Below are 144,179 nucleotides of genomic sequence, written 5' to 3' on the forward strand. Positions count from 1 at the left end.
TGGGTTCCAGGGAGCCACCCATGCTGTGGGTCCACAGGGACTTCACAATAGGGAGTTGTACCTGCCTGTGTCTATGAATTAAAAACCGCGGTCTGACTGGGGCATGCAGACACCTTGACAGAATGAATAGTGTGTGGCACATAGGTTCCCCATTGCTATGCCCACGTGTGCAGCTCCTGATGGCGGTGGCACAGGATTCTATTTCTCATTGCTTCTGTACAGCATTGTGGGCTATCGCCCCGCCCCTTTTAAAGAGGGTCGCTGCCTAGCCGTGCCAACCCTCTGCAGTGTGTGCCTGCGGTTCCTCGTCATGGCAGACACACTTCTAAATAGACATGAGGGTGGTGTGGCATGAGGGCAGCTGAAGGCTGCACAGGGACACTTTGGTGTGCGCTGTGGGGGGGAGGGGGGGGGGGGGTTGGGCAGCATGTAACCCAGGAGAAGTGGCAGTGGAGTGTCATGCAGGCAGTGATTGTGCTTTGTTGGAGGTAGTGTGGTGCTTAGCTAAGGTATGCCATGCTACTGAGGGCTTTTCAGAAGTAAAAGTTTTTGGGAGGGGGGGGGCCCACTCTTGCCGCTATTGTGGCTTAATAGTGGGACCTGTGAACTTGAGATGCAGCCCAACATGTAGCCCCTCGCCTGCCTTGTCCGTTGCTGTGTCGTTCCCATCACTTTCTTGAATTGCCCAGATTTTCACACAAGGAAACCTTAGCGAGCATCGGCGAAATACAAAAATGCTCGGGTCGCCCATTGACTTCAATGGGGTTCGTTACTCGAAACGAACCCTCGAGCATCGCGAAAAGTTCGTCCCGAATAACGAGCACCCGAGCATTTTGGTGCTCGCTCATCTCTAATAGTAATTTATACGTGAGGATTGTAATGTTTTATCAAAATTTTCCATCAGGAGGGATTGCAGTTTTTGTCTTAAATTGAAGAGCTTTTTATGATTTTCGTTTGATGAAGAGGATTGAAGAAGCGTCTCGGTATTTATAATTTGCGACAGGATTTCAGAGGTGTGAAGTGTCTTCTCTTTTTTGTGCTTCGCACTCATCTTGATAAGAATCCCTCTTATGAAAGTCTTATGAGCGGTCCAGACCGCAAGAGCAGATATCTCCGGAGTGAAATTAAACTTGAAATACTCTCTCAGGGCCTCAGAAATATTTTTAGAGTAGCATGGGATATCCATCAAGAAGAGGTTGTTCCTCCACACCATGGCTCCCCCCTCCCGGTGGCCCCACGTGAAGGTGGCGGAGATAGATGCGTGGTCCGACCAGGTTGCCCTAATGATTTTTGCTTCTTTGACAAAGGGTAGGGACCATCTGTCTACCAGAATTAGGTCAATCCTTTAATAAAGCCTACCTGGTCCGAATGAACAATTGTTGGTAACATTTTAAGGAGTCTTTGGGCTATAATTTTTGAATGCAATTTTGTATCGCAATTTAGTAGCGAGATTGGTCGGAAATTTGCTATAGGAATCTTTACCAGGTTTAGGTATAGTAACCACTGTGGCTTCCAGCATCTCTGGTGGGAGTTTACCTTGCTTTATACCTTGGTTGAACGCCAAAATCATATGAGGCGCAAGGATTTCTGCACATTTTTTATAATACTCATTAGAAAATCTATCCGGGCCTGGTGATTTCTGAAGTTTTGATATTTTAATTGTGTCCAATATTTCCTGATGTGATATAGGTTCATTCAAAAACTTATTTTGAGTTTCTGAGATGGATGGGAGATTAAGAATTTGGAGAAAAGATGAGATGTCTTGTTGGGTCGGTTGATGAGTGGAAGTATCATCTTTAAGATTATATAATTTTTCGTAAAATACTCGGAAGCATTCTGCTATTTGTTTTGGGTGAGAGATTTTTTCATTTTGGATTTCTGGGTTGGATATAAAGGGTATTTTTGCTTTTGTTACTTTTTTCTTGACTAAACTTGCCATCAGCTTTGAGGGTTTGTTTATTGAAGCATAGTAATTTATTCGTGAGGATTGTAATGTTTTATCAAAATTTTCCATCAGGAGGGATCGTAGTTTTTGTCTTAAATTGAAGAGCTTTTTATGATTTTCGTTTGATGGAGAGGATTGAAGAAGCGTCTCGGTATTTATAATTTGCGACAGGATTTCAGAGGTGTGAAGTGTCTTCTCTTTTTTTGTGCTTCGCACTCATCTTGATAAGAATCTCTCTTATGAAAGCCTTATGAGCGGTCCAGACCGCAAGAGCAGATATCTCCGGAGTGGAATTAAACTTGAAATACTCTCTCAGGGCCTCAGAGGTTGTTCCTCCACACCCTGGCTCCCCCCTCCCCGGTGGCCCCACATGAAGGTGGCGGAGATAGATGCGTGGTCCGACCGTGGTTGCCCTAATGATTTTTGCTTCTTTGACAAAGGGTAGGGACCATCTGTCTACCAGAATTAGGTCAATCCTTGAGAATGATCTGTGGCGCGAAGAATAAAATGTATATTCTCTGGCTGATGCATTTAAACATCGAAACGTGTCATATAGAGCTTCTTTATGAAGCCAGGGACCCAAGGTGGGAGCTATTTTAGTGGTCTGGGATGAGTCTATATTTTTATCAGGTATGCGATTAAAGTCTCCACATACAATCAGTTTGCCCTTTTCATGTCTGCGTAGTTTTTTAATCGTTTTATTTAGAAATCTCATCTGTGCTGTATTAGGTGCATAGACTTCAAGATGGTACAGGGGATAGAATTTTGATATTCTGAGAAGATAATATATCTCCCCTTAGGGTCTTGTTCTAGAACAGAAGTTTCTATAGTAACCGAGTTCTTAAATGCCAACATAACACCAGCTTTTTTATTTGGTGCGCAGGGTAGAAATATATTGGGAACATTTTTGTGTGACATTTGTGGGCAAGCGGAGGCATCAAAGTGGGTCTCTTGTACACAAATAATATCTGCTTTTTGAGCGAGAGCTTCTCTCCATACTGATGACCGTTTGAATGGCAAATTCAGCTCATTCGCATTCATGGAGAGAAGCTTAACCGCCATATAGATTATACATATCAGAATAAGATAGTGTGGACATAATTTGATGTCTGTTCTGAACAGGGGGGGAAAACAATACACATTTTAATTCAAACAGAGATTCCATTAAGCGAATCACGAAAGTGAAAAGGGGACAACAAGTCCATAGAAAATGTGGGCTTGTGTAGTGGGGGGAGCAAAATTCACCTGAATGGGAACAAAGGTCAGGTTTTTCTCAAAAAGTTTCCAAAGGATCACAGCGGCCCAGGTCGGTGTTCGGATAATTCTTCTCCGGAGCTCTAGGTCTTGTGGTCGGATCCCTGGGGGTTTCATCGGATAGAGAAATTCCCCATGCCTTCAGCGTTGAAGTTGCATCTTCTGGTTTGTGGAATACGTGAGTGACACCTTCTTTTTGGATCAAGAGTTTCGAAGGAAAACCCCATTTATACGAAATATTTGCCTGGCGGAGGGAGCTAGTAATTTTAGAAAATTTTCTTCTCGCCTGGAGAGTCGCCTGTGATAAATCTGTATATAGACTGATGTTGTTATATGGTGCGGCAGCTGGCTTAATTTGTGTTCTATTTGCATAATAGCTTCTTTAGTGCGGTAGAAATGTAACCTTGCTATGACATCTCTAGGCGCTGCTTCTGGGATGAATTTTGGCTTAGGTAGCCTATGAGCTCTGTCAAGTATTAAGTCTCTGGGAGGCGTGTCTGGCAGTATAGTTTTGATCAATTGTTGAAGATAAGTGGTAATTCCTGATGTTGGGACAGATTCTGGAATCCCTCTAAATTTGACATTATTACGTCGGTTTCTATCCTCCATGTCTGCTAGTTTCATTTTTAACGTATCAACTTCATCTGATAAAGCATAGTGCCCATCAATAAGATCATTGTGGGATTGAGTAATTTCACCCATTTTATTTTCCGTATGGGTGATCCTGTCATCAAATTCTTCCAGATTTGTTTTTAAGGTAGATGTAAGGGATTCAAAATTAGATTGCAAGGAATTCTTCAGTGCTGTTATCATTTCTTTCATAAAAGATTCTGTAGCGGGTTTTTCTGATGAGGGCATAGAAGTAATGAAATCTCCCATACAGGGGTTGCACATGTCTCCTGACTGGTCGTCCGTTAGTTTAGGACGCTGCTTAAGTGGACTGGCCGTAGGGGAGATCTGCGTATTGTTCAGATGTGCAGGAGGCGCCATTTTGGCACCCTGATGTTTGCCCTTGTGAGCCCCTTCCCTTTAATGGAGGACATGGGGATTGATATCTGCCCAGGGGAGCTGTTTGGGGAGTGCTGGCTTAAGCTCACCTGAGAGGTCTCTTTGTGGAGCGTCTGCTGTGACAGCGATGAGCAGGAGCTGGGATACGGAGACGCACTTCTCCTTCTCTGCAGGGGTGCAGGCATCGCCGGGACCTGAGGAGCTGCAGACTGTGAGTAGCCGCGGGCCGTGAAGAAGTCCTCCAGGCGTCCGGGGAGAGTGCGGGAGGACTTGCGGCGATTCATCTATGCCTGGTAGAGCCACGGCGTTACAGCCAGGTTGAGTAGCGGCAGCTGAGGGTGCTTTTAAGTTGCTTTCTGACCCAAAGTTCCCAGAGCTCCAAAATTAAGCGGCCATCTCGGTGCTCAGACAGGCCACGCCCCCCTATTTTTCCAGATTTTGTTCATGTTTAAGATTGTGCTTTGCCCCAATGCTGGCCTTGGTTTTATCTCTGGCATAGATTCTCCAGCCTGGACAATTTTTGAGCGAAGGAAGATGACGTCTCGCATGCCTTCTATGACTTCATTGTTGATTTTAATTTGAATTTGGAGATTTTTGGCAGTTGTCATAATTTTAGTCTTCTTTAAATTCAGGTAGAGGCCCATTTTTTCGCTTTCAGTTTTAATCTTCCATATCAGCTGCTTCAGACCTGTTTCTGTGTCTGCAAGCAGAGTTGTATCATCCACATAATGGAGATTGTTGATGTTTCTGCCACCTATTTTCACCCCGATTTCTTATTCGACTAGGTCCATTTTCCACATGATCACTTCTGCATATAGGTTAAACAAGAAGGGTGAGAGGATGCAGCCCTGTCGGACACCTTTGCTGAACCCAAACCAATCTGTGTCCCCATACAGTGTTCTCACAGTAGCTTTTTGATTGGTGTAAAGTGAATTTATTAGCTAGATTATATGTTTCAATACACCCAGCTCTTGTAGGGCGTGCCATAGCTTGTCATGGTCGATGTTGTCAAAGGCCTTGATGTAGTCGATGAAGCACATGTAAACATTATTTTGGTATTCAAGCTTTTTCCATGGTCAACCACAGGTTTGCAATATGATGGTTGGTGCAGTGTTCTCGCCGGAATCCTGTCTGTGCATCTGGGAGCACTGCATTAACTACTGATCTCAGTCTTTCCAGAATAATTTTGAGAAGGATCGTGCTTGCATGGGGAATGAGGACTATTGTTCGTTAGTTGCAGAGATTCTGGGAGTCACCTTTCTTTGGTAGAGGGAAAAAAACAGATGTTTTCCAGTCCTGCTGCCATTGTGTGGAAGCCCAGCGCTGTGTTGGTTTTCACTGGTACTGGCAGCAATAGCTCTGCCAGTATGTTATCTATCCCTTCTCTTTTTTGAGGGGGCTAGTTGTTTCATTGTGATAACCACTGGTGACTCCATAATGGAGGGCTTCAATTCCACAGGCTCTACCTCATGCAATGGTCCTGGTATGTGATTGCAGGCATGCGGTTCCTCCACCTATCCATAATACTCTGTTGGTCATTCAGTTCCTTCACATTTTTGGATTTGATTGTGCTGTTGCGTGCCATGAAATGTTTTCGGGCCTCTAGACCTGTGAGAATAGGCCTCGCATATGTCTTATTTTGCCTTGCCGCTTGTTGAAATTCAGGATTTAGTTGCCGAACTTTGCCTTTGTTGCTGGCCGCCTTTGCTGCTCTTCTTTTATCAGCTATTGAGGATTTGCTTGGACAACCACTAGCGTTGCTTTCCTGCTTCTTAAAGGTGAAATGCTTACTGGCTGCTTCCATAACTGTGAACTGTATATTGTGGCACAGTCCTTCTGGATGCTTTTCTGATGTGTCAAGCAGTTTGAATCGGTTTGCAACTTCAATAGTGTATGACTGGGAGATTTTAGAGGTGTCGAACTTTCCCAATGGAGCACCTTTCTTATTGCTATGGAATTTGATCTTGATTTTAGCTGCGAGGAGTTCATAAAGTTCATTGTGCCGGTGGTGATTGTGCCCGCCTTATGGCAATTGTGCCTGTGGTGACTGTGCCTGCTCTGTGGTTATTGTGCCTGCTTTGCAGCCTACCAGTTATTGCATTTTTTGGCTTTTTCAGCAAATCTCTTTGTTGCTTCTCTCACTGCTGTGATTCTGAGGTGTCAAACAGTTCAAATCGGTTTGCTTTTTCTATAGTGTATGACTAGGAGATTTTAGAGGTGTTGAACTGGGAACAGTTTTGGTATATATTGATTTTATAATATTTTAATATTGTTTTTTAGGCATTGCGTATGGGATCTGGAATATGCGGCACAATGGACTCTGTCATTATGGAGTTGGAAATCCTATTATAAACAGAGGAACTATGAAGACTATGAAGATCTCTATAATTATTTGAGAATTTTTCTTTTTGTTAGTTGTAAAATAATAATAAAATCTGGTTGAGCATCTGATTGTTCTGGTGTTGAGTTTCCTAACAGTGTACTAATACTGAGTTTACAGTAGTGCTAATAAGATGGTTTATGCCTATGGATGAATTTAGGAGGCATTTGAGAAAATATATTCTCTCTGATTTATATGATGTTTGGTAAATGGTATGTAATCATTAAACATGGGATATATATCTATATTTAATCAAATCCCTTTCTACTTGGTAATCATCATGGCTGTTGGATGCATATAATATATGGTAGCCACCATATGTAGGTGTATTTGATTAGTTTAATTGGTTATACTTATAGGTGGGTATGCATGTAAGGTGGTTTTGAAGTTCTCTATGCAATTTTCTTAATACAATCGGTTTAAGTCAATATAACAGCCTTTATGATATTTTCAGTCATTGGATTATGCTGTGATTGGATGCATGTTAGATAATAGATGGCTTTCCATATACATCTAGTAGAAAGCTTATGTGCAGGCGCAGTGGTATACTGAGCATTTAGCTGGAGTCATCACTATGGTTACTGAAGTTCTCGCGGGAGGATAAGTCCTGCGCATGCGCGGTGTGACAATGGAGCCGATGGCCAATTACTGACATGGATTCTATTGTACTCCTTCTGCATGTGTGCAGCGGAGTGGTGCAGTTGTAGTGGATCTATTAGGCTGTAGATGAGTGAAAGTATTAGGGTGTTATGGGCTCTCGCGCGATGATATTTTCCTTGCATGTTCACTAGTTTAATGCTGTCCACTACTGGCGAGGGCAGAGACATGAATGGATATTGAGTGCCCATGCGCAGTTATGTGTTGGGAACGCCGTGATGGATGAGATGATCAACCAGTATGTAAAGAACGGTGTATGCCATTTATTAATCCTAATGACAGACGGCTGTGCTGCATTTTCCGGTCCATTCGCAATAGAGTAGGAGGGTGTGTGCTTGTCTATTGTAGGTTCTTTTGGTTTTAGTGGTGTATGTATTTTGTATATATGTATGTATGTCATTATGTGCTGCATGCTTGAAAAAGACCCAAGGTGGGTCGAAACATTGCAGCTTCATGTTTTGCTGAGGAATAAAGGTACATGTATTGAAAAGAACCTCCTGTGTGCTGATCCCCCTATTGAGAACCTATGATGATACAAATTCCCAACACACAGCAGGACTAGAAAATACCTGGGACATTAACAGGTTCCATGCCTAATCTTGTGTACCTAATTATCTAAATGCAATGCTATGTTGGAGGGCTTTCTGTAGAAGAAACAGGACAAAACTCACAGTGATGATAAGATCTCACCCTCATACAATTAAGGAAAAGAAGACCGAATTGCCTGTGGCTGAGCAAGTTCATAGCCAAAGACACAGAATAGAGCACATGAGAGTTTTTGTATTAAAGGACAACTTCAAATCCCAGAAAGATAGACACATTTGGGAATATAAATCTATGACCATGTTTGATAATCTGAATAGAAGCCTAAATATTTGTCATGGTTTTATTGTGGGCTATAAGATATGAGAGACCCAGTCCAGAAAGAGTGAGGGCACCAAAGCTCCGGAAAAGCATCAATTTAGAGACCATAAAGCTTGCACATCCTTATCTGTGGACTAGTTAGGGAATTCTCTCCCCCTCGTCCCGTTCTGTTATTGTTCTCAATGCAGTTTATCACACAATCTGTGTTTTTATGTGCTATAAGATGATTGCTTCAGCTCCAGCAGAGTACACTGTGTGATCATTTTATTGTCACGGAGCCCTTCTAACAAGTACAGATTTTCCAAAGTGGAGAACGCCTTTAATCCACGCTTATCTCTTACTGCCATGTTATGTGTAACTATAGAAATCTTTTTACATATGAAGAACCTTTATTGCATTAGATTCTTTTTTTTACTTATTATTTAGATTGATGATGTCACAGATATTCATATTTATAAGTTCATGTTAAACCCATTTGCACTAAAGGAAATAAAGTTACGTAATGAAGGCTTGGGTTTGTATGAAGAGGAATCGATGGTCGATCCCGCTCCATACAATGCTGTTGCTGGTTGTTTCCTACAGCTGACGCCCACACACAACAGCTACGATAAGCATCACTGCTGTTCGGAGCTGGTAGCCTCTTAAATGTTGCCATCAATTCTGACAGTGGCAGATGCCCTGATCAGTGTTCGGACATTCTGAAAGGCAATGATATCATGATCTCTGTTTAAAAATGTATTTCTCCATAGATCAATAATCTATTTTTCATATGCTTGTCTTTTCCAGTCCGTCTCCTAGTATGATATCTAAGATAGCCTTGGTCTGCACATTTGTCTCTGAATTCAAAGTTTAGGCTTCACCTGGTCTATGATCTTAAAGCGTATTCTTCTGATTGTCTACTGTTCTCTCTAAAGACTTCATCAACTCCAAAATGTAAATGCTCCAGAACTTTTCGTGTTCCAACTCTTTGGTGTTGAGGTTTCATATCCTTCAAAAGTCACAGAATATCCCGTGAAATGAAGAAGTTTGATCTTTTTATTCTACATCTTATATAGCTATCATGTTCCAGTATGAGTTATATTACCTGACTGTTTTTGTCATATTTTGTTCTAAGAAGACAATCAATTGATTGATTTTCCCAATCTCTTCACGAGAACTATAAAATTATCTATTTTCCCTCAATTTCAATCTCCCTACCACTCCTCACCATATTCTGAAGCTCTTTGGGGCTTTTACTTCATTCACTATGAGTTACACTTTATAATAGAGACTGTTGGTACTTTTTCATCAGTGCCACAAAACTACTCACTTGTTTGAATACTGATTACTACTATTATGTGTGTAGTTAAGGTGCTTGCATTTATTGTCTCCTTTGGATAGGTCATCAATAGTTAATTACTTGGGACCTGCCACTCTGGATCCCTGGTGATATGCCGATCAATGGATCAGAACATGGGTGGCCTGCTGTGTGTGCACTTAAGTGAAATATGTTTGTTTTCAGCAAGAGAAACCAAGTAAGTGCCTGTACATTTTTTCATTTATGTGTATATATTTATATGCCTCTTCAGATCTATTCCATTAAACCTGAAGAACCCGAAGTAGCTTTGAAAGCACACTATAACATGATGTATTCTTGTTAGCAATTAAAAGGTATTATATCTATAAGATTACTTGGTTTCTCCTGCTGAGTACAATCATATTTTGCTCCACTGGCTAAAGGCCCTTTTACCCGCAACGATTATTGTTTAAAATTCATCCAAATAGCTAAAAATTAGCGATAATCACTGAATGTTAACATGAGCATTGTGCAATTTTCATTTGAATGATGGGTTTAGCTTTACCTAAAATCCATTGCTCAGATGCTGAAAGACTAAGCAAATACATTCCATTTGAATGTATTTTGCTCAACTTTCAAAAAACTGCACAATATTCTCCCTGCGGCATGTTTACACCAGACACAAGGAGAACAATGGAATATTTTGGCAGCTGTTTACACAGCTGGGCGTGTGTTTAAACACATGCTGGGCTCTGCAAACAAGATGCATACAAATGAAGATGATGACATATTAATGTTGCTAAATCAAACGTTCATTTGTTTGGAAGATCTTTGCATGTAAAAGGGCCTTAACATGGTACCAAACTTTTGTCTTTTCAATTATTTGAGGAGGCAGGGGAAACTAAACAAGACAAATGTTTTTTTCTGTTTTGACCAATAGGAATGAGGACTGGCAGATGTAATATGATTAATTTATGTAGAACAACAATTTCAGGAGTCAGTCCCATCTTTGTGCAATTTGAAATTTAAAAGCAATAGAAAATAGATATTTTAAATACTAAATCTTCTGTTTTGCCTATATCACAGGGATGTGAACAGTACTGTATATTGTTAATTATCTCATGGAGCATCCAAATCACACTCATATTAAAGATTTCATCCTGACTGGATTCTCTCAAAACTTGCAGACTTGTATTTTAATTTTTGTCATCTTCCTTGTCATTTATATACTGACCATCCTGGGGAACAGTTTTCTGATTTCCATCGTTATCATTAGTCCTCCATTACACGCTCCTATGTATTATTTCCTCTGTAATTTGTCTTTTTTGGATTTGTGTTTCTCTTCGTGCATCGCTCCGAAAATGCTGTTTGATACATTATCAAAGGAAAGAAGGATTTCACTCCTTGGTTGCCTCACACAGATGACTTTTGGTGTATTTTTAGCAAGGACTGAATGCATCCTCCTGTGTGTGATGGCCTATGACCGGTATGTAGCTATATGCTTGCCGTTACATTACACCGTTATTATGAGTTGGAGGGCATGTAGATACATCACTGTCATTATGTGGTCAGGAAGTTTCACCGTAATAATTATTCACATATTAAAACCTCTTGTCTTCTGCGTAGAAAATACATTGAACCATTTTGCTTGTGAGGCCTTGACCCTTCTAGATGTGGCGTGTGGTAACCTCTCCTTTTATAAGATAGCATTACTTATAGGTGGAATATTTTTGTTATCATCATTGACTTTTATTGTGCTTTCTTATATTTGGATCCTTATTTCTGTATTCAAAATCCACTCAGCAGGTAGTAGATCTAAAGCGTTCTCCACCTGCGCTTCTCACCTTGGGGTGGTGTCACTGTATTTTGGGGCAGCTATAATTGTGTACACGGGACAAGTGAAAGGTTCTACAACTAATCTGAAATATATTTCTCTACTTTATGGAGTTTTACCTCCTGTAATAAATCCTTTGATTTACAGCTTAAGAAATAGGGACGTTAAAGAGGCCTTTCAGAAGTTTTTGCTCATTTCTAGGTATCACGACTACAGTGGCAGATTTCTTCCTTCTTGAGTAATAATTTTATAGACCACAGCTTCAGTGACAATATGTCACAGTAAATCCAAAAACTGGGAAGGTTCTCCATTATTTCAAAATATTTTATTCATCTGTTGCGGGATATTTTTAACCAACCAAAAATTTTTAACTAACACCAAGCAAATAGGCTTCCCATTACCCCCCACATAGGTGTCAAAATTCTTGCTGATTTCCAAGAAAAAGGTTCTGTAACTACTAAACCGAAAGATGGGTAAACAAAAACTGCTAAAAAAGTAGCAACAGCTGTTCTGGTCTCATCCAATGAGAGTCCACGACTCAAGTCTCATCATGTAAGCCATACCTGAATTCAGCGACTTTTTTCTATCATAAATGGAACCCTTACAAAATTCATATGATGCAACGCCTGATCAATGGTGACCCAGATCATCAGAATCTGCAGAATGGGCGACATGGCAACTTTAGATTATTTTCCCTGTCAGGTGCTGTTCAGTGATGAAGCCAATTTATTTGGAGATGGTGAGGTCTACAAACAGAATTACTGATACTGCTCAGGCAAAAACCCTCACTAGACTGACCTATCCAACATGGTATGGTGTGGTGTGTGGGGTACCAGAATGGTGCAACTTTTCTTCATTAACAGAACATTAGACTCTTCAGGACCAAAGATTCAACTTTTTTTGATTTTGTTCTATTGTCCTCAACTTTCAAAATACATAACTTTTATTTTTCCATTGACAGACCCCTATCAAGGGTTTTTTGCAGAACAAGCTATATTTTGAAATGAATCTATATGATGTACAGAAAAACTTGTAAAATAATTTAAGAGGGGAGAAATTAATAAAAATGCATTTGTGTTACTTTTTGGGATTTAGTTTTTCCTCCATTCAAAAAGCAGTAAAAATGATACATTAAATCTGCTTTATTTGCCAGTATGATTATGATGGTACCAAATTTCTATGATTTTTACTTAATGCTTTTGTACTTAAACATTTTTTTTTCTTAATCAAAACTTGCTTTTTCTCACCATATTCTGATGCCAATAATTTTCAAATTTTTCATAAATTGGGCTGTTAGATCTTGTTTTTCTGCAGGACAAGCTGATATTTTTGGGAAGCATACGTCTTTTTGATGACTTTTTATTCAAATTTTTTGGAGCCAGGATAACAAAAAAATACAATTCTGGCATCCTGTACTTTATTTTATTTACAGCCTTCACCATGTGGGATAAGTATTGTAATGTTTAAACAGTTTGGACTTTTATGTACATGGAAATATCAAACATGTGGGTTTTTTAATTGTTTATATTTTTATGGGAGAAAAACGGTAAAATGGGTTGTTTTTAACTTTATTTTTTTTACATTCATTTTACTGTTAAAAAAACTTTATTAAATCTTTATTTGTACTTTTTTTAGTCCCCAGAGGGGACTTATACTTGTGATCATTTGATTACTTATACTATATGATTTTTTAAATGTTGCCTATGAAGCCCTGCCAATTTGCAATCCACTCTGCTGCAGTGCCTGGCTCTTGGGTTCAGCCTTGAAAAAGAAAGTGTACACAGTTTCCCTTTCTGAGGGAGGTCCATTTGGTGTTTGGGACATGCTGAGGAAAGAACGCTACCAAGGAATATTGAGCACTACATGCTACCGGAGCTTCATTCACCTAGGTCCCATTGCCCAAGAACCTGCTGCTTCTACACAGGTGATGTAAACATGTTTTGCCAAACAACCTAAAATTTGTACCAAACCACAAGTGAGGCTCAACTTGCCTGCAAAGTTGTTGTTTGTTGTCTGCAGTGAAGGGTTATTGAGCAAAATAACTATATTTCCAGAATCTCATTTTCTTCCTACACTGCTCACCATGTGCTCACCCCACTACTGTTGATGTCCAATTACTCCAAATGTAGATTTGCCATGGGAGTTAAATCAAGCTGCCACTGTGTTTTCAAAATTAACCCCCTTGGATTTTTATCAGTGGGGTCATGTCAAGGCACTTGTTTTACACCCACTTCAGAAATGTTACAGGGGTCTGCCTATACTATGGGTGCACAAAGACTTCCATTGCCGTGTTTTACCTATCTGGCACAAATACACTGACTAACTAGGGCAGAAATGTGGGCTGAGGCCAAGGTCCTTGGCGGGGTGAAACTCTCCCATGTTTGGGCACTCTGATTTCTTCCTGTGTAATACCATCTTTGTGCACTGACAGCATAGGCGAGCCCAAGGAACTCAACGACTTCCCCTTGCAGTGTTGAGCTATCTGACATCAACATAGAATGAATTGTGCGGGGACACATGGATTTCCCATTGCTATGTAACTCAGGGCACCATGGGTCACACAAGATGGAGGCTGGGACCGAGACTGACCCAGGGCCCGCTCACATACTACCCACACAGACTATTGCGGGTCCTACCTCGGTCATCGTTTCTTGGCCTTGTTATGCCACCTCCTCCTCCTGATTGGGGTCAGTGGATCAGCACTGGGCAACATGTATTTTCTCTTGTGTTACCACAGTTATCTGAGACACTGGTTTGGGCCAAACAAAATGAGCGTTACTGCATTATTGAGATGTTCATAGCTGCACTAGCATCTGAGTCCGCTTTATGCCCACGATTGCTGAGGGTGTGAGCCGAGGTTGAGGTCCTTGGCAGGGTGAAACTGCCTTGTTTGGGCACTCTGATTTCCTCATGTGTAATACTTTCCTTGGGTTCCAGGGGTACGTCTATGCTGTGAGTGTACAAAGACTTCCCATAGCGGTGTTTTACACTGTCTGGCACAAACACACTGACTGACTAGGACAGAAATGTGGGCCGAGGCCCTTAGCAGGGTGAAACTCTGCCATGTTTGGGCACTCTGATATCCTCATGTGTAATACCATGCTTGAGTTCCTTGGGCTCGCCTATGCTGTTAGTGCACAAAGACTTCCCATTGCGTTGTTTTACCTGTCTGGCACAAATTTACTGACTGACTTTGGTAGGGTGCAGAGTGCAGATGGCTTTCCCATTGTGTTGTTCAGCTATCTGACACCTACACAGAATAAATGGTGTGTGGACACATGGCTTTCCCATTTGTTTGTAACTCACGGCATCTTGGGTCACACAAGATGGAGGCTGGGACCAAGCCTGCACCTGGGCCAGCTCAAGTGCTCCCCACACAGTGTATTGCTGCATTGTGGAGATGTGTAGAAGTGCTGGCACCTGAGTCCCCTTTATGCCCACGTTTGCGGCTCCTGACAATTTTGTGATGGAGGTGGCACGGGATTTGAATGATGATTGTACGTCAATTTATCATCAATTCTCAACAGCATTGGGGGCTATTGCCCACACTTTCATGCCTGAGAAAGATCACAGCGGATGATCAAAACGTCGCAATTTTTTGTATGTGGATCATGAATAAAAACCTTTTTATGGACATCTACTGGTAAGAGGATCTATTCCAGTGTGCTGCCTTTCTTATACTTATTGCAAGCCTGCACCTGGACCAGCTCACATACTTCCAACACAGACAATTACAGGTCCTATCTCGGTCATGGTTTTTTTGGCCTTGTTATGCCACCTCCTCCTCCTGCTTGGGCTCAGGGGTTCAGCACTGGGCAACATGTATTTTCTCTCGTGTTACCACAGTTATCTGAGACACTGGTTTTGGCCAAACAAAAGGAGCTTTACTGCATTATTGAAATGTTTACAGCTGCACTAGCATCCGAGTCTGCTTTATGCCCATGATTGCTGAGGGAGTGAGCCGAGGTTGAGGTCCTTGGCAGGGTGAAACTGCCATGTTTGGGCGCTCTGATTTCTTTATGTGTAATACTTTCCTTTGGTTCCAGGGGCTCGTCTACGCTGTGGGTGCACAAAGACTTCCTATTGCATTGTTTTACCTGTCTGCCAGCATGTAACCCAGGAGAAGAGGCAGAGGTGTCACCTGCAGTCAGTGATTGTCCTTGGTTGCAGGTAGTGTGGTGCTTAGCTAAGGTGTGCCTTGCTAATGAGGGTTTGTCCGAAGTAAATTGTTAGTGGAGTGACGCCAGACTCTTGCCCCCATTTTGGCCTAATAGTGGGACCTGGGAGCCTCAGATTCAGCCATGCATGCTGCCCCTGCCCTTCACTAACCGTTTCTGTGGTGTTTCCAGCTATGCGGAGCATCGGTCCCATACAAAAACGCTCGAGTCGCCCATTGACTTCAATGGGGTTCGTTACTCAAAACAAGCTCTCGAGTATTATGGAAAGTTCGACTCGAGCAACGAGCACCCGAGCATTTTGGTGCTCGCTCATCTCTAAATAATAATAATAAACGCTATTTTAATTTACATTAAGTCTACACTGTGAAGGGCTTTAGAAGTTAATTATAGACTAAGTTTCTGTCTCAGTGAAAGCATTCAAAGGAATGGAGTTCATATTAGCGCTTGTTTTGTGCATCTTGCCTTAGTGTAACAGAGCAAGGGTACCTGGTGTGAGACTTTATTAGAAACAGATTGCAGAGACCCCAGTTCTCTGTGCTTCTGACATTTAAGTAAAAGGTTGCTTTTGGTTGTCAGGTCTTTGGGGACACTGCTACATCCTCCTCGCTTCATACTTATAATGGTGATGCTTTGCCTATTGCTCTCTTGGTGTAGATAATGGTGCAAGGAAGAGACATTTTTCTATGACATTTTAAGAAATACTCATAACTACTACAGAATAGCAGCAACTTACTGTTTAACAGAATATTAATGGTTGTCATTGCCCCATCTAGGGCATTTTGAGTTTAAAAGCTACTGTATACAGTATAATAATAAGTAGTCTTGAGCGAACTAAAACTATTGAACCTTGATTTCAGTCAAACTTCACTAAAGTTTGGTTCAGCGTGAACCGGAACCTAAGTCAATTTGTCTCGACCAAACCCATTAAAATTCCACCTCCACTTCCACTTCCTCCTATTATACAGGGCATTTATGTTTTTTGGACAGTGTTATACACCAGTGTAAGGCGTATTGGTGAAGTTCAGTTTGAACTAATTCAGACTAAACTGAGCTTTGTGTCCAAATTAAGCAAAACGCCCAAAACGAGCATTTGAAAAGTTCACTCATCGCTAGTGATAAAATAGAATTCTAGTTTTTGGATGAATGTATCTAGAATTGAATATTTAATTAATATCAAAATCATTGTTGCATCTAGGGTTTATGGCAGTTTCTACCTGGAGACGTTGGACACTTGGGAAATTACACTTGTACTTATCCCTATTGCGATTGTTTAACAGGTAAAATAAGGTATAAAAGGTAGTGGCTGTAGGTGTAGAAGACGGCACATGGGGCAATGCTCTTACTGATTTCACTGTTGACACTCACAGCAGGCAGGATGACCTCTTGTGACTCACTGTTAGTATTATTATTATTATTATTATTATTATTTTTTATATTTTTTATTGAGCATTTCCAAAGCATACATGAAAACGTGGTTTACTTTATTTGATATAGTGTAGTATTCAACGGTTATATGAAATCTAGTAGAGAGAAAATCTACTTTACGAACAGTCAATTACAAATAGATATATGTAGGATGTTGAACAAAGTCTGGCATGTTTCCACCTAAGTATTTCTAAAATCCTTGACTGATGCGACAAGGTGGGTATTTGGATGGAATAGCTGTTGGAACTATAATAACATTAAAACGAACAGTTTAACTCAAAATATTGCCAAGATTTCCACATGTTCGTGAATTTAGAAAAAGAGTTATTGTTTCTTGCATATATTCTCTTATAGCAATGGTGGTCTGATGTTAAGTCCAGTAATTCTTTCAGAGTGGGGAGAGAAGCACTTCTCCACTTTCTTGCTATGATGTTCTTTGCAGCGAGGAGGAAATGACATATCCACGTTCTTTTTTTTTCAAGGAAGAGAGTCGCAATCTAGAAGGAGGAGAGCAAGATGGGGGGAGTATGCGGGGCGTATTCCTGTTATAGTTCTGATAGTTTCGAACACCTCTTTCCAGAAGCCTTGGATTATGGGACAGTCCCAGAACAAATGATGTATTGAACCTTCACCACCGCACCCCCTCCAGCAGTCTTTGTTGATGCTTGGGAAACATATAGCTAGTTTGGTGGGGGTATAGTACCACCTGGTTAACACTTTATAGTGAGTTTGAAGAAGACTTGCTGAAAGAGTGGCTCTGTTTGCTCTATCAAAGGACTTCAACCATTGTGATGTATGGAACTTTTTTCGTAGGTCATGTTCCCAATTTAATAGATGTATTTTTTTTGTGTTGTTCATATTGCCCGCTATGGTATCGTAGAAGACTCTCGTTAAAGAGTTTTGAGAGTTTGTGCATTTGTAAAACAATATTTCTAGATCTTTGGGAAAGGTACATTTACCTAGTTGGGAGTTGCAGAGAAACGAGGATATTTTTAGGTAGGTGAAAATCTCTTTGTTTGGTAAGTTGTATTTGGATTTGATGGTTTGATAGGTAGATAGTCTTTCTCCCTCCAGGAGGTCGGAAATAAATCTGACTCCTCCTCGAAACCACTCTTTGAGATTTAGGTCTTGTAAAAAATAGAGAAGGATCTCTAGGGGGAGATTTGTTGAAGAGCCAATTTTAGTAGAATTAAGTTTGTATGCCAGAAGATTCCAGCAATGCAAAGTAGTCAACATTAAAGGGGAAAGGGTTTGCACGTGTGGTAGAAGTGGAATCTCTGGATGTAGAATACTCAGCGTTGAGGCTTTTATAAGAGAATTTAAAGATTTATTATGATTTCTATATCTTTCTATGAAGTACCAGGACGGGAGTTGTGAATCTTTTAGCCAGATGACCGATTGGCTCAGGATGGTCGCGTTATAGTAGGCTTGTAGGTTAGGGACCCCTAGGCCTTCCTGTTTCCTATGAAGGTATAGAATAGAGGCAGCGAGTCTGGGTTTTTTGTTGTTCCAAATGAAGTTTAATAGTTGTTTTTGGAAGCTGGTAATTATAGTTTGGGGGATCAGGAAGGACAATGTGCGAAAAAGGTAGAGTATCTTTGGTAAAATTATTATTTTATAAAGAGCCATTCTACCGAACCATGTGAGTTCTTTTTTTTCCAACTCTTCAAGTTCTTTTTTGAGAGAAGCGAAAAGCGGGTCTGTGTTTGCAGAGACAATTTCTGATACAGAATTACAGAGTGTAATCCCTAGGTAGGGAATTTTTTGTTTCCATTGAAAGGGGAATTCTTTTTGAATGTCATGCATTAATGTATTGTCTGTATTGAAACCCATAATTTGAGATTTGTCTAAATTGAGTTTGTAAAATGAGGCTTGGCTGAATTGAAGAATGCATTTATATACGCTTCTTAAAGAGTTTATGGGATCAGTTATTGAGATGAGGACATCATCGGCAAAGAGGCCAATTTTATATTGTCTCAGGCCAACTGGGATGCCCTTGATTGTTGGGGACATTCTGATCATTTCCGCCAAGGGCTCTATTAGCATGACAAACAATAGGGGGGAAAGGGGGTAGCCCTGACAGGTCCCGTTAGTAATTGGAAACACTGATGACAAGGCTCCATCAACCAGGAGCCTGGCAGAGGGCTTCACGTAAAGGGCCTGGACCGCTCTGAGGAAGTTATCTCCCACACCGAACCTATGTAGGACGGCGAAGGCAAACCCCAAATGGACTCTATCGAACGCCTTCTCCACGTCCAGGGAAAGGAAGAGAGAAGGCGTCCGGCTCGAGCTAGTTAGATCCAGTAGGTTCTGAACTCTTCGTGAAGCTTCACGTGGGCTTCACAACCTACTCTCGTGAAGCCCACTTGATCATTATGTATGATCGTTGGTAATAGTTCTAAGAGTCTATTTGCTAAAATTTTTGAATACAGCTTCGTATCAGTGTTTAGAAGCGAGATGGGCCTGAAATTCGCTGAGGAGGTGGTAGTTTTTCCTGGTTTTGGTATGGTGATTATTATGGCTTGCAACATCTCTTCTGGCATTTCTCCTTGGCTGATTGAATCGTTAAATATGGATGCCAAATGAGGAGAGAGGGAGGCAAATATTTTGTAGTATTCGTTAGTAAGGCCATCAGGGCCAGGGGATTTGTGGTTTTTTAGACTTTTGATAGCTCTAGTAATTTCTGGAATGGATATTGGCTTGTTTAAGGGCTCGTTTTGTGAGGCCAAGGAGGGGAGGGATACATTATCTAAAAATTCTTTTATGAAAGTTGTAGTTGGTTGGGGGGTGTTTGTATCTTTGTTTAGATTGTAGAAATTGGCGTAAAAGGCCTTAAATTGTTCTGCTATTTGTTGGGGGTGTGTTTTTTTTTGGGTGAAGTCCTTGGTATGATACAAGTAGGGGATCTTAGCTTTAACGTGTTTTTTTTTTTTTTTTGCTAAGTTAGCCATTAATTTTGAGGGTTTATCAACATATGAGTAGTAATTAGCTTTGAGGAAGGTGGTGTTTCTGTGATAGTTATCTAATAGGGCTTTTCTTAGTTCTCTTCTTAAAGTGGTTAGTTCTTGGTGAAGATTATTTTGAGGAGAGTCCTGTTGTGTTTTTTTCTAGTTTCCTGATGTTATTTAGTAGGAGGTCAATTTTTGCTTGTTTATTTTTTCTTTCTTGGATTTTTAGTTTAATTAGAACCCCTCTAATTACAGCTTTATGCGCACACCACAGATTAAAATTGTTTATATCTGGGGTAGCATTGGTGGTAAAGTATTCGTCTTAGGCACTTTTAATTGTTTTTTGGTGTGTAGGGGAGTTGAGCAAGTTTATATCATTGCGCCATATTCTGGTTGGGTTAAAGGGGGCATTAATATTAAGCTTGAAGTAGATTGGGGCGTGGTCTGACCACGTAATGGTACCTATCGACAAGTTTGTGACTGAAGCAAGGGTCCATCTATCAACCAGCATCAGGTCAATCCTTGAATATGTTTGGTGTCTCGGAGAATAATAAGTAAATTCTCTTGAGGAAGAATTTAAACATCTGAAAGAATCATAAAGCCCTTCTTTGTGAAGCCAGGGCTGAAGGATTGGGGCCGTTCTCGTTTGTGCTGCGGAGTCTGATTGTTTGTCTGGAGTTATATTAAAGTCTCCACAAAGAATCAGTTTCCCTAATTGGACTTTTTTGACTTTTTTAATTAATTTATTTAAGAAGGAAATTTGTGTTTTGTTGGGCGCATACACGTTCACTAGTGTTATTGGGATCTCATTGAGCGTGCAAGACAGAATAAGGTATCTGCCTTTTGCGTCAATGATTGAATCTTTTAAGGAAAAATTTACAGTGTCCCTAAAGGCTATTAAGACGCCTGCATGTTTTTTTGGGGCGTTTGCGGAAAAGATATTTGGGTAGAATTTATTGGTGAATTTAGGAGGTGAATGTTGTGTAAAATGCGTTTCTTGGAGACATAGCACGTCAATATTTGCTGACCTAGCGTCTTTCCAGACCATCGCCCTTTTAAAGGGAGAGTTGAGTCCCTTGAAATTTAGTGAGCAGATATTGACTGACATTGCAAGTGTTTGGTATTTGCGTTGTGAGTGGAATTAGCAAGGCAGCAGAAATAACATGTAGTACAAAAATATAAAAACTTACAGAACATAAGAACAGAAACAGGTCTTCTTGAGGAGAATGTCATGTGGAAATTTCTTGCAAAGCAAAATCTGGAAGATTAGTTAATGACTAGAGATGAGCGAACGAGTTCTTAACGAACACTTACGCACCCGAACACCGGCTTTTCCGAGGACTTCCGTGTTCGCGCGTAAGTATTCGGGGGGCGCCGGGGGGCGGGGAGAGGCGCGGCGGCGCGGGCGGCAGCAGCGGGGAACAGGGGGGAGCCCTCTCTCTCTCCCTCTCCCCCCCACTCCCCGCCGCAACCCCCCGCGCTGCCACGGCGACCCCCGAACTTTTTTCGCCCGAACACGGAATTCCTCGCGAAGTTCGGTGTCCGGGCGAAAAGGGGCGGAGCCGAACACGTTCGCTCATCTCTATTAATGACCTGTAAATAAGAACAAAAAAAACAAAACAGAATAGCAGGTCTTGAAACCTGGTTCATTGGGGGGAAAAGTTCGGCACATAGACAATAGCCTTTTATCCTGTGACGATAGTTTCGGAAGTCCAGCATATGAAACAGACCTCAAGAAAAGGGTCTTTAGAAGTAGTCCATTTCCTTCACGGAGGAGTGGAAGGTAGCGTGCAGCGGTTAGAAGCTTTTAGTGGTTTCTGATATTTAGATGTAGGATGAGCTTCTGGTAGGGGAATATCCCATTTAGATAGAATTTTAGCGCCATCCTCTGGAGTAGAGATTATTTCAAATGCGTTGTTTTTGTGAATAATTAGTTTGACTGGAAAGCCCCATTTATAGGGTATTTTTGCGGTTCTCAGAGCTGAGGTAATTTGAGAGAAAGCTTTTCTAGCTTGTATTGTCGCTTGGGAGAGGTCAGTAAAAAGCTTGATGTTGGAAAATGGAGGAGGAAGGGGGTCGGAGGCTCTCGAGGCCGACATTAAAGCTTCTTTTATATGAAAAAAATGAATTCTCGCGATCACGTCGCGTGGGACCGAATCTGGGAGAAAGCTTGGTTTTGCTAACCTGTGAGCTCTGTCCAGTATGCAGTCTTGTTCTGTAGAGTTTGGAAGAAGTTGTTTGATTAGTTTTGCGAGAAAATTTTTTAAGTCAGCCTGTGCGACATTTTCAGGTGTGCCCCTGAATTTGATGTTGTTACATCTGTTTCTGTCCTCCAAATCGGTCAGTTTGCTTTAAATTTGTTCCACTTCATCCTCTAATGTGTAATGCGCATCTATTAGCTTATTGTGGGAGCATGTAACTTCTCCCATTTTGTTTTCGATATGATCCGTGCGCATTTCTAGGTCTTGCATATAGAGATTGAAAGTGTTTGATAGAGATTTTATATCTTTTTGCAGAGAACCGCGAAGGGCTAAAATCATATATTTTTTAAAATCTTCTGAGGCTGGGAGGCTTGAAGAAGGAAGATTGCTAATAGGATCTTTTTGTTGGAATAATTGTTGGTCTGGGTTTGCATGAGGTGAGAGGCAAGGTCTCTGTTTTTCTGGACTTGCAGAGGGGGTGGAAGCGACAGAGATGGAGTGAGGGCATTCAGGCGCCATTTTATATGTAGCAGTACTGAATATGCCTGTGTCAGCAGGGTTTTCACTCACCCGACAGTGCAGGGGAACATCTGACAGCTCGTTCTCCTGTCTCTCCCGATCGCCGGCAGAAGCAGCTCCGCTGTGATATATAGCTGGAGAGGTTTTTTTTGTAGTTTGTGAAGCTGGGGATGCTTTTTATGTTGCTAAAAAGGCTGATGGAGAACGGAGCTCAGTACTCCATGTCTGACTCTGCCTGCATCTAGGCCACGCCCCTTAGTATTATTATTTTCAGCCAAACCATTTCTATACAATTAAGATATTGTAGATCTCATGTTTTTTGTTAGCACTTGTTATATTCTAATTTACCCTTTTAAGAACACAGCTAATTCAGGTAACAAAATACTTTTTGTTCTCTTCCTCACTGCATACAGAGAGACAGAATATTTTTAATTTTGTCATTGACATGACTGTGAAAGTTTTTGTTTATTTTGTGGGTTAATATTTCTTTAATGTTATCATTTCAGAATGCATACTTTTTTTAGTGTTTAATTTATTTTTTTCTTGTTTTAGGAGTGTAAAAAGAATTGCAATACTTGTTTTATTTTTTTGCACTATTCATAAATGCTAAATTACTTTTACCATCTGGGTTAATGCATTTATTCCGATTAGACATGTTAGTATTTTTTTATAGTATTTTATGGTTTATGTAATAGTTGATTTATTTTATTTTAACTTTATAAAATTATTTTTTTTCCTTATTTGGGGTGCATTCAGACGAGCGTGGTTTACATGCTGCTACAGCAACGTGTAAACTATGCTTCTATAGCAACCAATAGATTGCTATGGAAGTGCTCACATAGAGCGTTTCTGGCTCACACAGAGCCAAAATACATGAGTCTAAGTCGGTCATCTTCCCCTTCAGTGATATATCGGGTCTTATACGATTTAGGACTTCTGTGTTTGTTACTTTCACCGTCCAGGGCATACGCAGCAGCTTTCGCCAGCACCACAGCTCAAACCCACTAATCCTCACTCTATCCGCTTCCCTCGCAGTCCAGCTTTCACATCCATACATGGCTATGGAGAATATGAAGGTTTGCACTCTCCTGCATTTAGTTGCTATGCTCATATCCCTACTTTTCCAGATTTTTTAAATCAATAGTATTTTATTGGTATCACAACATACATGTACAAAAGTGATAAGCATTATAACACTTTTTTAATGGTTTGTTAACATACAATTTAGTCTGTGCTGAATGGAAAATATACAGTTTGCTATTTAGTATGATACCAGTTTTGTTCTGAAGAGTAACATAGAATATATAAAACTCTAGATGTAATGCAGGGATCGTGGATGGGTGCGAGGGGTAATAAGCGCCGGTAGGTTTGGGACGTAAGGAAAGCGGGGGGGGGGGGGGGGGAGATCATAGGAAGAAAGGGATAGATGCATTAGGAGAAAACCAACAGTTTTAGACATCATGTTACGTATCTCTTAATCCAGGGATTCCACACCAAATCGTATTTATCAATGGCATTCTTTCTAAAAGCTAGGACTTTTTCATAAATGCTATGTTCCGTCACCATTTGAATTAGATCTTTCAGCTTGGGAACCTCAGTCGTTCGCCACCTTCTAGCTATAAGCAGTTTTGCCCCTAGTAAAATATGGCTTATCAAGATTGTCGTCTCTGATTTAGTTAATTTTAAATCTAGGAGCAGTAGGGCAATAGATGGACATTTCGGGATATACCTGTCTGAGAACTTGCTTAATATGAAAAATAAGTTGTTTCAGTAGGCAGAAAGTAGCGGGCAACTCCAGAATACGTGCATTAAAGATCCCTCATGTCCACATCCTCTCCAGCACGTGGCCTCCGAGGTCAATCGTCTTAGTTGTAATGGGGTAAGGTACCACCTTGTTAATACCTTTAAGTGAGTTTCTATAATGTTAGCGTAGTTAGTAGCTTGTTTTGCTCTTTTAAATGATTCTAGCCATTTTTCTAATGGAACAGTCATTCTCAGATCCTTCTCCCAATTTAAGAGATGGCATTTTTTCCCCGGCCTCAAATCTCCTATTATATGGTCATAGAAAAGTTTAGTTTTAGTTTTGTTACTCTGTTTCAGTTTTAACAAACTTAGATATATTGCTTTAGGAAGATTTATTTTCTGAGGGTAGGATGACTGAAGAAACGTTCTTATCTGAAAGTATTTAAACATCTCATTTTGTGAATTCCGTACTCCTCGACGATTAAAGAAAAAGGCTTAAGAGTATCATAAGTAAAGAGATTGGAAATAAATTGAATACCTTTTTTAGACCAGGAGGTTAAGTGTAAACCAGGGATGAAGTGGCTTAAAGTATCCAAAGGTATTTGTTTTTGTTCGCAAGTTATGGACTTCTCTGAGATTTGTGCAAGTTTAGTCCAGGCATCTAGAGTTGCCCTCATGGGAAGCGAAATGGGGGGATATGTAGTTTTGAACCCAAGGAGGGGTATAAGGCCGATAGGATTGTAGCATAGATCAGAGGGTATAAGGGGTTTGAGTCATTTATCTCTGATTCTAAGTTAGGCCAACCGATTGATGTAGTCTACGTGAACCAGAATTCCGATTGTTTTAAGAGTAAAGCATGGCAATATGTCTCTAAGTTTGGAAGACCAGCCCCCCCTTGTGATCTGTGTAATGACAGGATAGAACGCGCCACTCTAGGAGGTTTCCCGGCCCAGACATAATTGGACAGCTGGCTTTGAAATTTTCATAATATTGATTGTGGAATTGGTATTGGTAAAGTTCGAAAATAGTATAATATTTTTGGCAGAATCATCATTTTATATAGTATTATGCGACCAATCCAAGTGGCTGGAAATTGTTTAAAATTATTTAATTCTTCCTGTAGAGTCTTCAACAGGGGAAGATAGTTAATTGATACTATGTCTTTAAGGCGAAAACATAGATGAATTCCAAGATAAGGAATACTTTTATTTTGCCATTGAAAAGGGAATTCCTGTTGTATTTCTCTTTTTTGTTCTTCTTTTATATGAATACCTAAAATTTGCGATTTATTCACATTTAGTTTATAAAATGAATTTTTAGCGAAATTTGAGAGCGTATCGTATACTGATCTTAGAGACAAAGTGGGGTTGGAAAGTGTTAATAAAATGTCGTCTGCAAATAGACTGATTTTATGCTGCCTGGCACCCGCGTGTAAACCATGGATATTAGGGTTTAGTCTTATATGTTCTGCTAATGGCTCTATCGCTAAAGCAAAAAATAGTGGTGATAATGGACATTCCTGACGAGTTCTGTTTGTGATAGAAAAAGTTTCTGAAATGGTGTAATCAACTAAGACTTTGGCCGATGGGGATGAGTATAATACTCTAATCGCATTAATAATATTTCCATCCAGGCCGAATTTCATAAGAACTGAGAAAACATAGCCGCAATGTAGCCTGTCAAATGCTTTTTCAGCGTCTAAGGCTAAAAGGATGGTAGGAGGACATGAAGAGTCCATCATCGAGAGCAAGTTTATTATTCTCCTCGTTCCATCTGGTGCTTGTCTCCCTTTAACCCCTTGAGTGGCGGGTTTCCTACCACCCTGTCGTGCCCACCAGGGCAGGTTTTTTAAAATGGTCTAATCATTGAATTTCAACTAATTTTGCAGTTGCGTCTCAAGAGCCATAACTTTTTCATTTTTCCATTGACACGGCCATATAAGGGCTTGCTTTTTGCGGGACAAGTTGTGATTTTTTAAACAGGGGGGAGGAAAAAAAGAAATGGGGGAAAAAAGAAAAAAAGGGGCCATGTCATTAAGGGGTTAAATAATGTATTAACTTCCTTCTCTGGGTCATTAGGACGCATGGATACCATATGTGTGATTGTATTTTAGATTTTTTACAAAGTAAAGGGAGACAAGTGTTTTTATTATTTTTTTTTACTTTTTATTTTTTTATTTTTTATTTTTTTGCCCCTTTAGTGGACTTCTACAGGGATCCATCAGGACCCCCTGATCACATTCCGGGGGTCCGATGGTGACAGCCCTTTACATGCTGCAGTGACAGCCCTTTACATGCTGCAGTCACATAGACTGCAGCATGTAAAGGGTTAACACAGCAGACATCGGAGGTTTTCTCTGATCTCTGCTGTAAGAGCTAGTACCTAGCTGTCCTCTGACAGCTAACAACCTGCTCTCCCTGCCACAGAGACCATCGGCTTGCTTCTGACAAGCCGATGGTCTCTATGGCAACCTGTAAACAAAGCAGAAGATATTGCCGGTATTTCGGCAATATCTTCTGCTTCTGTCATAGCCCTTGCTTTGTTCTCTGTGGGACAGTGCAGGCAGAGCACACTGTCACAGCTTGTGGCATTGTGCTCTGCAGCTCCCATAGTGATACATAGCCCGGAAATCTTCCGGGCTATGCTGCTATGAGCAGTGGAGCTCGTCCCGGAAAATTTCCGGGCGTGCCACTCAAGGGGTTAATAAAGCCTACCTGGTCCGAATGAACAATTGTTGGTAACATTTTAAGGAGTCTTTGGGCTATAATTTTTTAATACAATTTTGTATCGCAATTTAGTAGCGAGATTGGTCGGAAATTTGCTATAGGAATCTTTACCAGGTTTAGGTATAGTAACCACTGTGGCTTCCAGCATCTCTGGTGGGAGTTTACCTTGCTTTATACCTTGGTTGAACGCCAAAATCATATGAGGCGCAAGGATTTCTGCACATTTTTTATAATACTCATTAGAAAATCTATCCGGGCCTGGTGATTTCTGAAGTTTTGATATTTTAATTGTGTCCAATATTTCCTGATGTGATATAGGTTCATTCAAAAACTTATTTTGAGTTTCTGAGATGGATGGGAGATTAAGAATTTGGAGAAAAGATGAGATGTCTTGTTGGGTCGGTTGATGAGTGGAGGTATCATCTTTAAGATTATATAATTTTTCGTAAAATACTCGGAAGCATTCTGCTATTTGTTTTGGGTGAGAGATTTTTTCATTTTGGATTTCTGGGTTGGATATAAAGGGTATTTTTGCTTTTGTTACTTTTTTCTTGACTAAACTTGCCATCAGCTTTGAGGGTTTGTTTATTGAAGCATAGTAATTAGAGATGAGCGAACGTACTCGTCCGAGCTTGATATTCGTGCGAATATTAGGGTGTTCGGGATGCTCGTTACTCGTAACGAGCACCACGCGGTGTTCTGGTTACTTTCAGTTTCCTCTCTGAGACGTTAGCGCGCTTTTCTGGCCAATTGAAAGACAGGGAAGGCATTACAACTTCCCCCTGTGACGTTCAAGCCCTATACCACCCCCCTGCTGTGAGTGGCTGGGGAGATCTGATGTCACCCGAGTATAAAAGTCGGCCCCTCCCGCGGCTCGCCACACATGCCTTGTGAGTTAGCTGAGGGAAAGTACTATCGTGCTGGTGCTGCTGTAGGGAGAGCGTTAGGAGTCAGTGTAGGCTTCAAGAACCCCAACGGTCCTTCTCAGGGCCACATCTACCTGTGTGCAGGCTGCTGCTAGCAGTGTTTTGTTTTTTTTTCTCAAAATCGGCAGTGCAGAGCATTGCACCCGGCATTAGGGACAGAAGTGGTGTATAGGCAGGGAGAGTGTTAGGAGTGAGTGTAGCCTTCAAGAACCTCAACGGTCCTTTCTAGGGCCAAATTTAAGCGTGTGCAGTACTGTGCTGGCTGCTGTTAGCAGTGTTGCATATTTTTTTTTTCTAAAAATCGTCTGTGCAGAGCATTGCACCCTCCATTGATACTACAGGGACAGAATTGTGTAGGCAGGGCCACAACACAGTTATTGTTCATTGAATATACGTAGTGGGTCCTTCCCTTTGCTAAAACGGACAAAAAATTATATTTGGCCAGCCTGTGTCAGTCCTAAGGTCTCCGTGTACATGTGTGCTGCGTGGACAACGTACAAAAATCAGACGCAACCAGCTACGGTTTACTGCAGGCTTGCGCCATTGTCTTTCCTGACTGGCAAATACCTGCTCTGCTAGAGTTAATAACTCTGCTACACTAAAGTTGTGTGTCACTTTTTCAGGGCCACACTACGGTTCTAAAAGTTATTGTTCATTGAATATACGCAGTGGGTCCTTCCCTTTGCAAAAAAGGAAAAGAAATTATATTTGGCCAGCCTGTGTCAGTCCTAAGGTCTCCGTGTACGTGTGTGCTGCGTGGACAACGTACAAAAATCAGACGCAACCAGCTACGGTTTACTGCAGGCTTGCGCCATTGCCTTTCCTGACTGGCAAATACCTGCTCTGCTAGAGTTAATAACTCTGCTACACTATAGTTGTGTGACACTTTTTGAGGGCCACACCACAGATATTAAACTTCTTGTTCATTGAATATACGCAGTGGGTGCTTCCCTTTGCAAAAAAGGAAAAGAAATTATATTTGGCCTGCCTGTGTCAGTCCTAAGGTCTCCGTGTACGTGTGTGCTGCGTGGACAACGTACAAAAATCAGACACAACCAGCTACGATTGAGTGTAGCCTTGCGCCAATTTCTTTCCTGCCTGGGAAATCAAATCACTGGTAATACAGCATGCTGAGGGGTAGGGGTAGGCCGAGAGGATGTGGACGCGGCCGAGGACGCGGAGGGCCAAGTGAGGGTGTGGGCACAGGCCGAGCCAGTGCGGTGGCCAGGGGTAGAGGCAGGGCCAGACCGAATAATCCACCAACTGTTTCCCAAAGCGCCCCCTCGCGCCATGCCACCCTGCACAGGTCAAGGTGCTCTACGGTGTGGCAGTTTTTCACAGAGACGCCTGACGACCGACGAACAGTGGTGTGCAACCTTTGTCGCGCCAAGATCAGCTGGGGAGGCACCACCAACAGCATGCGCAGGCATATGATGGCCAAGCACCCCACAAGGTGGGGCGATGCCCGTTCACCGCCTCCGGTTTGCACCACTGCCTCTCCCCCTGTGCCCCAACCTGCCACTGAGATCCAACCCCCCTCTGAGGACACAGGCACTACCGTCTCCTGGCCTGCACCCACACCCTCACTTCCGCTGTCCTCGGCCCCATCCAGCAATGTCTCTCAGCGTAGCGTCCAGACGTCGCTAGTGCCACAGTTTGAGCGCAAGCGCAACTACGACGCCACGCACCCGCACGCTCAAGCGTTAAACGTGCACATTGCAAAATTGATCAGCCTAGAGATGCTGCCGTATAGGCTTGTGGAAACGGAGGCTTTCAAAAGCATGATGGCGGCGGCTGCCCCGCGCTACTCGGTTCCCAGTCGCCACTACTTTTCCCGATGTGCCGTCCCAGCCCTGCACGACCACGTCTCCCGCAACATTGTACGCGCCCTCACCAACGCGGTTACTGCCAAGGTCCACTTAACAACGGACACGTGGACAAGCACAGGCGGGCAGGGCCACTATATCTCCCTGACGGCACATTGGGTGAATTTAGTGGAGGCTGGGACAGAGTCAGAGCCTGGGACCGCTCACGTCCTACCCACCCCCAGAATTGCGGGCCACAGCTCGGTGGTGGTATCTGCGGCGGTGTATGCTTCCTCCACTAAAGCACCTTCCTCCTCCAACGCAACCTCTGTCTCGCAATCAAGATGTGTCAGCAGCACGTCGCCAGCAGTCGGTGTCACGCGGCGTGGCAGCACAGCGGTGGGCAAGCGCCAGCAGGCCGTGCTGAAACTGCTCAGCTTAGGAGAGAAGAGGCACACGGCCCACGAACTGCTGCAGGGTCTGACAGAGCAGACCGACCACTGGCTTGCGCCGCTGAGCCTCCAACCGGGCATGGTCGTGTGTGACAACGGCCGTAAGCTGGTGGCGGCTCTGCAGCTCGGCAGCCTCACGCACGTGCCATGCCTGGCCCATGTCTTTAATTTGGTGGTTCAGCGCTTTCTGAAAAGCTACCCCCACTTGTCATACCTGCTCGGAAAGGTGCGCAAGCTCTGAAAACATTTCCGCAAATCCCACACGCACGCTGCCACCCTGCGGACACTGCAACATAGGTTTAATCTGCCAGTGCACCGACTGCTGTGCGACGTGCCCACACAGTGGAACTCTACGCTCCACATGTTGGCCAGACTCTATGAGCAGCGTAGAGCTATAGTGGAATACCAACTCCAACTTGCGCGGCGCAGTGGGAGTCAGCCTCCTCAATTATTTACAGAAGAGTGGCCCTGGTTGGCAGCCATCTGCCAGGTCCTTGGAAAGTTTGAGGAGTCTACCCAGGTGGTGAGCGGCGATGCTGCAATCATTAGCGTCACCATTCCTCTGCTATGCATCTTGAGAAGTTCCCTGCAAAGCATAAAGGCAGACGCTTTGCGCTCGGAAACAGAGTCGGGGGAAGACAGTATGTCGCTGGATAGTCAGAGCACCCGCCTGTCTATATCTCAGCGCGTTGAGGAGGAGGAGGAGGAGCATGAGGAGGATGAGGAGGAGGGGGAAGAGACAGCTTGGCCCACTGGTGAGGGTACACATGCTGCTGGGCTGTCATCCTTTCAGGGTGTATGGCCTGAGGAGGAGGAGGATCCTGAAAGTGATCTTCCTAGTGAAGACAGCCATGTGTTGCGTACAGGTACCCTGGCACACATGGCTGACTTCATGTTAGGATGCCTTTCTCGTGACCCTCGCGTTACACGCATTCTGGCCACTACGGATTACTGGGTGTACACACTGCTCGACCCACGCTATAAGGAGAACCTTCCCACTCTCATTCCCGAAGAGGAAAGGGGTTCGAGAGTGTTGCTATACCACAGGGCGCTGGTGGACAAACTGATGGTAAACTTCCCATCCGACAGCGCTAGTGGCAGAAGGCGCAGTTCCGAGGGCCAGGTAGCAGGGGAGGCGCAGAGATCAGGCAGCATGTACAGCGCAGGCAGGGGAACATTCTCCAAGGCCTTTGCCAGCTTTATGGCTCCCCAGCAAGACTGTGTCACCGCTCCCCAGTCAAGGCTGAGTCGGCGGGAGCACTGTAAAAGGATGGTGAGGGAGTACGTAGCCGATCGCACGACCGGCCTCCGTGACGCCTCTGCCCCCTACAACTACTGGGTGTCGAAGCTGGACATGTGGCCTAAACTCGCGCTGTATGCCCTGGAGGTGCTTGCTTGTCCTGCGGCTAGCGTCTTGTCAGAGAGTGTGTTTAGTGTGGCTGGGGGAATCATCACGGATAAGCGTACCCACCTGTCAAACGACAGTGCCGACAGGCTTACACTCATCAAGATGAACAAAGCCTGGATTTCCCCAGACTTCTCTTCTCCACCAGCGGACAGCAGCGATACCTAAGCAATACGTAGGCTGCACCCGCGGATGGAAGCTACGTTCTCTCTCACCATCCAAAACGGGGACATTTCTGCTTCATCAATCTGTGTCTAATATTCCTCCTCCTCCTCCTGCTCCTCCTCCTGAAACCTCACGTAATCACGCTGAACGGGCAATTTTTCTTAGGGCCACAAGGCTCACTCATAATTTTTCTAAACAATTTTTAGATGTTTCAATGCTCTTAAAAGCGTTGAAACTTTAACTTGAACCAATTTTTCGTTAAACTGGGCTGCCTCCAGGCCTAGTTACCACTTAAGCCACATTAAACAAAGCGATTAATGGGTTTCACCTGCCATCTTGGTTGGGCATGGCCAATTTTTTGGATGTACATTAGTACTGTTGATACAGCAATTTTTGTGGGCCCTCGCCTACAGTGTAATCAAATGAATTTTTAGCCCACCTGCATTACAGCTGACGTTACATCCGCTGTGTTGGGCAATGCAATGGGATATTTTTGTGTATCGCCGGTGGGTTCCAGGGAGCCACCCATGCTGTAGGTGCACACGGAGTTTAACCTACATCTGTCCACTTGTAAAGAACCCCAGTCTGACTGGGGCATGCAGTGTGGGCCGAAGCCCACCTGCATTAAGCACGACATTACTACCTCAGCTGTGTTGGGCAATGCAATGGGATATTTTTATGTACCGCCGGTGGGTTCCAGGGAGCCACCCATGCTGTAGGTGCACACAGAGTTTAACCTACATCTGTCCACTTGTAAAGAACCCCAGTCTGACTGGGGCATGCAGTGTGGGCCGAAGCCCACCTGTATTAAGCACGACATTACTACCTCAGCTGTGTTGGGCAATGCAATGGGATATTTCTATGTACCGCCGGTGGCTTCCTGGCACCCACCCATGCTGCCGTCCACAAGGAATTATAAATGCATCTGTTTCCACTTGTAAAGAACCCCAGTCTGACTGGGGCATGCAGTGTGGGCCGAAGCCCACCTGTATTAAGCACGACATTACTACCTCAGCTGTGTTGGGCAATGCAATGGGATATTTCTATGTACCGCCGGTGGCTTCCTGGCACCCACCCATGCTGTGGGTCCACAGGGAATTATAAATGCATCTGTTTCCACTTGTAAAGAACCCCAGTCTGACTGGGGCATGCAGTGTGGGCCGAAGCCCACCTGCATTAAGCACGACATTACTACCTCAGCTGTGTTGGGCAATGCAATGGGATATTTTTATGTACCGCCGGTGGGTTCCAGGGAGCCACCCATGCTGTAGGTGCACACGGAGTTTAACCTACATCTGTCCACTTGTAAAGAACCCCAGTCTGACTGGGGCATGCAGTGTGGGCCGAAGCCCACCTGTATTAAGCACGACATTACTACCTCAGCTGTGTTGGGCAATGCAATGGGATATTTCTATGTACCGCCGGTGGCTTCCTGGCACCCACCCATGCTGTGGGTCCACAGGGAATTATAAATGCATCTGTTTCCACTTGTAAAGAACCCCAGTCTGACTGGGGCATGCAGTGTGGGCCGAAGCCCACCTGCATTAAGCACGACATTACTACCTCAGCTGTGTTGGGCAATGCAATGGGATATTTTTATGTACTGCCGGTGGGTTCCAGGGAGCCACCCATGCTGTGGGTCCACAGGGACTTCACAATAGGGAGTTGTACCTGCCTGTGTCTATGAATTAAAAACCGCGGTCTGACTGGGGCATGCAGACACCTTGACAGAATGAATAGTGTGTGGCACATAGGTTCCCCATTGCTATGCCCACGTGTGCAGCTCCTGATGGCGGTGGCACAGGATTCTATTTCTCATTGCTTCTGTACAGCATTGTGGGCTATCGCCCCGCCCCTTTTAAAGAGGGTCGCTGCCTAGCCGTGCCAACCCTCTGCAGTGTGTGCCTGCGGTTCCTCGTCATGGCAGACACACTTCTAAATAGACATGAGGGTGGTGTGGCATGAGGGCAGCTGAAGGCTGCACAGGGACACTTTGGTGTGCGCTGTGGGGGGGAGGGGGGGGGGGTTGGGCAGCATGTAACCCAGGAGAAGTGGCAGTGGAGTGTCATGCAGGCAGTGATTGTGCTTTGTTGGAGGTAGTGTGGTGCTTAGCAAAGGTATGCCATGCTAATGAGTGCTTTTCAGAAGTAAAAGTTTTTGGGAGGGGGGGGCCCCACTCTTGCCGCTATTGTGGCTTAATAGTGGGACCTGTGAACTTGAGATGCAGCCCAACATGTAGCCCCTCGCCTGCCCTGTCCGTTGCTGTGTCGTTCCCATCACTTTCTTGAATTGCCCAGATTTTCACACAAGGAAACCTTAGCGAGCATCGGCGAAATACAAAAATGCTCGGGTCGCCCATTGACTTCAATGGGGTTCGTTACTCGAAACGAACCCTCGAGCATCGCGAAAAGTTCGTCCCGAATAACGAGCACCCGAGCATTTTGGTGCTCGCTCATCTCTAATAGTAATTTATACGTGAGGATTGTAATGTTTTATCAAAATTTTCCATCAGGAGGGATTGCAGTTTTTGTCTTAAATTGAAGAGCTTTTTATGATTTTCGTTTGATGAAGAGGATTGAAGAAGCGTCTCGGTATTTATAATTTGCGACAGGATTTCAGAGGTGTGAAGTGTCTTCTCTTTTTTGTGCTTCGCACTCATCTTGATAAGAATCCCTCTTATGAAAGTCTTATGAGCGGTCCAGACCGCAAGAGCAGATATCTCCGGAGTGAAATTAAACTTGAAATACTCTCTCAGGGCCTCAGAAATATTTTTAGAGTAGCATGGGATATCCATCAAGAAGAGGTTGTTCCTCCACACCATGGCTCCCCCCTCCCGGTGGCCCCACGTGAAGGTGGCGGAGATAGATGCGTGGTCCGACCAGGTTGCCCTAATGATTTTTGCTTCTTTGACAAAGGGTAGGGACCATCTGTCTACCAGAATTAGGTCAATCCTTTAATAAAGCCTACCTGGTCCGAATGAACAATTGTTGGTAACATTTTAAGGAGTCTTTGGGCTATAATTTTTGAATACAATTTTGTATCGCAATTTAGTAGCGAGATTGGTCGGAAATTTGCTATAGGAATCTTTACCAGGTTTAGGTATAGTAACCACTATGGCTTCCAGCATCTCTGGTGGGAGTTTACCTTGCTTTATACCTTGGTTGAACGCCAAAATCATATGAGGCGCAAGGATTTCTGCACATTTTTTATAATACTCATTAGAAAATCTATCCGGGCCTGGTGATTTCTGAAGTTTTGATATTTTAATTGTGTCCAATATTTCCTGATGTGATATAGGTTCATTCAAAAACTTATTTTGAGTTTCTGAGATGGATGGGAGATTAAGAATTTGGAGAAAAGATGAGATGTCTTGTTGGGTCGGTTGATGAGTGGAAGTATCATCTTTAAGATTATATAATTTTTCGTAAAATACTCGGAAGCATTCTGCTATTTGTTTTGGGTGAGAGATTTTTTCATTTTGGATTTCTGGGTTGGATATAAAGGGTATTTTTGCTTTGTTACTTTTTTCTTGACTAAACTTGCCATCAGCTTTGAGGGTTTGTTTATTGAAGCATAGTAATTTATTCGTGAGGATTGTAATGTTTTATCAAAATTTTCCATCAGGAGGGTTCGTAGTTTTTGTCTTAAATTGAAGAGCTTTTTATGATTTTCGTTTGATGGAGAGGATTGAAGAAGCGTCTCGGTATTTATAATTTGCGACAGGATTTCAGAGGTGTGAAGTGTCTTCTCTTTTTTTGTGCTTCTCAGTCATCTTGATAAGAATCTCTCTTATGAAAGCCTTATGAGCGGTCCAGACCGCAAGAGCAGATATCTCCGGAGTGGAATTAAACTTGAAATACTCTCTCAGGGCCTCAGAGGTTGTTCCTCCACACCCTGGCTCCCCCCTCCCCGGTGGCCCCACATGAAGGTGGCGGAGATAGATGCGTGGTCCGACCGTGGTTGCCCTAATGATTTTTGCTTCTTTGACAAAGGGTAGGGATCATCTGTCTACCAGAATTAGGTCAATCCTTGAGAATGATCTGTGGCGCGAAGAATAAAATGTATATTCTCTGGCTGATGCATTTAAACATCGAAACGTGTCATATAGAGCTTCTTTATGAAGCCAGGGACCCAAGGTGGGAGCTATTTTAGTGGTCTGGGATGAGTCTATATTTTTATCAGGTATGCGATTAAAGTCTCCACATACAATCAGTTTGCCCTTTTCATGTCTGCGTAGTTTTTTAATCGTTTTATTTAGAAATCTCATCTGTGCTGTATTAGGTCCATAGACTTCAAGATGGTACAAGGGATAGAATTTTGATTTCCTGAGAAGATAATATATCTCCCCTTAGGGTCTTGTTCTAGAACAGAAGTTTCTATAGTAACCGAGTCTCTAAATGCCAACATAACACCAGCTTTTTTATTTGGTGCGCAGGGTAGAAATATATTGGGAACATTTTTGTGTGACATTTGTGGGCAAGCGGAGGCATCAAAGTGGGTCTCTTGTACACAAATAATATCTGCTTTTTGAGCGAGAGCTTCTCTCCATACTGATGACCGTTTGAATGGCAAATTCAGCTCATTCGCATTCATGGAGAGAAGCTTAACCGCCATATAGATTATACATATCAGAATAAGATAGTGTGGACATAATTTGATGTCTGTTCTGAACAGGGGGGGGAAACAATACACATTTTAATTCAAACAGAGATTCCATTAAGCGAAACACGAAAGTGAAAAGGGGACAACAAGTCCATAGAAAATGTGGGCTTGTGTAGTGGGGGGAGCAAAATTCACCTGAATGGGAACAAAGGTCAGGTTTTTCTCAAAAAGTTTCCAAAGGATCACAGCGGCCCAGGTCGGTGTTCGGATAATTCTTCTCCGGAGCTCTAGGTCTTGTGGTCGGATCCCTGGGGGTTTCATCGGATAGAGAAATTCCCCATGCCTTCAGCGTTGAAGTTGCATCTTCTGGTTTGTGGAATACGTGAGTGACACCTTCTTTTTGGATCAAGAGTTTCGAAGGAAAACCCCATTTATACGAAATATTTGCCTGGCGGAGGGAGCTAGTAATTTTAGAAAATTTTCTTCTCGCCTGGAGAGTCGCCTGTGATAAATCTGTATATAGACTGATGTTGTTATATGGTGCGGGCAGCTGGTTTAATTTGTGTTCTATTTGCATAATAGCTTCTTTAGTGTGGTAGAAATGTAACCTTGCTATGACATCTCTAGGCGCTGCTTCTGGGATGAATTTTGGCTTAGGTAGCCTATGAGCTCTGTCAAGTATTAAGTCTCTGGGAGGCGTGTCTGGCAGTATAGTTTTGATCAATTGTTGAAGATAAGTGGTAATTCCTGATGTTGGGACAGATTCTGGAATCCCTCTAAATTTGACATTATTACGTCGGTTTCTATCCTCCATGTCTGCTAGTTTCATTTTTAACGTATCAACTTCATCTGGTAAAGCATAGTGCCCATCAATAAGATCATTGTGGGATTGAGTAATTTCACCCATTTTATTTTCCGTATGGGTGATCCTGTCATCAAATTCTTCCAGATTTGTTTTTAAGGTAGATGTAAGGGATTCAAAATTAGATTGCAAGGAATTCTTCAGTGCTATTATCATTTCTTTCATAAAAGATTCTGTAGCGGGTTTTTCTGATGAGGGCATAGAAGTAATGAAATCTCCCATACAGGGGTTGCACATGTCTCCTGACTGGTCGTCCGTTAGTTTAGGACGCTGCTTAAGTGGACTGGCCGTAGGGGAGATCTGCGTATTGTTCAGATGTGCAGGAGGCGCCATTTTGGCACCCTGATATTTGCCTTTGTGAGCCCCTTCCCTTTAATGGAGGACATGGGGATTGATATCTGCCCAGGGGAGCTGTTTGGGGAGTGCTGGCTTAAGCTCACCTGAGAGGTCTCTTTGTGGAGCGTCTGCTGTGACAGCGATGAGCAGGAGCTGGGATACGGAGACGCACTTCTCCTTCTCTGCAGGGGTGCAGGCATCGCCGGGACCTGAGGAGCTGCAGACTGTGAGTAGCCGCGGGCCGTGAAGAAGTCCTCCAGGCGTCCGGGGAGAGTGCGGAAGGACTTGCGGCGATTCATCTATGCCTGGTAGAGCCGCGGCGTTACAGCCAGGTTGAGTAGCGGCAGCTGAGGGTGCTTTTAAGTTGCTTTCTGACCCAAAGTTCCCAGAGCTCCGAAATTAAGCGGCCATCTCGGTGCTCAGACAGGCCACGCCCGCCTATTTTTTCAGATTTTGTTCATGTTTAAGATTGTGCTTTGCCCCAATGCTGACCTTGGTTTTATCTCTGGCATAGATTCTCCAGCCTGGACAATTTTTGAGCGAAGGAAGATGACGTCTCGCATGCCTTCTATGACTTCATTGTTGATTTTAATTTTAATTTGGAGATTTTTGGCAGTTGTCATAATTTTAGTCTTCTTTAAATTCAGGTAGAGGCCCATTTTTTCGCTTTCAGTTTTAATCTTCCATATCAGCTGCTTCAGACCTGTTTCTGTGTCTGCAAGCAGAGTTGTATTATCCACATAATGGAGATTGTTGATGTTTCTGCCACCTATTTTCACCCCGATTTCTTATTTGACTAGGTCCATTTTCCACATGATCACTTCTGCATATAGGCTAAACAAGAAGGGTGAGAGGATGCAGCCCTGTCGGACACCTTTGCTGAACCCAAACCAATCTGTGTCCCCATACAGTGTTCTCACAGTAGCTTTTTGATTGGTGTAAAGTGAATTTATTAGCTAGATTATATGTTCCAATACACCCAGCTCTTGTAGGGCGTGCCATAGCTTGTCATGGTCGATGTTGTCAAAGGCCTTGATGTAATCGATGAAGCACATGTAAACATTCTTTTGGTATTCAAGCTTTTTCCATGGTCAACCACAGGTTTGCAATATGATGGTTGGTGCAGTGTCCTCGCCGGAATCCTGTCTGTGCATCTGGGAGCGCCGCTTTAACTACTGATTTCAGTCTTTCCAGAATAATTTTGAGAAGGATCGTGCTTGCATGGGGAATGAGGACTATTGTTCGGTAGTTGCAGAGATTCTGGGAGTCACCTTTCTTTGGTAGAGGGAAAAAAACAGATGTTTTCCAGTCCTGCTGCCATTGTGTGGAAGCCCAGCGCTGTGTTGGTTTTCACTGGTATTGGCAGCAATAGCTCTACCAGTATGTTATCTATCCCTTCTCTTTTTTGAGGGGGCTAGTTGTTTCATTGTGATAACCACTTCTGACTCCATAATGGAGGGCTTCAATTCCACAGGCTCTACCTCATGCAATGGTCCTTGTATGTGACTGCAGGCATGTGGTTCCTCCACCTATTCATAATACTTTGTTGGTCATTCAGTTCCTTCCCATATTTGGATTCGATTGTGCTGTTGCATGCCATGAAATGTTTTCGAGCCTCTAGACCTGTGAGAATAGGCCTCGCATATGTCTTATTTTGCCTTGCCGCTTGCTGAAATTCAGGATTTAGTTGCCGAACTTCGCCTTTGTTGCTGGCCGCCTTTGCTGCTCTTCTTTTATCAGCTATTGAGGATTTGCTTGGACAACCACTAGCGTTGCTTTCCTGCTTCTTAAAGGTGAGATGCTTACTGGCTGCTTCCATAACTGTGAACTGTATATTGTGGCACAGTCCCGCTGGATGCTTTTCTGATGTGTCAAGCAGTTTGAAACGGTTTGCAACTTCAATAGTGTATGACCGGGAGATTTTAGAGGTGTCGAACTTTCCCAATAGAGCACCTTTCTTAATGCTATGGAATTTGATCTTGATTTTAGCTGCGAGGAGTTCATAAAGTTCATTGTGCCGGTGGTGATTGTGCCCGCCCTATGGCAGTTGTGCCTGTGGTGACTGTGCCTGCTCTGTGGCTAATGTGCCTGCTTTGCAGCCTACCAGCTATTGCATTTTTTGGCTTTTTCAGCAAATCTCTTTGTTTTTTCTCTCACTGCTGTGATTCTGAGGTGTCAAACAGTTCAAATCAGTTTGCTTTTTCAATAGTGTATGACTGGGAGATTTTAGAGGTGTCGAACTGGGAACAGTTTTGGTATATATTGATTTTATAATATTTTAATATTGTTTTTACTCATTGTGTATGGGATCTGGAATATGCGGCACAAGGAATTCCGTCATTATCGAGTTAGAAATCCTGATATAAACAGAGGAACTATGAAGTCTATAATTATTTTAGAATTTTTCTTTTTGTTAGTTGTAAAATAATAATAAAATCTGGTTGAGCATCTGATTGTTCTGGTGTTGAGTTCCCTAACAGTGTACTAATACTGAGTTTACAGTAGTGCTAATAAGATGGTTTATGCCTATGGATGAATTTAGGAGGCATTTGAGAAAATATATTCTTTCTGATTTATATGATGTTTGGTAAATGGTATGTAATCATTAAACATGGGATATATATCTATATTTAATCAAATCCCTTTCTACTTGGTAATCATCATGGCTGTTGGATGGATATAATATATGGTAGCCACCATATGTAGGTGTATTTGATTAATGTAATTGGTTATACTTTTAGGTGGGTATGCATGTAAGGTGGTTTTGAAGTTCTCTATGCAATTTTCTTAATACAATCGGTTTAAGTCAATATAACAGCCTTTAAGATATTTTCAGTCATTGGATTATGCTGTGATTGGATGCATGTTAGATAATAGATGGCTTTCCATATACATTGTGAGGGATTAGCGTTTAGGATCGGTAGCAACCTGGGCATAAGGAGTCAGAGACAGTGACACATAGGATAAAGTCTTTAGTCCATGCTTTGCCTGGGTTTATTTCCAAGCAAACAAAAGCAAAATACAGGCCTTAACATCAGGCAAACATAACATAAATCCTGCTCGTCTGAGCACTTACTATACATGTAGTGTCCCTGTCTACGTACTGGTAAACAAATGGCTCCTGCACACTGCCAGCCAGGACTCTCAGACCTGCAAAGGTCTCAGCTCTCCTCCTGGCCCTGTAGGCCCAGGCTTTATAAGGCCTGGTACCAGCCCCACCTGGTACGTGGGAGTGACCATCCCACCCTTCGCTTTGGTCACTCCAGGAAAAGCCGGCTTATGTGGCTTAGAGCCACTTACACACTACAACGTGTTGGGGTCGGACACCTTTCGCCGTCCTGCAATGCGTCCTTGATAAGGCATCGGCATTGCCCTGTAGCTTTCCGGCCCTGTGCTCTACCGAAAAACTAAAGTTTTGAAGGGTCAGGAACCATCTAGTGACTCTGGCATTTCTTTCTTTTGCCTGTGACATCCAGGTTAAGGGGGAGTGGTCTGTGATCAGCCTGAAGTGCCGACCTAGCAGGTAGTATTTTAGGGATTCCAGGGCCCACTTGATGGCTAGGCACTCCCGTTCAACAATACTGTAATTTTTTTCCGGTGGCGTGAGCTTCCTGCTCAGACATATCATGGGATGTTCCTCTCCCTCTACTTCCTGGGACAGAACTGCTCCCAGTCCCACATTGGACGCGTCTGTTTGGACAATAAATTCTCTTTTGAAATTGGGTGTGACTAACACTGGACGTTTACAGAGGGCCCGTTTTAACTCTTGGAACGCCTTTTCTGCGTCAGGGTTCCACTTGACCATGACTGACTTGCTGTTCTTGGTCAAGTCTGTTAGGGGTGCTGCTATGCTAGCAAAGTTCTGCACGAACCGCCTATAGTACCCTACAATGCCTAAAAAAGCTCTCACCTGCTTTTTAGTAGTGGGTTGTGGCCAGGCCTGAACGGCTTCAACTTTATGGATCTGGGGTTTCATAATACCCCTGCCTATTATATACCCCAGGTATCGTGCTTCTTCGAGGCCTATGGCGCACTTCTTTGGGTTTGCTGTGAGCCCTGCTTTTCTAAGGGAGTTCAGTACTGCCTGTACCTTGGGTAGATGGCTGTCCCAGTCCTCGCTAAAGATGATGATATCATCTAAATATGCTGACGCATATTGACGATGGGGTTTGAGTATGATATCCATCATTCTTTGGAAGGTTGCTGGGGCTCCATGCAAACCGAAGGGTAGGCAGATGTACTGAAACAACCCTTCTGGTGTGGCAAACGCAGTCTTTTCTTTCGCGCTCTCTGTAAGGGGAACCTGCCAGTAGCCTTTAGTAAGGTCGAGAGTGGAAAAGTACCTGGCATGACCCAGTCTCTCAATTAACTCGTCCACTCTCGGCATTGGGTATGCGTCAAATTTTGACACGTCATTTAGCTTCTGGAAGTCGTTACAGAAGCGCAGAGAGCCATCAGGTTTTGGTATCAGCACGATAGGGCTGGACCATTCGCTTTTCGACTCCTCAATTACTCCGAGGTCTAGCATTTTCTTGACCTCCTCTGAGATGGCTCGTCTGCGGGCTTCTGGAACCTTGTACGGTTTCAACTAAACCTTTACCCCTGGTTCACTTATAATGTTGTGTTTTATGACACCAGTACGCCCTGGTATATCAGAGAACACATCTGAGTTACGTTGTATAAATTCCCTCGACTCTTGTTGTTGGGATTTGGACAGGGACCCTGACACACACACCTCTGGGACCTCACCATGGGGGGTGCTCACTGCAGTCAGGGCTTCTCTGTCCTTCCACGGCTTAATTAAGTTTACATGGTACAACTGTTCTGGTTTCCGCCTACCTGGCTGGTATACCTTATAATTTACCTCTCCGACTTTCTCAATTATTTCATAGGGCCCTTGCCATTTTGCTAGGAATTTACTTTCCAGGGTGGGCACCAACACTAGTACCCGATCCCCAAGGTTGAAGGTTCTCACCTTGGCGGACCTGTTATATACCCGGCTTTGGGCTTCTTGAGCCTGCTGTAAATGTTCTCTAACAATGGGCATGACCGCCGCAATTCGATCTTGCATTAGGGAGATGTGTTCAATAACACTCCTGTAGGGGGTGGACTTGTGCTCCCAGGTCTCCTTAGCTACATCAAGGAGCCCTCGGGGATGTCTATCATAAACTAATTCAAAGGGAGAGAACCCAGTGGAGGATTGTGGTACTTCACGGATTGAGAACATTAAATATGGCAGCAGACAGTCCCAGTCCTTCCCATCCTTATTGACTACCTTTTCGAGCATGCTTTTTAGGGTCTTATTAAATCTCTCAACCAGACCATCCGTCTGTGGGTGGTACACAGACGTCCGTAAGTGCTTAATATTCAGCAGCTTACACAATTCCTTCATGACCTTTGACATAAAGGGGGTTCCTTGGTCCGTCAGGATCTCTTTTGGTATGCCCGTGCGGAAGAACATGTGAAGTAGTTCCTTTGCAATACCCTTGGATGACGTATTGCGTAAAGGAACGGCTTCGCGGTAACGGGTGGCATAGTCTACAACCACTAATATATGTTGGTGACCCTGGGCAGACTTTACCAAGGGCCCAACTAGGTCCATAGCGATCCGCTCAAACGGCAACTCTATGATGGGCAAGGGCACTAAGGGGCTCCGGTAATGGGGCATAGGAGCTGTTATTTGACACTCCGGGCACGACTCACAGTAACGTTTTACCTCACCATGTACCCCCGTCCAGAAAAAACGCTGAAGGATGCGTTCCCTAGTCTTTTCGCTCCTGAGATGACCTCCCAGCACATGCTTGTGCGCCAGGTCTAAGACCATCCTGCGATAAGACTGAGGTACCACCAGCTGTTCCACAACCTCCCCACGGACCTTGTCAACCTGATACAACAATTCTTGGTTGACTGCAAGGTGTGGAAACACAGTATCAGCCCCTGGGAATTGAGGCTCCCCATTTATCACTTTAACATTTTCCCTAGCTTTTACTAAGGTGGGGTCTCGGAGCTGCTCAGTTCCGAAATTGGCACGTGAGACCTCTAAGTCAGGCATAGCAACTACTTCATCCTGTACCTCCGTCTCACCCGCCAATACTGTTAAGGGAAAGTTATCCCCATTCTCTTGGGTCACCCCTACTGCTGGAACCGTACCCTCAGGGTCAAACGGTTCTGGACACACATCATACACATTTGCATTATCATGAACCTTATTTGCAGATGACCCTCGGTGTCGCCACAAGTCCCAAAAAAGAGGAAAGTCTCTCCCGTGGATCAGGGTGTGCATTAAGGATTTTACGACGCCCACCTCATGGGTGGCAAGTCCACACGGAGTATCAAGTCGTACAAGGGCAATAGGATACTCCTTGGTGTCCCCATGCACACAAACAACCCCCATGCGACGGCTGGTGAAGGTTGTGGGATCGACCAGGCTGGAGTGCACCAGCGTAACCAAGCTCCCTGAGTCCAGTAGAGCTGTCACCGCAAAGTCATTCACCTTTAGGTGACATAATGGTCGATCAGTCTCTGACGCAGTCTCTGCAGTACACACTGGCTGTGCAAACATCGACCCCCGCCGGGCAGAGTCACAGTCCATTGGTTCCACGGTAAGTGGACAGTTGGCAGCAAGATGCCCGGGCTCATGACAGCGCCAACAACGTATGGAGGCCCGGTCTCCTTGGGGTTCTACCCGGGACCCGAATGTCCATTTGGGGCTCCTCCTCTGCCCCAAACGATCCCCCTCTGAGCCGCCTTCCCTTGGGACACTTTTGACACCCCTTACATATGGAACAGTCTTACCAGGGGCTCCAGCCGACTTGCTGTTCCCGGGGTTGGAACGTCGAGGAGGCACAGCTTGCAGTAAGTCCTCCGTGGCTTTATACCTCTCGACGAGGCCCATGAGTTGGCCCACATCCTGGGGACCTCCTTGTCCCACCCAGCGCTGGATTGCGGGGGGCAACGTGCGTATAAACTTATCCAGAACCACTCTCTGTACGATCTCTGCCGGGGACGACTCCTCCGGCTGCAGCCACTTTCTCACCAGGTGGAACAGGTCGTACATCTGGGAGCGAGCTGGTAGGTCATCCGTGAAAATCCAGGCGTGTACGCGTCGGGCCCGCACATGGGTGTCCACGCCCAAGCGTGCCAGGATCTCACCTTTGAGCTTATTATAGTCCTTGGCATCCTGCTCACCGAGGTCAAAGTAGGCCTTTTTGGGGTTCTCCCGTCAGGAAAGGCGCTACTACCTCAGCCCACTAAGGCGCCGGTAACTTCTCCCTCTCGGCCACTCTCTCAAAGACCGCAAGATAGGCCTCGATGTCATCGGTGGCCGTCATCTTTTGTAAGGCCGTCTGTACCGCAGTACGGGTGGTGGGGAGCGAACCAGACGACCTCTGCACACTTTGCGCCAGGAGAGCATTAGTCTCGGCCTGAGCTCTCATGGCCTCCTCATGGATCTTTTGCTGGGTCGCTGCCACTTGTTGCTGCTGGGCCAACGCTTGCTGTTGCTGCACGTTCATTTGTACCAGCTGCTTTATCAGTTCCTCCATCTTGGCAGTATCTGATGGCTGTGCCGTTGCAGCTTTCACCCAGGACATGGGGGTTACAGCACTCTCCAGTCAATGTCTCTTGGGCGGTTGCCCTTAGCAACAGTTCACCAGCTGCTGCGGCAAAATGTCCATTAATTGGTGTATGTCTCTTTAAGACTGCTGCCCGCATCCAAACACCATATGTGGGGGATTAGCATTTAGGATCGGTAGCAACCTGGACATAAGCAGTCAGAGACAGTGACACATAGGATAAAGTCTTTAGTCCAGGCTTTGCCTGGGTTTATTTCCAAGCAAACAAAAGCAAAATACAGGCCTTAACATCAGGCAAACATAACATAAATCCTGCTCGTCTGAGCACTTACTATACATGTAGTGTCCCTGTCTACATACTGGTAAACAAATGGCTCCTGCACACTGCCAGCCAGGACTCTCAGACCTGCAAAGGTCTCAGCTCTCCTCCTGGCCCTGTAGGCCCAGGCTTTATAAGGCCTGGTACCAGCCCCACCTGGTACGTGGGAGTGACCATCCCACCCTTCGCTTTGGTCACTCCAGGAAAAGCCGGCCCGGATTATGTGGCTTGGAGCCACTTACACACTACAACGTGTTAGTAGCTTAATGCTACTAACACTATACTGCCGGTTTCCTCCACCGAGCCCAGGCTGCTCGGTGGCATGTATCTGCCCAAGCGCTCCCCAAGGCAGCATAGGAGAGCATCCTAGGTGACACATACCTGCCCTCCAGCACCTTGCCGGTCACCGTCTCACAACATCTAGTAGAAAGCTTATGTGCAGGCGCAGTGGTATACTGAGCATTTAGCTGGAGTCATCACTATGGTTACTGAAGTTCTCGCGGGAGGATAAGTCCTGCGCATGTGCGGTATGACAATGGAGCCGATGGCCAATTACTGATATGGATTCTATTGTACTCCTTCTGCATGTGTGCAGGGGAGTGGTGCAGTTGTAGTGGATCTATTAGGCTGTACATGAGTGAAAGTATTAGGGTGTTATGGGCTCTCGCGCGATGATATTTTCCTTGCATGTTCACTATTTTAATGCTGTCCACTACTGGCGAGGGCAGAGACATGAATGGATATTGAGTGCCCATGCGCAGTTATGTGTTGGGAACGCCGTGATGGATGAGTTGATCAATCAGTATGTAAAGAACGGTGTATGCCATTTATTAAACCTGACAGACGGCTGTGCTGCATTTTCCGGTCCATTCGCAATAGAGTAGGTGGGTGTGTGTTTGCCTGTTGTAGGTTCTATTGGTTTTAGCGGTGTATGTATTTTGTATATATGTATGTATGTCATTATGTGCTGCATGCTTGAAAAAGACCCAAGGCGGGTTGAAACGTTGCAGCTTCATGTTTTGCTGAGGAATAAAGGTACATATACTGAAAAGAACCTCCTGTGTGCTGATCCCCTTATTAAGAACCTATGAGGATACAAATTCCCAACACACAGCAGGACTAAAAGATTTCTGGGACATTAACAGGTTCCGTGCCCAATCTTGTGTACCTGATTATCTGCATTCAATGCTATATTGGAGGGCTTTCTGTAGAAGAAACAGGACAAAACTCACAGTGAGGACTCCCACCCACTGGCGTTTTTTTCTCCACTGCGATGCTATTTTAAAGTTAAAGTCGTGCATCGCAGTGCAAGAAAAACGCCGCAGATACCCCAAAATCGCTGGGATATCGCTGCGACATCGCTGCGACATTGCCAGTCTTTGCAATGGGGCCAGCGGCAGCAGCGCTAGCCCCATTGAAAAGATATGGAGAATGCCACAGCTGTCACAGCTGTCACAGCTGTGGCAGAAGTCCGCGGCATGCTATCCCATTGCTTTCGATCGCATTGAAAACAGTGGTTTCTGACAAGCCCCCAGAATGATTATCGGAGAAGGGCTTGAAATATAAGCCCTTCCCCGATAATCATCAAAAAGTGGTTAAAAAAATAATAAAAAAAGTTACTCACCTCTCCAGCTGTCAGCCATGTCCCCCGACACTGCTGTCCAGCACTTTTCAGCAGACGGGGATTTTAAAATCCTTGCCTACTGAAAGGGCTGTGCGGATTGGCTGAGGGCTCAGCCAATAGCAGCTACTGCTTAGCTATTGGCTGAGCGCTCAGCCAATGACAGATAGCTCTTAGCTATTCATGAATGAATAGCTAAGAGCTATCTGCCATTGGCTGAGCACTCAGCCAATAGCTAAGCACTAGCTGCTGTTGGCTGAGCCCTCATCCAATCCGCACAGCCCTTTCAGGAGGCTGAAAGAGCTCAGTAGCAGTGCCGGGGAGCCAGCCGGAGGACGCGGCTGACAGCAGGAGAGGCGAGTAACTTTTTTATTATTTTTTTAACCACTTTTTGATGATTATCAGGGAAGGGCTTATATTTCAAGCCCTTCTCTGTTAATCATTCTGCGGGGCTTGTCAGAAACCACTGCTTTCAATGCGATTGGCAGCAGTGCCGATCCCATTGAAAGCAATGGGATAGCATGCTGCGGACTTCTGCCACAGCTGGTACAGCTGTCACAGCTGTGGCATTCTCCATATCTTTTCAATGGGGCTAGCGCTGCTGCCGCTGGCCCCATTAAAAAGACTGGCGATGTCGCAGCGATATCCTGGCGATTTTCTCGCACTGCTCTGCGAGAGTTTTCACTTACTCTCGCAGCGCAGTGGAGAAAAAAACGCCAGTGGGTGGGAGCCCTGAGGATAAGATCTCACCCTCATACAATTAAGGAAAAGAAGACCGAATTGCCTGTGGCTGAGCATGTTCATAGCCAAAGACACAGAATAGAGCACATGAGAGTTTTTGTATTAAAGGACAACTTCAAATCCCAGAAAGATAGACACATTTGGGAATATAAATCTATGACCATGTTTGATAATGTGAACAGAAGCCTAAATATTTGTCATGGGTTCATTGTGGGCTATAAGATATGAGAGACCCAGTCCAGAAAGAGTGAGGGCACCAAAGCTCCGGAAAAGCATGAATTTTGAGACCATACAGCTGCACATCCTTATCTGTGGACTAGTAAGGGAATTCTCTCCCCCTCATCCCGTTCTGTTATTGTTTTCAATGCAGTTTATCACACAATCTGTGTTTTTATGTGCTATAAGATGATTTCTTCAGCTCCAGCAGAGTACACTGTGTGATCATTTTATTGTCACGGAGCCCTTCTAACAAGTACAGATTTTCCAAAGTGGAGAACGCCTTTAATCCAGGCTTATCTCTTACTGGCATGTTATGTGTAACTATAGAAATCTTTTTACATATGAAGAATCTTTATTGCATTAGATTCTTTTTTTTACTTATTATTTAGATTGATGATGTCACAGATATTCATATTTATAAGTTCATGTTAAACCCATTTGCACTAAAGGAAAAAAAGTTACGTAATGAAGGTTTGGGTTTGTATGAAGAGGAATCGATGGCCGATCCCGCCCCATACAATGCTGTTGCTGGTTGTTTCCTACAGTTGACGCCCACACACAACAGCTACGATAAGCGTCACTGCTGTTCGGAGCTGGTAGCCTTTTAAATGTCGCCATCAATTCTGACAGCGGCAGATGCCCTGATCAGTGTTCGGACATTCTGAAAGGCAATGATATCATGATCTCTGTTTAAAAATGTATTTCTCCATAGATCAATAATCTATTTTTCATATGCTTGTCTTTTCCAGTCAGTCTCCTAGTATGATATCTAAGATAGCCTTGGTCTGCACATTTGTCTCTGAATACAAAGTTTAGGCTTCACCTGGTCTATGATCCTAAAGCGTATTCTTCTGATTGTCTACTGTTCTCTCTAAAGACTTCATCAACCCCAAAATGTAAATGCTCCAGAACTTTTCGTGTTCCAACTCTTTGGTGTTGAGGTTTCATATCCTTCAAAAGTCACAGAATGTCCCGTGAAATGAAGAAGTTTGATCTTTTTATTCTACATCTTATATAGCTATCATGTTCCAGTTTGAGTTATATTTCCTGACTGTTTTGTCATATTTTGTTCTAAGAAGACAATCAATTGATTGATTTTCCAATCTCTTCACGACAAGTATAAAATTATCTATTTTCCATCAATTTCAATCTCCCTACCACTCCTCACCATACTCTGAAGGACATTGGGGCTTCTGCTTCATTTACTATGAGTTACACTTTATAATAGAGACTGTTGGTACTTTTTCATCAGTGCTACAAAACTACTCACTTGTTTGATTACTGATTACTACCATTATGTGTGTAGTTAAGGTGCTTGCATTTATTGTCTCCCTTGGATAGGTCCTCAATAGTTAAGTACTTGGGACCTGCCACTCTGGATCCCTGGTGATATGCCGATCACTGGATCAGCTATCAGAGCATGGGTGGCCTGCTGTGTGTGCACTTAAGTGAAATGTGTTTGTTTTCAGCAAGAGAAACCAAGTAAGTGCCTGTACGTTTTTTCAATTATGTATATAATTTTATGCCTCTTCGGATCTATTCCATTAAACCTGAAGAACCCGAAGTAGCTTTGAAAAGACACTATAACATGATGACTTTTTGTTAGCCATTACAAGGTATTATATCTATAAGATTACTTGGTTTCTCTTACTGAGTACAATCATATTTTGCTCTACTGGATAAAGGCCCTTTTACCCAAAACGATTATTGTTTAAAATTCATCAAAATAGCCAAAAATGAGTGATAATCATTGAATGTTAACATGGGCATTGTGCACTTTTCGTTTGAATGATGGGTTTTGCTTTACTTAAAATCCATCGTTCAGATGCTGAAAGACTAAGCAAATACATTCCATTTCAATGTATTTTGCTCAACTTTTAAAAGACTTCACAATATTCTCCCTGCTGCATGTTTACACCAGACAGGAGGAGAACAATGGAATATGTTGGCAGCTGTTTACATAGCTGGGTGTGTGTTTAAACACATGCTGGGCTCTGCAAACAAGATGCATACAAATGAAGATGATGACATTAATGTTGCTAAATCAAACTTTCATTTGTTTGGAAGATCTTTGCATGTAAAAGCGCCTTAACATGGTACCAAACTAAACAAGACAAATGTTTTTTTTTTCTGTTTTGACCAATAGGAGTGAGGTGTGGCAGATGTAATATGATGAATTTATATAGAACAACAATTTCAGGAGTCAGTCCCATCTTTGTGCGATATGAAATTTAAAAGCAGATAGATATTTTATATATCAAATCTTCTGTTTTGCCTATATAACAGGGATGTGAACAGTACTGTATATTGTTAATTATGTCATGGAGTATCCAAATCACACTCTTATTAAAGATTTCATCCTGACTGGATTCTCTCAAAACTTGCAGACTTGTATTTTAATTTTTGTCATATTCTTTGTCATTTATATGCTGACCATCCTGGGGAACAGTCTACTGATTTCCATCGTTATCATTAGTCCTCCATTACACGCTCCTATGTATTATTTCCTCTGTAATTTGTCTTTTGTGGATTTGTGTTTCTCTTCGTGCATCGCTCCGAAAATGCTGTTTGATACATTATCAAAGGAAAGAAGGATTTCACTCATTGGTTGCCTCACACAGATGACTGTTGGTATATTTTTAACAAGGACTGAATGCATCCTCCTGGCTGTAATGGCCTATGACCGGTATGTAGCTGTATGCTTGCCGTTATATTACACCGTTATTATGAGTTGGAGGGCATGTAGATACATCACTGTCATTATGTGGTCAGGAAGTTTCACCGTAATAATTATTCACATATTAAAACCTCTTGTCTTCTGCATAGAAAATACATTGAACCATTTTGCTTGTGAGGCCTTGACCCTTCTAGATGTGGCGTGTGGTAACCTCTCCTTTTATAAGATAATATTAGTTATAGGTGGAATATTTATGTTATCATCATTGACTTTTATTGTGCTTTCTTATATTTGGATCCTTATTTCTGTATTCAAAATCCACTCAGCAGGTAGTAGATCTAAAGCCTTCTCCACCTGCGCTTCTCACCTTGTGGTGGTGTCACTGTTTTTTGGGACAATTATAATTGTGTACACGGGACAAGTGAAAGGTTCTACAACTAATCTGAAATATATTTCTCTACTTTATGGAGTTTTACCTCCTGTAATAAATCCTTTGATTTACAGCTTAAGAAATAGGGACGTTAAAGAGGCCTTTCAGAAGTTGTTGCCCATTTCTAGGTATCACGACTACAGTGGCAGATTTCTTCCTTCTTGAGTAATAATTTTATAGACCACAGCTTCAGTGACAATATGTCATAGTAAATCCAAAAACTGGGAAGGTTCTCCATTATTTCAAAGTATTTTATTCATTTGTTGCGGGATATTTTTAACCAACCAGATTTTAACTAACACCCAGCAAATAGGCTTCCCATTACCACCCATATAGGTGTCAAAATTTCCAAGAAAAAGGTTCTGTCACTAATAAACCGAAAGATGGTTAAACAAAAACTGCTACAGAAGTAGCAACAGCTCTTCTGGTCTCATCCAATGAGCGTCCACGACTCAAGTCTCATCATCTAAGCCATACCTGAATTCAGCGACTTTTTTCTATCATAAATGGAACCCTTACAACGCCTGATCAATGGGGACCCGGATCATCAGAATCTGCAGAATGGGCGACATGGCAACTTTAGATTATTTTCCCTGTCAGGTGCTGTTCAGTGATGAAGCCAATTTATTTGGAGATGGTGAGGTCTACAAACAGAATTACTGATACTGCTCAGGCAAAAACCCTCACTAGACTGATCTATCCAACATGGTATGGTGTGGTGTGTGGGGTACCAGAATGGTGCAACTTTTCTTCATTAACAGAACATTAGCCTCTTCAGGACCAAAGATTCAACTTTTTTTGATTTTGTTCTATTGTCCTCAACTTTCAAAATACATAACTTTTATTTTTCCATTGACAGACCCCTATCAAGACTTGTTTTTTGCAGAACAAGCTATATTTTTAAATGAATCTATACGATGTACAGAAAAACTTGTAAAATAATTTAAGTGGGGAGAAATTAATAAAAATGCATTTGTGTTACTTTTTGGGGTTTAGCTTTTTTCTCCATTCAGAGAGCAGTAAATATGATACATTAAATCTGCTTTATTTGTCAGTATGATTATGATGGTACCAAATTACTATGATTTTTACTTAATGTTTTTGTATTTTATTTTTTTTTTCTTAATCAAAGCTTGCTTTCCATCAACATATTCTGATGCCAATAATTTTCTAATTTTTCATAAATTGGGCTGTTGGATCTTGTTCTACTGCAGGACAAGCTGATATTTTTGGGAAGCATACGTCATTTTGATGACTTTTTATTCAAATTTTTTGGTGCCAGGATAAAAAAAAATACAATTCTGGCAATCTGTACTTTATTTTAGTTTCAGCCTTCACCATCTGGGTTAAATATTGTAATGTTTAAACAGTTTGGACTTTTATGTACATGGAAATATCAAACATGTGGGTTTTTTAATTGTTTATATTTTTATGGGAAAAAAAACGGTGAAAGGGGTTGTTTTTAACTTTATTTTTTTTTACATTCATTTTACTGTTAAAAAAACTTTATTAAATCTGTATTTGTACTTTTTTTAGTCCCCAGAGGGGACTTGAACTCGTGATCATTTGATTACTTATACTATATGATTTTTTAAATGTTGCCTATGAAGCCCTGCCAATCTACAATCCACTCTGCTGCAGTGCCTGGCTCTTGGGTTCAGCCTTGGAAAAGAAAGGGTAGACGGTTTTCCTTTCTGAGGGAGGTCCATTTGGTGTTTGGGACATGCTGAGGAAAGAACGCTACCAAGGAATGTTGAGCACTACATGCTACCGGAGCTTCATTCACCTAGGTTCCATTGCCCAAGAACCTGCTGCTTCTGCACAGGTGATGTAAACATGTTTTGCAAAGCAACCTAAAATTTGTACCAAACGACAAGTGAGGCTCAACTTGCTTGCAAAGTTGTTGTTTGTTGTCTGCAGTGAAGGGTTATTGAGCAAAATAACTATATTTCCAGAATCTCATTTGCTCCCTACACTGCTCACCATGTGCTCACCCTGCTGCTCTTGATGCCCAATTACTCCAAATGTAGATTTGCCATGGGAGTTAAATCGAGCTGCCACTGTGTTTTCAAAATTAACCCCCTTGGATTTTTATCAGTGGGGTCATGTCAAGGCACTTGTTTTACACCAGGTTTTTATAGCCGTACGCAGATTTTGCTGTGAACACCATCCATAACCCTGCGTATGGCAGCGAAATTCCACATTGCATGACCGCTTACTCACGCAGGTAGTCATGTGCAGTACATCTTTTTTTGTTTACATTTCCCATGCTATTGCCTAGCAATGATGTGTAATTTCATTGCCTATGCACAATGTAATTGCCCATGGGCTGGGGTATATCAGCAACAATAGGAACAATGGGCTCTTTGTCATGGAAATATATGGTAAAATAAAAATGCTGTGTTCTGTTTTCCACTCACAGTTTACATAATCTTGACATGCTAATGTGATCAGAACTGTGTAAGGCAATGCATTTTATTGCCCGTGTATTACTGTGGATCATAAGGTTACATAACATGCAATTCAAAACCTTTAGTTTAATACTTACTCTGAGAAGGTACTGTATGTTATTCATCTTAAAGCAGAATTGTTGGTGCTTGTGCTACTATTCATAGATATGTTTTAGTGAAAGCTCACCAGGAATGGGATAAAGGGATAACCATAACCCCTTAATGACGACCCCATAGTCTTTTCACGTCCTAGGTAAGTGGGCTTTAATCCCCAGGGACATAAATACATGCATCTTCTGAGGATTAAAGTCCCGCTGGCTGAGGACATGACCCTTCACTGTCTTCTGCGTATGCGCCCCAAGGGAAGAATGGTGACGCATGTGCAGAAAAGAAGATTGTCGCGGGGAATTTGAAATCGCATGGTTTCCAGCTACTGAAACTAGCCGGAAACCAGCAGATGTTACCAGGGACCTCACTGACCGCTACCCGGGCCCGTGATTGTTGCTTTCCAATGGATAGTGGAGATAACTGAAAAGTTTAAAACATTTAAATAAAGTTAAAGTTTAACCTCTCCTCATGGACTAAAGTTTTTCAAGTGTGCACTCAGAAAAAAGTAAACACATGGAAATATATATCTTATCAAACATTTGTACAGTATGTTTGCACATATTTGAGATATTACAGTGACATTTTTTATTTTTTTTTTCAAAATGTTACCAATTTTGGCACTTTTAATAAATATACGCAAGTTCTATCGGCCTATATTTACCACCAAAGGAAGTACAAAATGTGGCGTAAAAACGATGTCAGAATCACTTGGATATGTAAAACCTTTACGGAGTTATTCTATGTTAAAGTGACACGTCAGATTTCCAAAATTTGCCTTCATCACTAAGGGGCAAACAGGCTTCGTCATTAAGGGGTTAAGGGACTACTCAGGCAAAATCACATTTTTTGATCTCTGAGAGTCTAGACCACTGGCAGAGTTGGATTGTCCATCAGAATGTCCGCAGCTTACTAGCATACAGAGCGCATACAATTTCTTGGGTGATATCTCGAGATGGAAGTAACATTTAAACAAAATAAAGGTACTGCAGCATTCCTCAGGATGTGAAATTGTATAGTGTTACAAGGCAAAAAATAAGTTGACAGACTTCCATTAAACCAGTGTTTTCTTTGCCAGTAAAAGTACAGGGTGTACAGTGCATTCAGAGCTGCATGCTAGCTACAAACTGGCATAGATGTCAACTATAATTTATACGTGCTTCTGAATTATACTGTGATTGTTCTCAGTAAGAGAAACCACGTAATCTTGTAGATATGATACTTTTTAATGGATAACAAAATGCATGATGTTATAATGAGCTTTCAGATCTTATATGGACCCTTCATCAGGCTTAATGGGGTACATATATATAGTAGCTAATATACCTGGCTTAGCCTGAGTTAATTTGATACAACTGTTTACGTGTTGCTCGCACTGAAAATTTTATGAAGTTGTGGTTACTTTAGACGAACTGAGGAATAAAATATGAGCGGTAGATTCTGCTCAGGCTGCATTTACCGATGTCCCTCTGCTGAATGTGCCACCCCTCCCACTCTCCTCACTTATTTCCTAAAAAATGCTTGTGCCAAATTTAAACACTTGTACGGCACCGGGAAGTTTCATTACATAGGGGTGCACTTACTTTTGCAATAAGCATTGAACAATCGAGTTGCGATCCCTTTAATTTTCCTATATAGGACCTGGAGAATGCTCGTGCCAAATTTCATGTTTGTACAAAACCGAGGAGTTGATAATTAGACATGAGCAAGCACACTCGTCCGAGCTTGATGCTCGTTCGAGCATTAGGGTGTTCGAGATGCTCGTTACTCGAGACGAGCACCACGCGGTACTCGAGTCAATTCCATTTCCATCCCTGCATGTTTAGCGCCATTTTTTAGCCAATAGACATGCAGGGAAAGCATTACCACTTCCTCCTGTGACGTGCCAGCCCTATCCCACCCCCCTGCAGTGAGTGGCTGGCGAAATCAAGTGACCACTGAGTACATAAAGCGGTCCCGTCCGCGGCTCGCCTCAGACAGACACTGGGAGAAATTACGGAAAGTGCTGCTGCTTATTCAGGGATAGTGTTAGTGTAGGATCCTGTCCTCAAGAACCCCAACGGTCCTTCTTAGGGCCACATCTGACCATGTGCATAACTGTGTGGCTGGCTAGGAGCAGTTTTGCACATTTTTTTTTTTATCTCGGGCTGTGCAGGCTATTACAGCTATAGCGTTTTAAGTCTGCAGTCTGCAATACAGAGTATAGGGAAAGTGCTGCTGAGATAGGGACAGTGGTTGTGTAGGATCCTGTCTACAAGAACCCCAACGGTCCTTCTTAGGGCTAAGTCTGACCGTCTGAAATTTGCAGGGTGTCTGGTGGGAGTTGCAGTGCATCACTATTGCACAGCTAGGCCTTTTTGCAGCCTTCCTTATTCTTTGTTTCTGCCTGGAGTTAGCTTTACAATACCGCTGTCAGCGTGAAAGCGTATACAAAAAAATCCATAATTATTTACACTGCTCTGTGTTTGCTCTATTCGTAATCGACCATGTTGAGGGGTAGGGGTCAAGTACATGGACGCGGGGCGAGGACGCAGAGGTCCAAGTGAGGGTGTGGGCACAGGCTGAGTTCCTGGTCCAGGTGACTCACAGCCAGCTGGTGCAGGATTAGGAGAGAGGCAAGTTTCTGGGGTCCCCAGCTTCATATCACAATTTTTGGGTCCACGTGGTAGACCTTTCTTACAAACAGAGCAGTGTGAGCAGGTCCTGTCGTGGATGGCAGAAAATGCATCCAGCAATGTATCGACCACCCAGTCTTCTACGCCGTCCACTGCTGCAACTCTGAATCCTCTGACTGCTGCTCCTCCTTCCTCCCAGCCTCCTCACTCCATGAAAATGACACATTCTGATGAGCAGGCAGACTCCCATGAACTGTTCTCGGGGCCCTGCCTTGATTGGAAAAAAATGGTTTCTCTCTCACCTGAGGAGTTTGTCGTGACCGATGCCCAACCTTTGGAAAGTTCCCAGGGTCCGGGTGATGAGGCTGGGGACTTACGGCAACTGTCTCAAGAGCTTTCAGTGGGTGAGGAGGATGATGATGATGAGACACAGTTGTCTATCAGTGAGGTAATAGTAAGGGCAGTAAGTCCGAGGGAGCAGCGCACAGAGGATTCGAAGGAAGAGCCGCTGGCCGATGAGGTGACTGACCCCACCTGGTTTGCTAAGCCTACTGAGGACAGGTCTTCAGAGGGGGAGGCAAGTGCAGCAGCAGGGCAGGTTGGAAGAGGCAGTGGGATGGCCAGGGGTAGACGCAGGGCCAGAGCGAAGAATTCCCAAACTGTTTCCCAAAGCACCACCTTGCGCCAAGCCACCGTGCAGAGGCCTAGGTCTTCAAAGGTGTGGATGTTTTTTAGTGAGAGCACGGACGACCGACAAGCAGTGGTGTGCAACCTGTGTCATGCCAAGATCAGCCGGGGAGCCACCACTACCAGCCTCACCACCGCCAGCATGCACAGGCATATGATGGCCAAGCACCCCACAAGGTGGGACTAAGGCCTTTCACCGCCTCCGGGTCGCACCACTGCCTCTCCCCCTGTGCAACATCCTGCCACTCAGATCCAACCCCCCTCTCAGGACACAGGAACGAGAGCCTCCCGGCCTGCACCCGCACCCTCACCTCCGCTGTCCTCGACCCCATCGTTGGAGCGCAAGCGCAAATACGCCACCACGCACCCGCACACTCAAGCTTTAAACGTGCACATTGCCAAATTGATCAGCCTGGAGGTGCTGCCGTACAGGCTTGTGGAAATGGAGGCTTTCAAAAACATGATGGCGGCTACTCGGTCCCCAGTCGACACTATTTTTCCCGGTGTGCCGTCCCAGCCATAAACCAGCACGTCTCCCGCAACATCAATCGTGCCCTCACCAACGCAGTTACTGGGAAGGTCCACTTAAGCACGGACACGTGGACAAGTACTGACAGGCAGGGCCACTATATCTCCCTGACGGCACATTAGGTGAATTTGGTGGAGACTGGGACCGAGTCAGAGCCTGGGACCGCACACGTCCTACCCACACCAAGAATAGCGGGACCTTCCTCGGTTCTGGTATCTGAGGCGGTCTATGTCACCTCCTCTAAACCCTCCCCCTCCTCCTCCTCCTACGCAACCTCTACCTCTCAATTAAGAAATATGAACAGCACATCGCCAGCAGTCGGTGTCGCGCGGCAGCACAGCGGTGGGCAAGCGTCAGCAGGCCATGCTGAAACTACTCAGCCTAGGTGACAAGAGGCACACGGCCCCCGAGCTGTTGCAGGGTCTGACAGAGCAGACCGCCCTCTGGCTTTCGCCGCTGAGCCTCCAACCGGGCATGGTCGTGTGTGACAACGGCCGTAACTTGGTGGCGGCTCTGCAGCTCACCAGCCTCACACATGTGCCATGCCTGGCCCACGTCTTCAATATGGTGGTTCAGCGGTTTCTGAAAAACTGCCCGCACTTATCTGACTTGCTCGGCAAGGTGCGCTGCGTCTGCGCACATTTCCGCAAGGCCACCATGGACGCTGCCACCCTGTGGACCCTGCAACATTGGTTTAATCTGCCAGTGCACCGACTGCTGTGCAACGTGTTCACACGGTGGAATACTATGCTCCACATGTTGACCAGGCTCTATGACCAGCGTAGAGCAATAGTGGAATACCAACTCCAATACGAGCGGCGTAGTGGTAGTCAGCCTCCTCAATTCTTTACCGAGGAGTGGGCCTGGATGGCAGATATCTGCCAGGTTCTTGCAAACTTTGAGGAGTCTACCCAGATGGTGAGAGGCGGTGCTGCAATCATTAGCGTCACCATTCCTCTGCTATGCCTGCTGAGAAGTTCACTGCAAAGCATAAAGGCTGACACTTTGCGGTCGGAACAGGAAACGGGTGAAAAGAGTATGTCGCTTGATAGAGCACTCTGATGTCTATATCTCAGCGCGTTTGGAGGAGGAGGAGGAGGGGGAGGTGCAGGTGCAGGAGGGGGAAGAGACAGCTGGGCACACTGCAGAGGGTACCCATGCTGCTTGCCTCTCATCTGTTCAGCGTGTATGGGCTGTGGAGGAAGAGGAGGAGGATCCTGAAAGTGATCTTTCTAGTGAGGACAGCGATGTGTTGCGTACTGGTACCCTGGCACACATGGCTGACTTCATGTTAGGCTGCCTTTCTTGTCACCCTCGCGTTAGACGCATTCTGGCCACTACGGATTATTGGGTGTACACCCTGCTCAACCCATGGTATAAGGAGAACCTTTCCACTCTCATTCCCGAAGAGGAAAGTGGTTCGAGAGTGATGCAATACCACAGGGCCCTGGTGGACAAACTGATGGTAAACTTCCCATCTGACAGTGCTAGTGGCAGAAGGCACAGTTCTGAGGGCCTAGTAGCAGGGGAGTCGCGAAGATCAGGCAGCATGTTCAGCGCAGGCAGGGGAACACTCTCCAAGGCCTTTGCCAGCTTTATGGCTCCCCACCAAGACTGTGTCACCACTCCCCAGTCAAGGCTGAGTCGGAGGGAGCACTGTAAAAAGATTGTGAGGGAGTACGTAGCTGATCACACCACCGTCCTCCGTGATGCCTCTGCTCCATACAACTATTGGGTGTCAAAGCTGGACACGTGGTACAAACTTGCGCTGTATGCCCTGGAGGTGCTTGCTTGCCCTGCCGCTAGCGTCTTGTCAGAGAGGGTGTTTAGTGCAGCTGGGGAAATCATCACAGATAAGCGTACCCGCCTGTGAACTGCCAGTGCCGACATGCTTACACTCATAAAGATGAACATAGGCTGGATTTCCCCAGACTACTCTTCTCCACCGGTGGAAAGCAGCGGATCCTAAAGACTCTTTTTGCTGCAACAGGTGAAAAATGCATCCTCTATCACCCCCAAAAAGCGGAGAATTAGCTTTCTGTATCCCTCTCGGAAAACAGCATGCCATCACGCTGAACTGCCAATTTCTATGCGGCCCAAAATGCTCTGTTTAAAACTTTAAAAAGTTTATCAGTTTTTAAAATTTTGAAAGTTAAACTTAAACCAATTTTTTCAGAGGGCAGCCTTCAGGCTCTGTTACAAATTAAACGATAACGCGCTGTATCTTCAAAAAATGTTTTGGGAGTTACACCTGCCCTCGCGGTTGAGCAATTTTTCAGGCGTACACTTGTACTCTTGGTACGCCTATTTTTCAGGCTATTGCCAATACTGTTAGCAAACTAATTTTTCCAGGCTTTACCTTTACTCTTGGTAAACAAATTTTTACAGGTGTTCGCCTATACTATTGCTACAGAACTTTTACAGCGTTTGCCTATACTTTTGCTACAGAAATGTTACTGGGCTTGCCTATATTTTTGCTACAGAAATGTTACTGGGGTCCGCCTATACAGTTTCTACTCAATGGTTTGAGGGGTTTGCATATACCTTTGCTACAGAAATGTTACTGGGGTCCGCCTATACTCTTGCTATAGAAATGTTACTGGGGTCCGCCTATACTCTTGCTATAGAAATGTTACTGGGGTCTGCCTATACTCTTGCTATAGAAATGTTACTGGGGGACCGAGTAGTATACCGTCCATACCTCATGTCAAGCCGCCCACTTTTGGAAAGTGACAGGTGCCACGCTCCTTCCCGTGACCTTTGACCCTTCATCCCTTCTGCGCACCACCTGACCGTCAGCTGACCGTCAGCTGATGGGTGATGGACCCATCCGCATTCCAGGCCTGTGACGCATCACGAGACACACTTTAGAATACAGTGTGTGTCATGATAATCAAGGGGCTTATTATATGTATATCCTGACTTGATGTTATATACCAATCAGGTCGGCTTATGAGTATAAGGGATTAATATATAGAATGCATTTCCACCCACTAACAGCTTTTTCAGCATTGCAACCCCCATCCTAATAAGCCTGAGCATGATATAGAGAACACAAAGAAGCCTCCAGGCCTGTGATGTATCACAAGACACACTTCAGAATACAGTGTGTCATGAGAATCAAGGGGCTTATTATATGTATAGCCTGACTTGATGTTATCTACCATTCAAGTCATCCCCAATCAATGGCCTTATTATGTGTATAGGCTGACTTGATGTTATGTATAGGCTGACTTGACGTTATGTATAGCCTGACTTGATGTTATGTTCCATTCAAGTCATACTCCAATCAATGGCCTTATTATGTGTATAGGCTGACTTGATGTTATATATCAATCAAGTCAGCTTATGAGTATAAGGGGGTTAATATATAGAAAGAACACAAAGTAGCCAAAATGCAAAGTTTTATAAAGCTTTATTGAGCGCCCAGAATATATAAACGATGCGCGGAAAAAAAAATACAGAATATAGAGTTATTACATAAAGGAATGCATAAGAATGATTACATAGATATGTAGAACACTGTATAATATTAACAGATATATAGTTACATTTTTACAATCCTTTACAAAGTTAACCACGACATGGGAAGCAGTGGTGTCGGTCGCTTTTTAGGTAGCAAGCTCCCCTGTGTTATTCCGTGTGGGGTTGGGGAGAAAGACAAGATTTTGTTTTGGGGGGTACCAGGTGCAAAGCCGGGGTCCGAGCCTGTTTTCAAATCCTGGAGAATTTCTCTAGTACTGTGGCTGCCAATGACTGTAGAAGGCATATTAACTACGGCCAATGCTCGCATAAAAATGTCCCAGCCCAGAGGGTGATTTTTCTTGGTAGCGCTATAGCTCTGCGTAGCATGACGGATCAAGTCCAAAATGTTTGACCCATTAACCGGCTCACCTTTATAAACAAACTCGTCGCGCAAATTCCACGATGTGATATCACCATTCTGCGACAGTCTGTTTAGCAATAGCTCAGCATTTTTTTTGAACCGTGGATTGACATGGCTCACAATTTCGTGAACAGTATTTGTATTATCAGGAGATGTATTTGACATTTGCTGATGATCAGTTTCACCCGCGGTTACGAGGTTTAAAGTTGTTAGCTCTTTTGAGTCCTGTTTAGCGTGTACCAAGTATCTTTGTAAAACATCTGTGTATTTTTTAATTTTCACATCATCAGGAATGTCACTACGTTGTAAAATCGAGCTAATTTCATCATCAAGGCGATGAATAGTCGTCTGTCGTATGCTCGGTGTCATTGTAGCGGATTGTCGTATCTTGTTAAGTTCGTGTTTAGGCACCAAGTACATTTTCTCCGCATGCTCCATTATCGATTGGCAAGCAGACTCGTAATTATTGGGATTGCAAAACCCAAGAGCGATCCTATAAAACCGCCGGCCTGATTCACTATACGCTTCTTTTTCTTAACGGTCAGTGTTTTATCACCCAGACGCCTTATAGCACTTCGCCATTTTTTTAGTATCTTTTTCTGACGAGGTTTTAGAGGTATCCGGCCTTTTAAAATATTTAATGCGATCTCAGCTATGGCTGTAATCAGATCGCTGCTCGCGTCGCATAAAATAGATTTTCTAATGGCCGGTTTCGCTTTCACCAGGCTTTTTAAGAGAGCCCAATTACGACGTATTCTCTCAGACATTCTGTCGGCCCAATGCGCACAGAATAAAATAAGTCGCGAAAAAGACAAACTCACTTTTTAGAAGCATTTTTCTTGGGAATGTACACAGCTGGTAAAGCAGGAGGAAACAAACCCGTTCTCAAGCGGTACTCCTCAGGCGTATTGGCTCTCAAGTCAACTAGCAGATATCCGTAAGGAGCACTCATGGAATCCTCAAAAGCTTCTAAGAAGAAGCGCGTCTGACCCGGATACATCTGTCTAGCCAACGTGGCAATTTGAAGTTTATCACGGGAATTTTTAAATAACACCATATAATTAGTATTCAGATTTATCATACGGCTTTTTTTACCTTGACGAAATATGTTCTGCACAAGGTACAAAATGCTCAGATTTCTGTGGTGTACATACTTGGTAAACGCTTTCTCTATTTCGTTGTCCTCGCTGGCACTCTCCATGAGATCATCAACAACGGTCAAATTTACCTTATCAGGCGGGAATAAGTCATCATCTATAAAAGTCTGAGGTAGTCCTTCTATAAATCTAATGTTAGAAAAAGAGGCGGAAAGTTCATCATAAAGCGGCTGCTAACACGAATGAAAAAAGACGATGTTGGAGGGGATATGAGATATATGCGTTACAGAGTTATATAACAGTTGCTTAACAAAGTAACTTTTCCCAGAATTAGACGGTCCGGCTAAAATACAAGAGAAGGGGTGTTGCAATCGTGTGTCCATCATACAACTGTTAACACCCGGGAGGTTATATTGTGAATTCGTCTAATAGTCGCCTCCTCACACGATCTTGTGGATTGCGTGGCGTTAATGCTGAGTCGATCCGGTAGTACGTATTCCTTACAGATCCTAGTTAGGAGAAGAAGCAGTTATCCCCGACATATAATTACGCCAACACGCCACAAAATCAAACAATATTACGGGTTTGCGTGTCTGGGTGTATTTGCATACTATATGATCTATTACCATAAGGGAGAGTGGTAAAATCATCTGGTAGATACCGCTTTGTATAAACACACCTCTGTGTTTTTTGTAGCGGCCTTGTTTCGATGTCCCAATACTTTTTATTTCTCACGAAGCCAGGCTGCTCTACGGTGATGGTCTTTTGTGTTTCAGGGTCGCTGTTACGAGGATAATCCAGAACCAGATCTTTCAGACTGTCAAAATGTATGACCTGAGTGGCTGACGTATTTAAAGTTATGCCTTTAACTTTTAACACTGTTTTACCCGTGTTCAACTTGTAACCATAGGTTTTGGGACCAGCAGATACAAACTCTGTTATGTGTGTATCACCGGGGATCTCGCTGGTCGAATCCCCCAGATAGTCTCCTAACAGGGGGTTCCACTCACCTTCACGGTGTACAAATATGACAGAGTCTGTGTCATGATAAAGGCATCGTTCCTGCAATCTATCCAGAAGCGAGTAGAGCTCTAGGCATGCGTAGGCTGTTGTAAAACAAGCTATAAAGATGTTTGTGTTTTTGTTGACCGTGTGATGCTCTTTGGCGTATTTCCATGTGACATTGGCTGTTTTGTCATCAATAAAATTTAGACCTGAAATTTCGTACTGAGGTAGAAACACGTACTCAAAGAGTTCATCAGGGTCAGTCACGATGTTGGTACACGGAAGTTTTGATTTCTGCGCAAACTTTCCCCACAAGGAGTTTAAGAAAAGCTTGGAGATTTGGCGTTTAGCAGGGTTTACGCCTATTTCCTCCTTACGCAATTGAACACCTTCTTTTTGAAGAAAGGAGTCAATATACTCATTTTTCTTATCATCGTCAGTGCACCAACTAGGATACCCTGAAGCCTCTTGCTTATCCCTAAGATGCAACTTGATGTAAGATGCGAATAGATTATCCGATGTTTCTGGAAAGTGCCATATTTCATATATGTGTGCTATCTAGAGATGAGCGAACGTACTCGTCCGAGCTTGATACTCATTCGAGTATTAGCGTGTTCGAGATGCTCGTTACTCGTAACGAGTACCACGCGATGTTCGGGTTACTTTCACTTTCCTCTCTGAGACGTTAGCGCGCTTTTCTGGCCAATTGAAAGACAGGGAAGGCATTACAACTTCCCCCTGCGACGTTCAAGCCCTATACCACCCCCCTGCAGTGAGTGGCTGGGGAGATCAGGTGTCACCCGAGTATAAAAATCGGCCCCTCCCGCGGCTCGCCTCAGATGCGTTGTGAGATAGCTGAGGGACAGTGGTATCGTGTTGGAGCTGCTGTAGGGAGAGTGTTAGGAGTTAGTGTAGGCTTCAAGAACCCCAAGGGTCCTTCTTAGGGCCACATCTAACCGTGTGCAGTACTGTGGAGGCTGCTTTTAGCAGTGTTGCACATTTTTTTTTTTTTGGTATATTGGCCGTGCAGAGCATTGCGCCCTGCAGTAATACTCCAGGGAGAAAATTGTGTAGGCAGGGCCAGAAGACATATATTATAGATTGAATATACGCAGTGGTCCTTTTGAAAAAAATATTTGGAAAAAATCTATTTGGCCTGCCTGTCACTCTGCTCAGTGTTCTGGGTCCGTGTCTGCTGGGGGTAGTAGTTCTCCAAATAAATACGCAGCCAGCTAAGTGTTACAGCAGGCTTGCGCCAAATTATTTCCTGGCTCTGAAATCACCGGTCTGTTGCAGTTAATAACAGTGCAACACTGCAGTTCCGTCACACAGTCCAGGGACAGAATTGTGTAGGCAGGGACAGAAGACATATATTAAAGATTGAATATACGCAGTGGTCCTTTTAAAAAAAATCTTCGAAAAAAATCTATTTGGCCTGCCTGTCACTCTGCTCAGTGTTCTGGGTCCGTGTCTGCTGGGGGTAGTAGTTCTACAGATAAATACGCAGCCAGCTAAGTGTTACAGCAGGCTTGCGGCAAATTATTTCCTGGCGTTCCGTAAGCGAACTCAGCCTCCAACCACAGGCCAATAAGCGGCACATTTAATTACAGTGTTGTGTTTCTGCATTCCTGGTAATACAGCATGCTGAGGGGTAGGGGTAGGCCTAGAGGACGTGGGCGCGGCCGAGGAGGCCCTAGTCCGGGTGTGGGCACAGGCCGAGCTCCTGATCCAGGTGTATCGCAGCCGACTGCTGCGGGATTAGGAGAGAGGCACGTTTCTGGCATCCCCACATTCATAGCACATTTAATGGGTCCACGCGGTAGACCTTTATTAGAAAATGAGCAGTGTGAGCAGGTCCTGTCGTGGATGGCAGAAAGTGCTTCCAGCAACCTATCGTCCACCCAGAGTTCTGCGCCGTCCACTGCTGCAACTCAGAATCCTCTGGCTGCTGCTCCTCCTTCCTCACAGCCTCCTCACTCCATGAAAATGAGACATTCTGAGGAGCGGGCAGACTCCCAGGAACTGTTCTCGGGCCCCTGCTCAGATTGGGCAGCAGTGGTTCCTCTCCCACCAGAGGAGTTTATCGTGACTGATGCCCAACCATTGCAAAGTTCCCGGGGTCCGGGGGATGAGGCTGGGGACTTCCGGCAACTGTCTCAAGACCTTTCAGTGGGTGAGGAGTCCGATGACGATGAGACACAGTTGTCTATCAGTGAGGTAGTAGTAAGGGCATTAAGTCCGAGGGAGGAGTGCACCGAGGATTCTGAGGAAGAGCAGCAGGACAATGAGGTGACTGACCCCACCTGGTTTGCTACGCCTACTGAGGACAGGTCTTCAGAGGGGGAGGCAAGGGCAGCAGCAGGGCTGGTTGCAAGAGGCAGTGCGGTGGCCAGGGGTAGAGGCAGGGCCAGACCGAATAATCCTCCAACTGTTTCCCAAAGCGCCCCCTAGCGCCATGCCACCCTGCAGAGGCTGAGGTGCTCAAAGGTCTGGCAGTTTTTCACTGAGAGTGCAGACGACCGACGAACAGTGGTGTGCAACCTTTGTCGCGCCAAGATCAGCCGGGGAGCCACCACCACCAGCCTCACCACCACCAGCATGCGCAGACATATGATGGCCAAGCACCCCACAAGGTGGGACGAAGGCCGTTCACCGCCTCCGGTTTGCATCGCTGCCTCTCCCCCTGTGCCCCAACCTGCCACTGAGATCCAACCCCGCTCTGAGGACACAGGCACTACCGTCTCCTGGCCTGCACCCACACCCTCACCTCTGCTGTCCTCGGCCCCATCCAGCAATGTCTGTCAGCGCAGCGTCCAGCCGTCGCTAGCGCAAGTGTTGGAGCGCAAGCGCAAGTACGCCGCCACGCACCCGCACGCTCAAGCGTTAAACGTGCACGTAGCCAAATTTATCAGCCTGGAGATGCTGCCGTATAGGGTTGTGGAAACGGAGTCCTTCAAAAGTATGATGGCGGCGGCCCCGCGCTACTCAGTTCCCAGTCGCCACTACTTTTCCCGATGTGCCGTCCCAGCCCTGCACGACTACGTCTCCCGCAACATTGTACGCGCCCTCACCAACGCGGTTACTGCCAAGGTCCACTTAACAACGGACACGTGGACAAGCACAGGCGGGCAGGGCCACTATATCTCCCTGACGGCACATTGGGTGAATTTAGTGGAGGCTGGGACAGAGTCAGAGCCTGGGACCGCTCACGTCCTACCCACCCCCAGAATTGCGGGCCACAGCTCGGTGGTGGTATCTGCGGCGGTGTATGCATCCTCCACTAAACCACCCTTCTCCTCCTGCTCCTCCAACGCAACCACTGTCTCGCAATCAAGATGTGTCAGCAGCAGCAGCTGCAGCACGTCGCCAGCAGTTGGTGTCGCGCGGCGTGGCAGCACAGCGGTGGGCAAGCGTCAGCAGGCCGTGCTGAAACTACTCAGCTTAGGAGATAAGAGGCACACGGCCCACGAACTGCTGCAGGGTCTGACAGAGCAGACCGACCGCTGGCTTGCGCCGCTGAGCCTCCAACCGGGCATGGTCGTGTGTGACAACGGCCGTAACCTGGTGGCGGCTCTGCAGCTCAGCAGCCTCACGCACGTGCCATGCCTGGCCCACGTCTTTAATTTGGTGGTTCAGCGCTTTCTGAAAAGCTACCCTCGCTTGTCAGACCTGCTCGGAAAGGAGCGCCGGCTCTGCGCACATTTCCGCAAGTCCCACACGGACGCTGCCACCCTGCGCACCCTGCAACATCGGTTTAATCTGCCAGTGCACCGACTGCTGTGCGACGTGCCCACACGGTGGAACTCTACGCTTCACATGTAGCGTAGAGCTATAGTGGAATACCAACTCCAACATGGGCGGCGCAGTGGGAGTCAGCCTCCTCAATTATTTTCAGAAGAGTGGGCCTGGTTGGCAGACATCTGCCAGGTCCTTCGAAACTTTGAGGAGTCTACCCAGGTGGTGAGCGGCGATGCTGCAATCATTAGCGTCACCATTCCTCTGCTATGCCTCTTGAAAAGTTCCCTGCAAAGCATAAAGGCAGACGCTTTGCACTCGGAAACAGAGCCGGGGGAAGACAGTATGTCGCTGGATAGTCAGAGCACCCCCCTGTCTATATCTCAGTGCGGTGAGGAGGAGGAGGAGGAAGATGAGGAGGAGGGGGAAGACACAGCTTGGCCCACTGGTGAGGATACACATGCTGCTGGCCTGTCATCCTTTCAGCGTGTATGGCCGGAGGAGGAGGAGGATCCTGAAAGTGATCTTCCTAGTGAAGACAGCCATGTGTTGCGTACAGGTACCCTGGCACACAAGGATGACTTCATGTTAGGATGCCTTTCTCGTGACCCTCGCGTTACACGCATTCTGGCCACTACGGATTACTGGGTGTACACACTGTTCGACCCACGGTATAAGGAGAACCTTTCCACTCTCATACCCGAAGAGGAAAGGGGTTCGAGAGTGTTGCTATACCACAGGACCCTGGCGGACAAACTGATGGTAAAATTCCCATACGACAGCACTAGTGGCCGAAGGCGCAGTTCCGAGGGCCAGGTAGCAGGGGAGGCGCGGAGATCAGGCAGCATGTACAGCACAGACAGGCCAACACTCTTTAAGGCCCTTGACAGCTTTATGGCTCCCCAGCAAGACTGTGTCACCGCTCCCCAGTCACGGCTGAGTCGGCGGGAGCACTGTAAAAGGATGGTGAGGGAGTACGTAGCCGATCGCACGACCGTCCTCCGTGACGCCTCTGCCCCCTACAACTACTGGGTGTCGAAGCTGGACACGTGGCCTGAACTCGCGCTGTATGACCTGGAGGTGCTTGCTTGTCCTGCGGCTAGCGTCTTGTCAGAGAGGGTGTTTAGTGTGGCTGGGGGAATCATCACAGATAAGCGTACCCGCCTGTCAACCGACAGTGCCGACAGGCTAACACTCATCAAGATGAACAAAGCCTGGATTTCCCCAGACTTCTCTTCTCCACCAGCGGACAGCAGAGATACCTAAGCAATACGTAGGCTGCACCCGCGGATGGAAGCATCGTTCTGTATCCCCATCAAAAACGGGGACCTTTTCGCTTCATCTATCTGTGTCTAATATTCCTCCTCCTGCTCCTCCTCCTGAAACCTCACATAATCACGCCGAACGGGCAATTTTTCTTAGGCCCACAAGGCTCAGTCATATAATTTTTCTAAACAATTTTTATACGTTTCAATGCTCATTAAAGCGTTGAAACTTGCACCTGAAGCAATTTTTATTTTAACTGGGCTGCCTCCTGGCCTAGTTACCAATTAAGCCACATTAACCAAAGCGATTAATGGGTTTCACCTGCCCTCTTGGTTGGCCATGGCCAATTTTTCTGATGTACATTAGTACTGTTGATACAGCAATTTTTGTGGGCCCTCGCCTACAGTATAATCAAATTAATTTTTAGCCCACCTGCATTACAGCTGACGTTACATCCGCTGTGTTGGGCAATGCAATGGGATATTTTTATGTACCGCCGGTGGGTTCCAGGGAGCCACCCATGCTGTAGGTCCACAGGGAGTTGTAACTACATGTGTCCACTTCTAAAGAACCCCAGTCTGACTGGGGCATGCAGTGTGGGCCGAAGCCCACCTGCATTAAACATGACATTATTACCTCAGCTGTGATGGGCAATGCAATGGGATATATTTATGTACCGCCGGTGGCTTCCTGGCACCCACCCATGCTGTGGGTCCACAGGGAGTTGTAAATGCATCTGTTTCCACTTCTAAAGAACCCCAGTCTGACCGGGGCATGCAGTGTGGGCCGAAGCCCACCTGCATTTAACATGACAATACTACCTCAGCTGTGATGGGCAATGCAATGGGATATTTTTATGTACCGCCGGTGGGTTCCAGGGAGCCACCCATGCTGTGGGTGCACACGGAATTCCCATTGCGGAGTTGTACCTGCCTGTGACTATATATAAAAAACCGCGGTCTGACTGGGGCATGCAGACACCTTGACAGAATGAATAGTGTGTGGCACATAGGTTCCCCATTGCTATGCCCACGTGTGCAGCTCCAGATGGAGGTGGCACAGGATTGGATTTCTCATTGCTTCTGTACAGCATTGTGGGCTATCGCCCCGCCACTTTTAAAGAGGGTCACTGCCTAGCCGTGCCAACCCTCTGCAGTGTGTGCCTGCTTTTCCTGTGGCAGACGCACTTATAAATAGACATGAGGGTGGCGTGGCATGAGGGCAGCTGAAGGCTGGACAGGGACAGTTTGGTGTGCGCTGTGGACACTGGGTCGTGGGGGGGGGGGGGGGGGATTTGGCAGCATGTAACCCAGGAGAAGTGGTAGCGGAGTGTCATGCAGGCAGTGATTGTGCTTTGTTGGAGGTAGTGTGGTGCTTAGCTAAGGTATGCATTGCTAATGAGGGCTTTTCAGATGTAAAAGTTGTTGGGGGGGGCACTCTTGCTGCTATTGTGGCTTAATAGTGGGACCTGTGAACTTGAGATGCAGCCCAACATGTATCCCCTCGCCTGCCCTATCCGTTGCTGTGTCGTTCCCATCACTTTCTTGAATTGCCCCGATTTTCACAAATGAAAACCTTAGCGAGCATCGGCGATATACAAAAATGCTCGGGTCGCCCATTGACTTCAATGGGGTTCGTTACTCGAAACAAACCCTCGAGCATCGCGGAAAATTCGTCTCGAGTAACGAGCACCCGAGCATTTTGGTGCTCGCTCATCTCTAGTGCTATCCTATAGCCTTTCTCTACAGCCATCTCGAGTTCTATCGTACACCATGTGCCAACGAGAGCCCTCTCTTCATCGGTATGACTACAGGGGTCGCACTGTGAATTTAAAGCGCAGGTGTAACACAATGGAAACATCAGCTTATGATTCATTTTCACCGGTAGCACCGGGAAAAATAAATCGCGCGGCGCGTACACTTTAACTTTTGCGATACCAAAGTAATTTTTGACGTAACTAAAATTTTCATAAATAATCATCTGGTGCCCTATAGGGTAAGTCTTTGTCTTGTTGACGAAAGGGTACAGACTAGTGAAATCGTAATCATTTATCGTCTCACCATCGGCCAGCCTGTGGTATAGCTTTATAGCGTTAGTTCGACCCCCGTAAAGAGCGTCACGTGGCTCTAACTCAGCTATACTAATTAAACATAGATCTATTGTAATGCACTAATTTATGCATGCAATTATTAACCGTACGTATATCAAATACATGAATATAAATAATTATGTAAATATAATACGGTAATAAAACAATGTTTATCCTTATAAACTAATGCAAAAATAAAATTATAAAAACAATGTATTCCCTTTATTCCAATGCTGCTTTGTGAAGGCCTGGAGATGATGTGCTTGGTGCTGATGGAGTCCAAATTCACTAGATGAACACAGATGTTTTCTGGCTCTGTAAAGGAGATGGGTTGACTGGCTCGGAAGCTGGCTTAACTGACTTAAGGGGCAGTTATATGCGAGGCTCTCGTCCGCCCTTCGGACAAGTCCAGACAAACTCCTCAACACGTGTTTCCAGTTATTTACAAATACCCCCTTGTCCCCATCATCTCAATAGGATCTTTTTTCAAAGTGTAATTAATCAGTTCTGTGACATAGCATCTTGATTTTATTGATCCTATAAGTATCAGGATGTATGAGACATCCGGTCATAGGGTCTCAAACTTCAGCTACTGTTACACTAGATCATGCACGGGTCAGAAGGTCTCAAACTTACTTAACTACTGTCACGGTAAATTAGCCACATGACTAATGACTTCAATCTGTTATAATGAACTCGTAAACAGGCATTCATTGATCCTACAGATGTTAGATCTTTTTTGTATCCACTTAATCAGAACTGTGACATTTACAACTAGATTTTATATTATCCTAAATGGTTCATCCAGCCACACAATGAACCTTTGTAAATGCTACTAAGCTGAATATAGCATTCTATGTTCTGGCACATTTTAAAGGTGGATAGCGAAATCAAAATGTGATAGATACTTTATAAAAAAAAAAAAAAAGCAGAAAGTGATTAAAATGTCCTACAGGCTTTCTACGTGCTGTAATCAAGGGATTTAAATCTACGAGTGGTAGAATCAAAGCGGTCTAGATTTATAAAAAGTTAGGAGGTAATTAAACCGCTGCATCCCCTTCCTTGCTGCATAATTACCACTATGGCCGCTTCATGGGATGCACGCCGGTTACAGCGCCAATATTTTAAACCATCAAGCGCCGGTTCTTATGCAGGACTTCAAAAATTGCATAAGGCACTTAAGGGGATAAACCAGCGCAAAATTACAGAATGGCTGCAAAAGATTAATTGTTATAGCCTTCACAAGCCGATCAGAAAGAAATTTGCTAGAAATAAAATATTTGCTGCTGATATAGATTCGCTCTGGGAATCTGACTTCGTGTGTTTAATGCAATACTCTAAAGAAAATGATGGCATAAAATACATTTCAACGGTTATAGATGTTTTATCAAAATATGCATGGTGCGTCGGGTTAGCATCTAAATCGGGATCAAACGTCGCAAGAGCCTTCAAGCTGATATTTGAGAATAGCGATCGTGTACCTCAAAAAATACACACCGATCGCGGCAAAGAATTTGTGAATCAACACATGAAGCGGCTTTGTAAAAGATACAACATACACCATTACTTTACGAGCAACAACATAAAGGCTGCGGTGGTTGAACGTTTTAATCGCACTTTAAAATCATGAATGTGGCGTTATCTCACCCATCATAACACATTTCGCTATATCGATATTTTACCAGCGCTGGTATACAGTTATAACCTAACTTACCACCGTATTATCCGATGCCGACCTGTGGATGTCACGAAAAATAACTCCTTAACAATTTGGCGAAATATCTACAGCGATAATCTGAACTCAAAGCCTGAAAAGACTTCTTTAAAAATAGGCGATCATGTGAGGATTTCTCAACATAAAGGAACATTTACGAAAGGCTATGAGCAAACTTACACTGATGAAATTTTTGTCATAGAGTCTATTAATACGCGATTTCAAAAACCGCTATAAAAATTAATCGACCTGAGCGGCGAAGCTATAGAGGGATCGTTTTATAAAGAAGAAGTACAGCAGGTACCCGCGGATGAGAACCACATCTACAGGATAGAGAAAATATTAAAGAAAAGGCGCATCCGCGGAACGGAGCATTATTTTGTGAAGTGGCTCGGGTACCATACAAAATTTAACAGCTGGGTCGCTGAAAATCAACTGTCACCTGCATAGACCATGGAATCGGGCTCATTTTATATAACTCTTCCTAGTAATGCATCGTCCAGAATCTACCCCGAAAACTCAATTTCTACTTACACTACGAAACTAGCAAAGCCGATTCAGCTCTCGGGCGCTTACGATGTGGCGCTAACCGAAATTCAGTATCCGCACACATGGGACACGATTGCGGCGACCGAGGGAAACTTTTTCATCGCAAAACAGGGAAGTACATACCACGAATATTTTGTCAAGTCGGGATTTTATTCGTCCGTATCAGATTTGACGCGTGCGATAAATGACAGAATTGAGGCTTTAAGGCTAACAAACGAGGTCTTTAAGCTACGCTATGATGAAGTAAACAGAATTGTTACAGTTACCGATTCACCAACGCTACACTTTGCTCCGGGTCATAAGTTGTCCGTTCTGCTAGGTCTGCCTGAATATAACGCAGCTTTAGCTGGGAATATCCCGGACAGGAGGCGACATTTTGCGGACATAAAAGGGGGCTTTTATACATTGTACGTGTATACGGATATTACCAATCATCAGTTTGTAGGAGATAGCTATGTGCAGCTATTAAGAACTGTAGAAATCAGCGGTAAAAACAGCGACATTGTCACAATTCAGTACAATCGCCCTGATTACGTGCCGGTGTGTAAACAACATTTTGACTCGATTACAATCTCGATTTTATCAGACCAGAATGCGCCTGTTAAATTCAGGTACGGGAAAAGTATAGTGCGATTACACTTTAGACCGCGTAACGATTCGCAGCGTTAAAACATGTTGTCTCAGCGGGTGTACGGAGATCCTGCGCTCTACGTGAAACATTATTTGGCGCAGAGTGGAAACGGAAAAATAGACAGATTTCATGGAGATGAGTATATGATTAGCGCAGGAATTGGCGGGGTCTTCAGGTCACTTTTCCGAAGGGCCTTGCCTCTTTTCAGAAAAGGTCTAGAATTAGTAAAGCCTCATGTAAAGACGGCTGTCAAAAAAATAGCTACCGACGCAGTCACTTCTGTTTCGTCGGCTGTTTTAGACAGACTCAATCAGTCGCGTCAAGAACAGCGCGGCTTCGGCCTTGTTTCTGTTGTAAAAAACTCCCGTAAAAGAAAAAGGCGAATCGTAGCACGATTTCACCCGCTCCTCATGGATAAGACTCCTTCACGCAAAAGACGCCGCCGTCAGAAACCCGCTAGACGCACAGCAGACGACATGTTTTAATTCTCTAACATGGCGTTCATACACGACGGTTCTGTAGAGTGCACCAAATCTGAGTTGGATATTTTAACCATACCGCCAACGCAGACAAGTATTGAAAAATCTTTATTTGTTGAAGTCCTGCCTATCGCAGCCCTCACTGACAACACGCCGTTGGAATTCTTCATATCGGGTAGCGGCGAATATTACTACGACTTAAATAACACCCTCCTGCACTTAACCTGTCGTATAGTTAAACATGATAACACACCCATCCCCGATGGTGCACGTGTGGGATTTATTAATTACCCTGTAGCCACGCTTTTTAATCAAGTGGACATCACATTGGGGGATCGACTAATCTCACAATCCGATAATCTTTATAGCTATGGAGCGTTCATCGAGACAATTTTAAATTATAGCGGTCAAACGCTCGCATCTCAATTTACAGCCGGCCTGTTTTACAAGAATTCGGCAGGTCACCACCATGAAAGGACACTCAATGGCCCAAATTTAGGCTTCGCTAAAAGAGCTGCAGCAACACAGCGCTCTAAAACTCTGGAGCTTTTGGGGCCTATTTATGGTGATATATTTAACCAGCCGAAGCTTATCTTGAACGGTCTGGATTTAAAGATAAAACTGACAAGGAATAAAGACTCTTTCTGCTTGATGTCAGCAGACCCTGATGGATTTAAAGTTCAAATCCTTCATGCTTCAATTTTCATCAAGAGAGTACAAGTATCCCCAGCTGTCCGCATAGGCCACAGCCAGGCGCTACTAGCGACCCCCGCTAAATATACTTTGGATAGGACAAGTCTCAAAGTCTTCAGCATAGCAATCGGGAGCCGTATAGCAACCCATGAAAATTTGTTCCTGGGGCAGATACCTAAAACTGTGATATTAGCCTTTGTGGACAATGAAGCCTTTAGCGGTAGCTTCCCAAAAAATCCTCTCTGTTTTCACTATTATTCCGTAAACCACGCGGCCTTGTATCTGGATGGTCAACAGATTCCGGCCAGGTCTTTTCAGCCTGATTTTAAATCCGAATTAGCTATTAGGGAATACATGGCTCTCGTGCATATCTCCAGAAAGCAGCGAGCAGACAACTCGATTTCGATTGACAGAAATGAGTTCGTTAGCGGATACACATTTTTTGCATTCAATCTGTCACCGGACATGGATCCCGGCACGCACTTCTTGCTCGTTAAAACTGGGAACCTACGTGCGGAAGTACGATTCTCAGTCCCTACCCCTCACACGGTTAACATGCTTGTCTATGCGTCAAGTCCCGCTATTCTGGAAATAAATCACAGAAGAGAAGTTCTGTACGATTACAATTAAATTATGAACACACTTCAACTCACGAATCTCCTTAAATCTGATCCTTATTAGAGATGAGCGAGCCTACTCGGCCACGCCCCTTTTTCGACCGAGTACCGCGATTTTCGAGTACTTCCGTACTCGGGCGAAAAGATTTGGGTGGCCACGTGGGTGAGTGGGGGGTTGCAGCGGGGAGTGGGGGGGAGAAGAGAGAGAGAGAGGGCTCCCCCCTGTTCCCCGCTGCTACCCGCCGCTCCGTCACGCCTCCCCCCGCCCCCCGGCGCCCCCCGAATCTTTGCACCCGAGTACTGAAGTACTCAAAATCGCGGTGCTCGATCGAGGAATTACTTGAAACGAGTAGGTTCGCTCATCTCTAATCCTAAAACTTCGCGAATTTTTGCTGGCGTATACCCGAGTGACTTCCTACCCCAATTCAATGTGGATAAAAGACCATCCGCTTATATAATTAATACTGATGATTCAACTCAGCGAGGACGACACTGGGTGTTAGTTGTACTATGTGACTCGGAGAGAGCGGTCTTTTTTGATAGTTATGGCCTAGCACCGGATAGTCCCATTTTTCCCGCGGCTTTTATAGAGTTTTTAAAAAGAAACTGCGCTAGGTACATATATCAGGATAACCAAATTCAGGATACTGACAGTGTATTTTGTGGGCATTACTGCGTGTTTGTATTATATTACATAGCCCGTGGATTATCTTATGAGCGTATTTTACGTTTCTTTACGCCAAATTTTGAAAAAATGATGATTTTGTAAATCAATTTATAAAACATAACTTTTGTGACCGTCATTACCGCTGTCAAATACTTTGTGTTTTTAATATGATCTGTGCATCTTTATATAATCGTTAGATACATGAAGTATAATAAATACAGATAGATAGATACCTGTGTTAACTGTTAACAGCGTAATCTTTGATTCTAACTTTGTAATAATAGACACCATCATTCACCACTATGCTAACACCCTTCCCGAGCTGGAGCTAATTAGCTACTGGTTGTAAAAAAGCATAACTAATTCAAGCCATGTCCCATTGATCGCCACACACCCCCATCCTGCGGGGCCTGGACTTGAGTGATAGTCAGCTGACCACAGTAACGAGAGCTTCTTGAAGTCAGCAGACAGAAATCATTAGTGGTTGCCCCAGCTAGTTCAAAGTGCCTCGTTACACTAAAGCGACCTATTGAACCTATTGGAATCATACCAAGACAGAGCTCGTAGCTAAACCGACGTGATAAAGACTTTAATATGGAGTCAGACTACGCTATTCCATCCGTGCATGCTGCCGAACGAACGCGTTATGAAGCTGAAATAGCTAATGTCATTCGATGCTGGGACCTTCCACAATCGTGCAAGAAAAACACGGAGCGATTGCTGGCCGCTCTACTCAATCACCGGAATATTATCACATGGAACGATAAGCACAAACTGGTATATAAAATTGTCGTAATTCACGGAACCAATTTCCCCGCACTGATCAGACATACGACGCAGAGTCACACCTTCGTGAGAAGAAGTATACCGTTGGGATGGAACATTTTTATGCATGCAATAGCAGAGGCTAATGTACCTAGCGATGTCGCTGCAGACGCCAGTACTCGTGAGTTGGTGGAATCTTTGAAGATGGATTTTTTAATAAAGTCCATGATGGATCTAAAACTTTAACTCGGAAAGACTTTTGTACTGTTGCTCCCCTCAAACATACTGAACTTGCTACATCATGCTACCCACAGACTATCTCAGAATGGTGATATTACATTGTGGAATTTGCGCGACAAGTTTGTTTATAAGGGGAAGCTGGTTAATGGGTCAAACATTTTGGAATTGATCAGTCATGCTACGCAGAGCCATAGCGCTACCAAGAAAAATCACCCTCTGGGCTGGGACATTTTTATGCGAGCGTTGGCCGAAGTTAATATGCCTTCTACGGTCATTGGCAGCCACAGTACTAGAGAAATTCTGCAGGATTTGAAAACAGGCTCGGACCCCGGCTTTGCACCGGGTACCCCCAAAAACAAAATCCTGACTTTCTCCCCAACCCCACACGGAATAACACAGGGGAGCCTGCTGCCTAAAAAGCAACCGACACCACTGCTTCCCATGTCGTGGTTAACTTTGTAAAGGATTGTAAAAATGTAACTTTATATCTGTTAACATTATACAGTGTTATACATATCTATGTAATCATTCTTATGCATTCCTTTATGTAATAACTCTATATTCTGTATTTCTTTACAGCGCGTCGTTTATATATTCTGGGCGCTCAATAAAGCTTTATAAAACTTTGCATTTTGGCTACTTTGTGTTCTTTCTATATATTAACCCCCTTATACTCATAAGCTGACTTGATTGATATATAACATCAAGTCAGCCTATACACATAATAAGGCCATTGATTGGAGTATGACTTGAATGGAACATAACATCAAGTCAGGCTATACATAACATCAAGTCAGCCTATACACATAAAAAGGCCATTGATTGGGGATGACTTGAATGGTAGATAACATCAAGTCAGGCTATACATATAATAAGCCCCTTGATTATCATGACACACACTGTATTCTAAAGTGTGTCTTGTGATACATCACAGGCCTGGGGGCTTCTTTGTGTTCTCTATATCATGCTCAGGCTTATTAGGATGGGGGTTGCAATGCTGAAAAAGCTGTTAGTGGGTGGAAATGCATTCTATATATTAACCCCTTATACTCATAAGCCGACTTGATTGGTATATAACATCAAGTCAGGCTATACATATAATAAGCCCCTTGATTATCATGACACACACTGTATTCTAAAGTGTGTCTCGTGATGCGTCACAGGCCTGGAATGCGGATGGGCCCACCACCCATCAGCTGATGGTCAGCTGACGGTCAGGTGGTGCGCAGAAGGGATGAAGGGTCAAAGGTCACGGGAAGGGGCGTGGCACCTGTCACTTTCCAAAAGTGGGCAGCTTGACATGAGGTATGGACGGTATACTACTGGACCGCATATACTTTTGCTATAGAAATGTTACTGGGGTCCTCCTATGCTATGAGTGCACAAAGACTTCCCATCGCCGTGTTTTACCTATCTGGCACAAATACACTGACTGACTTGGGCAGAAATGTGGTCCGAGGCCGAGGTCCTTGGCGGGGTGAAACTCTGCTATGTTTAGGCACTCTGATTTCTTCCTGTGTAATACCATATTTCTGCACCGACAGCATAGGCGAGTCCAAGGAACTCAAAGACTTCCCATTGTGGTGTTGAGCTATCTGACACCTAAACAGAATGAATTGTGTGGGGACACATGGATTTCCCGTTGCTATATAACTCATGGCCCTTTTTGGTCACACAAGGTGGAGTCTGGGACCAAGCCTGACCCAGGGCCCGCTCACATACTTCCAACACAGACTATTGCGGGTCCTATCTCGGTCATGGTTTCTCGGCCTTATTATACCACCCCCTGCTTGGGGTCTGGGGATCGGCGCTGGGCAACATGTATTTTCTTTTGTGTTACCACAGTTATCTGAGACACTGGTTTGGGCCAAAAAGAGCGTTACTGCATTAATGAGACGTTCATAGCTGCACTAGCATCCGAGTCCGCTTTATGCCCATGATTACTGAGGGTGTGAGCCAAGGTTAAGGTCCTTGGCAGGTTGAAACTGCCTTGTTTGGGCGCTCTGATTTCTTTATGTGTAATACTTTCCTTAGGTTCCAGGGGCTCGCCTATGCTGTCAGTGCACAAAGATGGTATTACACAGGAAGAAATCAGAGCAGACACATGGATTTCCTATTGCTATGTAACTTACGGAACCTTGGGTCACACAAGGTGGAGGCTGGGACCTAGCCTGACCCTGGGCCCGCTCACGTGCTTCCCACACAGAGTATTGCTGCATTGTGAAGATGTGTAGAAGTGCTGGCACCTGAGTTCCCTTTATGCCCACGTTTGCGGCTCCTGACAATTTTGTGACGGAGGTGGCATGGGATTGGAATGATGATCGAACATCAATTTATCATCAATTCTCAACAGCATTGTGGCTTTTCGCCCACACGTTCAAAGAGGGTCACTGCCTGGCCCTGCCAACCCTCTGCAGTGTGTGCCTCCGGTTCCTCCTCATCCATTACGCACCTATAAGTAGACATGAGGGTGGTGTGGCTATGAAGCGAGCATGTGGTATAAGGCCAGCTGGACGTTGTGCAGGGAAAAATTTGGGTGCGCTGTGGATGCAGGGTCGTGCGGGGGTGGGTGGTGGTGGTGGGGGGGAGGGGGTTGGACAGGAATGCCAGCATGTATCCCAGGAAAAGAAGCAGCGGTGTCACTCGCAGGCAGTGATTGTCCTTGATTGCAGGTAGTGTGGTGCTTAACTAAGGTGTGCCAGCGCGTGTGCCTTGCTAATGAAGGTTTATCCCAAGTAAATTGTTAGAGGGGTGACGCCAGACTCTTGCCCCCATTTTGGCTTAATAGTGGTACCTGGGAGCCTCAGATGCAGCCATGCATGCTGCCCCTGCCCTTCCCTATCCGTTTCTGTGGTGTTTCCATGACTTTCTGATGTTTTCTGGTGTTTGACCAGTCATCACTAGAGATGAGCGAGCATACTCGTCCGAGCTTGATGCTCGTTTGAGTATTAGGGTGTTCGAGATGCTATTTACTCGAGACGAGCACCACGCAGTACTTGAGTCAATTCTATTTCCTTCCCTGCATGGGATCCTCAGATGCAGCCATGCATGCTGCCCCTGCCCTTCCCTATACGTTTCTGTGGTGTTTCCATGACTTTCTGATGTTTTCGGTCCCATACAAAAATGCTCGAGTCCCCCATTGACTTCAATGGGGTTCGTTATTCAAAACAAGCTCTCGAGCATTACGAAAAGTTCGACTCGAGCAATGAGCACCCAAGCATTTTGGTGCTCGCTCATCTCTATTAATATTCTTTCCCCTCTACTGGCTAATTTGTTACATCATAACCACTCCCTAGGAGAATGACCTATCAGCACACAAAATGTTGTAACTAGAGATGAGCGAGCACCAAAATGCTCGGGTGATCGTTACTCGAGTCAAACTTTCCACGATGCTCGAGGGTTCGTTTCGAGTAATGAGCCCCATTGAAGTCAATGGGCGACTTGAGCATTTTTGTATATCGCCGATGCTTGCTAAGGTTTTCATTTGTGAAAATCTGGGAAATTCAAGAAAGTGATGGGAACGACACAGAAACGGATAGGGCAGGCGAGGGGCTACATGTTGGGCTGCATCTCAAGTTCCCAGGTCCCACTATTAAGCCACAAAAGCGGCAAGAGTGCCCCCCCCCCTCCCAACAATTTTTACTTCTGAAAAACCCTCATTAGCAAGGCATACGTAAGCTAAGCACCACATTACCTCCAACAAAGCACAATCACTGCCTGTGGGACACACCACTGCCACTTCTCCTGGGTTACATGCTGCCCAACCCCCCCGTACGACCCAGTGTCCACAGCGCACACCAAAGTGTCCCTACGCAGCCTTCAGCTGCCCTCATGCCAAACGCTGGCCTCATAGCCACACCACCCTCATGTCTATTTATAAGTGCGTCTGCCATGAGGAGGAACCGGAGGCACACACTGCAGAGGGTTGGCAGGGCCAGGCAGCGACCCTCATTAAAAGGGGTGGGGCGATAGCCCACAATGCTGTACAGAAGCAATAAGAAATCCAATCTTGTGCCACCTCCATCAGGAGCTGCACACGTGGGCATAGCAATGGGTAACCCATGTGCCACACACTATTCATTCTGTCAAGGTGTCGCATAGCTCAATCGACACTGCAAGGGGAAAGCCGTCTGCGCTCTGCCCCCTACCCAAGTCAGTCAGTGTCTTTGTGCCAGACAGGTCAAACACCGCGATGGGAGCTAAGTTTTCACCAACAGCATAGGTGGGTCCTAGGAAACCCAAGACATGAACCAAAAATTGATCTGACCGGCCAAACATGGCAGACTTGCACCGCGCCCACGACATAGGCCTCGGCCCACAGCTTTGGCAATCCTAGGCAGGAAGCGGACTTTCACTGCACCTAGGACATAAGCCTCTGCACAAACCCTCAGCAATCGCGGGCCTACAGCGGACTCCAATGCTAGCGTAGCTGTGCACGTCTCATTAGCGCTGTATTGCTCCTGTAGTTTGTCCCAATGCAGTGCCCCGGATAGTAGAGCTAACGTACGTCAGATTAAATACAGGTGGGCTTCAGCCCACACTGCATGCCCCAGTCAGACCGGGGTTTTTTATAAATAGTCACAGGAAGGTACAACTCCGCAATGGGAGTTCCGTGTGCACCCACAGCATGGGTGGCTCCCTGGAACCCACCGGCGGTACATAAACAAATCCCATTGCAGTGCCCAGCACAGCTGAGGTAACGTCAGATTAAATGCAGGTGGGCTTCGGCCCACACTGCATGCCCCAGTCAGACTGGGATTCTTTATAAGTAGACACATGCAGTTGCAATTCCGTGTGGACCGACAGCATTGGTGGGTCCCAGGAAGCCACCGGCGGTACATAAATAAATCCCATTGCATTGCCCAGCACAGCTGACGTAACGTCAGATTAAATGCAGGTGGGCTTTGGCCCACACTGCATGCCCCAGTCAGACCGGGGTTTTTTATAAATAGTCACAGGCAGGTACAACTCCGCAATGGGAATTCCGTGTGCACCCACAGCATGGGTGGCTCCCTGGAAGCCACCGGCGGTACATAAACGAATCCCATTGCAGTGCCGTGGACAGCAGAGCTAACGTCAGATACAATACAGGTGTGCTTCGGCCCACAGTGCATGCCCCAGTCAGACTGGTAATATGTACCTTAACAGTAACCGCGTTGGTGGGAATGTGGTGGCGACTGCGGACCTAGTAGCGCGGTTTTATTTAGTTGGTTTTCGGAATGTGGCCAGGATTAAGTGGGCCGTGGCGGGGGGATGGTGGGGGGGGGGGGCTCTCTTGTTGTGTCGGTAAAGGTGAAATTCTTGGACTGCCACAGACAGACCAATGCAAAGGTATTTGCCAAGAATGTTTTCATTGTTGGAGGAGGAGGGGGATGTTTTTGAGGCACTACGTGTCCTCTCCACGTGTCCGTGGTTGTATGCACCTTAACAGTAACAGCGTTGGTGGGAAATGGCGTCATGTCTTTGGGAAGCCTCCGTTTCCACACCCCAGTGACATATCATTAGCAGCGGTATAGGCAGAGCCCAGAATTAGTAACATTTCAGAGGTAGCATTAGGGATAGGCCCCAGTAACATATCACTAGCAGCATTATAGGGGGAGCACAGTATTAGTTCCATTTCAGTAGTAGTAGCAGTCCAGACAGGCCCCAGTAACAATTCCGAAGCAGCACTATAGGGGGAGCACAGTCTTAGTTCCATTTCAGTAATAGTAGCACTCAAGACAGGCCACAGTAACATTCCCGTTGCAGCGGTTTAGGGAGATAACAGTCTCTTTCACATTTCAGTAGTTGCAGTATACACAAGGCCCCAGTTACATTTATGTAGCAAAAGTGTAGGCCAACCCCACACACCTTGCTGTAGCATGAGTGCAGGCGAGGCCCATAAAAATTACTAGGATTACACTGTAGACGAGGGCCCAAAAAAATTGGTGTACCAACAGTACTAATGTACCTCAGAACAATTGCCCATGCCCAACCAAGAGGGCAGGTGAAACCCATTAATCGCTTTGGTTACTGTGGCTTAATTTGTAACTAGGCCTGGAGGCAGCCCAGTTAAAATAAAAATTGCTTCAGGTGCAAGTTTCAACGCTTTAATGAGAATTAAACATTGTTTACAAAAGTTAAAAAAAAAAAAAAGAATGATATGGATCTTGGCGATTCAATATTACCCATGCCACTAATTACATATCAGAGAGGCCATAACCTCAAAGACCATCTGGTCAAGAGCCATTTGTATCAAGATGACACCAAAAAAACCTGGCTAGGATCTGCTAGACCAAACGGTACCTTCCCCTGCCATGGCTGTATGGCTTGTCCATACATTTTGAAAAGTGATTCTTTCCAATGTGCCTCCAACAATAAAGTATACAAGTGCTGCAGTTTCATTAACTGTAGGACCAAAAACATAGTGTACATGGCGACGTGCCCCTGTCCCAAGGTCTACGTGGGGAAAACCATTCAGGAATTCCGACGTAGGATCTTGGGACATGTGGGCAATATAAATCGCAAAGAGTCAACACCATTGGCCGACCATGTTTGGTCCCTACATGGCGGTGATGCAAATTCACTCAAATTTCAGGGAGTTGAACTCTTGAGGACGTTCGGACGCAGAGGTGACATTGACAGGCGCCTCTTACAAAAAGAGGCAGCCTGGATATATCGTATGAACACCCTAAGCCCTGCTGGCTTGAATGAGAGTTTATGTTTTAATTGCTTTTTGTAAAATAGCCTCTTTTCCCAACTCTCATTATTTGTTCCGCACTATCCCTCCTGAGAATATCGATCTTACGGCATCCTTACCAATTCTATTAGGAACATCATCTGAAACTATGTATAATATAGACATCATTAACTCTTTCCATACCGATTGATGGCAAGCACTCTACCGATATTCCTATACTCCTCAATGAGGTTGCTGCTGTATTTGTATCCTCCTAACCTTATATGAAGCAAACTGGACATCTTTTCGTCATGTCTTCCTTTTAGTATAAATGATATAAACAATCATTCTCTGCATCACATTATTTACTTCCCCTTTAACAACGCCTGACTGCTCTATCAGTACCTTAAGGGCATCACTCTCAGATGCTATTATTTTCACACTAGGTCGGAATAGAGCTTATAACTACTAATGTGCTAGGCAAAAAGGAAAAGAGGGAAGGAAAAGAAGAAGAGAAAGGGAAAAAAAAATAGAGTTTGCAACTATTAATGTGCTTGGCATAAATCTTCCTTTTAATCAATCTACATATATCCTATATCAGCTATACATCTATGGTGCATAAAGTATTTGAAAGAACAGCCCGTTTATATCTCGAGTTGTCACTATAACCCGATGTCCGCTCATTTAACATATTTATGAATAGAATGATCGGCTTACCTACAGCGAAACACCGCCCACACATTAGCATAACTATGACGTGCCCCTTATCTATTTACCAAACGAAGAATACTCTCACGGAGAGAGAGATACAAGAACGGGTCTCCGCCCCTTTGTAAGCACATGATCTGACGCTCTGACGTCATCGCGTCACGGGCGCATACGTAGAGTCACTGCTCTACGTCCGTGTTATGGGCATTATATTCGTATCACTAACGGACAATCGCCGCTACTGCACCATGATCAAGGAGCATAATGGTAGATAATCAACATAAGGATTAAGTACTCTACCTGGCCACATGTTTGTAAACCTAGAAGTGTGTTTTGTTTTTTGTTTTTTTTAATTAAGAATGATTGACAGATCTCCTCCTCTCAGCAGCCCTCATTGGTGTATTCATCAAATCCCTCCCACAGGGAGGTTCTCTCCCTGGTATATACAGCGCTGATCTTGCACTAGCTAACCATTTACCTGTGGCTCACCATCAGGGCCACAGGCTTTATCTGTTTGTTATTTTACTCTATGTTTGGCACAATACGTAGCCTTATCTTGGGGACCTATTGTTTGAGCAGAAAAATTTGTTGAAGCCTATCTTTGGCTGCCTGCTTGAATATTAGATTGGTTGTCTGAACTTTTGATAGGAGTCTAGCATTTCTACATTAGTGTTGCTGACATTGCAACACTCTTAGGAGGATAGGTATGCAGCTTTAAATACAGGATCCTCTTTAGCTGACCTATCTGAACATGCACCTGACTTTCTATTAATGTCAGTGCATATGACTAGAAACTCTACATTAGTGCTGCTAACATTGCAACACTTGTAGGAGGATAGGTATACAGCGCTAAATACAGGATCCGTATAGCTGACGTATCTAAATACGCATCTGACTTGTGACTACTGTCAATGCATAAGTTCTTTATCGGAGTCCTCCTTCCTTCTTTACCAACGTAGCCACTATACCATCGTACCCTGCTGGCTTTTTGTCTAACGGTGTCTGGTATATATATATACCTGTTGGCGACATCTACGCAGACAACCCACTTTCTTGCCAATTTAATCCTACTGATTATATCCTAAAAGAGGAAGATAGCTTAGTCAATTAAATGATTGACGCTATTAATCCCACTAAAGATTTTTTGGTCAAATATACATCTGTGGCTCCTGATGAACCGCTCTAAAGCGAGCAGAGAAACGTGTTGAGCCGTATTTCTCTGTGACTTCACCAGTCATTCAGAGCCGTAGTTCTCTGCGACCTCTACATACGACTGTCACCAGTCATTCAGTGCAGGAACTCTGTATATGCACTAAAGTTATCCACTTATACTGACCATGCTATTGTGACCATTATCTACATTGGAGACATTGGATGCATAATTCAAACTTGAACCTAAATATATCCTCTCCTCTTTTTTGTGTTAATGTATGTTAGTACTGTTAGTCAGCCCGTATATGTTTTTAAGAGTTTCTAATAAACTATATTCTTTTAGTCTATACCTGTGAAGGACAGAGAAGTCTGGGGAAATCCAGGCTTTGTTCATCTTTATGAGTGTAAGCCTGTCGGCACTGTCAGTTGACAGGCGGGTACGCTTATCCGTGATGATTCCCCAAAGCCGCACTAAACACCCTCTCTGACAAGACGCTAGCTGCAGGACAAGCAAGCACCTCCAGGGCATACAGCGCGAGTTCAGGCCACGTGTCCAGCTTTGACACCCGGTAGTTGTAGGGAGCAGAGGCGTCACGGAGGACGGTTGTGCGATCGGCTATGTACTCCCTCACCATCCTTTTACAGTGCTCCCGCCGACTCAGCCTTGACTGGGGAGCGGTGACACAGTCTTGCTGGGGAGCCATAAAGCTGTCAAAGGCCTTGGAGAGTGTTCCCCTGCCTGCGCTTTACATGCTGCCTGATCTCCGCGCCTCCCCTGCTACCTGGCCCTCGAAACTGCGCCTTCTGCCACTAGCGCTGTCGGACGGGAATTTCACCATCAGTTTGTCCGCCAGGGTCCTGTGATATAGCTTCATTCTCGAACCCCTTTCCTCTTCGGGAATAAGAGTGGAAAGGTTCTCCTTATACCGTGGGTTGAGCAGTGTGTACACCCAGTAATCTGTAGTGGCCAGAATGCGTGTAACGCGAGGGTCACGAGAAAGGCATCCTAACATGAAGTCAGCCATGTGTGCCAGGGTACCTGTACGTAAGACATGGCTGTCCTCACTAGGAAGAAAACTTTCAGGATCCTCCACCTCCTCCGCCTCCTCCTCAGGCCATACATGCTGAAAGGATGACAGGCAAGCAGCATGGGTACCCTCAGCAGTGGGCCAAGCTGTCTCTTCCCCCTCCTCCTCATGCTCCTCCCCCTCCTACTCCTCCTCCTCAATGTGCTGAGATATAGACATGAGGGTGCTCTGACTATCCAGCGACATACTGTCTTCCCCCGCCTCCGTTTCTGAGCACAAAGCGTCTGCCTTTATGCTTTGCAGGGAACTTCTCAAGAGGCATAGCAGAGAAATGGTGATGCTAATGATTGCAGCATCCCCGCTCACCATCTGGGTAGACTCCTCAAAGTTTCCAAGGACCTGGCAGATGTCTGCCAACCAGGCCCACTCTTCTGTAAAGAATTGAGGAGGCTGACTCCCACTACGCCGCCCATGTTGGAGTTGGTATTCCACTATAGCTCTACGCTGCTCATAGAGCCTGGCCAACATGTGGCGCGTAGAGTTCCACCGTGTGGCACGTCGCACAGCAGTCGGTGCACTGGCAGATTAAACCGATGTTGCAGGGTGGCAGCGTCCGTCTTGGACTTGCAGAAATGTGCGCTGACCCGGCGCACCTTTCCGAGCAGGTCTGACAAGCGTGGGTAGCTTTTCAGAAACCGCTGAACCACCAAATTAAAGACGTGGGCCAGGCATGGCACATGCGTGAGGCTGCCGAGCTGCAGAGCCGCCACCAGGTTACGGACGTTGTCACACACGACCATGCCCGGTTGGAGGCTCAGCGGCAAAAGCCAGCGGTTGGTCTGCTCTCTCAGACCCTGCAGCAGTTCGTGGGCCATGTGCCTCTTCTCTCCTAAGCTGAGTAGTTTCAGCACGGCCTGCTGACGCTTGCCCACTGCTGTGCTGCCACGACGAGCGACACCGACTCGGGCGACGTGCTGCTGCTGACATATCTTGATTGTGAGACAGAGGTTGCGTAGGAGGAGGAGGAGGGTGGTTTAGTGGAGGAAGCATACACGGCCGCATATACCACCACCGAGCTGGGGCACGCAATTCGGAGGGTGGGTAGGACTTGAGCGGTCCCAGGCTCTGACTCTGTCCCAGCCTCCACTAAATTCACCCAATGTGCTGTCAGGGAGATATAGTGGCCCTGCCCGCCTGTGCTTGTCCACGTGTCTGTTGTTAAGTGGACCTTGGCAGTAACCGCGTTGGTGAGGGCGCGTACAATGTTGCGGGAGACGTGGTCGTGCAGGGCTGGGACGGCACATCGGGAAAAGTAGTGGCGACTGGGAACCGAGTAGCGCGGGGCTGCCGCCGCTATCATGCTTTTGAAAGCCTCCGTTTCCACAAGCCTATACAGCAGCATCTCCAGGCTGATCAATTTGGCAATGTGCACATTTAACGCTTGAGCGTGCGGGTGTGTGGCGGCGTACTTGCGCTCGCGCTCAAACAGTGGCGCTAGCGACGTCTGGACGCTGCGCTGAGAGACATTGCTGGATGGGGCCGAGGACAGCGGAGGTGAGGGTGTGGGTGCAGGCCGGTAGGCACTCGTGCCTGTGTCCTCAGAGGGGGGTTGGATCTCAGTGGCAGGTTGGGGCACAGGGGGAGAGGCAGTGGTGCAAACCGGAGGCGGTGAACGGCCTTCGTCCCACCTTGTGGGGTGCTTGGCCATCATATGCCTGCACATGCTGGTGGTGGTGGCTCCCCAGCTGATCTTGGCGCGACAAAGGTTGCACACCACTGTTCGTCGGTCGTCAGGCGTCTCTGTGAAAAACTGCCACACCGTTGAGCACCTTGACCTCTGCAGGGTGGCATGGCGCGAGGGGGTGCTTTGGGAAACAGTTGGTGGATTATTCGGTCTGGCCCTGCCTCTACCCCTGGCCACCGCACTGGCTTGGCCTGTGCCCACACCCTGACTTGGGCCTCCGCGTCCTCGCCCGCGTCCACGTCCTCTAGGCCTACCCCTACCCCTCAGCATGGTGTATTACCAGTAGTGCAGAAACAGAACGCTGTAATTAAATGTGCCGCTTATTGGCCTGTGGTTGGAGGGTGACTTCGCTTATGGAACGCCAGGAAATAATTTGGAGGACTACTACACCCAGCAGACCCAGAACACTGAGGACAGTGACAGGCAGCCCAAATATATATTTTTCCCCAAATGTTTTTGCAAAGGCCCACTGCCTATATTCAATCAATATGTCTTCTGTCCCTGCCTAACCACCACTTCTGGCCCTGGAGTATGTCAAAGAACTGCAGAGTGTTGCACTGTGGACTGCAATACAGCGGTGATTTAACAGCCCAGACAGCCTGGAAATCATTTTGCGCAAACCTGCTGTAACACTTAGCTGGCTGCGTATGAATTTGGAGGACTACTACACCCAGCAGAGACCCAGAACACTGAGGACAGTCACGGGCAGCCCAAATAGATTTTTTTCCCCAAATGTTTTTGCAAAGGCCCACTGCCTATATTCAATCAATATGTCTTCTGTCCCTGCCTAACCACCACTTCTGGCCCTGGAGTATGTCAAAAAACGGCAGAGTGTTGCACTGTGGACTGCAATACAGCGGTGATTTAACAGCCCAGACAGAGCCAGGAAATAATTTTGCGCAAGCCTGCTGTAACACTTAGCTGGCTGCGTATGAATTTGGAGGACTACTACACCCAGCAGAGACCCAGAACACTGAGGATAGTCACAGGCAGCCCAAATAGATTTTTTTCCCCAAATGTTTTTGCAAAGGCCCACTGCCTATATTTAATCAATATGTCTTCTGTCCCTGCCTAACCACCACTTCTGGCCCTGGAGTATGTCAAAGAACTGCAGAGTGTTGCACTGTGGACTGCAATACAGCGGTGATTTAACAGCCCAGACAGAGCCAGGAAATAATTTTGCGCAAGCCTGCTGTAACACTTAGCTGGCTGCGTATGAATTTGGAGGACTACTACACCCAGCAGAGACCCAGAACACTGAGGACAGTCACAGGCAGCCCAAATAGATTTTTTTCCCCAAATGTTTTTGCAAAGGCCCACTGCCTATATTCAATCAATATGTCTTCTGTCCCTGCCTAACCACCACTTCTGGCCCTGGAGTATTACTGCAGGGCGCAATGCTCTGCACGGCCGATATACCAAAAGAAAAAATGTGCAACACTGCAAAAAGCAGCCTCCACAGTACTGCACACGGTTAGATGTGGCCCTAAGAAGGACCATTGGGGTTCTTGAAGCCTAAAATACTCCTAACACTCTCCCTATAGCAGCTCCACCAAGACAGCACTTTCCCTCCTCTATGTCAGAACGCATCTGTGGCGAGCCGCGGGAGGGGCCGATTTTTATCCTCGGGTGACACCTGATCTCGCCAGCCACTCACTGCAGGGGGGGGGGGGTATAGGGCTTGAACGTCGCAGGGGGAAGTTGTAATGCCTTCCCTGTCTTTCTATTGGCCAGAAAAGCGCGCTAACATCTCAGAGATGAAAGTGAAAGTAACTCGAACATCGCGTGGTACTCGTCACGAGTAACGAGCATCTCGAACACGCTAATACTCGAACGAGTATCAAGCTCGGACGAGTACGTTCGCTCATCTCTACACATGACCAGTAGACACGTGGTCTTTTGAAAAGGTCTCCAGGCCTGTACATTATTCCTATCTAATATGGCACCCACAGTATAATGAATAGTGCAAATTGCGCTAACAGGGGCCAGGCCTTCCAGCTTATCACAAACCTCACCAACATTCAATTGTTGCTAAGCCCTGCTCTGGCTCTTCTAAACTTAGATGCAGACCAACTCCCAATCACTTTACACACTCCAATAATGCATGTCTTAATTGCTTGTAGATCAAGTATTGCCCAGCACTGCAATGGTAATTCCATCTCCTCTATTTCTGACATAATTAAAGCAGTTAATAACAACTGCTAGTTTGAGGCCATGCATTCCAGTGCATAAACATAAAAGGGGGGTTCAGGTGTGATTGGGGGTCTGGCTTTAGAGCTCTTACTGTTGTTTCCCTCATCTGATGCTTTAACGATATTCAGTCTATACTTGGCCTATTGAGAAAATTATTATACATGATTTAAGAAACCATAACTTGACCAGTTTATTTTTACTTACTTCTATATTAGAATTGTTTGATTTGTTTTAATTCAAGCAATGAAACTTAAGATTTTATTAATTCATATGTTTAACCCGAATATTGCTTTGTTTTCCTATAACTGCCTCCTAAGGTCCCATTCACCCTTACTTCCTCAACCATTTCCTCCCTGTTGGTAAGAATTAGGTCCAAGATAGCATATCCCTTGTTTTCTGTGCTACCTTTTGGAAGATAAAGCTGTCAGCAAGAGCTGATAAGAATTTGTTGGATCCATTAATTTTACCTGTGAGAGAAGTTATCAGATACAGGATATAACACTCAGTATTATAACTTAAATCTAATTTTTGTTCAGATTGGTGGGTCCAAAATTCAGTTAATTGCCTGTGGTCACTGCCACTTTTCAATCTCCTTAAGTGCACTGATCCTTTCTGCAACTCTGTGATTCAAAATAAGTACAAGGTTGTACACTTTATCAATGGTAGTACTACTGGGGTTATATATTGTGTTATTATATGGAATGTTGTGTATTATAAGGAATTGATGTGATCAACGAAGAGTAAAAAATTCTGTAGTCAGGAACACACAAGAGATCAGACCAACGGCCAAAATTAACTCTCATCATCTGGACAAAATTAATAAAATTCCTAAATATGTTGAGGACAAAAATATGAGAAGATGACAGAGCTTGAAGGACTATGCTGATGACAGAGTTCCTTTGGAGGTTATGTGGTGGAAACTTGTTCACAAGATTGCAACAAGTGGAGAGAAGGAGGATTGTAAAATTGCTTTTAAATTCACCACTGGGACTGAATAAAAAGGCATGTTTCACATGCAGGTTGGCACGATTACGACAATACTAAAATTAGAACCAAATAGCGCGAACACAACAGCAATTGTGCGTTCCTTATCACATAGGGGAGGCTCCTTTCGATGTGTGTTGCGAGCTCCCAAAAGGAGTCTGCATCTGTGACCCCCTATAAAGTCCGGCAAGAAATGATATGTTGGAGCCGCAAAGCAGGGTACCCAAATATGTCAACGCATAGTTAAAACAATTCCATCTTTATTGAAGCCACACAAAGGCTTAATGCCAACGTTTCGGCTGTCGGGACTTGACAAAGGCTGCAGCAACAGCCAAAATGTTGGCATCAAGCCCTTGTGTGGCTTCAATAAAAATGGAATTCTTTTACCTCTATGCATTGGCGTATTTAGGTAGTTTGCTTTGCGGCTCCAAAACATCATTTCTTACAATACTAAAATTATATTTTCTTTAGGCTTTTCCATTTTTGCACAATAAAACCCGTTTTTTGAAAATCACTGCATCCAAAGTCCCATAAATTCTTTCTATTAACAGAGCTCCCTAAGGGTTCGTTTTTTGCTTGATTGGCACCATTTTAGGGTACATACGACTGTTTTGATTACTTATTGAGTGGGAGGAAAATAAATAATATAGGCATATTGGCTGTAGTCTTTAGGGGTTTTTTTTAACATTTTTTGCCATGCATAATAAATAGTGTATAAAATTTATTATACACTAGCGTACCCGTCGCGCGTTGCTGCGAAGACAGACATACATACATACATTCGTTTTTATATATCTAGATGACGGCAGCAGCGACCACTGAGGTTTTGTAGGCCGCTGCTTCCCCCTTGCAGGCTGAATAAAATAGCCGTTGTGTGGAACATCCAATTTATCCGGCTGCTGTGGCTTCTTGGGAAGATAGCCTAGTACATGTTTACCCACTTCCAACTCCAATGGAGACTGACTGTAAATGGCTGGCGTGCTCTAGTATTTATGGTTTCAAGCTGTACGTGTCATTGCATACAGTCTATCTATCTATCTATCTATCTATCAGGGTTATTGCATACAGTCTATCTATCTATCTATGACATCAGGAAATGAGAGAATTAGATTCCGTACGTAAAATTTGAACGCTAATTCTTTGGCGCTTTGAATTGAATAATCGAGTTGGGACCCATTAACTTTTCCTATTTATGACATAATCAATGCTCGTGCCAAATTTCAAGTTTCTATGACATTGGGAAGTGAGAGAATTAAGTTGGGATGAGACATAAGGCCTTGCCCATAAGCATTCCCCAACCTCCAAGAACTGAACCTACCTACCTGAATGAGATTTTGTAGGCCGCTGCTTCCCCCTTGCGGGCTGAATAAAATAGCCGTTGGGTGGAACATACAATTTATCAGGCTGCTGTGGCTTCTTAGGAAGATATCCTAGTACTTGTTTACCCACTTCCAACTCCAATGGTAATTGGCTGGCGTGCTCTAGTGGTTCCAAGCTGTACGTGTCATAATACAGCCTTAATGACATCACAATGCAGCTTTATAGAACATGTTGGGGCATGTTCAAGGGCGTCCGATGTTGATGACATCAGTGATGACATCACAATAGCAGGTGGCTTACTTATTCGATCTACGTGGGGGGGTGTAACTTTCGACGACGCTCGCGCGCGCGCCATTTGTCGTAGGATATTTGTACTATGCCTATAATCTTCCCAGGAGTGTACTTAACAACTTCCCAAAGTTTCATGGCGATCGGATGAATGGTGTAGTAGCGCATAAAGGACAAACAGACACGCACGCAGACAGACAAACATTCAATTTTATATATATATAGATGACCTTAATCAATGCAATGATACCAAACATGAGTTTTCATTTTTTTAAATGTTTTTCTAAACAAGGGTGGGAAATTTCATGGCAAATTTATATTTTTAGCTATTAATTTAAATTTTTTAGCATTACTTATATGCTAAAAGGAGACTTGAACCTACGAAGCTATCATTGCTATGATAATATGTTGCAGTACATCGATGCTGCAATGTATTATTGCTAAAAATAGTGATCATAGGCCATGGCAGCCACAGACGCCATTGATTACATCGTGGCTGGCCGATGATGTCACAGAGAGAGCGCCTTCCCTCTGTGAACCCTTTACACTCTGTGATCAACATTGATAGTGGTGTGCAATGGGTTAACAGTGGGGATCGGTGTTCGGTTGGCTGTCAGTCAAAGCCAGCTCCCACTTTGGATAGCGAAAAGGATGTGAAAAGAACTGGTATGGAGGCGCAACACTCTAAGCTACTAGAAGATGTAGATCAAAGTCCAATGTGTGATGGTGAAAGCACTTCTTTTTTATTATTTTTCAGAAATTAAAAACCAGCAATGGAATACGCGTTTCGGGGAAGAACCCCTTCGTCAGTTCGGCTGGATAGGACAACAGGATGCCTAGGGGTGACATGATTCCAAAGATGTATAGAATGTGTCGGAGGTCCTGTGTGCAGGAGGACAGGGGAGAAAAAAAGCATTAAAGCATTTTTTTTCTCCCCTGTCCTCCTGCACACAGGACCTCCGACACATTCTATACATCTTTGGAATCGTGTCACCCCTAGGCATCCTGTTGTCCTATCCAGCCGAACTGACGAAGGGGTTCTTCCCCGAAACGCGTATTCCATTGCTGGTTTTTAATTTCTGAAAAATAATAAAAAAGAAGTGCTTTCACCATCACACATTGGACTTTGATCTACATCTTCTAGTAGCTTAGAGTGTTGCGCCTCCATACCAGTTCTTTTCACATCCTTTTCGCTACACTTACGCCCACACTGGTGGAGCGTCATCTGGTTGGCAGCACCTCCACCATTCAAAATACTCAATCATTGAAAACTCTTTGTACTCCATAAATATTCCACTACCCTCACTGGGTCTTGCTCCACCCTCCTTTTTCATTTCTTTTACCCACTTTGGATAGTGCAGGCTCGGCTTCTTAATCCATGCAATTTCTGACCCCTTAAGTTTGCATTCATTTGCCTTAATCCCTTCTCAGCTAGGATGTCAAGTAATGTCCGGTTGCAGGTAGGGGTTAATTTGCTGTCTCCAAAGCTATTAATGAAGAAAGAAGAACTGTCTCTGTTGCTACCTATAAACGGCAGCCTGTGGCCAAAATTTTCTGTAAGGCCTCTTTTACTTCATTATTCCTTAAGCTGTAAATCAAAGGATTTATTACAGGAGTAAAAACTCCATAAATTAGAGAAAAATATTTCAGATTGGGTGAAAAACGTTTTGCTTGTGCCATGTACATGGTCATACTTGTTCCAAAAAACATCAATACCACAGTGAGGTGGGAAGTGCAGGTGGAGAAGGCTTTAGATCTACCGCCCACTGAATGGATCTTTAATATAGAAATAATGATACAAACATAAGAGCCCACAATGAAAGCCGGTGATGATAATAATGTAAATGTACCAACAGCAACTATAGTTATCTTATAAAAGGAGAGGTCACCACATGCCACGTCTAGAAGGGCCAAAACCTCACAAGTAAAATGGTTCAATGTCTTTTCTTTACAAAATACAAGAGGTTTTGACATGGTAGGGACAGTTGACAAAATGAAACTTCCTGACCACATTATGACAGTGATGTATCTACATACCCTCCAACTCATAATAACAGTGTAATACAAGGGGAAACATATAGCTATATAGCGGTCATAGGCCATCACAGCCAGTAGAATGCACTCAGTTCCTCCTAGAAATAGTCCAATGTTCATCTGTATGAGGCAACCAATGACAGAAATTTTTCTGTACTTTGAAAACATATCAAACAACATTTTTGGGACTGTACACGATGAATAGCACAAATCTACAAAAGACAAATTACAGAGGAAATAATACATAGGAGTGTGTAACTGAGGACTGAAGATAACGGTGACAATCAGGAAACCGTTCCCCAGGATGGTCAGTATGTAAATGACAAAGAATATGATAAAAAGCAAACTACAATCCAGCAAGTCCTGAGAAAATCCAGTGAAGTAAAAAGCTTCAATGATCGTTTGATTTGGATTCTCCATTATATAATTCCCATTCTAATAATCACAGTGCTGTAATATATAAAGAAGAGGACAAATAATATTTAAAATATATATATTGTTTCACCATAAATCTTCAATTGAAATCAGGCAGGTATGTCAGCTGAAAATGTTTTTACATGTAAGATCAGCATATTACATCTATTGGTCCAAACACAGTCCTATTCAACTAAATAAAAGAAGAATACTGTGCTGACTTCTTCCTCCTCACTGACATGCATTACCAGCAGGCAAGGGGGTTTATATATAAAAGTTAAAAATAAATAGTTAAAAAGTGAAATAAACACATTTAAATCCCCCTCTCAAAAATGTTTTCTCCCTACACAAGGCTTTGAATGTTGAAATATTACAACAAGAAAAAACCTGCACACGATTGGTATCACCACATCCATAATAACCCATACCATATAACACATTAATTATCCAGCAAAGTAAATTACATTATAAAAAATTTTGTTGATCTTGTTTGCCCAAATAGGAATAAAAAATAATCAAAAAGTTGTATATGACGCAAAATGATACCAATTTAAGCTAAAGTTGCCCCACAAAAAACAAGCTATCATACAGCTTTGTTGGCAGAAAACGAAAAATGCTCCAGTTCTGGAACCATACTTTGAATGCTATAAAAATCACAAAAAGGTGCAATAGCTTTTTCTTTCCATTTTCCCAGAAGCAAAAAAAATGAATAAAAGCTAATAAATACATTATATGTATCCAAAATTGTTTCTTATAAAAACTAGAACTCATCCGACAAAATAAAAAGTACCGTACATCTACATTAACGAAAGAATACCGTTATAATCGCTGCAACACAAAAGAGGAAATTACATACTGGTTCTTAAGGCTGAAATGAGTTTTGTCAACAACACTGCCCAACAATGATTTTGTTTCGGGTTCAAATTTAGCATATTCTTATGTTTTTCCATCTGCTGAATTCAAAAATCACCATAAAAATGGCCAATTAGCTCTTGCTTTGGAGATACAGTGACATGTCATTGTTTAGAGTTTACATTTTTATTTTTGGGAATTTTCTTGGGGGGGGGGGGGGGACGGTGGAACTGACATAACACAGCATTCTCCATATGTTTGTAGGTTATAAATACAATACATGTTGCTATGATTGAGTATCATATTCCTTCTGCTTTTCTTTTCTTCAGAATGTCTGGTTTTGGAGTGTTTTTAGAGATGAGCGAGCAACAAAATGCTCGGGTGCTCGTTACTCGGGACGAAATTTTCGCGATGCTCAAGGGTTCGTTTCGAATAACGAGCCCCATTGAAGTCAATGGGCGACCCGAGCATTTTTGTATATCGCCGATGCTCGCTAAGGTTTCCATTTGTGAAAATCTGGGCAATTCAAGAAAGTGATGGGAACGACACAAAAACGGATAGGGCAGGCAAGGGGCTACATGTTGGGCTGCATCTTAAGTTCCCAGGTCCCACTATTAAGCCACAATAGCGGCAAGAGTGGCCCCCCCCCTCCCAACAATTTTTACTTCTGAAAAGCCCTCATTAGCAAGGCATACCTTAGCTAAGCACCACACCACCTCCAACAAAGCACAATCACTGCCTGCATGACACTCCGCTGCCACTTCTCCTGGGTTACATGCTGACCTCCCCCCCCCCCCCCCCGCACGACCGAGTGTCCACAGCGCACACCAAAGTGTCCCTGCACCGCCTTCAGCTGCCCTCATGCCACACCACCCTCATGTCTATTTATAAGTGTGTCTGCCATGAGGAGGAACTGCAGGCACACACTGCAGAGGGTTGGCACGGCTAGGCAGCGACCCTCTTTAAAAGGGGCGGGGCAATAGCCTACAATGCTGTACAGAAGCAATGAGAAATATAATCCTGTGCCACCGCCATCAGGAGCTGCACACGTGGGCATAGCAATGGGGAACCTATGTGCCACGCACTATTCATTCTGTCAAGGTGTCTGCATGCCCCAGTCAGACCGCGTTTTTTTTATAAATAGTCACAGGCAGGTACAACTCCGCAATGGGAATTCCGTGTGCACCCACAGCATGGGTGGCTCCCTGGAACCCACCGGCTGTACATAAATGTATCCCATTGCAGTGCCCTGGACAGCAGAGCTAACGTCAGATTAAATGCAGGTGGGCTTTGGCCCACACTGCATGCCCCAACCTGACCGTGGTTTTTAATTCATAGACACAGGCAGTTACAACTCCCTATTGTGAAGTCCCTGTGGACCGACAGCATGGGTGGGTGCCAGGAAGCCACCGGCGGTAGATAAATATATCCCATTGCAGTGCCCAGCACAGCTGAGGTAATGTCATGTTTAATGCAGGTGGGCTTCGGCCCACACTGAATGCCCCAGTCAGACTGGGTTTCTTTAGAAGTGGACACATGCAGTTACAACTCCGTGTGGACCGACAGCATGGGTGGCTCCCTGGAACCCACTGGCTGTACATAAATGTATCCCATTGCAGTGCCCTGGACAGCAGAGCTAATGTCATATTGAATGCAGGTGGGCTTCGGCCCACACTGCATGCCCCAGTCAGACTGGGGTTCTTTAGAAGTAGACACAGGCAGGTACAACTCCCTATTGTGAAGTCCGTGTGGACCGACAGCATGGGAGGGTCCCAGGAAGCCACCGGCGGTACATAAATAAATCCCATTGCATTGCCCAGCACAGCTGAGGTAATGTCATGTTTAATGCAGGTGGGCTTCGGCCCACACTGAATGCCCCAGTCAGACTGGGATTCTTTAGAAGTGGACACATGCAGTTACAACTCCGTGTGGACCTACAGCATGGGTGGCTTCCTGGAACCCACCGGCGGTACATAAATAAATCCCATTGCAGTGCCAAGCACAGCTGAGGTAATGTCGTGTTTAATGCAGGTGGGCCTCGGCCCACACTGCATGCCCCAGTCAGACTGGGGTTCTTTAGAAGTGGACACATGCAGTTACAACTCCGTGTGGACCGACAGCATGGGTGGCTCCCTGGAACCCACCGGCGGTACATAAATATATCCCATTGCAGTGCCCAGCACAGCTGATGTAACGTCAGCTTTAATGCAGGTGGGCAAAAAATTAATTGGATTACACTGTAGGCGAGGGCCCAAAAAAATTGGTGTACTAACAGTACTAATGTACCTCAGAAAAATTGCCCATGCCCAACCAAGAGGGCAGGTGAAACCCATTAATCGCTTTGGTTAATGTGGCTTAATTTGTAACTAGGCCTGGAGGCAGCCCAGTTAAAATAAAAATTGGTTCAGGTGCAAGTTTCAACGCTTTAATGAGCATTGAAACGTATAAAAATTGTTTACAAAAATTATATGACTGAGCCTTGTGGGCCTAAGAAAAATTGCCCGTTCGGCGTGATTATGTCAGGTTTCAGGAGGAGGAGCAGGAGGAGGAGGATGAATATTATACACAGATTGATGAAGCTAAAAGGTTCACGTTTTTGATGGTGATAGAGAAGAATGCTTCCATCCGCGGGTGCAGCCTACGTATTGTTTAGGTATCGCTGCTGTCCGCTGGTGGAGAAGAGAAGTCTGGGGAAATCCAGGCTTTGTTCATCTTGATGAGTGTAAGCCTGTCGGCACTGTCGGTTGACAGGCGGGTACGCTTATCTGTGATGATTCCCCCAGCCGCACTAAACACCCTCTCTGACAAGACGCTAGCCGCAGGACAAGCAAGCACCTCCAGGGCATACAGCGCGAGTTCAGGCCACGTGTCCAGCTTCGACACCCAGCAGTTGTAGGGGGCAGAGGCGTCACGGAGGACGGTCGTGCGATCGGCTACGTACTCCCTCATCATCCTTTTACAGTGCTCCCGCCAACTCAGCCTTGACTGGGGAGCGGAGACACAGTCTTGCTGGGGAGCCAGAAAGCTGTCAAAGGCCTTAGAGAGTGTTCCCCTGCCTGTGCTGTACATGCGCCTCCCCTGCTACCTGGCCCTCGGAACTGCGCCTTCTGCCACTAGCGCTGTCGGATGGGAATTTTACCATCAGCTTGTCCGCCAGGGTCCTGTGGTATAGCATCACTCTCGAACCCCTTTCCTCTTCGGGTATGAGAGTGGAAAGGTTCTCCTTATACCGTGGGTCGAGCAGTGTGTACACCCAGTAATCCGCAGTGGCCAGAATGCGTGTAACGCGAGGGTCACGAGAAAGGCATCCTAACATGAAGTCAGCCATGTGTGCCAGGGTACCTGTACGCAACACATGGCTGTCCTCACTAGGAAGATCACTTTCAGGATCCTCCTCCTCCTCAGGCCATACACGCTGAAAGGATGACAGGCAAGCAGCATGGGTACCCTCAGCAGTGGGCCAAGCTGTCTCTTCCCCCTCCTCCTCATCCTCCTCATGCTCCTCCTCCTCCTCCTCAACGCGCTGAAATATAGACAGGAGGGTGCTCTGACTATCCAGCGACATACTGTCTTCCCCCACCTCTGTTTCCGAGCGCAAAGCATCTGCCTTTATGCTTTGCAGGGAACTTCTCAAGAGGCATAGCAGAGGAATGGTGACGCTAATGATTGCAGCATCGCCGCTCACCATCTGGGTAGACTCCTCAAAGTTTCCGAGGACCTGGCAGATATCTGCCAACCAGGCCCACTCTTCTGTAAAGAATTGAGGAGGCTGACTCCCACTGCGCCGCCCATGTTGGAGTTGGTATTCCACTATAGCTCTACGCTGCTCATAGAGCCTGGCCAACATGTGGAGCGTAGAGTTCCACCATGTGGGCACGTCGCACAGCAGTCGGTGGACTGGCAGATGAAACCGATGTTGCAGGGTGCGCAGGGTGGCAGCGTCCGTGTGGGACTTGCGGAAATGTGCGCAGAGCCGGCGCACCTTTCCGAGCAGGTCTGACAAGCGTGGGTAGCTTTTCAGAAACCGCTGAACCACCTCCATGCCCGGTTGGAGGCTCAGCGGCGCAAGCCAGCGGTCGATCTGCTCTGTCAGACCCTGCAGCAGTTCGTGGGCCGTGTGCCTCTTCTCTCCTAAGCTGAGTAGTTTCAGCACGGCCTGCTGACGCTTGCCCACCGCTGTGCTGCCGTGCCGCGCAACACCGACTGCTGGCGATGTGCTGCTGCTGACACATCTTGATTGCGAGACAGAGGTTGCGTTGGAGGAGGAGGAGGGTGGTTTAGTGGAGGAAGCATACACCGCCGCAGATACCACCACCGAGCTGGGGCCCTCAATTCTGGGGGTGGGTAGGACGTGAGCGGTCCCAGGCTCTGACTCTGTCCCAGCCTCCACTAAATTCACCCAATGTGTCGTCAGGGAGATTTAGTGGCCCTGCCCGCCTGTGCTTGTCCACGTGTCCGTTGTTAAGTGGACCTTGGCAGTAACCGCGTTGGTGAGGGCGCGTACAATGTTGCGGGAGACGTGGTCGTGCAGGGCTGGGACGGCACATCGGGAAAAGTAGTGGCGACTGGGAACTGAGTAGCGCTGGGCCGCCGCCGCCATCATGTGTTTGAAAGCCTCCGTTCCACAACCCTATACGGCAGCATCTCCGGGCTGATAAATTTGGCTATGTGTACGTTTAATGCTTGAGCGTGCGGGTGTGAGGTGGCGTAGTTGCGCTTGCGCTCAAACACTTGCGCTAGCGACGGCTGGATGGTGCGTTGACAGACATTGGTGGATGGGGCGGAGGACAGCGGAGGTGAGGGTGTGGGTGCAGGCCAGGAGACGGTAGTGCCTGTGTCCTGAGAGGGGGGTTGGATCTCAGTGGCAGGTTGGGGCACAGGAGGAGAGGCAGTGGTGCAAACCGGAGGCGCTGAACGGCCTTCGTCCCACCTTGTGAGGTGCTTCGCCATTATATGCCTGCGCATGCCGGTGGTGAGGCTGGTGGTGGTGGCACCCCGGCTGATCTTGGCGTGACAAAGGTTGCACACCACTGTTCGTCGGTCGTCTGCACTCTGTGAAAAACTGCCAGACCTTTGAGCACCTCGGCCTCTGCAGGGTGGCATGGCGCGAGGGGGCGCTTTGGGAAACAGTTGGTGGATTATTCGGTCTGGCCCTGCCTCTAACCCTGGCCACCGCACTGCCTCTTCCAACCTGCCCTGCTGCTGCACTTGCCTCCCCCTCTGAAGACCTGTCCTCAGTAGGCTTAGCAAACCAGGTGGGGTCAGTCACCTCATCGTCCAGCTGCTCTTCCTCCGAATCCTCTGTGCGCTCCTCCCTCGGACTTACTGCCCTTACTACTACCTGACTGATAGACAACTGTGTGTCATCGTCATCGTCCTCCTCACCCACTGAAAGTTCTTGAGACACTTGCCGGAAGTCCCCAGCCTCATCCCCAGGACCCCAGGAACTTTCCAAAGGTTGGGCATCAGTCACGACAAACTCCTCCGGTGGGAGAGGAACCATTGCTGCCCAATCTCGGCAGGGGCCCGAGAACAGTTCCTGAGAGTCTGCCTGCTCCTCAGAATGTGTCATTGTAATGGAGTGAGGAGGCTGGGAGGAAGGAGGAGCAGCAGCCAGAGGATTCAGAGTTGCAGCAGTGGACGGCGCAGAACTCTGGGTGGTCGATAGATTGCTGGATGCACTTTCTGCCATCCACAACAGGACCTGCTCACACTGCTCATTTTCTAATCAAGGTCTACCGCGTGGACCCATTAATTGTGAGATGAATGTGGGGATGCCAGAAACGTGCCTCACTCCTAATCCCGCAGCAGTCGGCTGCGATACACCTGGATCAGGAGCTCGGCCTGTGCCCACACCCTGACTTGGGCCTCCGTGTCCTCGCCCGCGTCCACGTCCTCTAGGCCTACCCCTACGCATCAGCATGGTGTATTACCAGTAGTGCAGAAACAGAACGCTGTAATTAAATGTGCGGCTTATTGGCCTGTGGTTGGAGGCTGACTTCGCCTACGGAACGCACAGCAGAGCCAGGAAAGAATTTTGCGCAAGCCTGCTTTAACACTTAGCTGGCTGCGTATGAATTAGGACAACTACCCCCAGCAGAGACGCAGTACACTGAGGACGGTCACAGGCAGCCCAACTAGATTTTTTTTCCCAAATTTTTTTGGAAAAGCCCACTGCCTATATAGACTGTATATGTCTTTCACTGTCCCTGCCTCACCACTACTGGCCCTGGACTATGTAAAATTACTGCAGACTGTTTCACTCTGGACAGGAATACAGCGGTGATGTAAGAGGCAACGCAGAGCCAGGAAAGAATTTTGCGCAAGCCTGCTGTAACACTTAGCTGGCTGCATATGAATTGGGACAACTACCCCCAGCAAAGACGCAGTACACTGAGGACGGTCACAGGCAGCAGAAATAGATTTTTTTTCCCAAATGTTTTTGGAAAAGCCCACTGCCTATATAGACTGTATATGTCTTTCACTGTCCCTGCTTCACCACCACTACTGGCCCTGGACTATGTAAAATTACTGCAGGACGCAATGCTCTGGACGCAATGCTCTGCACGGCCGATATACAAAAAAAAAAAGAAAAAAGTGCAACACTGCAAAAAGCAGCCTTAACAGTACTGCACACGGTCAGATGTGGCCCTAAGAAGGACCGTTGGGCTTCTTGAAGCCTAAATTCAATCCTAACACTCTCCCTATAGCAGCTCCGGCATCAGCAGCACTTTCCCTGATCTCTGTCAGAATGCATCTGTGGCGAGCCGCGGGAGGGGCCGATTTATATACTCCGGTGACACCTGATCTCACCAGCCACTCACTGCAGGGGGGTGGTATAGGGCTTGAACGTCGCAGGGGGAAGTTGTAATGCCTTCCCTGTCTTTCTATTGGCCAGAAAAGCGCGCTAACGTCTCAGAGATGAAAGTGAAAGTAACTCGAACATCGCGTGGTACTCGTCACGAGTAACGAGCATCTCGAACACGCTAATACTTGAACGAGTATCAAGCTCGGACGAGTACGTTCGCTCATCTCTAAGTGTTTTTGAAGTATAAAATTCGCTATATCAAAATGCCATGAAAATGTGTAAATTTAGTGAATACTTTTTGTTACATTTGTGGTGAAATAACATTTTTGTAACAGAAACACAATCTGACGCCTCTTGTGAAGACTGTCTATCATCATTATTTTGGTATGAAGGTAGGGGACCAGGATAAGTCAGGGGCTCCACATATATGTTGCAACTCTTGTTCAGTGAAGCTACAAGCATGGCTGAAAAATAAAAAACGATCTATGGCCTTTGCAGTTCCTATGGTTCAGCGGGAGCCTACAAGCCGTATAGATGACTGCTATTTCTGCTTGACTCAGCCTATAAAGGCAGGATTGTCAATGGAAAAAACAGGAACAGTTCAATACCCGAATCTTTCATCTGCTTTTCAACCTATTCCCCATTCAGATAATTTACCAGTTCCTACTCCACACCAACATTATGAGCTTGAAGTAGAAAATGAAGAAAGTGTGGAAAAAGAAGAATCCAACTGTTACGGTATCCTACCCAATGATACGCCAGCCCGGGTTGCCTAAGAACTTACCTGCAACCCCCTGTCCCTGCCTACTTACCTCCACTTTTGGCTAATACCAGGCGGGCAACTGGGCAGCAGTCCCTACTTTCACTAGAGACTGAGAGGGGACATTGGCATACCAAGATGTAACAAGGTAGAATACCGACAGGATGGGCGGATGATACAACCAACAGAAAAATACAAGCAGACCAAGGAAGATGGGAGAAACCTGGCAGATATGACAGAACAAGCTGACAATGCAGGAGACTAACAGAGGAAGGATGCTAGCACACTGAAGGAAACTAAATAACTGGCAGTGAATGCAGGTCACTGCCAGCCTTAAAAACACAAGCCTCCTCCCAGGGGCGGAGAGAGGGAGACACTCACTCCCACAGCACCAGTTTAAAAGGTGCTAATGCACAGGGCTGACTTACAGGTGTGCGCGCGCATGGCGCCATCAGGACCCGCGAGGGTGTGCACTGTGCCACGCACCAACAGCACCCCGCCGACCAACCACTCATGCCCCCAGCGGCCAGGCCACCGCGGGATCCAGCACCCAGCCGCGTCGGGAGGACCCGCAGCCGTCGCATGGTAACACCAACAAGCCTTCCACATCCCATGACCCTGACTTTGAGGTAAAAGATGATACACCGCACAGACTGAGTCAAGCTGAATTAAGTGATCTCATTCGAGACCTTGACTTGTCAAAGGAGGAGGCAGAATGTCTAGGGTCAAGACTACAGCACTAGAATCTTCTCCAACGTGATGTCAGGTCTCACAGTACAGAGGATGCCAGAAGGATCTGCTTTCTTTTTCTGAGAAGAAAAAAATCTGGTAGTTTGTTGTGACGTTAATGGTTTAATGAAATGTTTGAATTTGTACCATGATCCAACTGAATAAAGGCTATTCATTAACACCTCCAAGCTTAGTTTGAAAGCTGTATTACTTCACAACAGCAACCATCGCCCTTCTTTTCCTGCTGGTCATCAGTTCACATGAAGGAGATTTATGCGACCATGACAGCCCTCCTCGGCTCAATCAAGTATGCTGAACACAAGTGGAAAATCTGTGGTGATCTAAAAGTCATCGCTGTACTCTTAGGAATGCAACTGGGGTACACTAAATACTGTTGCTTTTTATTTATGTGGGACAGTAGGGATAGGAAATCCCATTACTTTCAAGAAATCTTGACTCTACCGAAAAAAATGTCATTGCCGGGCCTCTTATGGACCCAAAGGATGTTCTTCTTCCACCCCTTCATATAAAGCTGGGTTTAATGAAAAAAAAAGGTCTTAGGTATGAACCAGGAAGGACAGACATTTAAGTACTTAAGAGACAAATTTCCTAGATTGAGTGATGCAAAGGTTACGGAAGGTATTTTTGTTGGGCCACAAATTCGACAACTTGTAAAGGATCCTGTGTTTGACCAAGTTTTGGAGACACAAGAAAAGGAAGCTTGGCAAGCCTTAAAGGGAGTTATTCATGGATTCTTAGGCAACAAAAAAGATGATAACTACACTCAGTTGGTGACAGTATTTCTGGAAAAAAAACCATCGACTCGGATGCAACATGTCCCTTAACCCCTTCAGTGGCGGGTTTCTTACCACCCCGTCAGACTTACTAGGGCAGCTTTTTTAAATCGGCCAATCATTTAATTTCAACTAATTTTCCAGTCGCGTTCCAAGAGAAATAACTTTTTCATTTTTGCATTGACACGGCCATATGAGGGCTAGTTTCTTGCGGGACAAGTTGTATTTTTTTTGAAGGCATCATTTTTGGGTTTATACAATGTATTGCATACCTTTTGTAAAAAAATTGTAGTGAGATTGAAAAAAATAAAGGAAATTTTGCCATTTGTCTTTTGGATTTCATTTTTACAGCATTCAGCACACAGAATAAATAATGTGATAAGGCAAGTGAGTATTTTTATTTTTTTTTACAGTATTTTAAATGGCTTTTTAGGGAAGGGCTTATGAATATAAGCCCTTCCCTGAAAAACAAGAAAAAATGGTGTTAAAAATAAAAAAAATCTATACTCTATACTTTCTTCAGCTGCCGGGGCTTAGACGCGTCCAGACGGCTCTTCTTCTGCACTGCTGTGATGAGTATTCAGCAGGCGGGAATTTAAAATCCCTACCTGCAGAATGGACTGCCTCTGATTGGCTGAGCACTGTGACCAATCACAGGCAGCTCTCAGCTATCATTCAATAGCTGAGAGCTGCCTCTGATTGGTCACAGTGCTCAGCCAATCAGAGTCAGCACTCACTCACACATTCATGAATTCATTAATGGGTGAGTGAGGGCTGCCTCTGATTGGTCACAGTGCTCAGCCAATCAGAGGCAGCCCATTCAGCAGGTGGGGATTTTAAATCCCCACCTGCTGAATACTCCTCAGAGCAGTGCAGGAGAAGAGCCAGCTGGACGCGGCTGAGCCCCGGCAGCTGAAGAAAGGTGAGTATGTTTTTATATTTAAAGCCCTTCCCTGAAAAACAATTACAGAAAGCTGGCAGCTGGATCCCCTACCGCAACTGTCATCTGTGACAGCGGTGGTAGGGAATTCTTTATTCCCCGCAGGGATGAAGAATTCCTTTGCTGCATCTGTCACGGATGTGGCAGGTGCAGCAGGGAATTCTTTTACCTCGCAGGGATGAAGAAAATATATGCTGCATACGGCAGATGTGTTCTTCATCCCCGCAGGGACACGGCAGCAGCGGACAGGTAAGTATTTATTTTTTTTACACTAAAATTTTTGTTTTTCAGGGAAGAGCTTATACATAAATTTCTTCCCTGAAAAACAATTTAGGCGTGCCGGCAGACCATTGCCTTCAATGGAGCCGCCGGCAGCAGCTGCTGCTCTATTGAAGACAATGCGTGCATTCCCTTTTGTGCACGCATGTCCTATCTTTACAGGCACACACCTGTAAAACATGGACATGTGAATACACCATAGGAAATGCATTGTTTCTAATATAAGCGTGTTTTTGTACGCGCATATGCACGCACAAAAGCACGCTTGTGTGAAGCCACCCTCAGACAGAGTCTGAGCATTATAGCCAGCTGGCAGACCAGGAGGCTATATTCAAGCCTCCAGGAGCCACAGAGACCCATCAGGACCCCCTGATCACATTGCGGGGGTCTGATGGTGACAGCCTCTTACATGCTGCGATCGCATAGACCGTGGCATGTAAAGGGTTAAACAGCAGATTGGAGGTTTTCTCCATTCACTGCTGTAAGAGCTGGTGTCTAGCTATTCTCTGACAGCCGAGTACCAGCTCTCCCGGCCATGGAGACCATCAGTCGGCTTCTAACAAACCGATGGTCTCCATGGCAACCTGTAAACAAAGTAGTGTAAGAGTTTTTTAAAAATCTTCTTTTTTTGGAGTCCTGCACTGTTCTGTGTGGGTCTGTGCAGGCAGAGCAACTGCCACAGCTTATGGCATTGTGCTCTGCAGGTCCCATAGGGAAACATAGCCCAGAAATCTTTCGACCTATATCACTATGGGCAGTGGAGCTCGTCCTGGAAAATTTCTGGGCGTACCACTGAAGGGGTTAAAATCAATTTTCTCCACTCCCAACTAGACTTTTTTCCTCCTAGTTGTGAAGCTGTCAGTGATGAACACGGAGAAATATTCCAGCAGGATATTTCTGTAAGGGAACAAAGATATCAGGGCCATTAAAATGAAGCAATGCTTGCAGATTACTGCTGGTCTGTGTGTAGGGATACGTCAGTACTCACTTACAAGAGGCAAGCCAAAAGAAAAGGATCTTATGAAGTCACCACATGATTCTCTTCACACCGAACCACCTGTCAGGAATTCTTCCATCAATTTAGAACTCTTAGGGCTTCTACCCACTAGTGTTTTTTTAACGCTGCGATATCGCTGCGTATTTTTCAATCCGACTTTCTAATGTTAAAATCGCACAAAAGTTGCAAAAGCCCAAACTTGTGATTTTTGTGCGATGCGATTTTAACATTAGAAAGTCCTACTAAAAAAATGCAGCGTTGAAAAAAACACTAGTGGGTAGAAGCTCTTAGAATGTAACTGTCATTAAAAAAAATTTCAAATGCACATTCAATGTTGTTAGCACATGTAATTATAATATATCATCTTCTCCTAATCCGTTAAAAAAAACATACTTCCATTTATTGTATATCACAGAAACTAGAGCTAAGAAAAATTTTTCTTTGTCATGTTCGTTTTTCTCACCCCAAAATTAGTAAGATTTGACTTATGAAGGTAAGGAAACATTCCAAAATATTTTTGGGTTGACCAGTGTAAGGGGTTAAAAATGCAATTAAGGAACTTTTCAAATGGGATACAAAAGGCTGCACGATGCACTGCAAACTGGCTTAAAACCTGACCGCACTTTCGCATTAAAATCTGCAGTTACACCTGTGCATTTTGCTGTGTCCTGTGGCGTAATTCCATCCTGTGTGAAAGGTCCCTTAGGCAACCAAGTTCTGCACCAACTACATTTACATGAGAGATGAATTCAAAATCTACCATACAAAAATTACATTTTCAGAATCGTTTTTCTACATTTATGTAACTATTAGGGGTTTAAAAAGAAGCAGGACAATTCAGAATAACAAACCTAATAGCAATTCAATTTACATCACATTAACAAACAGGTGATACCTAAAATAATGCTGGAAATATACTGCGGTTTCCCATAAATTGAACACTAGCGAATGTAATCTATGGAAGTTCCGTTCAAGGCAGAGCATTAATTGTTGAAAACTTGCCTAACGTACAAGTCAGGTCCATAAAAATTGAGAAAATTGTGGGGTTTTTTGGTAAATAATTGAAATAATTGAAAACCAGGTTTTATAGAAGGAAAGTTATCAAATATTTAATAGAATACATTCCAATAAATCCTTTAACTATGAGAGCCATGGAAAAATCACAGAGAAGAAAACAGGTGATACTAAAAACATTGTTAAGAACGTCTTCACTGATCAACAAGCTGCAATCGAGAGAAAATGTAAGCAATCAGATTGGCAAAAGTTTTATGAAATCACCCAGCAGACTCAGCCGGAATGCTGAATATACAAAGAGAGAAGAAGAACTGGAGACAGACAACTGAGCAGTGAAGACTGATGTAAAAGTATCAACAGTCTCTGATATAAAATGCAGCTCATAGTAAAGGAAGTAGGCATTCATAACGTGGTGCTGAGTGGTGGGGAGATTGAAATTGATGGGAAATATACTAGAAAAGTCCGATAATTTTAGAGTTTATGTGAAGTTATAAATAATAATAGAAATTCTGGAGAAGTTACACTTTGAGGTTGGTGAAGAGTTTGGAGAGCACAGTAGACAATCAGAAGAATAAGCATGAAGATCATTGACCAGGTGAATGGTATGAGTAAAAAAGGCAAAAATAGATTATTATTAGAGATGAGCGAGCACCAAAATGCTCGGGTGCTCGTTACTCGAGTTGAACTTTCAGTGATGCTCGAGAGTTCGTTTCGAGTAACGAACCCCATTGAAGTCAATGGGCGACTCGAGCATTTTTGTATATCGCCGATGCTCGCTAAGGTTTTCATTTGTGAAAACCTGGGAAATTCAAGAAAGTGATGGGAACGACACAGAAACGGATAGGGCAGGCGAGGGGCTACATGTTGGGCTGCATCTCAAGTTCCCAGGTCCCACTATTAAGCCACAATAGGGGCAAGAGTGAGACCCCCCCCCCCCCCGCACTGTCAGCATAAAGATCGTTCTCCTCTGCCACAGCTGTAACAGCTGTGGCAGAGAAGAACGATGTTAGCCCATTGAATTCAATGGAGCCGGCAATACAGCCGGCTCCATTAAAAGCAATGGGCTGCCGGCGATCGTGGGATGAATTGTCGGGAAGGGCTTAAATATATAAGCCCTTCCCTGCAATTCATCCAGAAATGTGTAAAAAAAATATATATATATATATACTCACCTGGTCCCGGCAGATGGAGTTCAGCGCGGCCGGCGGCAGTCCTCCTGAACTGCTCTGAACAGCTGTGAGTAGTATTCAGCAGCCGGGGATTTAAAATCCCCGCCTGCTGAATGAGCTGCCTCTGATTGGTCACAGCCTGACCAATCAGAGGCAGATCTCACTCACACACCTATTCATGAATTTATGAATGGGTGAGTGACTGCTGCCTCTCATTGGCTCAGCGGGACCAATCAGATTGGTCCCTGCGCAGTTCAGGAGGACTGCCGCCGGCCGCGCTGAACTCCGTCTGCCGGGACCAGGGGAGTATATATATATATATATATATTTTTTTTTTACACATTTCTGGATGAATTGCAGGGAAGGGCTTATATATTTAAGCCCTTCCCGACAATTCATCCCGCGATCGCCGGCAGCCCATTGCTTTCAATGGAGCCGGTTGTATTGCCGGCTCCATTGAATTCAATGGTTAGTGCTCGTTTAATCGAGACGAGTACCGCGTGGTGCTCGTCTTGAGTAACGAGCATCTCGAGCACCCTAATACTCGAACGAGCATCAAGCTCGATCTAGGAAGAAATAATATTGCAAAAAAGGGACTATAATCTCATTGTTTCTGCATTATGGATGGATAGAAGGCTGGTGGCCAAGTTTGAAATTTGAAGTTTACACTTATGGAAAAAGGCGACAAAGACGCCTACAATATTTCTACTTGATGAGGCTGTTGCCTTAGGACGTACCAGTAATCTTTAGATTGAGGCCACATTTACAGCTTCTCAGGAGTGACTCTACATGCTGTAGCACTGTTGTGTTATGGATATCTGCAATTTTTTTTACAAGAATGTAAAAGGGACAGTGCAATACATTGTAATTGGTTTAGTGACCTATTTTTGCCTTAAGCACCGAGCGATTTTTATTATCACGTTTCAAGAATCATAACTCAGTGACATAGTCAAATGAGGGGTGTTTTTTGGGACGAGTTGTATATTTTAATGGCGCCACTTTGAGGTACATATAATGTGTTGTATACATTTTAGATTTCTTTTCTTTTGGGGGGAAGGGAGCAGAAATTCCACCATTGCTTTTAGGTCTTGTTTTTACAACGCTCATCATTTGGTAAATATGACCTAATACTTTCACTTTCTTATCTGGATTTTTTTTATTTTTCACTACTTTTGCACAATAAAAACATGTTTTTAAAGAAAACACATTGAATCTACATTGCTGCATTTTAACACCCATAACATTTATATTCTTTTCAGTAATGGAGCTATGCGAGGGTTTATTTTTTGCAGTTAGAATTGCAGTTTCTATTGGTACTATTTTGAGGTACGTGTGCCCTTTTGGATTGCTTTTGGAGGCAAAAAAAAATATCAATTCTGACATTACGTTTCAAAATTATTTTTAGGGTCTTCACCAAACAAGATAAATATCAAAATATTTTATTTGTTTGGGTTGCTATGAATACAGCAATACCTATTGTGTGCTCCCTTTCATACAGTTTTCAGTATTTCAAAATGGGTTTTTGTGGAATTTTTTTTCTTTAAACTAAACTTTCTTGAACGTTTTTTACACTAATTTTTTGTCCCTGATAGGGAACTTGAAGATGTGATTGTTTGATCTCTTGGATAGTACACTGCAATACTTATGCTGTGCATTCTACTGTTACATCTGATTGTCACACTAAAGCGCCACGCCACGGTACGGACACAAGATTGTGTCAATTTAAAACTGCAAACACTCACACAGTATTGGCAAGGACCAATTGCACCTCTCCAGGCAATAATGGAAAGACTCCTGTCCCTTACTAATCAGGGAAAGTGGGGACCTCCTGCCTAAAAGCAGGGTAATTATCCTGATAAGAACAGCCCCACTGTCCTCATATGGTACCTAGCTATCCCTGATTAGGAAGCTGGAGAGATGCACCAAAAACACACGAAACAAAACACTGTTCACACACACACTGAACATAGAACAGGACTGCACATGCAGCACGTCTGGCCACTTTCACAGACATATAAAACACGTCACTGATCACACCAAGATACCAAGTTACGCATACCACACACAACAGGAACCCCACTCAGAGCTCACATGCATAGAGATGGAAAACCATAGCCAGTCCAAGTGTCCCCATTCCACGGGGAAAAAGTCAGCCACCGTGCTGAGATACAAGGAACTGTGTCAGGCATCACCTACCTGAAACACACATATGACATCAGACGTCTGGATCCCACACATGTTAAAGGGAAGGGAATAGGGGGCTCTGCATATGATGCAGACGGGGACTACAGGTGTCCAGACCGTCTTCAGGAGAGGAGAAAGAGACACTACAGACAAGCATGCAAACACCAGCTCTGAGTGGGATTAACACAGAGATGCAATGAATGACCAGCAATCACTCACAAGAGTCGCTGGTACTTAACTGCCACAGACGAGGATGATAGGCTGGTGGAGATTGCCACACCCAGCCAGTTTAATTAACACTAACCTGTAAAGGAAACCTGTAGAACCACAGGTCCCAGCTGCGCAACCTTAACATCTACTAAGCATACGACAGCAGCCTATTAGATTCTGCGGTAGGCGGTGTCTAATTGGCTGAAATACATGGCAGACATGGAGGTCTTTGTCAGGCTTCTGCTGCCAGGAAACCCATTAGTACCTTTTGATTGTACTGTGAGGTGCTGATGAGTGACGGAAAGAGACCCCATCCCTATTGTCTTCTTACATACTGTAGTTTCTATGGATTGGGGCATGTAAGGGGTTAAACTGCCAGGATCTGAGGTTTCACCTCTCCTGGCAGTTAGAGCAGGAGCCTGGCTGTCAGTAGTCAGTGAAGCCGCCGTCATAAAAATATGTATGTGCAGATTTAAATCCCATTAATGAGTTCAGTAAAAATGTGTATTAGACGTCACTAAGGGGTTAAACATAAACACAATATGAATATCTATGATATCATTAATCTAAATAATGAGTATAAAAAGACCTTAATGCATTAATGAAAAATTCACATTTAGAAAGATTTCTATAGTTACACACAACATGGCAGTAAGAGATAAGCCTGGATTAAAGGAGTTCATCACTTTTGGCAATCCCTACTTCTAATAAGGGCTCCCCGACAATAACACGATCACACAGTGTCTCCAAGCTGGAGCCCTAGTGATCAGCTGTAATCTGTTGGAAAACATTTCCTTGCAATGTCCCCCCAGAGGAAACTGAACATCGCAAAGTGTCCACTGTTACACAAAGTAATCTTGTAGATAGATTTCTCAATGGCTAACAAAAAAGAGAGTTGTTGCAGCAAGCTTTTGAATCTATTCAGGATTCTTCATCGGTCTCCTGAGAAGACAGATCTGAAGAACCAAGGATGTGCCAGTTTTATGGCCTCTAAATGGGTGTTTGTTGAGAGTCTTAGTGCCCTCAGTCTTTCTGGACTGGGTCTCTCATCTGTCATAGCCCACAATAAAAACCTGACAAATATTTAGGCCTGTGCTTGGAGTATCAAACATGGTCATACATTCATATTCCCAAATTTGAGTTTGCCCTTTAATATAACAACTCTCATGTGTTCTATTCTGTGTATTTGGCTACAAAAATGCTTACGGGTAACTTGGTCTTCCTTTTTTTAATTGTGTGGGGACAAACATTTAGTTCCACTGTAACTGGGGCATCCATAGAAGTCACCAGGGATCACACGATCATCGGGTCCCAGGCAGGAAACGGCACTGCTGCTCCCTGTTTTCTCTATATAGCACTCATTGAGTATTATGAAGCCTGTGAAAGAGAAAGTAGAAGCCGTTATAAGCTGCTTCTGCCTTCTCCTTCGGGTCTGCGGTTGTGCTTGACAGTCGAGGACCTGACCATCTCTTGTTAGATTGCAAGTGCTTAAATCCTATTCAGTTTTTTTACTATGGTAAGTGATAAAGCATGGTTGGGGATTTTATGCAGAGGCTGTAATAAATTGAAATACTTAAGAATTCCAATGTGTTATAGTAAAAAATAAAAATGATCCAAAAATAAGAAATATCCTAATGAGAGAGAAAAAAAGCTTTTAAAATAAAATAAATCTACTATTACATAAGTCATAAAATCAAATTAAAAAATGTGCATGTCTTATCATTAAACCGGCTTCACATGAGAGTAAGTGCATTTTTGCAGTGCAGACATGCAGCGTGCTGTAATGGTCAAAATGCGCTTACACGCTCTTATTTCAGCCACTCTGGTATTTTTTTTGCACACGCAAATACAATGCACATTTGAGCACGCAAGTATATAAGCATAAAATCTTTTGTGCCTATATGCACCATGAGGCCTTAGTCAGACTGGCGTTTTTTTGCGCGATTTGCGCATGCGTCCGGTGATTTTATAAAACCATTGCTTTGCAATGGTATCGGACACATGAGCGCTTTTTATGCCCTCGTCCGATAAATTATAGAACAGAAATCGCAGATCGCACCTATCTGCGATCTGCGATTCCTGTTCTCTTCTCTATATGCGCTCAATGGGGCCGGCGGCAGCAGCGCCGACCCCATTGAGAACATATAGAAGACAAATCATTCTTCTCTGCCACAGCTGTAACAGCTGTGACAGAGAAGAACGATGTTTGCCCATTGAATTCAATGGAGCCGGCAATACAGCCGCTCCATTGAAAGCAATGGGCTGCCGGCGTGCGCGGGGTGAATTGTCGGGAAGGGCTTAAATATATAAGCCCTTCCCTGCAATTCATCCTAAAATGTGTTAAAATAAAAAAAAATTGAATACTCACCTTTCCGCTGCAGCCGGAGTCCAGCCGCGGCCGCTGTCAGTTCTCCTGAACTGCTTCTCGGCACTATTCAGCCGGCGGGGCTTTAAAATCCCCGCCTGCTGAAAGATCTGCCTCTGATTGGTCACAGCCCTGACCAATCAGAGGCAGGTTTCACTCACACACCCATTCATGAATTCATGAATGGGTGAGTGACTGCTGCCTCTCAGCGCTGAGCCAATCAGGGGGCAGGTCTGACTCACACCCCCTTCACACCCACTGCAGGACGGCCGTGCGGAGCTCCGGCTGCCGGGAGAAGGTGAGTATATATATATATTTTTTTTATTTTTACACATTTTAGGATGAATTGCAGGGAAGGGCTTATATATTTAAGCCCTTCCCGACAATTCATCCCAGGCTCGCCCGCAGCGCATTGCTTTCAATGGAGCCGGCTCTATTGCCGTCTCCATTGAATGCAATGCGCTGGACAGCTCCGGCCCGTTTCTAATGAAACGCGGCTAGGAGCAGATTTTCGGGCGATTTGCGGGTGACTTGCGCACCGGTCACGCGATTTGCGGATGCGCATCTGTCATGCGATCCGCAAATCGCGTGAAAAAACGCCCGTGTGACTAAGGCCTGAATATGCAGGCTTCCTGTGTATAACGATGCACTGGCACAAGCTAATTGTTTTCAATGTGTTCTTCTACTGTGCAAATGCACACAAATAGAGCATGTCACATATTTTTTCGTATAACTGACATGCGCACGCAAAATACAGACGTGAATGAAATGGGTTCTATTCACTGCATAGGACACGTGCAAATTTTGCGCATGTAATAAGCAGCACAAATACGTCCATAAAATAAGCCCCTATAAATGCATTAACCCAGATGATAAAAGCAACTTAGCATTCGTAATGTTTGTGAACAGCGCAAGAAATAAAATACGTATTGCAATCTTTTTGCACTTGCTAAAATAGAAAAAATTGAAAAAAAAATAATTAAACATTAAAATGGTAAAATTCTGAAATAATACTATTTAAAAAATGTATATATTAACCCAAAAAAACAAACAAGAACTTACACAGTCATGTCAATGAGAAAAGCAAAAATATTCTCTCTCTCTATGCAGTGAGGCAGAGAACCAAAAATATTTTGTTACCTGATGGCCAAAATTAGCTGCATTCTTAAAAGTGTAAATGATAATATAACAGGTGCTAAGTAACATAAAACACAAGTACTACAATATCGTAATTGCATAGAAAAGCAGAACACAACTCAAGTAACATCCTAACAATGAATCCCAATCCGTGCTGCCTGTTGTAAGTGTAGTTAGTGAAATCAGTAACAGCTTCACCCCACATGTCGTCTTCTGCATGTTTTCTCCACCTTTCTCCACCTACAGCAAGTACCTTTTATACCTTATTTTACCCATTAAGCAATACAGATAATTACAAGTGTAATTTCCCAAGTGTTCAACGTCTCCAGGTAGAAACTGCCATGAACCTCAAACACATCAATTTTTTTTTTATATTCATCATTAAAATATTCAATTCTATATACATTTATTCAAAAACATTCAGAATTGTATTTTATCACTATTGATGAGTGAACGCTTCAAATGTGTGTTTCATTTGTTTTGCCGAAAATTGGGCACAGAGCTTGGTTCAGTCTGAATTCGTTCAGAATGAACCCAGACTTCACCAATATTCCTAAAACTGGTATATAACACTGCCTAGGATCCAGAAAAGCCCCATATAGTATGAGGAAGGATTTTAATATGTTCGCTTGAGGTTCAGATTCACGCTGAACCAAACTTTTGGCAAAATTTGACCCAAAACAGGGTTTGACTGTACTACATATAGTAGCATAGACACTCAAAATGTCCCGGTTGGGGCAGGGGTCTCCCCATTCTCAACAATGATTAATATTATGTCATTCAGTAAAGTGTTGTTATTCTCTAGTAGTTATAAGTATTTCTCAAAATGTCATGTAAAAATGTGTATCACTTGCACAATTATCTGCACAAACAGAATAGGCTTCTTTGTCTTAAAGGGGTTGTCCCGCGCCGAAACGTTTTTTTTTTTCAATAGCCCCCCCGTTCGGCGCGAGACAAACCCGATGCAGGGGTAGAAAAAAAAAACGGATAGTACTTACCCGAATCCCCGCGCTCCGGTGACTTCTTACTTACCTTGCGAAGATGGCCGCCGGGATCTTCACCCACGGTGAACCGCAGGTCTTCTCCCATGGTGCACCGTGGGCTCTGTGCGTTCCATTGCCGATTCCAGCCTCCTGATTGGCTGGAATCGGCACACGTGACGGGGCGGAGCTACGAGGAGCAGCTCTCCAGCACGAGCGGCCCCATTCAGAAGGGAGAAGACCGGACTGCGCAAGCGCGTCTAATCGGGAGATTAGACGCTGAAATTAGACGGCACCATGGAGACGGGGACGCTAGCAATGGAGCAGGTAAGTGAATAACTTCTGTATGGCTCATAATTAATGCACGATGTGTATTACAAAGTGCATTAATATGGCCATACAGAAGTGTATAACCCCACTTGCTTTCGCGGGACAACCCCTTTAAGTATAAAGGGGGATGTAGTAGCGCCCCCAGAGACCTGAGAACCCAAAACAACCTTTTCTTTTAAAAGTAGGAAGGACAGATAACTGAGAGTCTCTGCAATCTGTTAGCCCACCATGCAATAACATGACCATGACTGCAACTTTAGAATATTTCAATAGTTTCTAGTAAAATCTGATTGTTCCCAGCAAGAGAAACCACGTAATCTTGTAGATATGAAACATTTTAATAGCTAACAAACATACATGATGTTACAGAGAGCATCCAAACCAGTGCGGGGTTCTTCTTCAGTCTTAAATGAAATAGATCCAAAGAGGCTGAATATTTGTACACACATACTTATGACAAGGCACAGACATGGATGTGATTAGTTTGCACTTAAAGGAATACTGCAACAGAAACTCAAATATTTTTAAGTGGACACTGATAAAGGAGTGAACGTTTTATGGTCCTTGAATTACTGTTGGGGGCATCACCAGGCCAGTAGTGCTATACAATTCTCATACCTCCCATTCATGCATAAATCCTCGTGAAGAATTTAACTCTCTATTGAAAGTGTCAAAAGTTGTTATAAATTTACATTCCCAAATTTTCTATGGCTTTGTGACTTGAAACCGCCCTTCAATATCATCACTCTCATATATTCTATGTCTAGCATGGCTATTAAACAGTAATCTCAGTTTCAGTTACTTCTCACATCAGGTGCCCTTGCTCTGCTATTTTTTATTTTTTTGCTGTCTTTTATGACTTCGATATTAGGCCTGTGTTTTTCTGGGTTTACTGCTTTGTTTCACTGCTGTCTATGTCACCACTTTGGTAAATGACCAGCTTCTCATTCTCAACACAACTTTATTACTACCAAGGAAATATTGCAGGTTGGTTGCTGGATTACTCCAACACAACTGTCAAACTTCTGCTCAGCAACTGTTCTACTCTCTTCTAGACACTCTGTTACTACACCATGCTTTCTGTTTCTGTCTCAGTTGAAACCCCTTCCTCTGCCATCTTGACCGAGATGATTCTGTTATTGGACCACACCAGTACCGATCTGATGACCTCGTTGCCAGGTGCCAAATTGGTAGATATAGAAGCCCGTGATGAGGAGATTTTGCTAGCATTATCTATCAATAGCATGAACTCACTCCATGTTATGTCAAGACACCTCCAGTGAGAATCAATGAATGAATTCTACTTTATTGTAAACATTGCCAATTCTTATACAAGAAGAAGGCGTATCCAAATGTTGCCTGGTACAAAGATTAGTGTTAGGTAGCTTACTGTTACAAAGGTGAAACTACTTAGGACTTATTGACATCTACCAAATAGCTCAAACACACAAAATTACCCAAGTCAGGAGATTGCTGGTGCATTAGACAATAGTTCTACAATAGTTGTGTGTGTCTTCTCTGTTAACATATTTAATTTGTCTGTTGACTTATCTTAAAATCCTAGTTCCCGGCACTACAAAGCATAGCTTTTAGTCTTCTATTTAAGGGTCAATAGTCCAATACAAGGTAAGAAACATACACTTATTTCATTCTGAAACTTAACACTTTATATTCCATGACAATGGCATTTTCTTCTATGTGATACAAGTATACCTATTCTAGATGTTGCAACAGTGTCTGTGTGTTACAAGACCATCCGATTTCAAAGCTGGTTGATAGCCATGGTAAGGTACCTCAAAGTGCAGTCTTAAAGAAGTGGTATGATGGGATTCTGAACACCCGGGATTCATTTTTCTCTTGGGAGCCAGAATGCAGTGAGTGCTTCTGCCATTGTCCAACTTCCTTTATCTTCATCTGCAACTTGACCTCTACCTCTATGTCCACATCTGATTCCCAGGCTTTCCTTTGCACTGCAGAAACCTACTTTTTTTTGTGTTTGGAGAGATAAGGGGCATGACTGAGGAGCTTTCCCAGGGTTTCCCCCGAGAGTGAGGGTGAAGGGTGAGGCTAAAGTGGGGCGGGGCTAGAGGGATTATCATAGTGATCCTTCCCTAGCAAAAAGAGGGGGCGGGCTGAAGGGTGGATCCCACTAGCCCTGCATCCTCTCTTAGCCCGATATTGAATCATTATGAGAATCCCTTTAGCTCCACCCCTTTTCCCCCACTCTTGGGGAAACCCTGAGAAAGCCCTTAGGCCATGCCCCCTAACTCTCCAAATATGGGGGGATATGTCAAAGATCCCCTGTAGCTCTTACCCCTCTCTCCTCACTATGGGGGATTACAAGGTTGTTGTGTGATCTTCTCCCATTGATTTCTCCCCACATTAACAAATATTTTACATACCATAGCATTATGTAAACAACGTGTGCACACTGTAAAGGTCAGTGCCGATTTGTTGTCAATATGATTCACATGGATTTTTATTGTTCAATATTTTTTATTGAAGTTTGATATACAACATGTCATTATAGAAAATCTAGGTATTAATTATTATACTTGTATAAGAAACAATTTTGATTTTTTTTTAAGCAAATAACATCATCAATCATTAAATATGCTATATATTGTTCTAATGTATGTTTCTTGTGGATCATGCTAGATAAAACCTATTAACGTTATATATAATAGAATAGGAGAGTTGGGGGAGGGAAAGGAGGGGGGTAAGAGGTAAGGGAAGTTTATTAAGGGGTTATAGGATCCAGTGTAGTAATGTCGTACATCCCTCCACGTCCATAGATATAGTATAGGACTTTTGTTAGTAAGAAAACAGACATGAAAATGTCCTCTCTTGAGCCTTCATACGGTAATTAGATTAGAGCAGATATTATCAAGTTGAGAGTGTCTCAGGCAGGGCTCCCACGTCTCCAAACATTGTGTTATTTTGTCATTCCTATAAGCAAAGATATTTTCGTGAATGCAATGTTCAGAGAGTAGACCTGATATATCCGATATTGTGGGGATTTAATTTGTTCTCCAGTTTCTTGCTATAATCAATTTGACAACTAGAAGCCCGTTAGAAACCCACCTTCTAAACGTTATTGGGATTTTCACAATGCTTAATAGGAATATCACTAGATCAGGTAGACAAGGGAATATGAACCCAATTATTTTTTCCAGTAGAAAGAAAAATTCTCTCCATACTATTTGTATGCTAGGGCAACTCCAAAAAATATGCATTAAAGTGGCTCTTCCTCCACACTCTCTCCAGCATTTATCAGGATAGTCTGGAAAGAAGTCGGAGAGTCAAACTGGGGACATATACCATCTTGTAACAACCTTGCTATGTACTTCCATCAAGGATGCACATTATGATGCTTTAATTGCCCACCTATGTGTTTTATTCCATTGTTCATGTGGGTACGTTTTACCTAATTCTCTCTCCCAATTTAGGATGTGGGCTTTTTTTGTGTTGGATGCAGCCTGTATTTCCCTCTCCGAAAAATATCTCATAAATATTTTTTAGATCTATTTTATACAGGGGGAAGGGGAGCGAAGAGGAATTTGTATAAATACAGTGGTAACAGGAGTTCCACTTTTGGGAGGGAGGCCCAAATACTCAAAATTTGTTTGTATTTAAAGAAGTCACTGTTCGAGAGGTTGTAATCTATACATAGACACTCAAATGATTATAGTTCTTTCCCTGTTGCTAGATCTGAGATGGATTTTACACCCTTATCTATCCAGTTTTGTAAGCTTATGTTAGTAGTCCAAAACTCCAAAATTTCTATAGGAAGGGAGACGTGTCTCCTAGGTAGGTGGTGGTTGGATATCTGAAGAAGTCTCCATATAGTGATTGGTGCTTTTATTGTTGAGTTCGTAGAGAGCTTAACTTTGGGATCTATGCTGGATGCCAAAAGTAAATTTCTAAGTGATTTTTTGCCTGAAACGTATTGGGCAAGCTAATTCCTGTCTGTGGGGCACACCATGCCCTAATTTGTTTAATTATGTTAGCTTTGTAGTAAGCTTCTATGTTAGGGAGTCCCATGCCTCCTAAACTTCTTGAGCAATACATTATGGATGTAGCTACTTGTCATTTTTTGTTCCCCCATATAAATGACATCAGTTGTTTTTGTAATCTTTTTAGAATTTTAGTTGGGCATAGAGTTGCAATATTGCGGAACCTATATAATATTTTAGAAAGACTTATCATCTTGTATATGACTAATCTTTCAAGCCAGAAAAACTTGATCTTTTTGTAATTTTCCAGGAAACTCTCTATCTCTTCCATCAAGGATTCCATCTTATGGATCATTGTATTTTCAGGGGAGAGTGTAATAGGTATTCCTAGATACTGGATTTTCAATTGTTCCCAAATATATGGGAATTCTTTTTTGATTTGATTTTGATATTTGTCTGATATATTAATCGCCAACATTTTAGATTTTGAGGGGTTGATTTTGTAATATGAAATTTTACAAAAGTTGGAAATAATATCAGATGCTGCTCTAAGAGAGCTCAGGGGTTCGGTTAACATTAAAATTACGTCGTCCGCAAAGAGGCCAATTTTGTATTGTCTGGATGATATAGGCACTCCCCTAATCTCAGTATTCATGCGAATGGTTTCAGCTAGGGGTTCCATGGTTAGAATTAATAATGTGGGGGATAAGGGGCAGCCCTGCCTAGTCCCATTTGTGATTTAAAAGGAAGTGGAAATCACTCCGTTTATTAATATTTTTGCAGACGGGGAACCATACAAAGCCTGGATTGCCCCCAGAATTGCTCCCTCGAATCCCATCTTTCTCAATGCAGCAAAAGCGTATTCCCAGTGGATTCTATCGAACACCTCTGCGTCCAAAGTCAGGAGCAGAGAAGGCGTCCGAGAGGCCTCCATTTCCTCCAGTGTGACCAAGAGCCTTCTAGTGGCGTCATACGTCTGTCTCCCCTTGACAAATCTCCTATCATCTCTTTCTCAGTAGGCTGCTGGATGGAGGGGTCCTTATTTAAGTTATATAAGGTTTCGTAGAAGTTCCTAAATACTTCAGCGATTTCTAATAGGTTAGAGATTTTCCTATGAGAAACTGGGTCGACTATATAAGGGATTTTTGCTTTATTCCTTTTTTGTTTTACTCTGTTAGCCATCATTCGAGTGAATTTGTTGTTGCTTGAAATTCTTTTTCCATGTCTGCTAAGCATAAAAGGGTGTTCTTTAGCAACTTTTCTTTATTTCTTTTTTGAATGGAGCCCTGCTGAATCATCACTCCTCTTACAACACATTTATGTGCGTTCCAGAGAGTGAATCAACACGTTTCCGGAGAGTCGTTAATATCAAAATATTCTTTAATTTTTTTTCTGCGACTCTCTTTTGAAAATTTGGCTCCCTCATTAAGAATGTGTTGTTTCTCCAGCTTCCGTATGTTGGAATCTGGGGGCCTATCCTCAATTTGAGAGTAATTGGAGCATGATCTGACCATGAAGTCGTACCTATTTTGGCTTCCTGTACTCTTTTGAGAATTGGGAAGTCTACCAGAAACATGTTGATTCTTGAGAATGATCTATGGCGGAATGAATAAAAAGTATACTCCCTAGAGTTCACAATTAAACATCTAAATGAGTTCAACAAATTTGTTCCATGTATCCAGTTGTATAAAGACAAGCTTTCCCTCTGCTTGATGAACTAGAGTCCAGGGTAGCGCCCAGTATAGCGTTAAAAATCTCTGCATAAGATAAGATTACCTTGCTCGACTTTTTTAATTTTCCTCATCACCTTTTCAAAAAATTTTTTAGGATACTTAGTTTGAAACAACTTAGGGGTCTTGTCGTGGGCAAAATGGGTCTCTTGTACACAGACAATGTCCGCTTTAGAAGTATTGGCTTCTTTCCAAAGAGCTGATCTTTTAAAGGGTGTGTTGAGCCCTCTAGCATTTAGGGACAGCATATTTAGCTTTAATTATCAGTTTTTACTTCTGTGTGCGTTTTGGAAGAGCTCTGGATACTATATTGATGTGCTAGGGTGCATGAGAGAATGTCCCAACAATGGATCCTGATATGGATGGGGAAGGGGTGAAACAGAAAAGTTTTTAACCGAACAGAATGGTCTTATAATTCGTGTAGCCATCTTGTGAATATTTAATGAAAACAAGCTTTTTCGGGGTCTGGGTGCAGCCAGAGCCCCCTTGTTAAAGGCCATGAACTGGGGTGATTACAGTTCAGCCATTTTGGATGTCACCCTTTTCCTTAATTTTAAGGATCAGTAAATGGTAACTATTTACTTTGCCGTTTCTTAGCTTTTTGAGCTTGTTTTTGGAGCCATTCCTTATTTACGTGAGAAGGGGCAGCTTCCTTCAGGATGGGGAGTTTCCCTCCGCTTGTGTATTAATAATGTGAGTATTGCCATCCTTATTGATAATGAGTTTGGTAGGGAATCCCCATCTATAGAGTATTTTGTGTTCTCTGAGGGTAGCCGTAACTGACGAGAATCTTTTCGTGCCAGCATGGTCAGTTGCTAGAAGTCTGAGTATAGTTTGATGTTATGGTAAGGTTGGGGTAGTTCTTTGAGGTTTCTTGACAATTTTATTAGCTCGTCTTTAATGTAATAAAAATTAACTCTGGCGATTACATCTCTCGGCGCATTATCAGAGATATTTCTAGGCTTAGGGAGCCTATGTATTCTATCAAGGATATGCTCCTGTGGCTTGGAGTTTGGTAGAACGGTAATAATAAGACCTTGGACAAATTTATTAAGCTCTTCTAGTCTCACTGTTTCTGGGATTCCTCTGAATTTAACGTTGTTGCACCTGTTGCGTGTTGCATCCTAGGAACGTGCAACCTCAATAACATAAATCAAAGGCACAACTGTGCAAAGAAAATACAAACTAAAAGGGGGAATACTTTCCCTATAATTCCCTATCCCGGGAGGGGACACTGCCTGCTCAGCAGACCGACCGCGCTGATAAGTGCGAGCCTGCAATCGTGCCTGGGCCTCTGACCAGTCCCTAGCTGGGAGCCCTAGCACAAAACAAAAAGAGAAACCAAACCAAACAGTAAAGAACTTAGCTTATTCAGCAGAGCTTCCACCACACTGTGTTGCTCCGTCGCTGTCCAGCATAGAACTGAAGTGATTGACCAGCACAGAGGTAAATGCTAACACAGTTTAAATAGCATCAGAGCTAGTCAGCACCAGGTGCTGAATGACATCACACTTGCCACTACCACACCCCTCAGCTCCGGGAGGAGCAAGGGCACACCCAAAACCTGGTCTGGCTTGCCAGCAGGGTGCAGGCCTCAGAATGGCTGCAACAGTACCTCCCCTTCTAGAAGGGGCCCCAGGACCCTTAGGACCAGGACGACCAGGGTTTGACCTGTGAAAATTTTTTACCAGCCGATCTGCATGAACATCTGCTGCAGGAACCCAAGACCTCTCTTCTGGGCCATAACCACGCCAGTGTACCAGGTACTGCAGGGAATTCCTGACTCGACGGGAGTCCAGAATGCGACTTATTACAAACTGCTCCTCCCCATCCACTAGCACAGGAGCCTGGTGAGTCATTCTCTGAATCTATGAATCTTTTGAGCAGAGATTTATGGAACACATTGTTAATCTTCATCGTGCTGGGGATTTCTAACCGGAAGACCACTGCGTTAATCTTCTCAATTATTTTAAATGGACCGATAAATCGCAGGCCCAGTTTAGCGGATGGTTGTTTGAGTTTTATATTTCTGGTAGACAACCACACCAAGTCTCCAACACCGAATCCCGCCCCCTCGGAGCGGTGACTGTCTGCAACTCGCTTGCTGCGCCGAACGGATGGCTGTAAATTTTTTTGGACCTCCGTCCACCCGGCCTCAATATCGGAACAAAACTCATTAGCTCCTGGTACCTCTGAAACCCTCTTGGAAAGGGGGCCAAAACATGGGTGAAATCCATAGTTACAGAAGAATGGTGAAGTCCCCGTAGCCTCCAGTGGTCTATTGTTTAGAGCAAACTCTGCTAGTGGTAAGAACTTCGACCAGTCCTCCTGATTTTCCGAGGCATAACAACGTAAATACTGCTCCAGGTTCTGATTACACCTCTCCGTTTGCCCATTGGTCTCAGGATGGTATGCCGAAAAAAACGAAAGCTGGACACCCAAACGAGAGCAGACTACTCGCCAAAAGCTAGAAACAAATTGTACGCCGCGATCGGAGACATTATTCTCTGGCAAACCATGTAGTCTAACGATGTGGAAAATAAACAAACTCGCCAACGTCTTGGCATTGGGTAAAACAGGGAGTGCCACAAAATGGCACATTTTACTAAACCGGTCCACTACCACACACACAACAGTGTTGCCATCGGAAGGTGGTAAATCCGTAATGAAGTCCATGGACAAATGTGTCTATGGTCTCTTAGGAATAGGAAGTGGCAATAACATACCGGCTGTCCGACTGCGGGATGACTTGGTTCTGGCACACACCACACATGATGAAACAAAACTCAACGTATCCCGTCGTAATGACGGCCACCAATATGTTCTAGAGGGTAACTTACGGGTATTATTAATCCCTGTATGCCCGACAAACACCGAACTGTGAATCTCGGCCAGCACCTGTAACCGTAAATGAACTGGAATAAAAAGCTTCCCAGCCGGAAGCTTTGACGGGGCCAAATTTTGTGCTTTACGGACTCGCTCCTCTAACTCTAATGACACTGCCGACACCACCACCCCTTCAGACAGAACAGGTGCAGGAGGTTCCTCAGAAACTACTGGAAGAAAACTTCTGGAAAGAGCATTGGCCTTCACATTCTTGCAGCCTGGACGATATGTAACAAAAAAATTGAAACGGGAAAAGAAAAGCGACCAGCGCGCCTGTCTGGAATTAAGTCTCTTGCAGGTTCCAGATATATGAGGTTTTTGTGATCCGTGAAAACCATTACTTTGTGTCGCGCCCCCTCTAGAAAATGACGCCACTCCACGAACACCCATTTAATCGCCAGCAATTCCCTGTCCCCAATGTCATAATTTCACTCCGAAGACGAAAATTTACGGGAGAAGAATGCACACGGGTGGAGATCTTGCAATGTCTCCGTTCCCTGAGATAGAACTGCTCCAACCCCCACCTCTGAAGCATCAACCTCAACAATAAAGGGCCTGGAAGAATCTGGCTGCACCAGCACCGGAGCAGTGGCAAAACACCTCTTCAATCTCTGAAATGACTGCATTGCTTCCGTCGACCATTTAGTAGGAAAGCACCCTTTTTTAGTCATATCAGTGAGAGGTTTAACTATCACCGAAAAATTCCTAATGAATCTACTGTAATAGTTGGCGAACCCCAAGAACCTTTGTAAGGCTTTCACATTTTCTGGTAGGACCCAATCCTGTTCAGCTCGGACCTTCTCGGGATCCATCATGAACCCTTCATGGGTAATTATATGCCCCAAAAATGTGATCTCTTGTACAGCAAACACACACTTTTCTCTTTTGGCGAACAAACAATTCTCACGTAAAGCTTGGAGGACCTGACGAACATGAGAAACATGGGACTCGAATTCCGGAGAAAAAAATCAAAATATCATCAAAGTATACTAATACAAATCTGCCACAAATTGAGAGAGAACCTCATTGATCAAGGACTGGAATACAGCAGGGGCATTAGTGAGACCAAAAGGCATCATCAGACTCTCAAAATGCCCCTCTGGGGTATTAAACGCAGTCTTCCACTCGTCCCCCTCCCTAATCCGGATTAAATTATATGCCCCGCGCAAGTTCAGTTTGGAAAACCAGTTGGAGCCATTCAACTGCGAGAACAGATACGGAATAAGGGGGAGAGGGTATGGATTGCGTTTTGAGATTTTGTTCAATTCTCTAGTCAACACAGGGACGTTACCTGCCATCTTTTTTCTTTACAAAAAAGAAACCAGCTGCTAGTGGAGAATTAGATGGTCGTATATGATTCCTTCTCAAGCTGTCCTGGATATACTCTTTGAGCGCCTGTCTCTCAGGGGCCGATATGTTGAACATGCGACTCTTGGGGTAGTTACAGTCAGGGAGAAGTTCAATGCCACAATCCCCCTGTCTGTGCGGTGTTAATTTGTCTGCCCCCTCTTGGGAAAACACATCAGAGAAGTCAGCGATAAATTCAGGCAACTCCTCTGCCTGAATGGAGGCTATATCAGCAGAAATGCAACCAGACAGACAACCAGGGCTCCATTTGACAATGTCCCTCTTTTCCCAGCCCACTACTGGGTTGTGTAAGCGCAGCCAGGGCAGCCCCAAGACCACTTGCGTAGGGAAAGATTCCATGACATATAGTGTTATACATTCCGTGTGGAACAGTCCAATCTTTAAAATGGACATTAGGAACACAAAAACTCAGATTTCTCTGAGATAGTGGAGCAGCATCAATGGCGGACACAGGGATGGGAAGATCCAAAGCACTCATCCCTAAGCCCAACCGTTTGACAGTCTCCTGATGTATTAAATTAATACTAGCTCCACAATCCAAAAAGACTCGTATGGGACTGTCAACCCTGCCACAATGAATTTCCGTGGGAAGTACTAGCCTGGAAGAGGATACCCAAGCAATCTGATGGCCTAGAGGGACCTTCCCTCTAACCTCCAAGCCATCTAGTTTTCCGACTGAGCATTACAACGTGGGCAAAACGGAGCCATATGACCTGTACGATTACAAACAAAGCATCGGCCATTAAACTGTATCGTCCTTCTCCTCCTAACCCTGCCAGCTAGAGACCCCAGCTGCATGGGCTCTTCCATACCTGTAGGTAAGAGGTCGGGATCCGTAGAAAGTTCCTGAGGCCTCTCCCTGATTTTCCTCCCAACTTTAATAGCCAGAGACATGGCGTCATCTAGACTGCGAGGTACTGGATGTCCTATCAGTACGTCCTTGATCTCATTGGACATACCACAGTGGAACTGGCTCTTTAAAGCGGGGTCATTCCACTGAGTTTCTGCTGCCCAACGTCGAAACTTAGCACAATAATCTTCAACAGTGGAATCTCTCTGTCGCAAACGTCTGATATTCCCCTCAGCCACCGCTATCTTATCGGGGTCATCATAAATAAGACCCAAAGCAGCAAAAAAATTATCCACTGAGGTCAGAGCCTCAGACGTCGGGGGTAATGAAAACACCCATGCCTGTGGCGCCCCCTGCAGTCTGGACATTACAATGCGCACCCTCTGGGTGTCATCCCCCGAAGAGCTAGGACGCAGTCTGAAATAGAGCTTACAGGCCTCTCGAAAGGATCCAAATTTCTGCCTATCACCAGAAAAACGGTCCGGTAGCTCAATTTTTGGTTCCTTGCTGGAAACCTGCAGTGCAAGTTGTCACTGTTTAATCTCCGTGACCTCCGCAGCCAGCGTGCCAAGCTGGTGCGACAGAACCTCAAGGGGATTCATGTTAACAGCACAGAATCTCCCTGAGTAGGTAAGGGCTGGTCAATCTGTTGCGTCCTAAGAATGTGCAACCTCACTAACATAAATCAAAGGCACAACTGTGCAAAGAAAATACAAACTAAAAGGCGGAATACTCTCCCTATAATTCCCTATCCCGGGAGGGGACACTGCCTGCTCAGCAGACCGACCACGCTGATAAGTGCGAGCCTGCAATCGTGCCTGGGCCTCTGACCAGTCCCTAGCTGGGAGCCCTAGCACAAAACAAAAAGAGAAACCAAACCAAACAGTAAAGAACTTAGCTTATCCAGCAGAGCTTCCACCACACTGTGTTGCCCTGTCGCTGTCCAACATAGAACTGAAGTGATTGGCCAGCACAGGGGTAAATGCTAACACAGTTTAAATAGCATCAGAGCTAGTCAGCACCAGGTGCTGAATGACATCACACTTGCCACTACCACACCCCTCAGCTCCGAGATGAGCAAGGGCACACCCAAAACCTGGTCTGGCTTGCCAGCAGGGTGCAGGCCTCAGAACGTCTGCAACATTGCGGTCTTCTATGTCTGCCATTTTTGTTTTAGCGCAGAGCTTACAGAAAGCTGTCCACCATCAAAGCCATCCAGGCCACTCCCCCGATTCACATGGATTTTTGAGTGACCATCCCCAAATGCATGTGAGACAAATGGACAAGACTTGTTCCCTGACCATAATGGCGGCACATCTAGAAATTTACAAGGTCTCAGCGAGTCTTAAAAAAAGCAGGTTGTATAGACTACAAAATTCAATAAGTAGGCAAACATGGCTGAAACAGTAAAAAATGGGGGTTGCAAATAGCCATCTTAACCACTATTATCAGACCTTGATACAATATTTACCATGGTGGTACAGCTTGGTGGCATTATGACGAGAAACTTTGTTGCAGATTAGCCTTGTCATCAAACATAAGTTGGGCGATCAAGGCCATGGATGTTTGTATGTTATGTATTCCATCACAAAAGCAGCCTCGGACCTTTCAAGGGGGAGCCATGGCAAGGGTCCAGAAGCCCCCAGGGGCCTACTGACTTTTCAATGAAGGACAATGCCATTTTTTAGCAAATTGTAAATTCCGCCATAAGTGTTCCTATTGCAGGGGCAATCATGAAGCAGTGCATTGTTTCTGCAGATAAACACAGTCTTTAAAAGTTTGCACAGCAGGTGTATCCAAGGACTCCAGTGAACTTTCATGCATTGTGGTTTGAAAAGTATCCCAGGAAGTTGGAAGCAAAGCTTCTCGTTGATGAATTTAGTTGTTGTTTTGTGATCCACATTTTTCAACAGTTCTCATGTTATCAGATAACTTGTCATCAGTGAAAGAAAACCCAGAGGTAGCAAGTGAAAAAGTTATGCAAAGAGGTAGATTTAAAGGGGGTGGCAGGCCCTTTCAAAGAAGGGTTCCTATTGATTCCAATAGAAGCGCTTTCTGTGCGCTCCTAACCAGTCCGGGGACAGCGCTCGTCTGAAAGAGCCCTTAGACTGTTTTAAATCAAACATCACCGGGTTTACTTTTACGGGGTTCATCATACCATGTAACATTGCTATTCTGAAGGTCAGTACTATTATGGTGATACCAAATGTATTTAGTAGAGATGAGCGGGCGTACTCGTCCGAGCTTGATACTCGTTCGAGTATTAGGGTGTTCAAGATGCTCATTACTCGAGACGAGCACCATGCGTTACTCGAGTCAATTCCATTTCTTTCCCTGAAACTTTTGCGCCATTTTCTGGCCAATAGACATGCAGGCATTACAACTTCCTCCTGTGACGTTCCAGCCCTATCCCACCCCTCTGCAATGAGTGGCTGGCAAGATCAAGTGACCACCGAGTATTTAAAGCAGTCACGCCCGCTGCTCGCCTCAGACACACGCTGGCAGAGATTAGGGAGGGTGCTGCTGGTGCTATAGTTAGAGTGTTGGCGTCTTCAAGAACCCCAACGGTCCTTCTTAGGGCCACATCTGACTGTGTGCATTACTGCTGTGGCTGCTGGGAGCAGTTTTGCAATTTTTTTTTTTATATCGGGCGTGCAGGCTGTAGCGTTCTCAGGCTGCAGTCTGTACTACGTAGTATAGGGGCTGTATTGGTCAGGCAGGGACAGTGGTAGTGTTGAATCCTGTCTACAAGAACCCCAACGGTCCTTCTTAGGGCCACATCTTACCATGTGCATTACTGTTGTGGCTGCTAGAAGCAGTTTTGCACCAATTTTTTTTTTCCTCTTAGGCTCTGCAGACTATTGCGTTCTCGGTCTGCAGCCAATTATACAGAGTATAGGGGCAGTACTGGTGAGGCAGGGACAGTGCTAGTGTAGAATCCTGTCAACAAGTACCCCAAAAAAGCTCCTGCTTAGGGCCATCTGTGACCGTGTGCATTTAACTCCGTGGCTGCTGGCAGTTCTAGTACCTCACTATTGCACAGCTAAGCCTGCTTGCAGGCTTCTGTATTATTTTTTTCCTGGGTGCAGTTTGCATAACAAAAGGGCTGTTTCCCTCCAACTGCACGCCAATAATTCAAACATTTTTTACACCGCTGTGTGTCTGCCGTCAACTGCACGCACAGCGGATGGTGACAGCCCCCGATAAAGGGAAAGTCAGATACACGCTATATAGCCTGCATTGCATTTCCCAAAAATTAAAAAAAAAATCCTTCTTACGGCTAGCTGTGACTGTCTGCATTTCCCTGCGTGGCTGCTGTGATATTGCACAATTAGACCTGCTTGCAGGCTTCCATATTATTTTTTTCCTGGCTGCAGTTTGTGCAACATAAGTGCTGTTTCCCTCCAACTGCACGCCAATAATTCAAAAATTTTTACACCTCTGTGTGTCTGCCCTCAACTGCACGCACAGAGGATGGCGACAGCCCCCGATAAAGGGAAAGTCAGATACACGCTATATAGCCTGCATTGCATTTCCCAAAAATTCAAAAAAAAAATCCTTCTTACGGCTAGCTGTAACTGTCTGCATTTCACTGCGTGGCTGCTGGGAGTTCAGGTGCATCACTATTGCATATTGCACAGCTAGGCCCCAAGTCCGAGGGAGGAGTGCACAGAGGATTCGGAGGAAGAGCCGCTGGACGATGAGGTGACTGACTCCACCTGGTTTGATAAGCCAACTGAGGTGAGGTCTTCAGAGGGGGAGGCAACAGCAGCACTAGGACAAGTTGGAAGAGGCAGTGGGGTGGCCAGGGGTAGAGGCAGGGCCAGAGCGAATAATCCTCCAACTGTTTCCCAAAGCACTCCCTCGCGCCAAGCCACTGTGCAGAGGCCAAGGTGCTCAAAGGTGTGGCAGTTTTTCACTGAGAGCATGGACGACCGACGAACAGTGGTGTGCAACCTTTGTCACGCCAAGATCAGCCTGGGAGCCACCGCTATCAGCCTCACCACCACCAGCATGCGCAGGCATATGATGGCCAAGCACCCCACTAGGTGGGACGAAGGCCGTTCACCGCCTCCGGGTTGCACCACTGCCTCTTCCCCTGTGCCCCAAGCTGCCACTGAGATCCAACCCCCCTCACAGGACACAGGCATGAGCGTCTCCCGGCCTGCACCCACACCCTCACCTCCGCTGTCCTCAGCCCCATCCAGCAATGTCTCTCAGCGCAGCGTCCAGCCGTCGCTAGCACAAGCTTTGGAGCGAAAGCGCAAGTACGCTGCCACGCACCCGCACGCTTAAGCTTTAAACGTGCACATTGCCAAATTGATCAGCCTGGAGATGCTGCCGTATAGGGTTGTGGAAACGGAGGCTTCCAAAAACATGATGGCGGCGGCGGCCCCAGCGCTACTTGGTCCCCAGTCGCCACTATTTTTCACGGTGTGCCATCCCAGCCCTGCACGACCACGTCTCCCGCAACATTGTACGCGCCCTCACCAATGCGGTTACTGGGAAGGTCCACTTAACAACGGACACGTGGACAAGCACAGGCAGGCAGGGCCACTATATCTCCCTGACGGCACATTGGGTAAATTTGGTGGAGGCTGGGACCAAGTCAGAGCCTGTGACCGCCCACATCCTACCTACCCCCAGAAGAGCGGGCCCCAGCTCGGTGCAGGTATCTGCAGCAGTGTATGCCACCTCCACTAAACCTTCCCCTTCCCCCTCCTCCTCCTCCTACACAACCTCTACCTCGCAATCAAGATGTATCAGCAGCAGCACGTCGCCAGCAGTCGGTGTCGCGCGGCACGGCAGCACAGCCGTGGGCAAGCGTCAGCAGGCCATGCTGAAACTAATCAGCTTAGGGAAGAAGAGGCACACGGCACACGAACTGTTGCATGGTCTGACAGAGCAGACCGACCGCTGGCTTGTGCCGCTGAGACTCCAACCGGACATGGTCGTGTGTGACAACGGCCGTAACCTAGTGGCAGCTCTGCAGCTCGCAGCCTCATGCACGTGCCATGCCTGGCCCACGTTTTTAATTTGGTGGTTCAGCGGTTTCTGAAAAACTACCCACACTTGTCAGACCTCCTCGGCAAAGTGCGGCGGGTCAGCGCATATTTCTGCAAGTCCAACACGGACGCTGCCACCCTACGGATCCTGCAACATCGGTTTAATCTGCCAGTGCACCGACTGCTGTGCGACGTGCCCACACAGTGGAACTCTACGCTGCTTGGGCAGAAAAATGGCAAATGAAGTTCAATGTTGATAAATGTAAGGTTTTGCACATGGGCAGGAAAAATGGATGTTACCAATATACACTTAATGGGGCACTGCTAGGGAAAAGTGATATGGAAAAAGACCTGGGGGTACTAGTGAATTGTAGACTAAACTGGAGTAACCAATGCCAATCAGCTGCTGCAAAGGCAAATTAAGTTTTGGGATGCATTAAAAGAGGTATAGGGGCGAAGGAAGAGAACATTATCCTCCCATTATACAAGGCACTAGTCAGGCCCCACATGGAATACTGTGTACAGTTCTGGTCACCGGTGCTGAGGAAAGATGTTACGGTATTGGAGGGGGTTCAAAGAAGCGCGACTAAGCTAATACATGGAATGAAGGGACTGGAATACCCAGAGAGGCTATCAAAATTGGGACTATTTACTCTGAAAAAAAAAAGGTTAAGAGGCGACCAAATAACCATGTATAAGTACATGAGGGGACAATACAAGGATTTCTCCCCGGATCTGTTTACACCCAGAACTACGATGGTAACAAGAGGGCATGCGCTACGCTTAGAAGAATGCAGGTTTCATCACCAACATAGAAAAGGGTTCTTTATTGTTAGAGCAGTTAGACTGCGGAACTCTCTGCCTGAGGACGTAGTGATGGCAAAATCCTTAGAGGAGTTTAAAAGGGGATTTGATGTCTTTCTGGAGAGGAAGGATATTATAGGTTATAAATCTAAGGTTATTTGTTAATCCAAGTATACAGGCAGGTAGGAACTATTAGGGGTTGATCCAGGGAACAGTCTGATTGCCATTAGGGAGTCGGGAAGGAATTTTTTTCACCAAAAGGGCTAATTGGCTTGTGCTCTTGGGGTTTTTTGCCTTCCTCTGGATGAACAAAACAGGAGGCTAAACAGGCTGGACTAGATGGACATTGTCTCATTCAGCCTTACGAACTATGTTACTATGTTACATGTTGGCCAGGCTGTATGAGCAGCGTAGAGCTATAGTGGAATACCAACTCCAACATGGGAAGCGTAGTGGTAGTCAGCCTCCTCAATTCTTTACAGAGGAGTGGGCATGGATGGCAGATATCTGCCAGGTCCTTGGAAACTTTGATGAGCCTACCCAGATGGTAAGCGGCGATGCTGCAATCATTAGCATCACCATTCCTCTGCTATGCGTGTTGAGAAGTGCCCTGCAAAGCATAAAAGGCTGACGCTTTGCAGTCAGAACAGGAGATGGGGGAAGACAGTATGCCGCTGGATAGTCAGAGCACCCTCATGTTTATATCTCAGCGCGTTTTGCAGGAGGAGGAGGGGGAGGAGCCTGAAGAGGAGGAGGGGAAGAGACAGATGGGCCCACTGCAGAGTGTACCCATCCTGCTTGCCTCTCCTCTGTTCAGCCTTTATGGCCTGTAGAGGAGGAGGAGGAACCTGAAAGTAATCTTCCTAGTGAGGACACCGGTGCTCAGGAAAGATGTCACAGTGCTTGAGGGGGTTCAAAGAAGGGCAACTAAACTAATACATGGAATGACGGGACTGGAATACCCAGAGAGGCTATCCAAATTGGGACTATTTACTCTAGAAAAAAGAAGGTTAAGAGGCGACCAAATAACCATGTATAAGTACATGAGGGGACAACACATGGATCTCTCCCGCGATCTGTTTACACCCAGGACCACGACGGTAACAAGAGGACATCCGCTACGATTAGAGGAAAGTAGGTTTCATCACCAACACAGAAAGGGGTTCTTTACTGTAAGAGCAGTTAGACTGTGGAACTCTCTGCCGGAGGAAGTGGTGATGGCAAAATCCATAGAGGAGTTTAAAAGGGGACTTGATGTCTTTCTGGAGAAGAAGGATATTACAGGATATAAATATTAGGTTAAGTGTCAATCCTGGTATATAGGCAGGTAGGAACTATTAGGGGTTGATCCAGGGAACAGTCTGATTGCCATTAGGGAGTCGGGAAGGAATTTTTCCCCCAAAAGGGCTAATTGGCTTCTGGCCTTGGTTTTTTTTGCCTTCCTCTGGATCAACACAGTAGGTTAGACAGGCTGGACTAGATGGACATTGTCTTCATTCGGCCTTACATACTATGTTACTATGACAGCGATGTGTTGCGTACAGGTACCCTGGCACACATGGCTGACTTCATGTTAGGATGCCTTTCTCGTGACCCTCGCGTTAGACGCATTCTGGCCACTATGGATTACTGGGTGTACAGACTGCTCGACCCACGGTATAAGGAGAACCTTTCCACTCTCATTCCCGAAGAGGAAAGGGGTTTGAGAGTGATGCAATACCACAGGGCCCTGGTGGACAAACTGATGGTAAACTTTCCATCTGACAGCGCTAGTGGCAGAAGCCGCAGTTCCGAGGACCAAGTAGCAGGGGAGGCCAGGTGATCAGGCAGCATTTTAAGCGCAGGCAGGGGAACACTCTCCAAGGCCTTTGCCAGCTTTATGGCTCCCCAGCAAGACTGCGTCACCACTCCCCAGTCAAGGCTGAGTCGGAGGGAGCACTGTAAAAAGATGGTGAGGGAGTACATAGCTGATCGTACCACCATCCTCCGTGACGCCTCTGCTCCGTACAACTACTGGGTGTCAAAGCTGGACACGTGGCCCGAACTCGCGCTGTATGCCCTGGAGGTGCTTGCTTGCCCTGCCGCTAGCGTCTTGTCAGAGAGGGTGTTTAGTGCAGCTGGGGGAATCATCACGGATAAGCGTACCCGCCTGTCAACTGACAGTGTCGACATGCTTATACTCATAAAGATGAACAAAGCCTGGATTTCCCCAGACTTCTTTTCTCCACCAGTGGAGAGCAGCGTTACCTAAACATTCTTTTCCCTGCAACCGCGGATGCAAGCATTGTTCTCTATCACCGGGAAAAAAGGGACATTTACCTTTGTCAATCTGTGTATGATATTAGTCCTCCTCCTCCTGCTCTTCCTCTGGAAACACCCTGTTATCACGCTGAACTGCCAATTTTTCTGTGGCCCAAAAGGCTCATATAACTTTTTTAAAGCAATATTTCTATGTTTCTAACTAAAGCATTGAAATTTCAACATGAACCAATTTTTTTGACAGGGCTGCCTCCAGGCTCTGTTACAAATTAAGCAACAGTAAGCTAAAATATTAATGGGTTTCATCTGCCCTCTCGGTTGAGCAATTTTTCTGGAGTTCATTTGTACTGTTGGTACAGTAATTTTTTGGGCCCTCGCCTACACTGTAATCCAAGTAATTTTTCTGGCCTTTGCCTACACTCATGGTACACCAATATGTCAGGGGTTGACCTACACTCTTGCTATAGAAATGTAACGCGGGTCTGCCTGCCTATACTTCTGCTCCTGAAATGTTACTGTGGTCTGTCTATGCTGTTACAACTGAAATGTTACTACTACTAGGCTTTGCCTATACTGCTGCAACTAAAATGTTACTAGGGTCTGTCTATACTGCTGCAACTGAAATGTTACTGGGGTCTGTCTATACTGTTACTACTGAAATGTTACTGGGCTCTGCCTACACTGCTGCTACTGAAATGTTACTGGGGTCTGTCTATACTGTTACTACTGAAATGTTACTGGGCTCTGCCTACACTGCTGCTACTGAAATGTTACTGGGGTCTGTCTATACTGTGACTACTGAAATGTTACTGGGGTCTGTCTATACTGCTGCAACTGAAATGTTACTGGGGTCTGTTTATACTGCTGCAACTGAAATGTTACTGGGGTCTGTCTATACTGTTACTACTGAAATGTTACTGGGGCCTGTCTACACTGCTGCTACTGAAATGTTACTGGGGTCTGTCTATACTGTAACTAAAGAAATGTTACTGGGGTCTCCCTAGACTTCTGCGACATAACTGTTAGTGGGGTCAGCTTATACCTCTGCAACAGGAATATTACTGGAGTCTGTGCATAGTATGGGTGCACTACGTTTTCCCATTGCGGTGTTCTAAGTATCTGGCCATAACAAACAAAACAAAACAAAAAAACAGACTGACTGGGGCATGCAGTGTGGGCCGAAGCCAACCTGTATTTTATCTCACCTTATCGCAGCTATCTGGGGCACTGCATTGGGACAAACAAGAGGAGCGATACAGCGCTAATGAGAAGTTCACAGCTACGCTAGCATTGGAGTCCGTTCTAGGCCCGCGATTGCTGACGGTTTGTGCAGAGGCCTATGTCCTGGGTGCAGTGAAACTGCGCTTCCTGCCTACGATTGCTGAAGCTGTATGCCGAGGCCTATGTCCCGGGGAAACTGCAACTACACCAGGTTGGGGCTGTGAAACTTTTTCCAGGCTAATCCAGTCAGTGTAGTGGGGAAAGAAAACGTAACTGATTTACTTAGCCAGCTTGGCCTTTCTGCAGGCAAGCGTATAATTTTTTCGTCCTACAGTGTGCGTTACAGTGCAGCTGTCAGCCTCCAAGTGCAGGTCAATAATCGTCTAATTTTTTACAACGATCAGTGTCTGCTGTATTCGAAATACACCATGCTGAGGGGTAAGGGTAGGGCTAGAGGATGTGGACGTGGATGAGAACGCGGAGGTCCAAGTGAGGGTGTGGGCACTGGCAGAGTTCCTGGACCAGGAGAATCGCAGCCGGCTGCTGCGGGATTAGAAGAGAGAAAAGTTTCTGGGGTCCCCAGCTTCATATCACAATTTTTGGGACCACGTGGTAGACCTTTATTACAAAATGAGGTTTGTGAGCAGATCCTGTCGTGGATGGCAGAAAGTGGATCCAGCAATGTCTCCAGCAACCTGTCTTCTACGCCGTCCACTGCTGCAACTCTGAATCCTCTCGCTGCTGCTCCTCCTTCCTCCCAGCCTCTTTACTCTATGAAAATGACACATTCTGATGAGCAGACAGACTCCCAGGAACTGTTCTCGTGCCCCTGCCCTGATTGGGAAAAAATGGTTCCTCTCCCACCTGAGGAGTCTGTTGTGACCGATGCCCAACCTTTGGAAATTTCCCGGGGTCCAGGTGATGAGGCTAGGGACTTACGGCCCAGTACTAAAATATGTGGGTGTCCAAGCAGTTCTCTCCAGTTAGTTGTTGATCTAAGAACTGATTGTGTATTCAGGGATCTACAAGGACAAACATGATTTTGTACTCAACATTATCCATTATAACAATAGTTCCACCTTTATCAGAGATTTTAATGACTACTGATTTATCCTCTACAAGACTGACCTATAGCAGTCTTTCAGAGACCGAATTATACCTACTGTATGTTATGGCAACTCTCTAGTTCCCGAGTTACTTTAGTAATAATATCATCCATCAAGGCTATTCTGATGAGCAGGCAGAATCCGCTGTCCTCAGCCCTATCCAGCAATGTCTCTCAGCGCAGCGTCCAGCTGTCGCTGGTGCAATCGCAAATACGCCGCCACGCACCCGCATGCTCAAGCATTAAACGTGCACATTGCCAAATTGATCAGCCTGGAGATGCTGCCATACAGGCTTGTGGAAACGGAGGCTTTCCAAATACATGATGGCGGCGGTCCACGCTACTCGCTCCCCAGTCGACACTATTTGTCCCGGTGTGCCGTTGCAGCCCTACAGCAGCACGTCTCCTGGATCAGCAATCGTGCCCTCACCAACGCGGTTACTGGGAAGGTCCACTTAACCACGGACACGTGGACAAGTACTGGTGGGCAGGGCCACTATATCTCCCTGATGGCACACTGGGTGAATTTGGTTGAGGCTGAGACCGAGTCAACTAAATACAACCAGGGTCATATTTGATTATCCCTAGCTGAAGCATTCAGCCGAGCAATAGCGGTTTCCATCTTGTTGGTACTGATAATAATTACATATTGTAGTGTACAGCTGAGGTAGGAATAGAGCCGACTATAGAACACAGCATCCCTGCAGGGCTGGGGACAGAGTAGCAGCAGGCACATATCCTTGTTGGAAGCAGGCCAGCTGAGATCCACATACTCCTGGACAGATTTTGGACAGATTGATGAGGCCTTTACTTGTGATTATCTTTGGTAATTACTGACAAAGATGAGTGGTATAGCCAGAACTTGCATTGCTAACACTTTGAAATGGTCAACAGAAAGCATATGAATAAAGCCTTTCCATATTTCTGATTGACATGAGGAGGAGTTCCAACTTTTAGTTCCTACAATATCCTTTTCTTTGCTTTCAAATGCCCCTCTTGTCTTCGAAAATACTAGCTTTTCCACATAGCTGTTGTCGCTTCCACGTTTGTTCTGTGGCTTCACTGTTGTGCATTGACTGTTATTTGCATCTGAAGGTTTGATTTTGCCCATGGAGGCAAAATTCACGGTGGAGGCGCGGAACCCAGCCTAACCCTGGGGCCGCAAACGTGCTTCCCACACAGACTATAGTGGGTCCTGGTCATGGTGTCTTGGCCTTGTAATGCTACCTCCTCCTCACGCTTGGGGTCAGGGGATCAGCAATGCGCATCGTGTATTTTCTCTCGTGTTACCACAGTTATCGGAGAAACTTGTTTGGGCAAATGGAGAGGAGCGTAACTGCATTAATGTTACAGGGGTCTGCCTATACTTCAGCTGCAGAAATGTTACAGGGGTCTGCCAATACCGCTGCTACCGCTGCCCCTGTTTCTGGGGTCTGCATATACTTCTGCAACTAAAATGTTACTGGGGTCTGTCTATACTGTTACTACTGAAATGTACCTAATACTGGGCTCTGCCTATACTGCTGCTACGGAAATGTTACTGGGGTCTGTCTATACTGTAACTACAGAAATGTTACTGGAGTCTACCTAGAATTCTGCAACATAACTGTTAGTGGGGTCAGCTTATACCTTTGCTGGAGGAATACTACAGGGGTCTGTGCATAGTATGGGTGCACTAAGTTTTCCCATCGCAGTGTTCTACGTATCTGGCCCCCCAAAAAAACCCAGTCTGACTCGGGCATGCAGTGTGGACCGAAGCCCACCTGTATTTTATCTGACGTTAGCTCAGCTATCTGGGTCACTGCAATAGGATTTATTTATGTACCGCCGGTGGGTTCCAGGGAGCCACCCTTGCTGTGGGTGCACACAGACTTCCCATAGCAGAGTTGTACCTGCCTGTGACTATTAATTAAAAAAACCTAGTCTAACTCGGGCATGCAGTGTGGGCCGAAGCCCACCTGTATTTTATCTGACGTTAGCTCAGCCGTCCGGGGCACTGCAATGGGATTTTTTTATGTACCGCCAGTGGGTTCCAGGGAGCCACCCATGCTGTGCCTGCACACATACTTTCCATCGGGGAGTTGTACCTGCCTGTGACTATTACAAAAAAAACTCAGTCTGACTAGGGCATGGAGTGTGGGCCGAAGCCCACCTGTACTTTATCTCAAGTAAGCTCAGCTATTGGGGGGACAGCAAAGGGATTTATTTATGTACCGTCCGTAGGTTCCAGGGAGCCACCGATGCTGTGGGTGCACACAGACTTCCCATAGCGAAGTTGTACCTGCCTGTGACTATTAATTAAAAAAACCCAGTCTGACTCAGGCATGTAGTGTGGGCTGAAGCCAACCTGTATTTTATCTGACGTTAGCTCAGCTGTGCGGGGCACTGCAATGGGATTTATTTATGTACCGTCGGTGGGTTCCAGGGAGCCACCCATGCTGTGGGTGCACACAGACTTCCCATAGGGGAGTTGTACCTGCCTGTGACTAGTAATAAAAAAAACTCAGTCTGACTAGGGCATGCAGTGTTGGCCGAAGTCTACCTGTACTTTATCTCATGTTAGCTCAGCTATCAGGGGGACTGCAATGGGATTTATTAATGTACCGTCAGTGGCTTCCTGTGACCCACCCATGCTGTGGGTCCACACAGACTTCCCAGAACGGAGTTGTACCTGCCTGTGACTATGAAAAAAGGCCAGACTGACTAGGGCATGGAGTGTGGGCCGAAGCCAACCTGTACTTTATCTCACGTTAGCTCAGCTATCCGGGGCACTGCATTGGGACAAACAAGAGGAGTGATACAGCGCTAATGAGACGTTCACAGCTACGCTAGCATTGGAGTCCACTCTAGGCCCGCAATTGCTGAGGGTTTGTGCAGAGGCCTATGTCCTGGGTGCAGTGAAAGTCTGCTTCCTGCCTACGAGTGCTGAAGCTGTTGGCCGAGGCCTATGTCCCAAGGGAACTGCAACTGCACCAGGTTGGGGCTGTGCAACTTTTTCCTGGCTAATCCAGTCCTTGGAGCAGTAAAAGGAAAGGTAACTGATTTACTGAGCCCGTCGCAGATGAACTAGCATCGAAGTCCGCTTCATGCCCGCGTTTACTGAGGGTGTGGGCTGAAGCCTATGTCCCGGGGGAAGTGCAAGTACGCCAGGTTGGGGCTGTGGAGCTTTGTCCTGCTAATCCAGTCATTGGAGCGGTGAAAGGAAAGGTAACTGATTTAATGAGCCCGTCGCAGATGAACTAGCATCGAAGTCCGCTTCAGGCCTACGATTGCTGAAGCTGTGGGCCGAGGCCTATGTTGTCGGCGCGGTGCAAGTCTGCCATGTTTGGCCGCTCTGATTTATTTATTGTTCATGTCTTGGGTTGCCTAGGACCCACCTATGCTGTTGGTACACACTTAGTTCCCATCGCGGTGTTTGACCTGTCTGGCACAAAGACACTGACTGACTTGGGTAAGGGGCAGAGTGCAGATGGCTTTCCCTTGCAGTGTCGATTGAGCTATCGGACACCTAGACAGAATGAATACTGTGTGGGCACATGGATTCCCCATAGCTATGTAACTCATGCCCACGTTTGCAGCTCCTGATGGAGGTGGCACAGGATTAGAATGAAGATCGAACGTCAATTTCTCATTGATTCTCTACAGCATTGTGGGCTATCGTCCTGCCTCTTTTAAAGAGGGTCGCTACCTGGCCCTGCCAACCCTCTGCAGTGTGTGCCTCCGGTTCCTCCTCATGGCAGACACACTTATAAATAGACATGAGGGTGGTGTGGCTATGAGGCCAGCATGTGGCATGAGGGCAGCTGAAGGTTGCGCAGGGACACTTTTGTGTGCGAGGCGGACACAGGGTCGTGCGGGGGAGGGGGGGTTGGGAAGCATGTAACCCAGGAGAAGAGGCAGTGGTGTGTCCCACAGGCAGTGCTTGTTCTTGGTTGGAGGTAGTGTGGTGCTTAGCTAAGGTATGCCTTGCTAATGAGGGTTTGTACAAAGTAAAAATTGTTAGGGGGGGGGGCACTCTTGCTGCTATTGTGGCTTAATAGTGAGACCTGGGTACCTGAGATGCAGCCCTGCATGTTGCCCCTTTGCCTGCCCTATCCGTTTTTGTGTGGTTTGCATCACTTTCGTAGGTTTTGCAGATTTTCGCAAATGAAAGCCTTAGCGAGCATCGGTCATATACAAAGATCCTCGAGTCGCCGATTGACTTCAATGGGGTTCGTTACTGAAAACAAACTCTCGAGCATCGCGGAAAGCTCAACTCGAGCAACGAGTATCCGAGTATTTTGGTGCTCGCTTATCTCTAATTAAAAATTAAAAACAACCCTTCTTACCAATTTTCCCATAAAAAATCTAAACAAGAAGAAACTAATGTTTTGTATTGCCATATACATAAAAGTCCAAACTGTTGATGAAGGCTGTAAAAAAAAAAGTGCAGAACGCCAGAATTTTTTTTTTGTTATCCTGACTGCCAAAAAATTTGAATAAAATGTGATCAAAAAGACCGCTGTTCACCATTCATCAGTTCACCATGCAAAAAAACAAGACCTAACAGCCTAATTGCTGAAAAGTTATTGGTATGAGAATAAGATGATGGAAAGCAAGTTTTGATTAAGAAAAGAAAAATATTTTCTTTTTAAAAGTACAAAAACATTTAAAAAATGTAGATTTGGTATCTCTGTAATTGTACTCATCTATAGAACATATTTACTATTTCCTATTCACTGCACTTTTAATATTGCAAATACTAAACCCCCCTAAAGTGACACAAATACATTTGTATAAGTTTATCTCTACTTAAATTGTTTTACAAGTTTTTCTGTACATCAAATAGTTTAGTTAAAAGTTACAACTCATTCCACAAAAAAACAAGCCCCCATATGGCTCTGTCAATACAACAATAAAAAGAGTTATGTCTTTTGGAAGTGGAGGACAAAAGAAGAAAAATTAGAAAGTAGAATCTCTGGTCCTCAAGAGGCTAATGTTTGTTAATGAAGAAAGATCCCACCATTCAGGTACCCCATACACCATACCATGACTTTAGGTGGGGAAACCACGGTAGAGGATCAGTCTTGAGACAGTTTGTGTCCAACCAGTATCAGTCATTCTGTTAGTTGACCCCACCATTTTCAAAGAAATTTGATTCATCACCGAACAGCACCTTACAGGAAAAACATTCTAATGTTGCCATGTCACCCATTCTGCAGATTCTATCTGATAATCGGGTCATCATCGATCAGCTGTTGCATCATTTGAATTTTCTAGGGGTCCCATATATAGTAGACCAAAGTCTCTGAATACAGGCATGCCTTAGATGATAAGACATGATAGGTGCTACGTCCTGGAAATTTATTGAATGAGGCCAGATCAGTGATTGCTGTTGCTACAACAGTAGCAGTTTGTGGTTATCCATCTTTAGGTTAGTGACAGAAACTTTTTCTGGCAAATTGGTGGATATTTTGGCAACTGCATTGTGGATAATTGTAGATCTATTTTCTTGGTGTCAGTTAAAATCTGCTGGTTGGTTACAAATATCCAGCAGCGTTGGCAGATTAATAAAATACTTTGAAATAATGGAGAACCCTCTCAGTTTTAGGATTTACTGTGACATTTTGTCACTGAAGCTGTGGTCCATAAATTTATTACTGAAGAAGTAAGAAATCTGCCTCTCCAGTGTCTCTCTAGTTGCGCTACCTAGAAATGGCTACCCCTGGGCAAAATCTTTCGAAAGGCCTCTTTAATGTCCCTATTTCTCAAGCTGTAAATCAAAGGATTTACTACAGGAGGTAAAACTGCATAAATTAGAGAAATATATTTTAGATTAGATGTAGAACCTTTCACTCGTCCCATGTACACAATTATCATTGTCCCAAAAAACAGTGACACCACCACAAGGTGAGAAGCGCAGGTGGAAAAGGCTTTAGATCTACCACCTACTGAGTGGATTTTTAATACAGAAATGAGAATACAAATGTAGGAGACCACAATGAAAGTTGATGATGATAACATTAATATTCC

The sequence above is a fragment of the Eleutherodactylus coqui genome, chromosome 1, assembly GCF_035609145.1.
Source record: "Eleutherodactylus coqui strain aEleCoq1 chromosome 1, aEleCoq1.hap1, whole genome shotgun sequence".
In the NCBI taxonomy this organism is placed as follows: domain Eukaryota; kingdom Metazoa; phylum Chordata; class Amphibia; order Anura; family Eleutherodactylidae; genus Eleutherodactylus; species Eleutherodactylus coqui.